Below are 122,137 nucleotides of genomic sequence, written 5' to 3' on the forward strand. Positions count from 1 at the left end.
ATCCATGGAAGAAAACAAAGACGTTTTGTCATTTGTGAACTTCATCTTCCATAAGGTTGAGCCGGAAACCATTGAACGTAACAAATTATACAATCATGTAAAGCTAGAATGAAGCTAGAATATGCTAAACATACTGTTAAAATACTAGGAAAATTTAGAAACGTTCATCAAGGAATACATAAATAGTAGGCTACATTGCATGTTAACTAATCTATTTGTAAGTTCTAATGCTGCCGTTATAGAACAGACAGATTCAGAATGTCTTTTTTTCCACGATCAATAAGAGGTTAAAACGGCAGCGTTAGAACTCATAAATAGATTAGATGACTTGTAGTGTAGCCAACTAACTTATGTATTCCTTAATGCATGTTTCTTCATTTTATTATTATTTGTAACAGCGTGTGGTACTTAGTATAATTTGTTAGTATGCGTGACGTTTATTGGACCGTGTGGTGTGCATGTGGGAGTCCAGTTGCATGCTGCATACTGGTGATTGATCATCCCCTGCCAAACACCCTAGAGGTGATTCGCAGGGTATTTTGTAGATGTAGATAGTCTCTTATCGATCGTGTAAAAAACGACATTCTAATGATAGGTGATGATGCTAGTATCGTGGCAGTTGTGAAAAAATGTGTGTTAGATTGTTCTGGATCTCTCTGCTAGCATCGAGCAAGCTGATTTCTTATTAGTTGAAAAATAGGTGGGTTCAGGGCGAGGCACTTGCAGCTAGGATAAAAGGAGGGTGGAAGGTTGTGGAAAGGATGAGGGCAGGTGCTGTCCGTTGGGCGAGCCGAGCTGGGCCAGCCTTCCCCCTCCACTCCTTCCACTCCTCGTCCCATTTTTCCTGCCTGCCTGCTCGTGAAAACCGATTCCTCTGCCCCACACCACAAACACCTCTTCCGAGCTTGCTTGTTGTGAAGTACGACTGCTTGCTTTCCCGACGAAGAGACTCCGTGTGAAAAGCTCTCGGGACCTCCGCGTCTCTATCTCAAACGTTGCCCACGAACTGTTGGCCGAAATAGAAAAAAAAGCTGTCCAAAATTTCGGAAACGTTGTCAATTTTAGCCGGGAATTTTAAACTTATTTATTTATTAATCCAAAAACAGCACGAGGCCAATTACAGAGGACTACAATAACAGGAGAAACAATTTCATAATATTAAGCGACGTAACCAACAATAACAAAAAATATTCAACAGTATTTCCAAATAAATAACAAAGAATAGTAAACTTGACGTGAGAATCGTCATATTTCGCAAAAATACGGTAATATGGGAGTTAGGCTAAATCGTGGTGGAGGCACAGTAGAAATGTTTAGCTCATGGTATGTATTATTACATCGCAACGCTCGCTAGGATCACCCATTGCATGTTTTTTCGTAGTTCTAACCTTGCATGTATTTGCTCTAGGAATTACTAACCATTTGCAATTTTTTTTTATGAATAAGCATGTATATTTTTCTAGTGTGCGTAATATTTCTTTGACTGTGTGGTGTGCATGTGGCGGTCCTCTTGCATGCTGCATGTTGGTGATTGGTCACCCCCTGCCAAACACCCTATAGGTGGCTCGCAGGGTATTATGTAGATGTAGATGTAGATTATTATGTGTATGTAGATCTATTTACATCTACATTTACATTATACTCTACGAGCCACCTCTAGGGTGTTTGGCAGGGGGAGATCAATCATCAGCTTGCACCAAGGGATTGGCTTATATACTCTTTCCGAGAGACCCGTTCCTTGAGAGGAAGAACCGTTCACTATAGTAGATAGATATAAAAACGAGCCACGTGAGAGGGATGCATGAGGCCAATGAGTAGCGGAGAAAAGTGATCCGCTTGTCTAGAGTCAGTGACGTCATTAACTTTAGCTGCGAAAGGGTTAGGCCCGTCCATTTTGCTCCTCTTTTAACTCAAGCAGAAGGGGACGGTTTAAAAAGCGGAAATATGCGAAGCCCTTTATTCTTCAAGGGCTATCAAAATCTTAAATAATAGTCAGAAAATGTTGGACGACAGCAATGGGTCCAAGTTGAACGAATTTCGTGCCTTCGTTTTTTTCCTATATTTACCAAATTTATGAGAGTAAAATTTTCAGAAAGAGAGAGAAACGTGTAAAATAAGACGCTATCGTAAAAATCAGCCAACCAGCGGTCTTCGGAGTCCTGGAGATGTTGTAGGGGAAGGGTTGGAGGATCTTGTCATCTGGGAAGTTTGCCATTTAAATCGTAGCCCAGATGAATTACCCTTGCTCCTATTCAATCTGAGTTAAACTAGAGCACACGTGAAAACTGACAATGAGAAAGAAACCAAATCTGAGGCCAACAATGTATCTCTAGCTTCGACATTAATATGGGACATGGAAACGGAATTGATGTTATCATAACCGTGATACTTTTCCGTCTTTGTGGATGTCAACTGTATTGGGGATATGAATAGGAACTTAACCGTTGTAGTCAGCGAATCAGACCCGAAACTCATTATATCCATCCCCTGATGTAGGTTTTTGCTTTTTCTGTCATGGTCTGAGGTGTATAATCCGAAAATCGCTTTGAGTTTACGCCGTACAGTGAATAACAAAGGCCGTAATGACCAGTCTTAGGTGATTTTTTTCATTACTTTTTTTAGCCTGTTATAACTCGTGCATGAATTAATTACTACGCTAACTTTTCGGTTTTCTATTCCTTACAAGTAGTTTTACTCGCACGGTAGCATTTTCGTGTCTCTAGCACTCTCCTAGTTTCTGATCTGTCCTTGTTTCGTGGTCATGTGTGTGGGTTTGGCGTTTGTATAGCGAACGAGCGCGTTTCTGTTTATGGCTAGAGTGAGTGCAGAATCACCCCTTGCCACACACCCTGGTGGTGGCCTGCACGGTAGATGTACATGTGAGCGTGGTGGAAACGTGGGGACATTGGAGAGGGAGAAGAGGGGCATTGTGGGAACTCCTTTGAAATGAGGGCCGGCCTCAACAAGCGGCCTTGGTGCGGTCGGTGAGGGCCAAGAGTGAGCTTGGGACCCCTCGAGTGTGAACTGTGATGGCACGGCCCTGCTTGTATGGTCCACCTTCTATTATGAGGTCCGTGGCGAGGACTCTTTGCACGGAGGAGAAAAACATGGAGGAGTGCGTTGAAATTTGAAAAACACCGATCCGAGCTCGTGGCTGCGACCTCAGAGTGAGTATATGCAATGGCGCTCGAGGTGGTTGCACTGCAAACGTAAGGATCGGGTTGGTGTGGTGGCTAGAGAGCTGGCTTCCCGCCCAGTCGGTCCAGGTTCAAATCCCAGCGGTGGCATAGATTTTTCAGAGGCTTCCCGATCCATGCTTGAGTATCTTGGCTAATGCCGACGCCGGGTTTCTCTCCACCCTACCCTTCCCTCATGGCGGAGACCTTAACCGAGATAGCCTCCTCCAAGTAATATTCCAACTGCAACCGTGAGTTGAGTCTCAAGTCCGATTCATAGAAAGAAATTGCTATAAATTTTCCGTAGGGAGGACATAGTATGAGATTCCACTACCCATGCGTCAATGGGAGAATTCGTAGAAAAAATTAACGCGAAACATGTTGAAATTATCGCGAAAGTTATCGTATGGTTTGGTCGATTTTAAATTAACAGATATTTTATTTTATTCTTAAACCACCGAATGCAGCTCATATTTACCATTTTACATCGGGGTATCTAACAAATTTAACACGTAAACGTACACAAACAACCGTGTACTGGCCAGGGGAAACCTACCCAGGCGGGACTCGAACCTCGACCTCTTGTTTGGCAGGCGAGGACGATACCCCTCTGCCACCGAGGCCGGTAATTTAGAAATTAAATGCAAAGAAAACTACTAGTTAGTAAGTGACAAGTAACTAGTTAACTTAGACACTTAAAAGTAACCAGTTAGTAAGCAAGCAATAAAATTAAGTGAAAGTCTGGTCCGAGAAGGTGTAAACATGTTTTTGATGTTTCCGGACGGTCCTCGAAAGTGATTGCGTACCGAATGCTAATGAAACGTAGTCGATAAGAATATACTTCATTCAAATTCATTTATGAGAGCGTATTACTTAAAAGCCATGTAATAAAATATGGATGACATCAATCGCAATCTTCACGGACGCTGTCAAAAAAATTAAGAGAATCACGTGCACCCATATAGCTTTATTCACGCTGCCACCTTTCCAAAGCTTCAATTTTTGGCCGCCAGGTGCCTGGCACTTCGTTTGGATTCGCAAATACATCATCAGTCTGCGGGAGGCATGGCCTCCCTTATTAAGGGCACCTTAATAATATTAGTAAATCAAAGCTACTTTGGCTCTCTGTGTTTGACTCTATATTTCACTTGCATACTTGGGCCAATATAGCTTAAAAATAACTTGTGATGATATGAAGACAATATTTATTTATTTCCAGACATCCAAAAACAGCACTATTAGGCTTTTATAACATATGAATAATCAAACGTGCTCAAGTATCCATGCCCTGGATAAGGGTAACTTACCAAGGCGGGACTCGAACCAGCGACCTTATGTTTGGCAGGCGAGGACTTTAACCCACCGCTACCGAGGCCGGAAAGGCTATAATGAATTTGAAGTAATTCGGCTCATGTTGGACAAGGAGACTACATTATATAATTTTTTTTAAATTTATGAATAATAATATTTAAGACGGAGTATTAAAGACATTGCATGCCGCGGGCATGCCCTCGCGCATAATTCATATAAATTATTTAGACTACGGCACCTTATTTGTTTATGTCTGCATTTTCTCGGATTTTCTTCTGAGTCAGTTGGTTATCCTACCAACGTCTTCAGATCGAAGGTATCGGCGCGCCGACGTGTGTTTCTTCGGGAGTAATATTTAAACTTTAATGATGAATGAAATACTGGCATATAATTGGAACCTTGAGGTTTTCATGCTAATCGTGTTTATCAACAATACATATTCACCAAAATATTCAAATAATAAAAAAAGGAAATTGAGGAGTCTTATTTAATCTCACAAGCTAGCCGCAAATCTTCGGATTGATAGCCATAGGAAGCAGTCAAGGATTTGCTTCATGTTTATGCCTCTGGACCGAGGCGCATGTATTGGTGAGAGGTCCAAAAGAGTCAGGCCCCCGAAATGAAGAAATGGAAGAAAAAAATAAGGTATTATAACGAAGGTTTCCGCGGTGATGGTTTGATCTCTGCATTTCCTCGGGTTTTCTTCCGCGTCAGTTGGCCTGTGGACAGCAGTTTAGCCGGCTACACTACCAACGTCTTCAGGTCGAAGGTATCGGCGTATGGTTTCTGCCTCGTTTATGTATCATAGGCTGGCTCTGACCGGATGTCTCTTGGATGAGTCATTCCCAGGCGCTGTAAAGGAAATATCCGTCCTCTTTGTTGAATTGGGTGGTTTCCTATCATTTTTTATTGCCTAAATCGAAAGATTATTACTCCTGGAGTACGCATTTCACGCTCTTAGATTTTCAAATGACGATATCTATTTTTCGCGATTAACCGAAAAGTGAAAAATTTCAAGCGCGCGAAAACGCGACGGCTAAGTAGGAATGCTGGGAAAAGCCCGTGTGACGTAATTCTGGTTCCCGCTGCCGCCCTGTGAGGTGTCCTTGAGGTGAGGCTTGAGCGCTGATACGACGCAGGCTGCTAGCAGTTGGCAGAGTACCCTGCTAGCAGGTAGTGCTTGGCTTAAATATGGATTATTACTACTTTATCAAACGAAGTAAACTTTCCGACCTTTGACAATTTTAATAAGTGATTATTAAGAGATGTTTCCCTGAGCTCTGTGACTCATGCATGCATTGATAATCCCAGATGATGTAAAACTCCTATCTAGTCGTATAGAAACTAGGTCCCTGGGACGTCACTTCATGTGGCATCGCATGGGCGCCAATCTGGCCTTTTTCAAATGAGGTTAAAATTGGCCATTGCCATTCGTTTAAACTGGGATTTCTAAAACCAAATAATTTGTGTATTATGAAAACCCTAATGGTGGGTAACGAATAGCAATCAATGCATTTCGTTTTCTTTGATGAAGGATACTACCCTATTTCAAGGGTGTTTTTTTTTTATTTCTCATGAATCTCTGAATCATGAACTCATCTAAGAGACAGCCAATTAGAGTGTTTCATAGTTTGCAAATATGGCATCCGTGATTACTGTGCTACGTGCGATCTGTCCACAACCAGTTAACCTTCCCGCATTAAGAAACAGGATTGAAGCCGTTGTTGACGCAATTTCTCGAGAGACACCGATCAACAACACTTGGATAGAACTCACATATCGCCTTGACATATGCCGTGTGACGAATCTTGCTCACATTGAACAATCATAGGCTAATATGTAAAAACGTTTGAGTTGCCCCTTCATTTAATGCCTCATTTTTAGCAGTAATTTTAGTAAAATAAATATTATAAAGCGTTGAAACCCTGCTATTAATTTTGAAACACCCGGTATTATTACGTGCTAGTTAGTGGGGAGAAGCAGCTGGGAGAACAAGAATGACAAGTTTTCAGTTGAATTCGTTGGCCATATTCGTCCGGCCCTTCTCGCCGATGGGGAATCGATTAGGTAAGAAATTTAACGACGGTTGGTCCTTCTTTCTACCGCTGATGTTGTCACGTGACTCTTTCAGTGGATATCGCCGGAGCGACTGCAACGTACACTATGATATTTCGGTCTGGAAGCACCGTTCATTTCATATGTTTCCTGGCTAAAATAGTTCTCGTTAACTCGCGTTAATTAGGGTCTGAATTACTCAAAAGTTATTTCGCAAACTTAATAGAGTAAAAATAAAAAGTAACTCTTGAAATGTTGCACTAACTCGTAGTTGCACGCTAAGCGGGTATTTTGCCACATTTTTCGAAAATTCGAAATAACGCGTTTACTGAGTATAGATCACTAGTGGCACACTTCGGTATTCTATTTCTGTACTTTACCTCGACCAAGAACATAATCGTCTGTAATTCCTTAAGAAAAATTATTCGGAATATTTATCAAGAAATTTGCATATTAATATATTTTATTTTTGTCTATAAATTAAAGAGAAAAATATTTGAAGTACTTGTAATCCTTATAGGTTATCCAAATGCTTTGAAATACCCTAAAATTTTAATGTAGGTATATTCAATAAAACCAAAAATGTTAAAGGGCGGCAAAAAAAATGCAAGCGTGCACTGGCGTTATCCTCGCGGGCGTGTGTAGGGATAGGAAAAGTAATGTTTACCACCGGTATTGATTCAATTTGATTTGATTATGATATGGATGCATTCTTTACGGCTGAGCACAATGTGCCGAAAAACGGACACTTATTCTCATCTTGATTCATAAATATTTCAAGACGAATTTTTAAATAGGGAAGCAAAAACTGGAAGAGATATCCGAATTATGTTATTTGGGATGCTGAATAACTAGCGAAGAAAGAAGTAGGGAAGAAATTAACAGTAGAATGGCCCTTATACATATTAAGGGATAAATTAAACCTTTCACCTGAAGTTTCCTGTTGCAGATAAAGCTGTAGATACGTCAGATTTGTAGGTGGTAACCAGGATGAGATCCGGTGATTCTTGCTTGCAGTGACTGAAGCATATAAAGCTGTACAAAGCCCAGGGTCCCGGACCCAACTCCCCGAAATTCAACAAATAAAAAAAGCTGAATTTTTGCAATGGATCATGTGCAAGGATATGGCCACGGTATTCGATGATACTCCTGCATCTACACTTTAATTCGTATAATTAAAATATAAAATATCATGTTGTGAATGCATGGGAGGGGGCCGATTACGAGCCGGGGACCCCGCCGCAATGAAGATCTTCATGCGCAACCGCTTGCACGCAACAAGCGAAGGAAAAGAATGTCGAAAACATGAATGAAAATCGTTTAGCTATGAAAGTGTCGGAAATATGTCAGAAAGTGTCCTGAATTTTTTTGCCGATGAAATTATCTATTTTTATGGGTTACTACAGCTGACCCCTGTAAAAAGCGTGGAATCAATCGTATAGCTTGGAAAATGAATAACTGTTGATCTTACTTAGAGGAATCATATCAAAGAGGTGATCTATCAGGTTAATCGTAAATGAGTTTTTTAAAGGATTTCTAGGAAAGTGGAATGACAAAGTCAGAGATGCGGACGACTTTGCTTTGTGGGAGGCCTAATTTGAACTACACCGATATCGTCATACAATAAATTGTATCGATGAGCTGGAGCGTATGCAGAGAAGATCAGAAAGGTACCTGAAAGGTCGAGATATTACTTTAATGAGCGAAAAAACTACAATATTTTAATGGGCGCCATTGCCTGACTCGTCGTCGTAATCTCATAATTAAAATTTTTAATATTTTTCAGTATAGTAAGTATATATTTACTCTATGATACTACATAAAATTGGGCAATGAGCATAAAATCAGGAAAATAAAATCGTGATCGGATATATTCAAAGTTTCATTCAGCCTTAGAACGATAATTGACCACTACAGATTTCACGTTTTCACTTCATGATTTGCGAAAAAAAACTTGCCTTTAATCATGTAAGTTCTTAAATCTCGCCAACCCACTGTTTTTTAGGTTTTTTTACACTTATTAAAGGGAACTTTTTGCTGAAGGCAATCGGTGACAAATAAATTATATAAACGTGCGAAAGATCCACAGAGAAAATTATATAAATACCAAATCCTCTTATTGCTAACTTTTAATGCTTACAAAGGAATTAGTTACCTTTTTTCTATTACTCCTTATCAGGATCAGCTGAAGCGTTTATTTTATGATCTAATTACATTTACCTCACTGAAACAGATTTCACCGCTTAGTGATGGTCTTTCGCTCGACAGTTTTGTAACTTTTTTGTTTATTTACTTAATACTATCGGAGATTATGGTTAGTAAGGATAAACCTTTTCCAACGAATAGAAAAAACCTGAACCAGATAATCGCATTTGAAATGTTATCCATAAAATCGTACGTCAGAATACCTGCCCACAAAACCACATCTCGGCCAATGTAATTCAATTTTAGCTTTCTGAACTCGATTTTTCTTCTTTTTTGGCCATTTTCTGAAATTGTTTGTGGACAACATTGTAACGTAAATTGTGTCAACCGGTTGTTAAGGAAACACTACCTATGTATATCATATATATTATATCAGAATGGCCGCAGCAACGGTGAGGTAAAGTCCTCGCATGCCAATCCATAGGTCGTGGGTTTGAATCCCGCCGGGGTAGGTGATCCCTAACCAGGGCATGGATGTTTGTGTTGAGCTTTGTTAATGTTGTCACCCCGTTGTAAAGGATGCAATATGCTGTTTACGGGGAAGTGAGAAATAAATAAACTAATTTCGTTACTTAATTATTTTTTAATCGGTCAAAATCAAGATCGCAAGACGAAAATTAAATAACTCGTTGATATAAGTCCATCTGGACTGATTTTTTACAGCTTCTTGGACTGGTATTCCGACACATAATTTTGAGTAAACAATTTCAGGTACGATTTATTACATGGATAAAATTTTACTTATACGATATTCTGACTTGAAATTCAAGATACGCCTGTAAGGAATGATTTTTTTGGGATGCTAATTTGTGGCTAGGATTGGTCGATATGGCAGCAAGGAATTTGGCGGCTTAAGGAGATTAACATGCAAAACGAATGTCTACACGAGCCTTTCAACTAAATGTGGATCGCCCTTCGGCGAGATTTCAAGATGGAGTAAGATGGTGTTTAACTCGTGATCTCTGAGCTAATGTGGTAGGATGGTAATAAAGGTAAGCGAGTAATATTTCGACATTTTGCTGCGGGTAGTTGACGAAGGAGTGGTCGATCATGTGAGCACGTCAAGGCATAAATGGCTGTCTTGCGAAGGGGATTAAAATTCTTAATTAATTCTCGCATGACGCGAGACCAGGCGGTGAAGCCCTACTTAGGCTGTACATTTCCTCGCGAAACGCGCTTAGTAAGCTAATCTATTTTCTTACGGTATTATAACCAGAAAAAATTATAGTATTATGTAATTATTCCTTAAAAAACGCGTCATTCTATTAAATAGTTCAGTTTCCTGTTTAAAAATTCACAGGTCGATTTAAATTCCGTAACTTTATGTATCTCTTTTGATTTGGATCTTCTTACGAAAATGCTAGTGAAAATAAATATTTGTAAAATGTAAAATTTCTTACTGCTAATCGTTACATGCTGTTATGTAAACTTTGTAAAGACTCTGATCACTCACCCATTGATTCAACCTGCAAGTCTGTTTGAATAGGTGAGGGTAGAGAATAGGTAAGATTGGTCACCCCCTGCCGAACACTATAAAGTTGGCTCGCAGGATATTATGTAGATGTAGATGAATTAAGTAGGGAGCGTGGTAGCCTAGTGAGTAAATCGGTTGCATACTGACCGAAAGGTTCTGGGTCCAATCTCGGGTGAAGTCTTCAGCCATTCCACTAAAAAAATCCTCGAATTGAAATCCTGGGTTTAAGGAAAGGAATTGTCCTCCCATGGCCACCTTTAATACTATTAACTTATTTAACACTATTAACTTATTTAAAATTAATTACTGTTAACAGTATTAAAGGAGGCCATGGTCCTCCCCCTATTCTTAATATGTGAATTGCACTCGACTGTGGCTAAGTCCTAGGTGAGCTCTACCCTCATCTATTCAAACTAACCTACGGGTGGGTGAGTGATCAGCGTATTTACAAAGTTTTTTTATCAGCATCTAACGAATACTAATTAGAAATGTAAACTCTTACAAATATTTAGTTTTACTAGTATTTTCCTAATAAGATCCAAATCAGAAAGGGAAACACACCATTACGGAATTAAACTTGTGCTGTGAAATTTAAACGGAATTCAGAACTATTTTATTGTATGGCACATAAATATTGTAATTGATATTCTTGCATTTGAGAAAAAAAGTTCTATGAATGCTCTCGAATTTCCTCTGTAACCAGGCTCAACTAAACTGTCTTCTATAGAAATATCTATGTTGTGAAAATTAATGTAACAGTTATGCTCCATATTTACCAAATATTTAATAACTGTACTCCACATTCACTGCAGGAACACATGAGTGTCCTTCTTTGTGTGGCTTCAATTTCGAAGCAATGACAATTTATGTTTCTGTAATCACAAAAAAAATCTTATTCACTCTCATGAAGAGGGTATACTCTTAATGAGTAACTAAATGTTCATCAAAACATTAGACGCCATGATCATTCGGCAAGAACTTACTGAATGCGACTGTACGCCGCATGACTCTCCCTGTTTTCATTCTTCCAACTCCTTGGTGATCGAAAGTTTGCCAGGTGTATGATCAATAGAGCACTGCGAAGGGCGGCCAGATTCGTGATGAGTAAATATAAAGTGTAGCGTTTCCAATACGTTTAGAACAAGGATGGGAATAATTACTTGAGGGTAGAGCAAAATGTAGGCTAAATATGTGCAACATTTATCCAGTATTTTTCGGGGTTAAATGAAGATTTTAATCCAAGTATTTTCAGAAATTTTACAAGCAGAACTTAAGTAATACTTGTGGCACTGTTTATTTTAACATACATAATAGCTAAGAAATTACGAATTTAAAATGATATTTTACGAGTTTTTTTTTCCTTAAAGGTTAGCTTTTTTCCGCAACTATAAAAATAGTCTTTCAATAAAGTTGGATATAAAAAATAAAATTAATAAAATCGAAAAACAAAAAATGATTTTTTTGCTGTTTGGGCGTTTGGTCGCCCCCCTAGCCACGTCGCCCCAGACAGTCGCCTGGGTTGAAGGCCCTTCAGCCGGCCCTGCAGGAGATATGCCAAATTATGATCGCTTCAATGGAAAAGGTACTCACCTTGTCAGATATACCAAAATAATTTTAAAATAAGGTATGGAACAGGGCCTAGGCCTTGACTGTCTAAATAGTAAATACAACTATGACTCGTAGATGTGTTTGGTGCGGATATAATTATTAATTTATTCTTTTATCGTGGAATAATGAGAGAAATGTATGTATTCATGCTTAAGTTTTAAGAATGGTAGTCACTCTTTACCTTTTAAAGTTTTCAAGGTATTTAGTCTTTATTTGGCGTATAAAAAATGGGGAATTATGATTTGTTTTCAATGTATTAAATATTCTGTATTCATCGAATGAAACAATCGCTCTTCAAATTGCTTTTGTCGTTTGTATCGGCAAACAGCTGAGTGAGTGGAAGTATTATGAAACGTAATTTCCTCGAATTTCACCCATACTTTCAGTATTCATGGGCTTTTACAAGGAACGAGTATGAGTCCAAAGCGGGAGATAGATCTCATTATTAGTGTATTTTCTTGCATTTCTCATGTATCCCTTAGTCTGTTTCGTATACTAGATTTTTTTCATGAATGTGATCCCTATTAATCTATTGTTATATTATGTTGTTATATCATGGCGGTTGAAAAAAGAAATATGTTCTTTATATTTTCAAGCACCTGACCTCTACCCCAGTTGGAATGCTTTATACATCATTAGGCGTTGAAGTGTTTCTGCTACCGCATTGAATGTGTGTTTGCTACTAGATCGGTGAACTTGAAAGAATATCACTATCGGCATTCATACATTTCAGAAATTTTTAAACCGTGAATGTCTTGTAAGTTTTTCACACCTACGTATATCGTCTTTTTCACTTCCTTCTTAATCTCCTCCATGCATTTTATCCGAGGCATTCTTTTTTCGGCTCTTACCATCCACTTATCCCTTGATCATTGTCTTCATCGGGCCATCATGCATCCAGGTATGAACGATGAAATAGTTCCGCCTTCTTATGAAATTTTTCGTTAGTCTAAACTCTTCTCTCCTGCTCTTCTTAGGATTACCTCATCACTCTCGCGTTCGATCCATTTGTTCCTCGCCTTTCTTCTGTGGCACCACATTTCGAATTCCCCTGTTTGAGGTAAGGTTTAAATTTAAAAATTTCTCCATTTTTTTAGGGAATACAAAGAACTTAATCTAATTCTACCACACCTTACATGATTGTGCCGTAAATGAGATACCCGGAGGACAATCTCTTTTTCCTCCAAACTGCCGTGTAGTAGATAAAAGCTTTTCAAAACCATGTGGCGATGTGTCTTTCCGTATTCGAGTGGTTCGTTGGGATAGAATTCTACTCATTCAGGGCAGAAGGTTTATTAACCTGAGCCCTCTCGAACTTGAAAGATTATTCATTTAGTGGTTTCACCGGGAGTTTTATATCTAAATTTACAAAATTCCCTGCGAGCCACCTCTAGGGTGTTTGGCAGGGGATGGGATGCAATTGGACTCCCACATGCGCACCACACGGTCCAAAAAACTTCACGCATAAGAACAAATTATTCTACCATATGCTGTTAGAAATGATAATAAAATACAGAAACATGCATCAATTTATGCATAAGTTAGTAGGCTACACTACAAGTCATCTAATCTATTTATGAGTTCTAACGCTGCCGTTATACTATCAATTGACCGTGGAAAAAAAGACATTCTGAATCTGTCTGTTCTACAGTCTATCTCTCTTATTTTATTTAAATGCTCTAATCTTCCGTAGTATGTTGGCGTCCGTAAGATATGGCTAACTTCGTTAGAAAAGACACTACTCTTGAATTTATCTAAAATGTTTTAGACAGGGGTCGTGCAGTCAGCATCTTACACAGGATAGACAGAGCAGCGTCAGTGCATTGCTAATTGAGTGAGGAAATCGTAACTTATGTTAGCGAAGAACGAAATATTGGCAGGACCCATTTCACCGATTCAGAGAGGACGTGTTCGCAAATGACGTGAAAAGTATACTTCACTCACCGTCTTATTGTGGAAGAAGATATCATGAGAGGAATTGTAATGAAATAGACTGCCCAACAGATTTTTAAGATGCCCTTTCCTAGGACTATCAGGGATTTTAAGAGATGTGTCAACAATGTAATTAATCGCTGCACTAGCTAGTTCTACCAAATGTATTTATTTTTTCTTGCTTTTTTCTTTTTTCCCCTTTTCTGATTTGAGTTTGTTGGCCCTTGTTTTCCTGCTACATGGACATTTGGCCCCTTAATAATTTGTATTTTTTGCATGGTTGTGGTGAACTTGCGTGGAGCAATGCATGATCGGTGAGAAATCACACCTTCTGTGCTACGGCCTATTTATTTAGACGACTACGAAGACTAGCGTATTGCATGCTGCATGTTGGTGTGTAGTCATGCCCTGCCAAACACAATTGAGGTAGCTCACAGGGTGTTATAGAGATGTAGATATGAAATAACGGCTGGACGCCAATCTCATTATCCACGAAACTAACGTGTTAGCAGGGATGGCAATAGAAACTAAACTAAAGTCAAAACCGGTAAAATTTCAATATTTTCGTTCCCGGGAGCGAAATGTAGAAACGGAACGAAACGGATTTTAACCCAGGCAGCTCAACTCAGGGTCGAAACGAAATCGGAGTCAAAACTACTTCGGGTCGAAACTAAAGTAAAACTCTGGAACGAAACGAAACACAGAATATGTTTCGCACTGTAGGGACCACGTGCTTCACATTCGAACGGTTTAGTTTCGACCTGCACACCGAGTACGAAGTATGGTTGAATGAAGTAGAGGTACGGCCTACCGCCATTAGGTGCATGGGACATTTTGACCACAAACAGGAGCGTAAACTGGCCATTCGATTTTTAAGCTCAACGTTTTAACCTCTCTACTCGAATGTCAAACATAATGGGTCGAAACTATTTTCTTTTATCTCCCTCCACTCAACTTTTGGGATCGAAACTTAACTATGAGCAGCGGAGTTTCGATTAATTTAGTTTCATTCCCGGGAATAAGTTTCGTCCCGGGTCGAAACTAAACTCCATGGTGAGTTTAATCTCGTGCAGGAACGAAACTAAACCTAGGCCTCGTATTTTCGTTTATCTCGGGGTCAAAACGAAACATTTTCGTTTCGTTTCACTAGCCATCCCTGCGTGTTAGCGTCTTGAATGGAGATGGGAGCCTAGTGAGTAGTTCGACTGCCGATCCAGGGTTCCCGGGTTTAAATCCCCGGCGAAGCTTTCGGACGGCCAATATCAAAACCCTCATAGCTTGAGGTGATTCTAGGAAAGGCACTGCCCCCTACCCTGAATACGTTAATGTCACCAGCCAGTGTCTAAGTCTGGGCTGAGCTCTACCCTCACCTATCAAAACCAACCTTCGGCCTGAATCACGAATGAGTACCCACTCTCTCTCACGAAAGAGGAAGACGCTCTCATAGTTTTAAAGTATCTACCTTGCTGCTTCGTGCCTGATGGGGGCTGCTTGACTTCTGACCTGAAGGTGCTCACCTCTTACTTACAACAACTCGGATGGGAATCACTGTCAGTCCGTTGACTGGAAATTAGACAAAACCTTTCATATAAATTCAAGAGCAGTTTATTTTCCTACGAAGTTAGTCATTTTCTAGTTTATTACCCCCTGCCAAACACCCTGGAGGTATTATGTGAATGTAAATTTTGATGAACGTGTGTCCTGCATGTGGGAATCATTTTGCATGCTTGTGATTGATCACCCCCAGCCAAACACCCTAGAGGGGGCTCACAGGGTATTGTGTAGATGTGGATGCTGGTGGAATTGCCGGTGAAACTGTCGTCTTACATGCCACAACGCGGTGGATACCATGAGAGTCTCTACATCGCAGAGGACTGCTCATAGCGGAAGCTTTCGATAGGAGTCCACGAGAAAAACGTAAAAGAAATAGACTGCAAAACAGAGAGCTTCAAAAAAGCATTCTTTCCTCGTACTATTAAAGATAGCAACGGTTAATAAATTAATAGAAATCATGAAGTCACTCTCTACGACGACACATTGTACGTCTTTATTATTTTTCTTCCGTTGTTCTAATCTTGCATGGATTTGCAATAGGAATTACTAGCCATTTCAAATATTGTGTTGATTGAATATAAATGAATATTTTGCAAGCATGCGTACATAAAGAAAGATCTGAGGTTTTCCCGGCGTATGATGATGTTGAAGTTATTTCGGGTTTCCCACCGGATGAGGTTCTCCATCTCTGCCAAGAAAGGCAGTACTTCAATATCATGCGTACATATTTTATGACCGTGCGGCGTGCATGTGGCGGTCCTCTTGTTTGCTGCATGTTGGTCATTGTTCACCCCCAGCAAAACACCCTTGAGTTGGCTCGCAGTATTATGTAGATAAGTGAATGAAAACGTGGACTTTTTACACGAAGTTAACCTGTCAAGCAGTATGATAGCTCATCAGACCAATGCAATGCAGAGAGGTGTCGTTCAGTATTCGGGAGTCAGTTGGGTCGGACACCTTCCTCACCCTCCCCCCTCCCCCACCAACCGCCCCCCCCTCGTAGGCTCGTCTCCATGGCAACACGTCCACCACGCGGGGGATGGGGCGGCGAGAGAGTTGAGGGGGAAGGAAAGTGGGTGGGGAAGAGAGGGAGGGGTTCCTGAGAGATCGTCGCCCTCGCAGGGAACACGTCACGGCCCGGGAAGCGTTGGCATATCTGCGCATGCGCGAGAGGGGTGGAAGATTTTTCTCTCTCATCCCCCTTCTAATCTTCCCCTCCCATTTACGCCCTCACCCCTACTTCGTGTATTTTCTCCCTCTTTGGACCACCGCAACCCACGAGCCAGACAAACGCAGAGCGGCGAGAGTATATCTCAGGTACATACATTGCAAGATGACTTTGAAGCCAAGCGTATGGACAGGGCTGGACAAACTGCTGGCCGAGGATTATTTGAAATACAAAATACCGTTCCAAACGTATTTGAAATGCAAAATACAAAACACCGTTTAGTTGGGTACTTTAAAAACAAACTGCAAAATAATCTTCTAATTACCTTTTAAAATACAAAATTCATTTGTATGGAAACTAAGAGATCGTGAAAAAATATAACCTGCCTTGGCGCGTAATGGGTAGTTTCAAACACGGAGATTACGATTCTAACGAAAGCGAAGTAATCTCTAAAACTAATGTTACAGAACTGCTATTAAGGCTACTTCAAAAGTATTTTACAAATGTATTTTTTATTTTAGAATGGGAAAATATCAAAAATCCGTATTTGAAATACAAGATACATTCATGTCGTGTATTTTAAATACCTAATACAAATTACAGATGTATTTCAAATAGGTATTTTAAAATATGTACTTGTATTTGAAATACTGCCTAGCCTTGGGTATGGATGTAGCCCATTTCTCGAGAATAAGCGTACCTGAGGTTGGAGAAAGTTCTCTCTAGGCCTGTGTCGTAGCATGTGCTATAATTGGTAAACTGCATTTTCCTGTCTACGTCTACATAAAACACTGCGAGCCACCGCTAGGGTATTTGGCAGGGGGTGGTCAATCGCCAGCATGAATGAAAATCCCCACATGCACACAACGTGGTCATAAAAATGTTACGTATACTAACAATTAACGTCTTCCACATCCATGCTTAGGAAAAACTTGACAAAAACTCAGGAAGGCAATCTGCCAATTAAGCTAAAACATGCTGTTGGAAATACTAGGAAAATTCTGCAACATGCATTAAACCAAAATTTCAAGAAAATTTAACAGCGCTTTATTAGTTTTTAAAATTATTTTTATTTTAGTTACTTGTTTTATACTAATACCAATTTTCTTGGAGTTATAGATTTTGTGGAGACAAAGAAAATTTAGTTCAAAACTTTCGTTTTGAACTAAATTTACTTTTGCTTCTAGGAGGGGTCAGATGCCCCCTGCTGGCTACACCCATGGATACACCATAAGTCAACTAATATATTGACATATCCTAATATATTAATCCTAATATATTAAAATATCCTATTTATCCTATATCAATAATAAGTCCTAACGCTGCACTTATAGTCTCTTATCGGTCTTGGAAAAAACGACATTCTGATTCTATTCTACAATCTATCTCATTTATTTTATTTTATGATCTGATCAACGGTAGTATGTTGGCGTTAGTAAGACGTGGCTAACGTCGTCGGAAGATTAACTGCTCTTGGATTTACATATAAAGCACTGCAAATTCCATTGTATACAGTACGCCCTACGCCTGGCAGTTTACGTATCCGGCTGGTATTTTCACAATACCAGCCGGATACGTAAAAAGTCTATTTTTAAGTCTATTTCATGCCAATCATTGCCTGAGTATTTTAAATGCTGTCATAACGAGTAAGAAGTTGCTATTTTATCTCACTTTGTCGTCGCACTTTCGTAATATTCTTCTGACAAATCCCAATTTACGATTATCTTGATCCGTTATCATAGAGTAAGCATATACTAGAGTAAGAATAAAGAACCATATAGTAAGAATATACTTACTCTATGGTTCCATATATGTTTAATGTCTGATCTAAGGGTCCTGAGTTCAAATCCCAGTGGCGTAACTATGGGGGGGGGGAAGAGGGGATATATCCCCCCCTCAAAGCATCAGAGAAGTAAAATATATTTTTAAAGATATCGTCTAGTTATAACATGTAATAACCGCATCTGATTAAAGTTAAATCTTTAGCGCCAAAATTAAGTAAAAATGTATTTCCAGCCAAATCATTTTTTTTTTTTTTTCATTTGCCGTTTGTCACTTCCTCACCCCTCCCCCCATCACCACCCCAGGCCATCCCATCCCCTCCCCAAGCATATTCCTAGTTTCGCCACTGTTATATCCAATACCATAGAGTAAGTATATTCTTACTCTATGCCAATACGCACCCGTTGATCACCCCCCATTTAAAATCCTCGAGGTGCGAGGATTTTAACTTGGAAGTGAACTGATGGCGAACAGCAAACGACAGATTGATTGCACTTGAGTAATGAGTGGAAACCTCGGTGTTTGCCTTGATAGCCAGCGACTCACGCTCAATTCGGGCGTCGATTTTTATTAGTTAAACTAATAAATAGAAAAAATAAACTCAGATGGGAATCTCTGTAAGACCGTAGATTGAAAAATAGACTAAACCTTTCAGATAAATAATAATAATAATAATAATTTTATTACTCCACACACAAATTACATGACAATAACAAATTTGAGTAATTTTAGGTAGCCGCGAAGGATAACCTGTTTGAGGCTACCATCCAAAATAATAATATTTATGCTTTACATATAGTGTTCATTTTGTGCTACCTTGATAATCTATGCAACCAAAGTTTAAGTGCGTACATGAAAAAAAACAACTAAAGTACTATTTATAATTCATTTACAACAATATTTGTTCTACACTTTCTTTAGTGAGAAGCCAAGAATGTACATTTTGAAAAAACTTTTTTAAAGACTTTGAAATAAAACATGACTGTGGTAACAAATTAAAAACCTTTGGTCCTACGTACAAAAAACATCTTTTAAACAAAGTCAAATTTTGTTGTGGTAAGGGCACACTTATTTTACGCAGGGCAAAGGGAGAAGGCAGGGACTGAAATATTTTAGAGTTGCCACTTCTAGCATAAAAACATCGTAGGACCTTATAAATATATAGATGCCTCAACGGAAGCAAACCCATATGAAGAAAAAGTGGGAAGGATCTTTCAAATCTGTCCTTTTTCAAAATAATACGTACAATTCTTTTTTGTAAAAAAACAGCAGGTTTCAAGGAGTTTAGATATGCGCCACCCCAACAAAAAATGCCATAGCTTAGCCTGGTATTTACTAAGGCGTTATAAATTGTCTTTAGAAAGCTTTCAGGACATTTATTTCTAATGAAATAAAAATTTGCCAGTGTGTGACGCATAACATTTGTGAGACTGTTGATATGTTGATTCCACTTTAAGGAATCGTCAATTGTTACTCCTAAGTACTTAATACTAGAAACCCGTTCAATGGGTAAACAGCTATTGCATAAAGTTATAGGGCAATTTTCTTCATGATAATGTAAAACCCAATCAAATTTGTACCTGTTACATAAGTTATAACATATATACTTCGTTTTAGCTACACTCATATTCAATTTGTTGGAGGCAAACCAACGTCGCAAATTGATCAGATCTGACTGTATATCATATTTTACATCTATCCAGTTTAAACCTGAATAATTTAAGGCGGCATCATCAGCAAATGTTGTCACATGACCTCTAAAATTGAAATTACACAGATCGTTTATATAAACAAGAAATAAGATTGGACCCAAGACAGAGCCTTGAGGCACTCCAGAAGTTATCATACTATAATTACTATAAACATCACCAATTTTTACACACTGCATTCTCGATGACAGGTAACTGTTAAACCATTTCAGTGGTATTCCACGAATTCCGGTCCTCTGAAGCTTAAAGAGCAGAATCTTGTGATCGATGGAATCAAAAGCCTTGCTAATGTCAATGAATAAGCTGCCAGTGCGTCGATTTGAGTTTATGACACTGTAAACATGAGTGAAATAATTTTCAAGAGCATCTTCTGTGCCCTTTCCACTTAAAAACCCGAACTGGTTTTTGCTGAAGAAGCCTTTTTTGTCTAGAAATTTAATTAATTTCGACTTGACTAGCTTCTCTATTATTTTGGAAAATATCGATAACAATGAAATTGGACGATAGTTGAGTATACTTGAACGATCCCCTTTTTTATATATGGGCGTGACCACCGCCTTTTTCAACTCGTCTGGAAAAACACCACTGGTAAAACTTAGGTTAAATATATGTGAAAGAACGGGAGCTAAGTCATCAATTACTAGTTTCAAAGTTTCACTGTTTATGTTGTCGTAACCGGGGGCTTTGCTGGAAGGAAAGGATCTCACTAATTTAGTTATTTCTGCGGGGTCAACTGGTTCCAGATACATTGATTCGAAGCTATGTGAATAACCGCAACACTCAGCGACGAATTCATCAATACCACTATTATTATTGCCATCAAAGCAAGAAACAAAATAGTCGTTAAATGCTGTAGCTATTTTAGACGGAGTAGAAGTGATACTACCGTCTATTTCCAGACAGATTTCAATTGGGCTGAGTGGTATGCGACCGGTTATTTCTTTAAATATTTTCCATTGCATTTTAGAGTTCCCATTTGCTCCTTGGATTCTTTTTAAATAGTAGTTATTGGAGGCAATCCTGAGTTCCTTTTTTAAATTATTTCTACAGTTAGTGAATTCCTTTGCTAAACTTTCGCTTAGTGGATGGCGTCTATATTTTTTAAGTAAATAATTTTTCCTTTCAATAAGGTTTAGTAGATGACTAGTTATCCATGGTTTTAATTTTTTGCGTGTGTCATAAGTATTGGATTTAATTCTTGATGCAGATAGCGCACCTATTAGAAAATCATGAAATAACGAAAAAGCCTTTGATGCGTCTACTTCATTAACAACTGGACCCCAATCTACTTCGGCTACTTTGATTTTAAAATATTCATAATCTATCTTAGTTTTGATAGGCGCAGTCATTAATTTTTCTTTGCATAATGGCTCTTTCACGCTTATACAACAGCTAATCAAGGAGTGATCGGTTATTGCTTCATGAAGCACTTCTGTTTGGAGGTTATGAGAGCACATTTTATATAACCTAGCAAACAAGTGATCAATACAGGTAGCGGAGCTTGCTGTTACCCTGGTTGGCGATTCAATTAGACACGCTAATCCCATTGAGCTCATTAAGTTTAAATAATGATCAGAATCATTAGAAGGTACCATAATATTTATGTTCACGTCACCAATGACAATAATATTACCTTTTAAACTATACATTAGCGGTTCAAATTCAGTTAAAAATTGTGAGACCGGAAAATTTTGATCTCTATAAAGAGCAATTAACTGTAACTCAAAATTTTCAAGTTTGAGGGCCACCTGAACAAAATCAGCAGTGACAGCTTGAACAATAGTAGAGAAGCAATCTATTTTACTTTGCACATAAACAATAATACCTCTAGCTCGACTACTATTACTACATTGGGCAAAGTATTTATAACCATTTAATTTGTAATAGTTGAGTTCATGTTCACAAACCCATATTTCACTTAATATGATTATAGTCGGTAAATAAGAAAGGCTATGGAGATACGTTTCAAATAAATCAAAGTTTGCTCTGAGACTACGGATATTTTGGTGTATAATACTTAATACACTACTGTGGAACGTCTTACTATTAGTACAATCTGACATTCTTAATTTTATAAAAAATTTATATCGTCCAAACTCGTCAAAACAAACACTGGTTCTTTCTCAGCTTTTCGCATTAGAACTTTACCTCCACGTATCCACAAGTATTTATAGCCTTTCTCATTTTTAGCAGCTCTTGCAGCATGCAGCACTTTTCTCCTCCCAGGACAAAGAGCCTCGTTTATGTAGAGAGGGGTGGGTGACACATCGAGGTTCAGGTGCCGCGTAGAGAAGTCCCTCTTCACTCTTCTTTTTGCCAGTAGATCTTCTTTGATGTGTTGACGGAGGAACTTGACGTGGATACCACTATGCCCACTTTCCGACTTGGGTTTGAAGCGGTAACAACTCTCATTGTCGTGCGCTCTGTGCTAAATTCACGAGCAGTGTCTTTTCTAACGAAGTTAGCCATTTCTAACGGACGCCAACATACTTCGGAAGATGAGACCATATAAATAAAATAAGAGAGATAGACTGTAGAACAGACAGATTCAGGATGTCTTTTTTTCCACGATCAATGAGATAGTATAACGGCAGCGTTAGAACTCATAAATAGATAAGACGACTTGTAGTGTAGCCTACTAACTTAAGTATAACTTGATGTTTCTGTATTTTATTATCATTTCTAACAGCATATGGTAGTATAATTAGTTAGTATGCTAGTGACGTTTTTTGGGCTGTGTGGTGTGCATTTGGGATTCCAATTGCATGCTGGTGATTGATCACTCCCTGCCAAACACCCTAGAGGTGGCTCGCATGGTATTAAGTAGATGTAGTTGTGAGCACTATTCTACATCTACATAATACCCTGCGAGCCACCTCTAGGGTATTTGACAGGGGGTGATCAATCACCAGCATGCAGCATGCATTTGGACTCCCACATGCACACCACACCGTCCAAAAAACGTCACGTATACTAACAAATTATACTACTATATGCTGTTAGAAATAATAATAGAATTAAGAAACATGCATTAATTTTTACATAGGTTAGTAGGCTACACTACAAGTCATGCAATCTATTTACAAGTTCTATTGCTGCCGTTATAATCTCTTATTGATCGTGGAAAAAATGACATTCGGAATCTGTCTGTTCTACAATCTATCTCTCTTATTTATTTATATGATCTGATCTTCCGTAGTATGTTGGCGTCCGTAAGATATGGTTAACTTCGTCAGAAAAGACACTGCTCTTGAATTTATCTAATAGGTTTAGTCTATTTTTCAATCTACGGTCCGACAGCGATTCCCATCCGAGTTTATCTAACTATTGAGATTACTGTGTTATTATCTGTGGAATATTTCACGCGCAAGTAAAGAAAATGTCATCATCATCACTGATCAGCAATTCTAAGATTGGTTTGACACTCTACTTAATTCTCCCATCATCTAATCATTTCACTCCTTTGTATTTCTTCTCTTTCACATCCTTCTTTACCTTTTCCATACATTTTTTTTCGAGGTCTTCCTTTTCCTTTTTTCCCATCTACTTGTCCCTCGACAATTGTCTACGTCAGGTCATCATGCATGAAGATGTGGCCTTTTAGGTTGATCCGTCTTTTTATCAAAGTATTCGTGAGGCTTCTCTTCTCTCCTGATCTTCCCAGGACTTCCTCGTTACTAACTCGATCGATACATTTGATCGTCATCATTGTTCTGTGGCACCACATTTAGAAGGCCTCTACTTATGCTTTCTCCGCTGGTTGCATTTTCCATGCCTTAATTCCGAGGATAAGCATACTCCAAATGTAAGTTCTGATGATTTTTTTTCTTAACTTCATGTTTAAATCTGTCAGAAAATATTGTGGATTACGTCTGGTAATTTGATAGGAGTGGGTTAATTTGGGTGGTATACAGAGAACATATGCTCAGCAGTCCATACCACCTTGTCCGGTATAGTCCACAAATTTCCACAGGGGAGAATGACGCCTCGGTAGCTCGGACGGAGTGGACGTGTTTCGGAGCTATCTGTGAGTCAGCAACCGAGGTTTTTTTTCCCGGCGATCGAGCCCTTGATCGCCGGGAACGTGGTTTTTGCGTTCCCGGTGGAGTGCTTTGCCTTTCGGTTGAAGGCAAAAGCTTTGTTTTTTGTGGGTTCGCACCCCTGTACCAGGGGTGTGCGGACAGTGTTTCGTGTCGGTGTACGCAGAGCGAGCCGTCACAATGCCAGTTGAGAAGAAGAACACTCTCCGTGTCAACATAGAGAGTGTGAGTGAGGCGCCATCAGTCCTTGAGGTCCACCAACTGCTCGGTGGAGACCTCGGGCTGAAGACAGAGGAAATATACGGAATCAGGCTGGGTCCGGCAAGGAAGTCGATCTTCGTCAAAGTCAAGCAAGAGACTACCTTCGAAAGGATTATGGTGAAAGCGGGTGAAAAATTCCAGTTCCCGACCAAGGGCCCCCAAAGGTTCTCTTGGTGGTGCGAGTCTATTTCCGAGAGATATACGTACGTTAAAGTGTGTCAACTACCCTTCGAGGTGTCACGTGAGCAAGTGGAAGCTGCATTGTCCAAATATGGAAAAATATTCGCGTATGTGGAAAATAGGTGGGCCGGCGATGGGTTACACCAGGTCACTTTGACGGGCACTAGGACCGTTAAGATGTCCCTCACTGAAAATATACCAAGTGTCATTAGTATTGAAGGTGAACGCGCTGTCATTCATTACGACGGGCAAAAGTTAACGTGCTCAAGATGCGGGAGTGAAGATCATTTGAGGCTACAGTGCCCCAAAACGAAGGCGGGACCGTCATACGCTAATGCACTTAAAAATTCTGGGGGGGGGGGGGAGAAGATGAGAACGACGAGGAGAGGATGGACATCCCAGTAGAAGACGGGGGGGTAGTACAAGTGGCGGAGGAGACGCCCAAATCGGTTGAAAGTGGGGGCAATGTTTCGCAAAATAACGGCGAAAGTGCTGTGAGTGCAACAGAGGGGGTGGAAGTGAAGAAAAAGGAGAAAAAGAGAAATAGGCAACGTAAGAAAAATATATCCAACGGCATAAACAACGACAGCAATGTGCTTGTTTCCTCAACCGAGACGGACACGGAAGAAGCAGTAGTGTTGGAGAGAAATGTTGTAGTGAAGGGGGGAAAACCCGATAGTAAAATTGTGGAAATCATAAGTGAAGGGGAGGGAGGAAATGTTTTAATGAATGCCTCAGGCACTGTGGTTTCGACCGAAATCATGGATTTGAGGGAGGGAGGTTGTGATGACAATATGAAAGTGCTGGAAGAAGAAAAAACGTCCTCGGCCGTTGGGGGGGTGGGAGGGGAGGGAGTGTTTTCTTCCTTTCTTACACAACCAGGTCCAAGCAGGCTGTGGTCGCAGCGAGACGACGAGGAGATGGGCTCTAGTGATAACGCGGCCCTCACCCCCTCAGAGGATGACGAAACGAATAGAACTGCAGCCGCAGTCGCGAAAAAACTATTTGGGAAGGACCTCACACAGAAAAAGAAAAAGAAGTGGAATGACAGGCTTAGAAAACGAGGCATCAGAATCCAGGGTGGTGAGCACAAAAAGGAATAAAAAAAATCGTCCAATTAAAAAAAAATAAAAAATTATGGATAATAATTCCTCCAAAGTCTTTGTAAATCTAACGTTAATTAATTTAAATAGCTCTTGCTTTGCTTTGATTATAACTATGCATTTAAATTGTCAAATAACCCTTGCTTTGATAATCAGAGTTGTTTTATATGAACCATGCCGAGGGCCAGACTTTACTTTCATTCCTTACTTTATAAATTTGAACATTTTTTCTCTTGAATATTTTTCTTTAAATACCGAAGCTGTCATGCAAACGGTTTCTATTTGTTTCCCCAACATTAGAAAGAACTTTTTTCAAATACAACAATGAGTACCTCTCCAAGTAAACGAGAGATAACGGTGGCGTCACTGAATGTGGCCAGTATTACGAATAACTTAAAAATCAATGTTATTAAGAATTTTATGTACAATGATCTAAAAGCAGACGTCATCTTCATCCAAGAATACAAAGAATCGACTGCTTGGCAGAGCAAACATTATTGTATATTTGGCAATACTGATGGCTCCTCTCTAGGTACAGCAATTTTAACTAAAAAGTCTTTAGAGGTAACGAATGTGCGTCGTCATGCCTCCGGGAGGATAACTGCACTGCAAATCGGGGACACGCACTTTATTAACGTATATGCCCCTGCAGGAGGTGGGATGTGGAAGGACATGCGAGAGTTCCTGGCAAGCGAAATTCTGCCTTACGCATGCCTTTTCAAGGACAAGGCTATAATGGGGGGAGATTTCAACGCTATATATAGGAGGGAGGACAGCTCGGCAAACAATACGCAAATACGATACCCAATAAACAAGACATTTAAAATTCTAGTCAGCAATATGGACGCAATAGACACCGGTAAAAATACAGCTCAAAACAGATTACAATTTACCAGAATAGGTACACACTCGAAAACCAGAATCGACTACATATTTATATCACAGAAACTAAAAAATGATTTAATTCAATATAGTACGACCCCTATTGCCATTTCAGATCACCACGCAATTCACATTAAAATTAAACTGGACCTTGTTACACAGAGGACATACAATAAGAAGAAACAAATTTGGCGCGTAAATACCAACTTACTAAAAGATGTAACATTCTGTAAAAAGGTTGAATATGAAATATTAAGGCTCTCAAACCACGCTCTTAGCGAAAAAGACATTTTAACCTGGTGGGAACAGATATTTAAAGCAGGTATTATAAAAAAACTTAAAAAACTAACTAGTGATTATTATAGAGAGAAAAATGAAGGAATAGCATTTTATAGAGAGGTGCTTCAACAGCTGATAGATTCAAATTGCAGGACACCCAGTGTAAATTTCGAAATTAAAGAACTAAAAAAAGAAATTTACAGACGGGAGGTGGAAAAGCTTGCCCCGAGGGAATGGGAGAGAGGGTACGATACGAGTGAATCAGAAGCTCTGACTTTGGAACAAATACGGATATTAATCAAAAATGCGAGTGGAGGTGAAGTGGGAGGGCTAGTTGACTCCGAAAAGCGGCTCGAGGAGGCGACGAGCTTTTACAGTCGACTTTATAATCAGTACGGGGTATGGGAAGACGGAGATGGGCCGCCTATCCCCCCCCTCCCCAAGCTCAACCCCGAAAACACGAAGAGCTTCGAGGCAACGATCACAGTAAACGAAATAGACGATGTGAAGCTAAAGCTGAAAAAGGGAAAGGCTCCAGGGGAGGACGGTCTGCCTAATGAGTTCTATCTCACATTTTGGGAACAAATGAAACCTATTCTATGTGCAGTCTTTAACGCCATCTTAAAAAATGGGGAAATGTGTGAGCGGATGAAAAATGCATTAATCACACTGGTTCCCAAAAAGAGAAACGCGAAGCACCTTACTGAATTTCGGCCAATCTCTCTGTTAAATACAGACTATAAGATATTAGCCCATATTGTCGTCCAAAAAATGACCATGATAATGAATGGCGCAGGCCTAGAGAATCAGTTTGGAGTGGGAGAAGGGAAATCCTCAATTGACGCTTGTATTTTAATCCGGGACATTATTCTAAGTAGCATGCCAGAAGAGGAAAACTCACTATATATTTTAACTATTGACCTAGAAAAGGCTTTTGACAACATCAGAACAGAATGGATTTTTAAGATTATGAGAGAAAAACATTTTCCAGAAGGAATTATAAGCATGATTAAAACGCTTTATCATGAGATTACATCTCAAATTAAAATAGGGAACAAATTATCCGATCATTTTATGATTAAAAACTCAGTCCGACAGGGGTGTCCGTTGTCTATGTTGTTGTTTTCTTTGGCAATGGAGCCACTTATAATAGACTTGAAACACAGCATCGGAATCAGGAGGTGTGGAAAAAGTTACGCATCCTGTATATATGCCGATGATATCACTGTCTTTGTAAAAAATAATTTAGAACTAGACAGAATAAGTGGAATAATGGAAAAATACACCTCAATAGGCATGAGAATTAACATGTCCAAATCTGCTCTCATCCATGTTAAAGGGATAGAGTTTTCTGATACAAAAGGTTGGAACAAAGTCGATGGCCAAATATATTAGGGCTATGGTGGGAGAAAGACCTTGCCGCCACCATTAATAAAAATTGGGACATGGCAACCGCAAAAATTCGGAAAACCATATTTGGCTATGCGGAATACAACACGCAGATTACATCAAAAATAAAACTACTCAACGAAGTTCTATTCCCAAACCTATGGTATGTGGCTCACGTCTGGCCAATGCCTGAAAGAGTAAACGCTAGCGTTATAAAGATGACGAACAAATTTATTTGGAGCGGCTTCCTTCAAAAAGTTGCAAGGAAAAGGCTATACGCGCCCCCAAAACTGGGTGGTCTAAACCTAATCAACACAGCAATAAAGGCACGGATAATAGCTATTAAAAATATCGCTAAGATCTTACACGCAGATGATAACGAAAGAAAACGTTTATTGGTTAACTCCATGGAAAAAACAAGGGGGCTGAGGTACTTTAAGAAAATCGTGCACGAAGCAAATAATTTCGGGGACAAATATGCATTTAACAATACTCTGCAGTCCACTAAACAAATATACGAGCGCGTGCTAAAGGAGGAGCTGGAAGCGACTCCTTACACAAGGTCAAGCAGAACCTGGGAAAATTACTCCAGGCTGGGAAGTGGTGCGAGGGAGGCGGGCATAATGTTCAGCATATGTTCGGACTGCCTGGTGACTAATGCCATGAGAAAGAGACTAGGTCTACGAGCAGAGGACGAGTGTCCGGATTGTGGGAGGCATGACGACATACCGCACACTGTTCTTGGTTGTCAAGAAAAGCACGATGTATTTTGGCAAACGTTGAAAAACATATATAAAGAATTCGATGCTTTCGGCACGGGAAGAATTAACGATGAGGATCTATTAAAATTGAATTTCCAACTCTTCCCATGCACGAAGAAAAAGATTTTAACTGAACTTGTGGCTGCTTATGTTTTTAGCAAACACTATAGAGGAGACATCAGGTATAGTTTAATTGAAAAAGTGAGATTTCTAAACAAAACTGTAAATATTACAAAGGAACAGAAGGAGTGGTTGCAAAATGTTTTTTAATTAAAAAAAAAAGTAAGTGATCTCTGCTTTGGCTCATTTCTCTCTTTCTTTTTCTTATTATATAGTGCTGCCTATGTATATCTTCACTCTCTTTTTTATATAAATATTTATAAAAATGCATGTATAAAGGTGTGCCATATAACTATTCTAAATATTTGTATAACTGTAAGTGATTTTAAAGCATATTTAAAAAATATGTAAATATGTAAATTTTTATATATTGTACTGTGCCAAAGTAAGCAATAAATGCTTTTTAAACGTAGCTTAACTGGCTAAAGCACTCGGCCGGAAATCGAGGGATCCGGGTTCGAATCCCGGTCAAGGCGAATGATTTTTCCTCTGTGGATTTTTCGCGAAATTTTAGGCTCCAAAATCCGTTAAATAATTAACATTTAAAAAGATTTAGACGGAAGAACGCCCCTCACTCGCGGAGAGTATCCCATACTCCCCGGACCCAGAACATGACCTCTCCCCCCCAAATTTGATGCTGAACCCGCCCCTGATTCTTGTACATCGATCTTCTCATAAGGTTTTTCCTTTTCTTTCACGTCTCAGGCTAGCAGGCAATTTTCTTCCCGATGTATTTACTGCTGTGTACGTTTACCTATACTGTGCTGACCAAATACTTGAACTTGGATAACTGCTCTAGTTAGTGTTCACCAACTTTTATCGTGAGCCTCACATTCATATCTCGCGTACCATGACACAGACACATACCTTTGGTCTTTTTGTGATTGATTGTAATTCCAACATTTTCTCAACGCCTACCCAACGCATCAACTAATGTCTGTAACCCTTTCGCCAAGGATCGATTCAATATTTCATAAGTTGTTTTGGGACATAATGACCAAGTCATACCCAAGAGGTTAAATAGAGGTTTTAATCCAAATAGGGATGATCTAATGCATTTGACTTAAGTTTTATGGGGTTTTAGTTGATTTTTTATTTTAAAAAACGCAAAAGAGTCCAAATTTCGGATATCTTGTACGATATTTGCTACCAACTTCCACTATGAGCCAACGCTCAGTCATCATCATGGGTTTTCAATCGATAGATAGGATAATTTAATTGGAAATAAAGGAATAAAACTGGGTAAGGTTCACTATTATTTTAATTTTAAGGTTTAATTAATTAACACTTAAGGGTACAAATTTTTATTCCTTTATTTCCAATATGGAGAGGTTTCACAAAGTAAAGCCTGGAGTTATCTTTTATATGGGATACTTTAACGATAAAATCTCAAGGGGAAGCCATTGGAAATGGAACAATCAGGATATGCTACTTTTATTAGACTTGCCTTATGTTTGTACACACAGCGGTGCAGCTAGGAATTAAGGCTAGGGGGGATTTGTGTGCAACTAATACTGGGGAACTGGGGGTTATAGAATACCCGCCAGGTCAGCAGGAGGTGTAGGGGCCCTCCCCCAGAAAATTTTTAAGATAAATGGTTTAAAATAGTGAGTTTTACGGCTGTGTGAGGGATATTTTATTAATCATTTCTCTATTCAATTCAGTATCATAAATCCAATTATGTAAGATGGATTTAACTTAAACATTTTCTCTGAGTTCTTGGAGGGGGGTTTATCACCTAAAACCCCCTCGCTGCGCCATTGTGTACACAAACCCACGGGGCCAATAACCATTATTATTGTTATCATTATTACCCTTATAACCTACAGAACCTACATCTATATCGACCAACAGAAAGGCAAATAAGAGGCTTTACCCAAACATTATGATGATATAACCCCACCGATTACAGTTTTTTGTCGCAAACACTGGGAAATTTAATTCCAGAAAATGCATGAGAGTTAACGAATTAACGATATTTTCTATTATACGGTATAAATATCCATGCTGTGATCAATTAGGCTATAATAGGCCGTCGCAAGCCACACCAGGCTCGCAACAATGGTCTTAGGACGCTTAGTAACGATTTGCAGAGTTCCACCAGACAAAATAATGTAGCTATCCTTATGTATTATGAATGCTAGACTTCGTCGCAGTCAAAGCTTGAAGTCGGAATTCAGCACGTGAACTCTGGGTCAATTGTTTTCATTATGACTTTACATGTGTAACTTATCGAATGAAACAATCGCTCTTAAAATTTCTACTGATGTTTGTATCAACAAACAAGTTATTATACGACAACTTTAGTGATGTGTTACCGTTCCAAAATACTCTCGTAATATTAGTGGTGTAAGACTTAGGGTAGATCGCGAATGAGTGTCAGAGGGGTAAAAATCACGTGAGTATATTTCCTTACAAAATTTTACGGATTAAATTGACCTTACTCGTATTCTGCCCCATTTTCCCCTTGCATGGTACACACGCAATCCAATGTTACTTTCTTGGTGGTTATCTCATCACTTATGCTTTGTCTACCGGTCGTTGGTCGTTTTGTTTGGTTTGGTTGTTGTATATCAGGTATGTATTTGGCTTTTCGCTTTTTAATGAATTGAATATACTATATCAATGATGTATATGTATTCTTTTGTGTTGTAATAGTACTAAGTAGTATTAAAATGTTATCATTCATTTTGTGTTGTAGCATTGCTATTAGAGTTTCTCTTTAAACCATTTGAACTAGTTGTTGCATTGTTTGCCGAGGAATTTGAGGGTAGTATTTATTCCTGTATCGGTGGATATTGCATAAACACATGTAGTTTGTCGTATGTCTTATGCTTGATGGCCTTTTTCACTTTTTTTAACTTTTAGGATTTATAAGTATGATATTTTTAGTTATATCTTTCGGTATGTGTATAATGAGCCAAATTAAGCCTACCTTAGTGTAGCCTACTAACTAATACATTCCTAATATATTCCATATTTTGCATTTTGTAGCTTCATAGCTGGATTGCCTTCATTTTCATATTTCCTTGCGAGCCACCTCTAGCATGTTTCGCAGGGGGTGATCAATTACCAGCATGCAAGAGGATTCCTCCATGCACACCACTCAGGCTTAGTGAGCAGTGGCCAAATATTATCTTTTTATGAATGAGGAAGTATAATTCGTTAGTATGCGCAAAATTTTTATGACCGTGGGGTATGCATGCTGGTGAATGATCACCCCATGCCAAACACCCAAGAGGTGGCTCGCACGGACACAGGGGCAAAGGTTCATCAAAGAATCATCCAAAGTACGCAGGTCCGATGGCACCAACGAAACGGGTTATTCAAAACGCTCTGAGAAAAACTGATTCACGTATGGACTGTGTAATAACATGATAGAGATGTAGATGATAGCTGAAAGCCTAGTTGAGTTACAGTGAAGTAGGCTTATGGGGTCGAAACGTCGACGCGTGCAGTTTCCCTAACCCGGTGGAGTTGCCGCGAGGGATCCCACCCATCCAGTCGAGTTTGGGACGGGAAGGAATGTTCGGTGAGGAAAATTCGTGATACGTAGCTGTGATTCGTGCGGGGCGGAGGTGGTCCCTTCCTACATGAAAGTGTCTCCCTCCACTCCGGCCCATCGCGGCGTCTAGGAGGCGGGGAGGTTGGGTATGAGGCTGCCTCTTGACCGTGGCCTACTAAGGAATCTCACCGCCTCACTCAGAAGGCTTCGCCTCGGACATCCTCTCCGTCTCCTTCTCTCCTCGCAACTTGCAAACAAAATACGCCTCGATCTTAAAAGCCCCAATCACAGCAAATCAACTCGGCTCAACCGGTCGTGTTTCGTCTTGTTTGTGGCGTGTTAAAACCGGTTTACAGGGAAAATTAACAATAAATCACGGGAACGGAGCACTTAGCGTAAGGTTCCAGTACCCTAACGTCTAAGGCGGCGTTCGCAGAAAAAAAATTAGCGTTTAACCTGGGGAAATTAGCACAAAAATTAACGTGATATTCCGTCGATTTTGAATTAATCAATCAATCAATCAATTTATTAGTCGTTAAATGATATAAATCACAATAGACATCGTCAAAATAAAAAATATATATAATATACACTTACAAACAGTGAAACGGATTACTACATGAAAAACAATGTAAAGTTCACATATTAAAATAATGATTGGCCCATTAGTCACAAAGACCAAAGTCCCCAGACATGTATTCTTCAAAAGAATATAGGGGTTTCCTACGCAACCATTTCTGGATCGTTTTTTTTTATTATTAGTGTCTTTTAGTTTCACCTCTCTTGGCAGTATGTTGAATGCCTTAATAGCCATTAAGGCATTCAACATACTCAAAGTAACAATGGATTTATTAGCTTGAAACTTAGGAACGCGGAGTGTCAAATTCACTTTTTTTTCGGGCGCTAATTTTATTTTCTACGAATACCCCGAAGTAAATTTTTTTGTTAATCCTCGTTTAAATTTTTTGCTGATTTTTTTCTATATTATGGCTGATACTTGATAAAACCTCAAACTATCGCAATATTACTAATATCTTCTGGATTTACTGTGAGATACCTACCTTTCCATTGTTATTCTCCGCACTATCTCGATCTTCGGAGTGAAGCCGCGTCGAGTTGTCACTGTTCACATACGTTTGTCGACGTTTCGGAGGCGATACAGCAATTCATCTTCTGGGCACACCATTGATCGCTTACGTAAAAGTAGTCTGTGGAAATGTAGAAACTGCTCGAATTTCCTTCCGTTTGCTAATAATCCCGAGTTTTTTTTGCGACGATTGGAGCGACTTAATGAGAAAAACCATTACTATCAAAAAGGAATCATATTACACACTCTAATTAGATATAAACTTATCCCAAGTTTACTCTCATTTCTTTTTTTTCAAACTACCTGATTTAATAGAGCAAACTTGACTTGGTATGGTTAAGTATGTGTTAGAGATATCAAAATCACCATTGGGCAATTGAAATGTGATCAATGTTATGCTCACACAAATAGTTAGTTCTTAAAGTTATTATTGATAATTAGATATGATAATTAATTTGTTACTTTAATCCTCGGCTATTAGTAAAAACTATGAAGTCACAACATATATTCGATTTCACTCCCAGATGTAATAACGTGAATGATACTTATTGATGCAATATACGTTAGTTGGACAATATGCCCTTGTCGTTTTCTAGAACAAAAATGAAAATATCACTCAAATTATGCAGTGAATGGTTAATAACTACCATCATTAAACTCGTGTACAACCCGAAATTTTGAGTGATGCATAATCGGAAAGGAATGATTTAGGCGCCTCGCTTGCAGTTACTGCAAAAGTTTTCGCAATTTTTTGCCATATACAATACCATTTGAATGTGTTGAGTAAGATGCAGAGAAAATTCGGTAAAATGGCAGTCATAGAAGCAGAGCACAAAAATCTGTGATCGTGAGCTGTTACACTACCTTGCCTAAAACGATGCCAGGAGAACGAGAATTAATCGTCTCTGACAACATCCATATGTTATTTTCTGTTTCCAATGAAAAGTAACTAATAATAATAATAAATAGAGTTTTCGTAAAGAGCTCGGATTTGTTGAACTAACATCAACACATCGCACTTGAACTTACAAAACAATGCATTTGCCTTAGCTATTTTAATTCATGGTCTCCTGCTCATCAAAAACTAACGTGGAGTGAGTACAATATCACTCATGGAAGTATTTTTACGAGAGATATTTCAAATAGAAACGCGAGGCGATGGCGGCGGACTTCTTGGAACTAAGCTACTCAATTTAAGGTGGGAATTTATTTTTGAGACAATTTGAGTGAGGTCTCGTAATACCAACGTAGTGACCGAATTAAGTTTGAGTCGGATTCAAAACTTGGATAATGTTCTGGAATAGGACCCTTAAAAACAATAAATAAAATACCATCTCTAATGGTGAAAATGTGACTATCTATACCATAAGTAGCGAAATGCAGGAAGTAGGGAAGTTTTCCGAAATAAAAAAAACAGTTATTTATGCCTCAGATCCTAAGGCCGATTGCACTGTCATCAGTGGCGCAGCGAGGGGGGTTTGGGGGATAACCCCCCCCCCCCCCAGAGCTCAGAAATTTTTTAAAGTTTAATCCATTTTACTTAATTTGAACAGTGTAAATATTAATAAAATATCCCTCCGAAAGCCGTAAAACTCACCATTTTAAACCCTTTATCTTGAAAAATTTCTGAAGGAGTGCCCCCGCACCTCCCGCTTACCCTGGCGGGTATTCCACACCCCCAGACACCCCAGTATTAGTTGTACCTAAAACCCCCCAGCCTTAATTCCTAGCTGCTCCCCTGACTGTCATAATCTCCTGTTAACTTCCAAGTGCATGTCAGAAGAGATTATCCCTGGGAGTGGCATTATGGCAATCGGAATCGAGTATGAGTAAAATATCTGAGTAAAATATGTGCGCTGCATTTTGCTTCATCCAATAATGTCTAAGCATTATTGTGTACCTTTATTTCTTCGCAGTAAACTCTGTGTTTGATTCTAATATTGCATGGATATACTTAATTAAATTTCTTACCTTGGTTATTTTCAACTGTGAAAGTCTAATTGTGTTATAGTCTTGTGTTGCATGGAGGAATTCATGCTTAATTTGAGCTTACACCACCCTCACAAGTAAGTGACTAAGTATAATTTTTATTATTATATATATTTTTTAACCCTGCAGTGCGCTTGAAGGGTGCCAATAGCAGCGTTGATAAGTCTCTCCTGCCAAAAACCCAATGTGTGGCTCGGAGGGTATTATGTAGATGTAAATGATTTTCACCAGCGAGGCGCCGCACTCATAAGCATGTAATGTGAATGTCCGGGATGTTGGTGAGCAGGGGCGCAGCTAGGAATCAAGGCTGGGGGGGCTTTAGGCGCAACTAATACTTACGGGTGTGGGGGTATTGCATACCCACCAGGGTAAGTGGGAGTTGCGGGGGCCCTCCCCCAGAATTTTTTTAAGAATAATGGTCCAAAATGACTAGTTTTACCGCTTTATGAGAGATATTTGATTAATCCTAACACTATACTATAAGTCATACTAATCCATGAAGTAAAATGGATTAAAATTATAAATTTCTCTGAGGACTGGGGGGGGGGGGTTTATGCCACAAAATCCCCCCCCCCCCTCGCTGCGCCACTGTTAGTGATTCATATAAAACCGAAAGTTAGCGTAATGAGTGATTCATGAATGAGTTATAACATGCCAAGAAATGCATTCATATTTACAAATATACGTTGCATCACTCAATGAGATTAATACGAAAAGTTAGCTGATTAGGCTTTAAACTCACTTTCACAGCCTCGCAATATGGCCGTGGCCACCTTGGGTCCCTAACCGAAGGTTGTTGTTCAGGCGGGAGTGGGCGGGGGTGAGGGGCTTTGGAGGAGGGGGTAGGGATATCAACAGGTCCGCCCCTGTCGAGCCTCATGCACCCCTCGGAGGGCGCACTCTTCCCCTCCCCCTCCAGGCATATCCTTTCCCTCTCCCAGTGCGGGCGATTTGAGGTGGGGGAAGGAAATATGCCGGGCCAGGCACGTACCCTCAATGGGGTGGGCTCCGGGAGTCTCAAAAATTCTGTGTGGGACTGAACTTCTCCCTGGATGAACACAACGGCTATTGGAATATTAGATTTTAAGCCTGAATCACACGATCATTTTTTCCATCATGTTGGAGGGACAGCTCCAACGATCGCTCCAATGATAGCGGAAAAAATACCGTTTCTCGCGATCAATTTCCGCGATGACTGCAGGGATGGAAATCCCTTCCCTTATCCATCATTCGGTATCCCCCTTTTTCTGTCCCTGAAACCATGGATTCACATAACACCGTCTTCATCATCTACATCTACATACTACGATACCCCGCAAGCTGCCTAAAAGGCGTGTGGCATGGGGTGTTAGGACACCAGCCATTTGCACATAAAAAGGAACTGCTCTAACGATATCACGACTGGCATTTATTAAAGCCCTTTATGGTTCGGGGGAAAAAAAAGGAATTCGCATATCTATCCTTTCGGCAAAATATCACTCTTAATTTATCGCTTCTGTCGGACCTGGAAATATAGTGGGGGATCTATTATTTTGTTCTCCGAGTCGCTCTTAAAGATATCCATTCTCAATTATTCAAACAATATAAGCCTAGCGCGCAGCCTCCGAGGTCTTTCAGCCAATCAGAACGCTCTACGGCTAACGACGATTGTAACGCCACGCTTGGTTTTTAGTTGAATGACGGTTGTAAGCGTATGTGGATGTATGGGAGGGGGGGCTCAGGGGCATGTGCCCCCACACCCCCAGACGCTTAAAAATGGCCAATATTTTTATATGGTTATCATTACCTTCGTTTTGTTTTGTGTATCGCGTAGCTTCAATCATTTAATTTCATATTAATAACTTCCAAATTAAAATAAAGAGAATGTTTCGCACAGCAATCGTCGTATCTTGTTTTTAATATCGAGTATAGAAGATCTTTTGCCTGTCAGACCCTTGTGCCCCCCCCCCCACAGAAAAAATCCTGGATCCGCCCCTGGTTTTAAGTGCGGAAAGTGACGGGTCGAGCTATCACTATTTTGGGCCCCGAAAAGCCATCGCTGGAACGATCACTCAGAGGGACGGAAAAGAGTGATCGTGTGATTCAGGCTGGTTGATACGTGAATAATCATATTCATGGTAGCCAGGCATCCGGAAAACCTGGAAAGTCTGGGAGAGTCGGGGAATTTTACTGCTAGGGAAGTCATGGACTTTCAGGGAAAATAGAAAATAACATCTGGAAAATTATGTATGCCCCACAATTTATATTAATAATTTTCATTGTTTTTACCCACAACTTTCCCTATATTTGGACATAACATTCCCTAGAATTATTTCATTATGGGGCTTCATAACTTTGACTTTATTTTGTAATTATGATTTTGAAGTTTGAGGAAGGTTGATTGACGAAGAGAAAAACGAAGGTGGAAGGAAGCTTAGGGAATACTGTGGAAAGGCAGATGGAAGAAGTGTGTGAGAAATCAGGGTTGCTAATGAAAATAACTGGTCATGTATATACGCCGGCTGTAGAATCAGATGGTGGCTGCGTACGATTGTAATTTTGGCTGCGTTTAAGTTTACATGTAGCATTTCGCAAATTGCCCAGGTGTGTCCCTTCTTCTCCCATTGAACTTGCTTCTTTATTTCTCAGTTTGGCCTATTCGCTTTCATTCTATCCTATTCACTTCCTAGTGGCGAAGCCAGGAATTTCGTTCGGGGGGGTCCAAAAGCAGGGAGGAAATTTTTCGAAAAACAGGGTACTAACATAAGTTGAGGGTTTTAAACTAATGTTAACGCTTTTCATAAACGAAAAAAGTTAATGTGAAAGAAATATTTGGTAAATTCATGATTTTTCAATATTTTGTTTTCTTTAATGAAGGAAAGTAATTATTCTTTTATATTTCGCGGGGGTCCGGACCCCTGGACCCCCCCCCCCTGGCTACGCAACTGCCACTTTTTCTCCCTTCTCAGCCTGCCTTCGTCTTTTCTCAAAGACTGCGACCTCTTAATTCTCACTCCATCCTAATCATTCCTTCCTCTATCTCCTCTGATGACTTCAAAGTATGGCATAATATTTGATTCGGTCATAACAAAGGTACCTAGATATTCAGCCTTCTAGGGAACAAATTTTCAAATAATTGCTATCTTGCTTCGGGCAGACTAGACGGCTGTGGGGGACTATTTAGTTCTGGTGGCAGGGGCCTAGCATGGTGGTCCCCCCCTGAAACATGTCATCCAAACTGCGTAAATTGCTGTCAGAATGGGCCGAAGGAAGATACTCTGATACGCCCATTGTGCGCAACTTTTCCTTCGCGATCACATGATGTTTTTACCGAGCACGTAAGACGGATCTGGGCGGTATGTAGGGGTATGGGATATTTGTTCGATTTCTACCTATCGTATGGGTGTCGCCAGTTGGAATTCCAAGTTTTTGAAGAAGCTGGTCGCCAAGTGGGTATAACCGAGATTCGCGCTATAAGAAATCCTGTGCATTCGAAGGATATGATTAAAATGGATGCAGGCTTCACACAAGAGTACCCTGGAATCGTGGTAGCTTGGTGGATAGGCGTTTGGCAGCTTTCAGATGGGCACTAGGTTCAAATCCCAGGCTATTGGGTACCCTCGAAGAAAAGTTCACGTAGGAGTTCAAAGTTCAGTGATCGAGGGAAAGTGATAAGTCCTCTTACCCTATTGTGCGTTTTTAACACCTGTAGCTCAGAAGCACGGGGTAATAGGTCAATTTCTATTTACGAACTTCATATAGCATATGTTCCAAGGGAGAGGGCAGAATACTAGATAAAAAGTTTTGCTATGGCTGATGATATAATCCTGAAACTTAACTCCCGTATTTCTCCCAAGCGTATCCTGAATTCGGGGTAAAAAATACAAAATTAATAACTTGATGCAGAATGTATCGCGCTAACCACTTGAACTTAACACTCTAATTGGTATCTTATTTCAGATGTCGCAAGTACTATATTTATACAGGAGTTACTCCAGCCTAAAATTCATGCCTAATCATCGTGATTATAATGTCTATTGGATTATTTTCCGTGAAACATAAGTGTATTTTCTTGTAATTCATGGTGAGATATGACGATTTTTGGCGTACTTGATTTTACCCTAGAAAAAAAGCCTTTTCCAACCCAAGGAAAATTGTATTTAATCCCCTTTCTTCTTATCCTTTCGGCCCACAGGTAATCTACAATAATTATCTTTTCGTTATTTTTTTTGTTCATACTAATCAGCTTTTGCGTATAGTTTTTTCGCAAGACGACGGAAATATTTAATTTCCCTATATTTCTCGTCACCGAACGATTTTTCTCCATTCTATTCTAGAAAAATACAACGACTTTTGCAATTAATTGGGCTTATATTGTAAAAGTACTAGTAACGTATTATTGTCCGCATCCTGAACCGCATACTGAACGTACTATCGTACTATGTTACCTCAGCTCACTAGTGACGAATTTTGGCATCGGCGAGTCGGCGAGAAGGCGGCTGTGGTGTGCAGGAGGTTGTCGAAAATGAGATATATCGATAGCTTGTATTGTCACTATAAAAGCTATCTAAAGGTAATTTAAATATTTAAAAACTATGCATCTATTTTAATGTAGCACTTTATTGTGCCTAAATGTCGACTTGTATGATTTTTAGTTCGTTACTCGCAGATAGGGACCACTCGGAGCCGGAACGAATTCATGATTTCCTTCGAACCACAATTTGTCCCAGCGGCCGAAGTACATATGGTGAGGTGTGTGGCACGTAGTGTTGGGTGTCTGGGTGGAAACGTCAGTCATTAGTGGGTAAATTTTGTTTACCCACAGTGAACCTTGATCGTGTTATTGGGGTGTCTGTGAAAAGTTGTGTGCATGGTTTTGCGTGTGTGTGTTGTGTGACTCTCGGTGTTGGTGAATTGTGTTGGGCTGGTACATACAAAACGCTCGTCACCATTTCAAGATGGCCGGGATTTGAAGGTCTCTTTTGTTCCTGATGTTGTCATTATGAGATTGGAGTCCTTTGTGGCGGAACAGCAGAGTGAGAGGTATATATTTTTATTTTTCGGCTTACAAAAATGCATCTATTTCTTTCAGCCTTTTTATAATTTTGTTTAGCTTCAAAGTCGAGGCCATCTTAGTGTCCTGACAATTTACCTTCAGTTATGTTTTTATTATTTGTGTATCTCATCGTATATCCCGTTGATATCTCATTCATTTTTCGTCATAAGTTCTGCAGGTTTTAAATTTTTGTGATTATCCTAGCTGAATGTGGACGTAATTCCTGTTGCTACCCGCTCGTCCGCATTCGTCCTTTCCAATCTTGAAGTTTAGAGCATATTTAGTGCAGATATTTATTAATTTATTGAATAATAGTGTTGATGCGTCCTTTATTAGCAGTATTATTAATTTAAATTGCAGGAAATCTTTGGCGTATTCGTTCAGGCCCCGTATATGGAGACTGGCACTAATGTTTACGTGATAGTATGACGAAAGCCGTGCTTGTCGTTTCTGAGTTTCACCCTTTTTCTCCAATTTTCTCCCCATTTTTCAAGCCCTTTGTTCGTTTTTATTTCTCCATACGTATTTTCATGCGTTCTAATAATACTTAGTAATTCACATTGATGTGCGTGTGAAATGCTTCGCGTTTAATTAGTGTTACTACAGCTTCTCTTCAGTGTCGATCGAAGTGAATGTAACTCCTCCTCAATCATTTTCTTTTGTTGAATGAAGTGGTTGTTGGTGAAGTGAAAATAAGCGTTACAATAATCAAAATTTTTAGCAATTTCTGTAACCTGGTGCATCAAAACATGCAGGGACGTTTCTAATTTTTCACATTGTTTGCTAGTAATTAAAGCGCTACGCTGTTGATTTTACTTTCTTTGCCCGAATTGCGTTTTCTCAATTTCGTCTGCCATAAGGTTCTGCGCTAGGTTAAGCTGCTCTCATATAATTTTGGAGCGTAGTAGGAGATTTTGTATGTTAGATAATGCATCCTACTTTACGGTGTATTGCATAAATTGCTCTTTTTTTTATTTTGGATAACTTTTCTGTTGCCTGCATTTCCCTGATAATATTTCTGACCTCTATATTTACAAGTAGGTGAGCAAACTTTTTTCTGTGGAATTTTGTTGATTAACAGCACGTCATGTGGCGCTATTATTAACTTTCCGCTGAAAACTAAGAAAATCACTAACGTGTGTTCTCGTTCGTGTTCTTCTAGTTTCGTTTTTGATGTTTTGTACCCACAGCTCAGGGATGTTGGTGTTTCACATGTTATGACAGTTACTTTATCATGAAGTATTTTCTTTGCAATACGTCAAGGCATCGTTGAATATTTCGGTTTCTGATTGAGTTAAATGATGACCGATATTGAGTATTTTAATGTAAAATTCGTGTGACATGTTCGCATTTTTTCGACAAATGTCACAAATAATTCTATCATCCTGACTTAAATTGTGTCGAGGAATATAACTATAGCTTAATTATTTAGTATGAATGCAACTGTGCGATGTGTGAATGCATATTTTTGACGATTGACTAAGGATTTAGTGTAGTGGAACCTCTCCCATTGAGAAATCGAAAGAAATGACTTTTTTGTGATGTACTGCAAAGATTCATTGATTTTGATCCAGCTTTCTTAGTTAAGTGACGTATTGTAATATAATCGTTTCAAACTTCATTGTTACTCTGTATGTTATACCTATTTGTAATTAAGCTATTTTTATGATACTAATATTCATCGCGCTTAAAATTGCCTCTGGATATTGTGATATCTCTAAAACAAGTTTGAAAAGTTTGCTTTATTAAATCAGGTAATGAGAGTACACTAAGGACAGGTTGATATCTAATTTCATTAGTGAATGCTATTGATTCCTATTTTTTTTATCATGGCCTAATGATAAATTCGTGGATTTAAAATATTTTTCAGGGCATGCATGACATGTTCATCCAATCCCAACATTCTGGAACAAGCAGTAGTGGGGTGGTGTTGCAGAATAGTCATAAAAAACGCAAGTTAGACCACCTGCCGCAGGAGTACTCAGACTCAAATAATATATATACTTTGAACCCTGCCAATATCAGTGTCAACCAAACTGCTATCCACCGGAGCAATAGAAATAATGTCCAGCATAAGAGTCCTAGTGGGGGTATGCCTCAGAATTTCATACGGGCTTCCACCATAAAACTCTTAGACACATATCAAAGGTGTGGACAGAAGGTGAGTGGAAATAAATATTTTTTTTTCTAAGATACATTTTTGGTTGCCTCTATTTTTATACTTAATAGTTATTGCAGTGCTTGGAAGTAAAATCTGTGGGAAAGCGTGGAAGATTACTTTACAAACAATCAGGTGATTTATGAGTATTTGTTTGTGTGAGTGTATTAACCCTTCTAATGCCAGCCTATTTTGCCCGGTACGCTGAAGAATGTTGGGGCTTTTAAGGGGAATTTATACTTGAGCATTTATATAAAGCCTATTAAGAAACTATTTTCTTAATTTGCTCCCAATACTTACGGGTATGTTAAAACATGACAGATGCTAAAAATAGTTACAAAACAATCTAGGAGTCTAACAATGCGTATATGCTCAGCTGGCAATAGCCAGAGCACAAACACTCACCTCTGAAGCTTGGAGAATTGGAGGTGAGCGTTTATGCTCCGGCTACTGAGTGCATTCGTATTGTTGGGCTCCTAGATGAGCGGATATGATTTGGTGGGCGATTGTTGAGCACTTGTGCAGTGGAGGTATTGAAAAGGTACATGAAACACAAAAAATAAAAGGTGTGAGTGAAGAAAACCAGGCGGATAGATCGGTTATTGGCCCTCTTCGCACATATCACGCGGGCTGATGGATCGGTCTGCTGGCACTACAAGGGTTAATGTAATAAGCGTACTGTGCTGATGAAACTAGGTTTCAATTGTAAGTTTACTGATTATAACTAACTAATCATCATATCTAAGAGAAATTGGCTCTCTTTAGGCATTATAGTGAAAAAATAACTGGCGAAACATTATTGCTCTTAAACCAGTCTTCGCGATTGTTCAGTAACTTAAATATTTGATGCTAGCATATTTTAGTACTGGAGTTTTTTTTACGATTATCACCTTCAAGTATATTGTGGAAAATTTAATCATGTACAATCTATATTAGAAATTTCTGATACCGCTTTAGAAATCTTGTACATAACATTATGCCATGGAAGGTACTTAACTGTTATCGGTGTGATTATTGCCCATTAGGTTGAATCAAGAGTGTTCAGTTAAGATTCCAATATACCTTAGGTTGGTAATAATTTTTTTTGTGGCCCTGCTGCAGTTACTAAAATTTGATTTTCCTGCGAATCACAATTTGAAGTTCTCCATTTGCTTATTTTAGCATTGCAGGGTTACTTTTCTAGACATACGAGAGGAATGAAAATGTTATGAATTATGAGCATCGTATTGAACATCTTACTTAAATGCAATTTGAGGATTATAATGTGCAATGAATCAATTTCAGAGGATGCCTCAGTATCATTAGCAGTCAGAAGGATTTTATCTCATTTATTTAATTTAGTTTTAATCCTCTGTTATTATGTAAATATGTATATGAGTGTTATGTCTGTCAGGAAGCCATGTGTATTGGTGTTCATGTGTAGAAAATATCGCCTTTTAATACTATTTTTTCAAATCATTTTAATTTTTCCACTGATGTATCGTCATGACTACAGTTATGATGGTAGTTTTTATTTGAGGCCTTGTATATTGCTTTGGAAGATCCAGTCTCACGGTTTTGTCTAATATTTACTTCCAACTGGTGTACTCTTGTTTCCAGCTGCTCATTAACAGTTGATGCAGCTTCGTTTTTTCCATTTGTTTGTGGGTAACTCCTCCGCATTTTCCCTGCCATCTTATTGCTTACTACTTTTTTAACTCCTGATTGCTAACTTCTGCATCCTAATTGGTTTGGACCTTGCTTGACCTTCTAATTAGAAATGGAAGTTCTTCCGTATAAACTTGGAGAAATCGTCATATGACATTTGCCTCATTTCGTCTATTAATTTGGAAGCGTTCTTGTTTCTCTGTCGAAAAAAATTTACTTATCATGATGCATCTCAGTGGTAGTTTGAATTTGGGGTTTATGTCCAAGGATTATAACTTATTTTACATTTTTCGTATTGGTCAGCCCTGCTTCAAGTTTTCTTTCTGTAGTTTACTTGTTGGCAATAGTTCACAGCTAGGTTAGTCGCTACAATTGATGTTGGTTAGGTCACTCATGTATGTATACCCATGAAAAGGAGTGTTGGTTTGCTGTTCTTGTTCAGTGTTGAGATAATGTTGAGCATTTCACCCTATGTGTCAGTCATTATTCATTTGCTACTTTCCTGATATATAGGCCTGTTTACACGGTACATTAACACGTACGGGTTAATGTCTAAACGTATGAACGCGAGAATGAATGCCAAAATGCACCGTGTAACCACCCAACTTGTGCGAATGCATGCACAGAAAATAGAACCTGCTCTAATTTGGTTCATGCATTTGTACATGTTCCGTTCCGGTCCACTAAAGTCATTCATGCAAACAGACATTAACTCGTACGTGTTAATGTATCGTGTAAACAGGCCTTATGACAGTGTTATTAGGTTCTTAATTTTTTCTCATCCACTCTCATCAAAATATTTATTAGAACGAAAGTAAATTGCAGTTATCGAGGATTTGAGAAAATAAACTCCTCCTCTGAGATAGGACACGTTAACTCAGGTTGTCCAGCGACCGGATTTTTTTTTTTTTTTTTTAATTTTTGGAGCAAAAATTTTGAATTTTTGCTCCAACTGAGAATTTGAAAATCTTTTGTTTCAATTTCGCTTTAGGCACAATGTTTCCCATTCCATACCCATTATCCGGCCTAAAATGTGTTAGTCACAATTTTAAGTCCAGTATCGTAATAGAATTTTTACAGCGGCATCAAAACATGGCATGTCAGACGAGACTACTGAATCGAAATTTCTTGCCCTCTTGACTCGAGTTAGATTCAAAAACACAAAGAATAGAATGCCAGGTGTGGTCAGCATCTACTTACGAGTTCAAAGCTGCATATTGGCGTGCATTAAATAATTAATAAATTAAATTTTTAAATACATTGTGTGCTATCTAACCTATTCCTTGTCCTCGTAAGTACATTAATATAATATGATGTAAAAGTATTGAAGTAATTTTGGGTGTTTTGAAATTCTTATTTATCGCAGTAATCACGTAAGATTAACCAGGAATTCTGTAAAATTTCCCAGGAAAACCGAGAATTATGCATGAGTTTTTATGCTTTGATAAGCTGAACCCTCTATCTGTATATTTCATGAATGGGAAGCTTTCATCGGGTGTCCTAAGACTCCGTTCTTTTCTTAATTCATTGTGCTCTCCCAATATTGAACCTACTTGCTCCTTTCAGATAGGAAAAGAGCACCATGATTAATGTATGAAAAGCGAATGATTGAAGAAGTTAGGGTTCTTAAGCATTTTTTTAAAAGCTCTTTGAGTGTAGACGTGAAAGAGAGGTCCTACTTCACATTGTCAGGCAGCATCTTAAATGTACCTCAAACATTAGGGATCTGATGTCAAAAGATCTACATACTACCCCGTAAGCTACCTAAAAGGCATTTGGCAGGGGGTGTTACAACACCAGAAATTTGCACATAAAAAGGTCATGCTCTTACGGAATTACGACTGGCATTTATTAAAGTCATTTATGGTTTGGGGGAAAAAGGAATTCGCATATCTCTTAATTTATCGCTTTTGTCAGACCTGGAAATATAGTGGGGCTCTAATATTATGTTCTCCATGTCGCTCTTAGAGATATCTATCCTCAATTGTTCAAGCAATCTAAGCCTATCGTTCAGCCTCCGAGTCTCCAGCGGCTCCCAGCCTAATTCGCTTAACATCTGGGTAACGCTGTCTGTATGCTCGTAGCAGCTTTTGACGAACCGCGCAACCTTCCTTTGTATTTCATTCAGTTCGCGGATTAAATCTTTCTGCATCGGATCCCATACGCTCGCTGCATATTCAAGGGGTGGTTGGGTACCTGTGATATTACTATGTGATATACCAAGATATTTCCTGTGACCCAAATAAAGTACAAAGGAAAGCAGGATGGGTTCTCAAAACCTGCTGTTAGCGCACATAGATGTTAGATTTAGATTCTCCCATCGTATCAAGTGCGGAAAGGTTTCTCAGGTTTTTCCACCAGATAATTTGCTCTATGTCTCCCGAAGTTTCGAAAGAGGCTTGCCTTTTATCCTCAGGGAATCTTCTTAATGTCGTCTTTCAAATTTGCTGGGGCCTGACCCTTGGAGGGGGTGTACATATATCTGACAAAGTTGAGAGAGCATTCAGAAGATCCCCTGAGGATGAAAGGCAAGTTGTCGCTTTTCATAATGTTGGGAGACAGTGGTGGATCTATGGGGGGGCTAAGAGGGCTATAGCCCCCTCCCCCCTTGGACATCCAATTTACACTCGATAGAATGGCAATTTTTGCTTGGACCTGCAATTGTTCTGGGAGTTTACTCCATACTTACAATTAGCCCCCCTTATCCCTATCCTGGATCCGCCACTGTTGGGAGACATGGAGCCAATTTCCCGGTGGAAAACCCAAGAAACCTTTCTGCAGTGAACACAGAGCATAACACAGCTTTTACATTAATTAGGCTGGGAGCTGCAAGAGACTGGGTTACTTGCTAGATTGAGATTGCTTGAGGAATCAAGATCAGAGAGTGGCAGGGAGAACATCATCTCAGAACCTTACTATATGTATTTGGAACAGAAATTACAACAGAAATGATTAATGAGAGAGATATGTTGTTGGAAGGTATAGGAATCTGTTTTTCCCTGTAACATTAAAGTACTAAAATGAATGAGAGGTTGAACTCAGCAGTCAACTCACTCCAATGTAAATTTGCGGCTCAAAGAAAATGGGTTCAACTATGATCTTATTCCATAGTAAAATAATTCTTTTTATTGTGCAATTGTGAGAACAATACTTATAAATATCACTTCAAATATCAATGCCGGTGATTATTAGGTAGCATTCTGTCATAAGTAAGGGCCTAGCTAATCCCTGTTCTACATGCTGGGCTCAGCGGCTGATCTTGCCATGTAGAGGCATCACCTAAGCGCAGCTGAGGGTGTGGGATCATCTAGCCTCGGATCCCCGGTTTAAGCTATACGCTTCACTATTGTCATCACCTCTCTCTTATATGGCACGTATATTTGGTTGCGTTCGGTTTTCTTCCAAGTGTGGTCCTTCTCACTGAGCCAATAATGGTGAAGTTAGTAGCTTGTGCTAGAAATGGGGTTGTGGGTAAGACCAACGCTCTTACTAGAACATTATAATAAGTTACTAGTGGACAAGCAATTAGAAAGCCTTTACTATCGTCGCCTTCTCGTCAGAGTTACTGCCATCTCATGAAATTGGTGCCTTCTCGGGGTCAAATTCTTACCCATTCCATTGATGATCGAAAACAGGCGTAATATTTAATTAATGGAGTCCTAGTACACCAAATATATATTTAGGATTTTTTTTCCAATGTAAAAACTTCAAAATTCTCCACTGCATCGATTAAAAAGCCTTCAGAATCAATGTGTTATCATCCTAGCCGACAAAAAATCATCAATAATTATTCTAAATTCATCTCCTTCCACTGTAGTGCCTTGGATATGAACTCGGGAATTCACTGATTTGCCAAAATCAATTTGGTAATTAACTGCTTTGCTAGAACTTTTCCCAAAAAATGCTTCAATGCTTATTGACTCTCAAGTGTACTTCAGCTTTCCATCCTTGACATCAGATGGCGAGGGGTCAACTTAAGCTACTCGTTAAGAATGGGTTCGCGTTGAGCGATTTGGCTGAGCCAAGCCAGATGAGCTGAGCAGCGCGTGTAGAACAGGCATAAAGGATATCAGGGGGTCATTGAGCTTAGATGGGAAAATATCATCAGCTTATCATTTTCCTTCAATGATTAATAATTGCTATAAATTAAAGTATATCCACCTTGTTTATGAAATGGGTTGCAGCATGATTGAATGAGGTTGCTTATTTTGGAAATGAAAACTTTTTTGTTAACCTCACTAATAAATAAAGATTGCTAAAAATCAGTGTAAATCTTGTGAATATCAATGAATTGTTCAAGCGTCAGCTGAGCTGAGTGGTCCAGTAAACGTCATAAAAAGATATATTTCTTCAATTTTTTAAATTTTAATGATTTGCCGATATATCTTGGAGGACCATCAGGCCCTTAGTGCTTTGTCTGCTAGCTGCAAAATTCATCCTGTATGTGTTTGCTGAAGAGCTAGCTAATGTGTGATAACTAAACATCTGCTTGTGAATAACAGAGGGTTTAAGAATTATTTGAAATGGAAGTAATATATACAAATATTGTCGGAAGTGGTTGAAATTAACCTTGAATGAACGGAGTTTTGCTATTTTAAAAGGCTAAATCATTCCTAGATTTGTGACTCGAATTTTCCTTTCTTTAACCTTTGTCATAATTTATTGACAGGGTAAATTTTTGACTACCCAGCTTGCTTTAAGTACTTAGCATAATGATTTTAAACAGTTTTGTCTGAATTATGAATGCATACCTTTCTGTACCACTTTCCTGAGAGGACTAACAATGAGAGGATTTTCAGTTGTTGAGCATATATGTCTTTTCACTACTTGAAATTTGTCATGCTAAGGAAGTACTTTCTCATTGAAAAATAACACTTTTCTTTTTATTTAGTGGTAACTGCTAGTTACTATATTATCCTTATTTCGTTTAAACGTTGGCATATTTTTTTAATTAAAAGTACCTGTTGTGATTTGTCTCATATGATTACTTCTCTATACTAACTCACCTCTATAACATGGAAAGTTGGGAGATTCTACCTTTATTCAGCATTTTATTCTTTGTTGAAATGGAGTTCAGGTTTTATGTTCTTACTGACATTTATCTTGGTTATTTTTTTTTCCATAACCCTCATCATGTGGTTGAGTGGCAACTTTGAGACTTTCTATAATTATTCAGAGTAGGTTATATTTAAAATGAATCAATAAAAAAATTCCTAGATGGTTAACTCTTTTCTGTACATTTTTTGACTACTTCTTTGATAGATGTCATTTATGGTTCGCACTCTCTATTATCAGATTAATCATTTCTTCTGATTTGATGTTTAGTATGAACTTTATGCACTCACTTTTCTGTGTCTTTGACAACTTTTCAACGATTGTTTATAAAGGAACAGCCTAGATTCTCTTCTGTTTGTACATTTTTGTGAGTCACTCATCGTATGCCTATGAGTGAGCCGATGAATGTGCGTCAAACCTCCCTAGAGTGTTAATGTATTTGTATTTCTTTATAGTAAGCTCTATTAAATTGGTTAATTTAGGTTTTTCTTGAATTCCTAAACTATGTACAGTGGACTATCTATTAATTTCAATGTTCAAAAATTGTAGCTTTTTTCAGACGTTTGTCCTCTAATTCTTCTCCTATACCATGGTGACATATAGACAAGTCTGTGCTGTGTAAGAGGCAGCTTGAATGCAGCCATGTGTATCCCAATGAGGTAGATGTCCCTTCTCTGTTCAACGCTTCAAGGTGTGTTTGCTATTGTTTTGCAAATCACTAATCCTTGAGTGTGATGGCTTCAGACCAGTTTGTTGGTGGATCCACTTTTAACCAATATTCCTTCGAATTTGCTCTTGTTTCTTCATCTTCTATTAGAAATTTCCATTTTCCTTTTTTACTTCTGGATATTAATTACAGCTGTTACCTTACAGTAGAGGTTCTGTTTTGGAGCCAAGTATGTGTATTCGCTGGAGTTGGTGAAGAAAACTTTTAGCTCCTGCGTGTTTGTTTAATGTTTTTCTAGTGCTCTCTTGCGTAGTGTGAAGAAATTAACATTATTAAATCTATGAAAGGTTTAATCCACATATATTGTTAATTAATTGTTTTTCCTTAACGCAAACCTTATGGCGAATACGACCCTGAATTTTGAGACTAAAATGGGTATTTTTGTTCGTTGAAATCCACAATTTATTGATTATTACTGCTACGAATCTACTGGTTTCTTTCAAAACACAAAAGCTCATCTGTAAAATAGTGTGTAGACTGCAGAGTTGGCACTACATTGTTAGCAAACTGGAAATTCTTGGTCCGTTGCTGGTAGTTTTTAACTCATAGTTTAGGAGTCAACTGTGGAAGGTATGCTTTTATCAAGCACTGATATGTTGAGTATATTTCAGCATAGTGAGCTAGAATGACCTTAATATCACAGAATTGTGGTTTTGTGCTAGTGAACTCTGAATAACTGGAAAACTGATGTAATGACAGATTTGGATTTATGCCCGTATGAAGTTTACTTGGTTATCCCAGTAAACTTTTTTTCACTAGTTTTAATTTTGATTTGCTTGTTCATTTTTGAAAGAAACATTGATTTTCCACTAGCTGATTAGGGTCTTAATCTTATTAAAATGCTGTTCTAGATTATATATTTCAACTTTAATTAGTACAATATTTAATTTTCTCATGACTAGTGAAAGACAGCCTTTTGACTTGAGCTTTTTCAATAAACACTAGTAACTGTTTTATTATTTGTAGAATAATAAATCTTGCAATACCAATCAACAAAATAAACCAAAAACATAATTATTTCCCTGTGTAGGTACCTCTGAAGCCTTAAATGACGAAAATAAGCCATGATAGCAGCTGTATGATATGTGGCTTCTTTATCAATTGTTTCAAATAGCTATTTTGTTTTCTGTCTCAACTTTCTTTCCGTGTGCATTCAAGTATGTTTCTAGTTAGAGTCTGAAAAATTAAAACCCATAGCAGTAAGAAATCGTTATTATTTATCAAAAATTATGTTATTTTATACCTTCCCATTTTCCTTCCTTTAGATGTTTTGCCTGTGAAGGAAAAAAATGCACATGCTTGCCTAGCCCAGCATTTTTCCCATTTTACTTTTCAGCGAAAGTCAGAAGACTCAGAAGGGAATGGTCATAGTTCAGGCCAAGGAACAACCACCACGACATCAGGAGTTGCAGCTGTTGCCAGTGCTAATACTGCCGCCACGACGACGTCCCACAGCAAAGCTGCGGCAGCCCCTCCCCAGGGCTCGTCAAGCGCAGACGGGGACTACCAGCTGGTTCAGCACGAAGTTCTCTTTTCAATGACTAATCAGTACGAGGTTCTGGAATTCCTGGGAAGGGGAACATTTGGTCAGGTAAATACACTTTCTTCTTACCTTGTGATTGCCTTATAAGATATTGATTTTGCTCCTCACTGGTATTCTAATGTTGGATGCTGGTGGAATCAAGCCTAAAGACCCAGTTGAAATATAGTCTATATGTTGATAGTCTGAGCGAGAGGAATTTCACACCAAGTTCAGTGTACTTGCGCAGTGGCAGATCTCGAGGAGGGCTAACGGGGCTATAGCCTCCTCCATTGGGTCAAAACATGCACTAGATAAAATGGAAATTTTATTAGGTTGCCAATTTGTACAAAAGTATTTAGTTAGATTTTCCAATATGTTTACTAACCTTAACGAATTGTAATACAAATTAGCTCTAAGCCTAGGGCTTATTTTACACGCTTTTGGTATGTAACAATTAAGTGGTAGATCCAGAGAGGGAGTTTTCTCAAGAATACTCAACTGTTCTGCTATGGGTCTTACCACACACACTGAGCATAGGCTGGTGTTTTATTTATTTCTCAGCCTCTATCCTTGCTGAATTCTTGTGCTGGTTGACTGATAGTTCAAAATTAGGCTTGTATGGAAATAAACCAAATATTTTTTCTACTTAACTTCAATTAATTTTCAGTGGTTGCCTCTCAAAATTTAGGAGGCTTCTCAATTTCTTCAAATATCAGTTCAAGTTTCTCATGGTTCACTGTTTTACTCTAAAATTCTTTCTGGTCCATATGTGTATTGTTTCCTATGAAATTTTCCAGCTACTACCACAGTAGTGTGAGGATTGTGGAAAAAATTATATTTGCCCAGTACTTTCATGTTTTAGCTCCATAAAAAATTCTTTAACTGTGTCTTAGCATCATTTTTTCCATGAAAACGTGATGAACTATGTATCCCAAAATTAAATGAATGATTTTCATCAATTTTGTTAAATTTTGTCATAATTACCATCAAGGTACCTTAAAGTGATTGTGGGATTCTTAGTTTACTATGATTATGTCCAAAAAAATGTTGCAATTGCCCAGTTTCAAGAATTTTTTATGGAGCTAAAAATGAAAGTAATGGGCTTATCTGATTTTTTTTTCGCAGTCCGCATATCCTTGTGGCTGAAAATTTTATAAGGAAGCAATGTACTAGTAGGCAAGAAAGATTTTTTGAGTAAAACAGGGCACCTTACAAAGCTTGAGCTGAGATTGGAAGAAATTGAGAAGCCTCATAAAATAGGAGAGGCAGCTAATGGAAAAAAGTATTCAAGTTGGGTGAAAACATTTCTGGGCTTTTTAATACCCCTAAAAAGGTTTTATAAAAAGGTGACCAGTGAGATGTTATTTATTAGGCAGCTAACTGATCATAAGTACTCTCTGTAGGTAGTAATCAGTGGCGTAAGTGGGGGTATGGGGGGGGTTTGAGGGGGATGAGGGGTGTAGATCCCCCCAAAGCTTTAGAGAAATAAAAAAATTAATGAAAACCATTGTGTATTAGGCATATCATTTTTCAAAAATTTTCCCGGACCCCGTGTTGCTTGGGGTGGGGGAATCTCCCCCTCCCCCAGCCCTCCTTTTCCCCCACAAAGCATATTCCTATTATCTGTTCACTTCACATTTGCAGGCGAGCTCTCATGAGAGCCCGGTCACTCTCGGAGGGCTTCACTGATGGGGGGGGAGGGGAGGTAGTCCTGAGAGCAAAAGCGAACTTAACGTTGCCAAATGTACATATCCGCCCTAGTTTGTCCCCGAAAGCATGTGAGTCATGGGTGGTCGCAGGTAATTTGGGCCCTGTGCCAAGACAATATATTTACTCATTTGGAAGTTATTAAGGATAATCCTTCACAGAAGCCCATGGCATTGTCAGCAACCATGCTGAATGCAGCACCATTGGTAAAAGGTAGACTTAAAGACATACGAGAATAACATGTGAGGTTTGGCAACACTGCTCCACGAGTATGTTCACACAATATTAACACAATGGAGGTCTGAGAGCGACTGAATTTCCGAAACGGTAGACCACGCCTTCTGTCTGCTGATTGGCAAAGGGAATATCACGTGTTACTTTCTCTCCCCTAACCCCCACTAGCTTTACCACACCAACTCACCCACAAAGAAAAAATGAAGTTCCGCCACTGTTAGTGAGCATTAGGTATAACCATTATTGGTTATAGCTGTGAGTAGGCTCTCCACCAATTTTGCAAAAGGACTGCTAAGGCAAAAGGCAAACTTATATTGTCTTAGTGAGGAGGTAGTTTTGCAGGTCTTAATTTGCTACATTATTCCAAATATGCAGTAGATATGTAATAAGTTGTGTTTCCCAAAGGACTTTGTATTGCTTACTTGGTTTTGCTGGTAAAGCACCCAATCATCTTATATATGTATGTATTATTACGGAAAGGTCATTTTCTGCCGTTCCGTATGTGCTCTGTTAAGACTGCACTTACAGTTATAAATGAGGTATCATTTTAAACATTGAATCATCTGCATGTGATGAAAAATACCATCTCTATCTCAAATTTCACTATTTCCCATTAATTTGAATTAAAAGTATCGATTTTTCCATCTTTGTCACTCGTTCGAGGTATATTAACTCCACACATTTTTTAAATTCTAAACTGCAGAAAAAGGTTTAAAAACCCTTTAAATCCATAACTAAACCAAAGAAAGGTAATATAAGCAAGCCAATATATTAAAAATAAGAAGTAAAATCTAAGAATTATGAAGAAACCCAATTCCACCGTTTCTGTAACATATTCTTTTCCTGATGGCGTGAAAATGCAAAACCTTTGCTCTGGCTACCTAGTCTTTTATTATTATAATTGTATCTTAAGATCAGTGCCATTGGCGCTGCATAGGGCGAATTTGGGGGATAAAACCTCCCCCTGAGTTCAGAGGATTTTTTTTTATAAAAATATTTTAATGTGAGAAATTTTGTAACTAATATTAGGGGTATGGATGACTCACAAACAAAACATCAAACTATTCACACAGCGGTAAAAGTCACCATTTTGATCCGCTTATCTTAAAAATGTTCTGGGGGGCCCCCTAACCTCTCGCTGACCCTGGCAGGTATTCCATATCCCCAGTATTAGTTGCCCCCTTGCCTTAACAAATTGCGTACGTATGGCGAGAATTCTCATCATTTTTTTCCCGAACGTTCCGGACGGATGACGAAGATTCTCGTCATTTAGGCGTGTCAACCTAAAGAATTTTGAAGCGTATCGCAAGCAAATACGTATTGTACGCTTTAAAATTGTTTAGGTTGATGCGCCTAAATGACGAGAATTTTTGCCATCCGTACGCAACGTGTTAATTTGTAGCCCCTGATCAGTGTAACTATGTTTTTACATTAAATGTTAGGTATTATTGATAAACTGGTGGGAAACTAATATCATTTTTATGTTTTATCTTGTCTAGGTGGTAAAATGTTGGAAAAAGGGCACAAACGAAATTGTAGCAATCAAGATCCTCAAGAACCATCCCTCATATGCTAGGCAGGGACAGATTGAAGTAAGTCTAAGAATATTGCTTACATTTTACGTTTACGTTTATTTCTGTCTGAAAAAGATGAAAGAGTATTACATGCTTCTTATTTATATGCTATTATTACAAATCAATTGTTTTTTTCCTTATTCCATAGGTTAGCATATTGTCCCGATTGTCACAAGAAAATGCGGACGAATTTAATTTTGTTCGCGCTTTCGAGTGCTTTCAACATAAATCCCATACTTGCCTTGTATTTGAAATGCTGGAACAAAATTTATATGATTTCTTAAAACAAAATAAATTTAGTCCTCTCCCCCTTAAATATATCCGTCCAATATTGCAGCAGGTATTAACTGCTCTATTAAAGTTGAAGGTAAGTTAATGAATGAATTCATGGTTAATGGTTTGTATATGCTCTTTCTGTTTTTATCTTGCTTTAACTTTTGTTTCTTCTATTCTATAAATTCAAGCAACTTGGATTGATTCATGCTGATCTAAAACCGGAGAATATCATGTTGGTTGATCCTGTAAGGCAGCCCTACCGGGTGAAGGTCATCGACTTTGGTAGTGCTTCTCATGTGAGCAAAGCTGTTTGTAATACGTACCTACAAAGTCGATACTACCGGGCACCAGAAATAATTTTAGGTAAGCATTTTATTTAGGCCCGCGTGTATGAAAACCATTCTTTTGGTAGATTTTGGGATGTTTCCATAATCTCTTAGAATGGGAAAGGCATCAATAATTGGTTAAGTGTGAGGATGAGGAAATAACTTTTCCCCTGTAGAAAAGAAAGGTTGCCTAAAATATCTTGAAAAGTTGACTATGATTTATGTTTGAGTACTCTTATCCCTAAAATAAATCCCCTTGCCACCATGCATTCTCTCTACATGACGGTGTCATCAGCCAATTGAACACAAGTGGTACATACATTTTCATTTAGAATTGAAGAAGAAATGAAAATTTCATTTCAATTTTCATTTCTTCTTGTTAGATTACTTTGGCAATGATTTCTCACAACATCTTTATCCCATTTGTGCTTTGTAATTTTAATTGTACCAATTTTTTTATTGTGTTGCATCATCATAGCATGCTGCAGGTCATGGTGTATCATTTGAAGTATATTCCATGAATGACAGCTGTTATGCACAGCAAACTTTTTCTCAATATATATGATATACAGATCATAGTGAAAGTGGACATACTTTAATTACTTCTTTGTTGCCACACCTTCATCAATGCTGTTTTTTAATAGGACCCTCATTCACTTTGAACCCTGCGTATTAGTTTTAATCCTGGTCATTATTTTTACGTTTCCATTGCAGGCCTGCCATTTTGTGAAGCAATTGACATGTGGTCCCTTGGATGTGTTGTGGCTGAGCTATTTCTGGGATGGCCTCTTTATCCAGGATCTTCTGAATATGACCAAATTAGATACATTAGCCAAACTCAAGGTCTGCCTACGGAACATATGCTTAATAATGCCTCTAAAACCACGAAGTTCTTTTATAGAGACATGGATAGTACATATCCATTTTGGAGGCTAAAGGTAAGGATGAATTTCGTTTCTATTATCTTAAATTTCTGTTAGTTAAGAAAATTTTCGCTATTATTTTTTTGCAAATCCTGTGGTCAAACAATTCGGCAAACCATTCTAGTCCATAATTAGTGGTTTAATGATTATTGTCCATAATTTGGTTGTCATTGTTCACTTTTGAATTTAGAACTCTGAGGGGAAGTTCCGGGATGAGAAGTTTTCCCCGCTATGAAGTTTCTTTTTCAAGCCCCAAATTAGAAATTCTAATGCTAACTCTCTATGCTAATTTTTCTTGGATTTTAAAGTACTACTTAGTAAATTTTCCTGGCTAAAAAGTCTTAACTGACAATATCCATACTACACATTTCTATTACATTCTTCCCGTGTGAGAAGTTGCGGCAGGTTTTTATATAAATTTTGATTTTCGTTAAATCACCAGATATGTAATATCTCTACAATTTCATTATAATGTCTTTTAAAGGTGGTGGCATTGATTTTTTTTCCATATTTGATGAAGATTTCTCGTTAAAAATATTTGATATTGTTATATCCTTCTTTATTTTGGGCTTTCATGGGCGATATTTCTTGTTTACCCGAAAGCACCATTGAATGTTTGAAAGGAGTGGCATAGCTTTCTGTAGGTTTAAGGAAAAAGTTTATCCAACATTCCACCCTGGATTCCTTCTTTACTTCTGAACATAAACTGAATGAACTGCTTTTGTTTTAATAAAATGAATTTGGATTTATTTCCAAATATATAATACTGCAGTGAACATACCATAAAATAATACCAGCTCTCCTTCATAATAAGTTTTCCTACCTAAGAAACTTTCAAACCATTGTCCCTTGAAGAACTTTTTATCATGTTGCATCTACAACTACATACTACTGTAACGCCACCTTTGCTAATATCGCTCTTTTATTTCATATATCTTTTTAACGCCACACAATCTCTCCCTTTTCACAGTCAAAAACCACTACTACCAACATCCCCGTAGCAACAATTTTATCAATAACATAAAGTAAATAAACACAAATATAGCAACAATTTTATCAATAACATCTAGTAAATAAACACAAATATGACGGTGTTACACTACCCCGCAAGTTGCCTAAAAGGTGTGTGGCAGGGGGTGATAGGACACCAGCCATTTGAATATGTAAAGGAAATGCTCTGTTGAAATTACGACAGGCATTCATTTAAGTCCTTTATGGTTCGGGGGAAAAACGAATTCCCATATCTATCCGGTCGGCAAAACATCTCTCTTAATTTATCACTTCTGTTGGACATGGAAATATAGTGGGGCTCTAATATTATGTTCTCCAGGTAGCTCTTAAAGATATCTATTCTCAGTTAATTAAGCAATCTATGCTTCTACTGTATGAGTGAAGTATGCCTTGTAGCGTTGGATTTTTACAATTATTGTACTTATTGTGAAGGCATCTTTGGATTCTGTTTATGTCATTATGGAAAATGACTGCATTTTTCAGACGCCTGATGAGCATGAGGCCGAGACGGGTATCAAATCAAAGGAGGCCAGAAAATATATTTTCAACTGTCTGGATGACATTGGACAAGTGAACGTGCCGACTGATCTGGAAGGTGGGGAATTACTAGCGGAGAAAGCTGACCGGAGGGAATTTATTGACCTGCTGAAGAGGATGCTCACCATGGACCAGGTAGAACGTGTCTAACCTCCATTTCTATTTATCTCTGCATGTATTTTACTGTTACTACTTTGGTGGTGTATTTTGTGATAAACTCTCGTTGTAACAAGTACTTCTCTCCTATAGGAGCGGAGAATCACCCCTGGAGAGGCATTGAATCACGCCTTCGTCACCCTTGCTCATTTAGTCGACTACGCCCATTGCAACAATGTGAAAGCCAGTGTGCAGATGATGGAGGTCTGTCGTCGCAATGGCTACAGCTCAAACAATAACCACCAAAATTCACAAGGGCCCCTTGTGGCTAACTTTGTGCCAAGTTCAAATGGAAATGTTACTCTGACATTTAATAATCAGCTTACTACACAAGTGCAACGACTTGTTAGAGAAAGGTCATCTGGTTATGACAGCTTGGTGAGTCATTTTTTCTCACAATTCTTCATTGTTGTTTATCAATGTTGCATGCTGGTATGGTAACGTCTCATGTGTAATGTAATATTTTTACTACATATATCTGCTAAACCATGTGAATTTTTTATTACTGACATTGTTTTGGATTTAGCATCCTATTTTTCTTTTGCTATACCTCAGCCTTTTTATATACAGACTTAAATGTTTCTTTTTTCATAATGTTAGCTATGATGAATGCTGATAAATTTAATTTCTGTATGTAATTTACCGTCATCATTATTAAATTTCCCTTATTTTCAATTCTCATTGTTGCTTTTGCATTATTGTTCATTCTAGTACCAGTTGTACAATGGGCGGTCAGTGGCCCGTCAATATACTGGTGCGACCCGAGACCCTTTCCAACATCAGTTAGTGTCATCAATTTTGTGCCAGCCAGGATACCAAGGAATGGGGTCTCCTGCAAAACATGTTACAGTGGTTGCTCAGCAACCTCCTCAACTGCAAATTCAACCACCAATAATATCCCAGCAGGTAGGTTATGATGTCTGTTATAAGTTTTACTGTTCAGTGCCATTGGAACACTTTGTTTGGAAAGTAAATGTTTAGGTTGGCCAAAAATCAGGAGTTGTAATTACGGGCTCTTTCAGGGTTCATTTAAGTCCGGGAAATTTTCAAAATTTCACTGGAAATTTGTGAAAAGTCAGTAATTTGAAAATGGATAGTTGTATGAATTCATTGTTATTCTATGGAAGCAAATACGAGGTGGTTAGCAGCAAGTGTTAGCCTTCACAATGGAGTCTCAAAGAAGAAAAAGAGATTTTCTTCTCTCAAAGTCTCAAAGGAGAAAAGTCATTTTCACCCACAACCCTGAAGTTTATCAAAACAGATTTGCCCCGGGTCAAACCATGTTTTCTTGGAGGTGCCTCGAACTTGATACTGTATAACTAATAATTGACTTGAACTTTACAGGTTGCTGCTCAACAGCAGTATGTGCCTGTGTCAATGGTGGAGCAAAGTGGCCGGCAAATGTTGCTGACTGTAAGTATGCCTTTAAGTCAATAGAGATGTAGCACTATTACTGTGATAATTGAATTTATTGTAGACGAATCTATTGTATAAAATTTTTTAGAAGTTAGGCCAAAGAATTATATCTTTTGCTACCTTGTGTAGATAACCTATTCATTTAAGAGTGCATGGTAATTTTTTAATGGTATCATCCCCTATTTCAATGTTGAAAAAGTAATAAAAATTTATTTACTTTTGGGAACTCCTAATTTTTTATGTTGGGTAAATTCCTTCTGTTTTTCTGAGTGGCTGGGTAGGTTTCAATGTTGTCAATAACAAGGAGTGAAGTGTTACCATGCATTTTCTTCGGTAAACTATATAGTGCGCTATTGACATGCAGCTACAAGTTTTGGGAAGTGATTTTAATTACATTGCATTATTTTTGGAAGATACTAAACAAAAATTCTGCTGTGGAAGCAAAGTGAATGATGCTTCTCCAACCGTGAGAAAGGTGATGAGAGAAATTAAACGGTTATTAATTGGGGTAACATCACTGAGTATTTTACAGCTATTACAAATTTAAGAACGTGTTTTCGAAATATATATATATTCCGCTTTAACACATTCAGTGCAGAGCACATCAATTGACGTGCTCCACACGTGACTAATATCCACTTCCAAGTCTTCCGATCATATGTGTGGCCTTCAGTAAGCTTCCCACTTTTGAACGGTGTGTGCCGTTTGTAAAAAGCCGTATTTGAACAGAAATTATGCCACGGAAACCTCCATATATTTTTTCTTTCTTATTTCTATTTTGACGACTTCAATGAAAATCGGGCTGGCATTGACTGTGTTAACTGGTTATACATATGTCACTGTGCTCTAGGCTTGTAAGTTTTTACTGTTTACCATTGATTTTGTTGCAAAGTAGGTCATTTGTTATTTTGCAAGAGGCTGACATCATGAACAAACCTTGTGGAAAATAGTGTAATTTCCCAATTGCACTTTCCGTCGACTCAATCCCCCTGGAGGAACAGGCTCCACCCAATCAGCTGTGATTGATGGACGTCTTTCCTTAGGCCACTGATCGTACTTCCATGTGAACTTTGCTTTAGGGTGGTCCTTATTTTGCAAGTTTCATATTTTCCTTTGGGACTATCCCTCATGCCATATGGTGAGGAAATAAATTTTGTGAAATGTTATTGCAAAGGGAAAACATGACAGATCATACTCGTAAGTTTTGGGGTTTTGATATTTTTGGCAGTTTTTCAGAGGTGATCAGGGTTAATGGTACTCTCATGCTTTGCAATTGTGCTCATTCAGGGGATGAGAATGCTCAGACGGCTTCATCAATCACTGTAAAATTTCCTCCTAAATGGAACCAAATTTAGAGTTCTTACATTTCTAGGAGTGTTTTTTATGGCCGCTGCATGCCTGAGCACCTTCAGGTAATTTTTAGGAGGTCAAATAATCGCCCTAAGTGGCCAATGGTGTATTTTTATATGATTCGAAAGCTCCTATTTAGCACCCACTCAACTTTTACTGTTCAGGGAGGCTGAGAAAATGCTATTTAGCAATCCACTTCTGTGGTTAGGGAGAGGTCGGATCGCTCACTACCCCTGAATGCATCCATTGCATTTTATGTTGTACAAAAGTACTGATTGGACATGTGATGTGTTTTTCATAGAATATTATTTAATTCTGCACATTGAAATGTGATATATTGGCCCAAGGGTGAGCTTGCTCATACTATGCATAACATTTTTTTTGCATGGTTGCTGCTTTATTTAATCTGTGATTATGATAGTTTGAGCGGGTTTCTGGGAGGCATTAGTTGAATTTGCCAAATGTTCTACTCTACTGTGTATGATGTAAGATGAAAAAAAAATGTTAGCATGATATTTTTATGCTACTTTGTCTAATATTTTCCTTATTATCCTCAGAATGCAGTCCAGACCTCGTGGCCTGCAAATCGCCAAATGGCGATTGTTCCTCCGTCATGGCAGCAGATGCCTCCACAGCATGCAGCGATTCAGCAGCCCCTGCTATCTGACGCCAGCGAATGGGGACGGCCCCTAATTGTTGATTCTGGAGCAATTTTGCAGGTTAGACCATTATAATTTTGTATCCATCATTTTACATCATGATGCCGGAACTGTTGACTTGTCTTGGAGAGCTTGATGCTTAACACCAATTGATAAAGGGAAGCGGCCCAGGGGGTCAACTCTCCCTATTCAATGCAAAAAATGTGTTATTCTAATGAGAATGAGTAACCATTATCCTTACCCTATCCCTTACCGTTTTCCTTGTGGAGGCCTTAGCTTGAACCTCACTTCATTCAGGAAGAGGCTGTGTGAGGCCTAGGAGGGGAGGCCTTCAGGCTTCTTTCCAACTGTGGATGAGTAGGATATTTTTACTGAAAACTGTTTGAAGTGGGAACTTGTAGAATGGGAATCTGTCTCAATCTGTGGCAATGCATGAATATCAAAGATGGATATAGTACCTGAATGTGAAAGCTGGGCTCTGTTCGAGTAATGCTCTCATATTTAAGTATCAATTGCAGTTTTCAAAATGTACTAAAAGGTAGTTTTTACAGCTACAAGTTTTTCATGTACCATGATAAATTGTATATGTATTGTGTGTACCAAATGTTTTCAAACTGCTTTTTTAGTTTCAACATTTTATTGTAGTAGTATAGGGTATCAAAGTAACAATCGGTAGATTACTAGAAATATGTAGTTACTCTTATAAAATGTAACTGTTTCTTCTATACATACCCAAAAATATTATTGTAACTTGTAACTTATTAACACATTTGCTCCATATTAATCCCATTTTTAATGAACACGTATAATTTCTGGGGCCAGTAAGTAATGTATCCTTTAGGGATAATTTTTTATGCTATGAGCCTTGGTGTGTTGGATTTTTTTGTGGGGAAGATCATTTTGGAAACTTAAGGTGAAGATTGCAACGGTAATTTGTTGTGTTTCCAATATTTTAATGTTTTTTTTTTTTGCTGCAGGAACAAAGGCCTGTATTTCCTGTGGATGTCCCTCAGGTCTATGACTCAGTTGTAGAACACAGTAGCCAGAGTTGGAGTGCACCGAAAAGACCGACGAAAAACCATGGTGCTCCACCCTCTGTAGCTCACACCAATCATTTAACAGTACCCCATGTAACTTGTGCGCAAGTTAGTTCACGAGCTGACAAAAAGGAACCAACGCAGCTGAGTCCTGTCAAAAAGCGAGTGAAGGAAGGCACTCCTCCCTCAGGTGGGTTTTTTTCCTCCTATCTGCTTTGATTATGATATAGGGTTTCTGCCTGTGAATTCACACCCTACAGAGAGTTACTGCTGTGGTCATGTGTATTTGAAATAAAAACTTTGTATAACGGGGTCATCCACCCTGAGAGAAGCACAATCCTAGAACAGTACTTTGTCTGTCTGTGGGAAATTTAAGTATGTCCCTCATCGCAGCTTTTGTAAAGAGCATTATAATGCCAATGTTGGGTTTCTCTCCACCCGACCTTCCTGACCCTTTCCTCATGTTGCAAATGATCTTACCAGTTCCCCTTCCCCAAAGGCTGTTTTACACAGGGCACATACTTGCACAATCTGACGTGTGTACGAAGGCACAATCAAAATTGCATGGTGTAAAGCAGTGAACTGCTAGAACACATGTGAAAATGCGTGGACGTGAAATGGCAAAGTAGCCCCTGTTCTAATTTCGTTCATGCATTTGCGCAATTCCACGCCATTTTAGAAATTAATGCAGTTCTAGCCTGCACAATTCCGTGCCCCGTGTAAAATGACCTTAAGTGTGTAAATGCATCATCCTTACTTTGTTGAAAAATCAGTAATACTGTGTTTCTCCAAATAAAGTCCCCCCCCCTCCTAATTTTGAGGCTTCAGTTTTGGGGGGGAAGAAAAAAGCGTTTGAATATATTCACCCCTTTACCTTTAACATGAACATTTTCTGAATAAAAGGGGGACTATATTCATATAAATACAGTATTTGCTGGATCTAGTGATTGATTACTAATATGTATCATACTGATTGTTGCAGATTCAACAATTTATTTGCGGCATAGAAGCTCACCTCAAAGTCACCATTGGCATCATAGCCAGAACTCAACTGTGCCTGTAACTGAGGCGCCTTTAAACCCAAAACAAGAGCAGCATTCAAATACATCCCGTCAACAGACGATAACAATTCATGACACGCCATCCCCAGCAGTATCAGTTATCACCATTTCTGATAGTGAAGATGAATCACCAGGGAAGTGGTGAGTCTTAGAGTGATTTTATATTGCTAATTCCTATATGGTGAATTTTATTCTCAACCAGATAGCATCTTCATGAGGCCTTCATTAAATTTAGCATGGAGTTTCTTGTCAATCATTGTTGAGTTCATTTTTTTCCATTTGCAAAGGTGCTTGAAGTCCTTACTCAAAAATGTTGTTCCTTATTTTAAGTTGTGTTTGCTCTTTGCTATTTTTCCTTAGTGTTTCAGAGTTAATGTGAAATCATTATGATATTATAATTGAAATTGCATCCTCTAGGTTCTGAATTTTGTATCAAATTCTTAAATTATTTGAGGAACTAGCAGTTGAGTCACTGGGATTTATTTTACAAGTGCGTGTTACTTTCTTATACTTAGTAGTGGCATTATTTTTTGTAGCTGTAAAGATAAAAACTGCTCTGCGTGCCATGGATCTGAGATGGGTGTGTCTTGTACCATCAGTTCCAACTGCCCCTCTGTCCTGACCATTGCGTCACAAGACGAAGCTTATCGCAGGTATAATGTGCTCATTTACTTGATTGGATCTGAGTTTGCTCTATACCTGAAGCACCACTCATTACTTCACTGGAAGGCTTTTATTCTCCACATCCAACAGTGAAACTAACCGCCTTGATTTGGGAATTTTTGCCACTATTAACCTTTTCTTATATTTGCCATGCATTTGGTTTAACCTATGCTAACATCTCAGGGCTACTTGTTTATAGTGTAGTAGTTGTCTTTAATGTATCAATTGTGACTCTTGCTTACATTGCTTTTGTTTTGATCACTCATTAAAGTTGAAAGCCACATCAAGTGTTTGACAGCAGCCTACTTCTTAGTTTTGAGCTCTTCCTTTTTTGCAGTATGTAATTTTTATGTGGATTCCCAAGTACATACTCAGTTGAATGAAGGCTAGGTTCATTGCCTGTGATGAGCTTTTGTCTGTGAATGTACGGCATACAGTATGGAAGAACCTTGCTCTAAATTCATTCCAACCCATCCACAGGTTGGCATGCAGTTGCAAGTGGATCAAAAAGTTATGGTATTAGGTTTTAATTAGGGATGGTTCAGTTATCGGTTCCACTGGTTCTTGAGCTTAGAATGGGTACCTGGTGAACATTAGGCAATGCATGCTGAGAAGAGTTTAACATTTTACGAGTAAGGTCTGAAGAGGTCATGGGGCTATTCTTTGCTAGATTCCAAATCTGAGAGCGATCTTGATTGCTGACATACACCAAGATAATATTACTTATTTTATTACAAAAGCATATGATTTGACACGTATTTTGTGAAGTACGGAAAAATTGTTTGCTAATTTTGGCAGAAAATTATGAAAATTTCAAAGTTGTTGTACTTGAATAGTCCTGAATCCTTCCAAGGTAAATACAGGGAGACTCCTCCCCTTTAATTTCACTGGTAATCTTCTTGGTAAGCTGCCCTCAGAAGATTCCTCTTGCAATAAAAAAAACCCAATTACCAGTGCGACTAAGGGGGAGGAGTGTCTCCGTATTTACCTTGGAGTGATTACGGAGCATTCAAATACATGAACTTAAAAATTTTCATAATTTTTTTCCGAAATTAGCTTAAGGTTTTACCTCATTTCTCAAAAAATGTGTCAAATTGTGTGCTCTTGTTATTAAAATATGTAATATTACCTTGGGGTATGCACTGATTTTGTTGGAAAAATGAATAAAATGTGGAGAAAAATGAAAGCATGGGGAGAAAACGAGGAATCTTTTCTCCTCCCTCCCTCGAGCAAAAAAATACAAGTACAAAATGTTTTAATGGGCAAAAGTTTCCTGACTCCTCTCCAGTCACAATCCATACCTAAAGGTGTGGTCCTGGTTCCCTGTGGTGTGGGAAATCTTCTGTGATTTGGTGTCACTGCATCAAGTCACTGAATGACATTTTGAGGCGAGGAACTCTCTTTGCTGGTCACTGCGATCGGCATAGTGGTCATTGTGTTGATATGAAACGGAAATAAATAGGTTTGCCCCAGTGTTTTGCATGAATGTTTGACTTCAAAGCATTTTGCATAAGGCACTATGTGGAAATTCTGGCTCTTTGGGTTCAGTTCTAAGTATATATTAGGGTATTCTTTATGGTGTATAAAGTTTTGTGCTCTCACTCCCCAAATTTTTTGCAATGCCTCTGCAGCATATTTATGCTTAATTTTAATGAGCTCAAGTATTCATACCCATGCCAAATGGTTTGCAAAGATGTGCTGAAAACATGTCCAGATTTTTCATGGTAAATCACGCTTGGACCTGCAGGTGTAGGTAGTATGAATAGTGGTTAGTCTATGTTCTGCTGAAGTATCAGGGAACTTATTGCACCAAATCGAGAAAAAAATGCAGAACAACACGAAGCAGAATTTCAACAACATGGACATATTATGATGATGACAAAACATTACTTGTAATTTTTTTTTTGCAATTCTGTCTCATGGGAATGTTAGGGGAGCTGCACGATACATATTTTGAGTGATTAGCATAAGTCTTAATTTTGAAAAATATTCTATCTGGGGAAGTGGAACTTCTCAACAAGCATCTGTAGCATAACTACCTTACTAAATCAAGAAGAAATATGACTTACGCATTATCAAGATGCATATCCAAGGCCTTTATGAAAGCAAACATTCTGCTTGACAGGGTCATTGACAACCTAAAAATTAAAAGACTGTTTTATACAGTGAAACCTCTCTTAAACTCAAGGGACTGAAATTTTGCAGTTCCGTTTATCAAGAGTTTACTCCCCAGAGGTGATTTGGATGTTGCATCATCCTAGGGGCAGGAAAAATTAACCTTAAGTCAGCAATAATATTGGAATTGCTGAGTTCAGGCACAGATGTAAAAAACATTATTAACTCTTAGCACGGCTTTTGCACCATTATTAGTGTAGTAGATGGGATTTAATGTCCTCTTTAGGCTATTAAGTATTATTGTGCATAAAAAATTTTAGCGTGCAAATTCTATAAGATCAATGTTTTTTATTCTACTAATTTATTTAGCTGATAATTCTTTTATTTTGCCGTTATTTTGCTGAATCATCCTAAATAATCCATCACTGCTCTGTCGGCATAAATGCGAAAAGCAAAAGCCTGCATTGAGTGTGCCAAAACAAGCTGCTACTATGAGCATCGAGGGCCTATGCTGCCTATTGGCACGAAGAAATGAAAAAAACACGCTGAGCCTGTCAGATCCATTGAACCCGACGCATGGTTAAGGGAGTTCACATGTGTAATCTTCATTTTACCTTCGCATACCTCAAAACCATGGGAAAAATGCTACAGTCCGACCACCAAGAGTTGTCCGATGATAGACAGAAGGGTCTAGTTAGGGTAGGGGGTAGGACCAACTTTTCGTTTAAATCAAAAGTCTGATGAAGAAGGAGATGCCTTGGTAGTTCAAGTAATAGAGCATCTGGTATGAATTCAGGAGATCTGGTCGAGGCAAATGACTTTTACTGTGTAAAATTTTTGCACTTAACTTGCACTTGTGGATGACTCTGTAAAGGTGTGCCATTGTGGTTTGATCCCAGTTATTTCCTTGAATTATGAATTTTTTTTATTTTTTCTTGTTCAAAGCTATTCCATAATACAGTACACTCCCGATAAATCAGGCTAATGATGGGGAGAGACGGCACGAATAATCGGAAAACATGGATAATCCTAACTTTCTCTTAAATATCTTGTAATGTTCATAATTTATGTAAAACAAACAATATACAGTGAGTCCTCGTTCTACGTCACCCCGTTTAACGTCATTTCGCGATAACGTCACGAAAATTTTGAGACCGTCATTCGTTTATCGCACCTACGCTTCGCGATAATGTCAAGTCTTTTAAATTTCGCGCGAAAAAAAAGGCGAAGCGGCGGGCGTTGCAGGTTGTTCGTTTTGTGGGCGGTAGTACAGTCAGTCTAAGCAAAGTGTAAAACGGTGTGTTTATTCTTAATTGCGATTACGGTTTTGGCAAAAATTTCTGCAAAATGAATTCTTGCGTAGATGCGCAAGGTTTTACTTGACATAATGGTTTTCAGGAACCTTAAAAGTAATTTCAAGGCATTTTTCTGTGTAGAACTCGGAGTTTTTGTCGTCACTTTTTTCGCCGAGTTCACAATAATTTTGGTTCCTGTAACTGCGACGATGTTTCAGCGATAATGATGCCTTGGATGATCGCTCGCCCGGGCAACCACCATAGCGAAGCCGAAAAGAAATGCTGGAAGATACAAAAATGGAGAAGGATTTACGTCACTGCTGCTATTGTCGCCGACGAAGACAGGAACTTGTATTTATGCGATAGTTTGGCATTCCCACCTTAAAAAATGCCCCAGATATGATACGCTAACATTTTTTTCGCGTAGGAATTGTGAGGTCTAGGAGCCGATATTCACTTTTTACATTGTTTCTTATGGGATATTATCCTTCGATTAACGTCATTTCGTTTATCGTCACATTTTTCAGGAACGGTCAGTGACGTTAAACGAGGACTCACTGTATTATTATTTATACAGTTATACTATTATTTAAGAGTGCTTCCCGGACTCATTGAGAGAGCTTTCTTTGCCAGTTCGCGATCTTTTTAGCAGCGATAACATGGTTGTACTCGTATTATTAATAATGCTCCATGTAAGGCCTGGTTTCGAAAACCACACATTTGTGGCTGTGTGATCATGGATGCAGAAAAGTGGTTTGCACGAATGCTTCAAAACCACTGATCGACGTTAAAAACTACACTGTCAGGCACCACGCCACGTAGTCGCGTGTCGCACAAGTTGCCGGGTTGCAACTGCTGCGCGATGTGTATGCGTGATCAAGGACCGTGGTCGCGCACTACGAGGCTTGGAAAACAGGAATACGGTGCTCCCATGAATGCAGCTAGCGCATGATCACTTCCAATTTACAATGGGGATTCTAATGCAAATAAAAGCCCAGTTTATCCTAAAATTAATGCCGTAATTCCGATGATTTTTCATCCGATTTTTTTTTAAAAGATAGCGAAGAAAATTGAGCGAGCGTGAAAATCATGCACGGATAATCTGCAACCCGGATAAACCACAGCCGGATAATCAGGAGTCTGCTGTACTTGCAAACATAATAAATTTCCATGAATAGTGATAAAAATTTATGAATGCAGCAATTTCTTTGCAGGATTCATTCCTCTTCAAAATTTATGCTTTAATTTAACTCAGGGGCTGACTTATCCTTGGTTCTTGTTTCTTCCTTAAAAATTATATTGCATGCCCAATAATTTTATAGCCAATTCCATATAATTTGGCCAATTACCAGTGGTCTGTAATGTCAATTTTTTGCTTAAATTTACCCTCCTCAATTGTTTGCATAACTCGGAGCTAATAGGTTGGCCTGTTACAAGGGTGGCACTTAAACAAAATCCATTATGTTGTTTTTAAAATAACATGGATAACAGAGTAAAATAATCTCATTTTTGCAAAGAAAAAATTACACCACTTAAGGCCGTGAAATAACCCTATCTTTTGCATGTCTCGAAAAATCTGATAATTCGTTGCCATTGTCAGAGCCATGAAAAATGAATGATTTTACGGTGTGGAAAAATTGATTGATGTAGTTGTCAATAATGCATAATTTTGTGCTGAGAGCAACATAAATTCATCCTAATTTCAGTAGAATTAGTTTAAAAAAATATTTATTGCTGAATTTAACCCATCACAAGCCATAAAATAACCAAATCCATCACTATTTCCTGTTGAAATCCCTATTTACACTTATCGTTGAATTTGGCATGGATAAGCAACATCCGATTGAGATAAAATTTCATACGATCAAAAGGAAAAGTATGAGATGGGTGAGAGCTAGAGTTAATGCAAAAAAAAAAAACATTTTTGCCAAAATAAGGAACACCCTAGTATGTATATATCTTCCCCGTTGACCCTTTCACTCATCATTTTACAGTAGGTGTGCCTCCAGTTCCTTTAGCTTCCTGATAATTTTTACGATGGCTGTCCAAAAAGTAACAGACGTTTTGAAATTAAAATAAACAAAGTGAAAATAAGAGTTTTTATCCTATACATTTTGAAGTCAAACTCTCTGGCTATTTTTATCCATAACTGCCTTGCAAATGAAAGCATTTATCATGATGCGGTACAAGCTTTTCTGTACCCTTTCTGTAGAAATCTGCTGCCTGTGAGTTCAAACACTGGTTTAGGTACTATGGGAGAAAAAAGTATTCCAGCAAAGGTTGTGCTTCCACTATCGCTCCGCAGGATAGTGGGTTTCCTTTTCAGTGGATTGTTATTCTGTGGTCAGTGAGGGAAATTCAAACAAGGTGAACCATTTCCTTTCTTCGTCGTCCAAATACGCGACTGACCACCGAGTCTCCCACAACCCAGAGCATGACTCGTGATGAACTCTGTGGAATAGAGGTGCACTCAATGGCATCATGTGCGCACATTTGGGATGCTCCTCTGAATTTTCCTTTTCATATCTCAACGAAACTACAAAAATCACTACTATCAGCTTTCTCTTGAGGTAAACAAGACAGTCAACTAGCAGATTTGAGTCTTTCAAAACTTTCTTCCTGAGTTTTCCAAGATGCTTATTTTGTTTGGCACGTGTAAATTTTCTTAGTGATAATTCCTTCACTGTACACATCGTAAATCGGGCAATAAATTTCAATTGGTTTGTGATTTTTCACCGACAAAAACGTCATAGCTCACACTTGACAATTGGCGGGATTTTCAATTGCAGCACTCATTTTAACACTTGACTGAATCCAAGTACGATAGGCATGATGTGTAAGATACGTACCTGACGCCAAGGTAGCGGCCTTAGTCCCGCCCTCTGCCATGACGAAATGTGTGTTACTTTCTGGACAGTTCTCGTAGTTCACTTGAACTTAAGCTACCCGATTATCAGCTTTTTGTTCCTGGGAATCTGTGTTACTCTTGTCACCTTTTCTTCACCATCAATCCCTTAGATAATAAAGTCATGTCCACTCTGGAAGTCTGCTTAACTCTTAATATGTTTATTTGAATTTTTGATCTTACACCGTTATATCTTTAATAAAAATATTGTGTAAATATTTACTGTGAATATTTTGGTGATTGGAAATGATGAAATGGTTATTTCAGAACATTTCATTTCCATATGATTGTATTCTGGATTCAGTTCACGTTCAGCTCTATTTGTGGTTCTATTTTAACCCTCTCTATTGTCTACTTTTGGCATACAGTACTCAACCGGCATCCAGAGGGGCTTTGAAGCCGAGAAAAAATGTGATTTCTTGTGTGACTGTAGCTGACAGTGATGAGGAGCATAAAAGCCCAGTTAAACAAGACTTACATCTGCAGCTGCATTCCAGCCAATCTACGCAGGGCCAAACAAGCTCTGCTATTGTGCAAAGTCATCCATCAGCAACATCCCATTCGATTTTGAGTCAGACGTACGCTAACTCACAAGTAGTTCGTGAAATTAAACATGAGCCGCAGCCAAGGTAAGCTTGCATTTATATCATCTAATTAGCATGGCCTCATAGCATGTCACATTTGAGGTGGTAAAATTTCCTTCAAGTGACATCTAGTTGGGCATTTAGGTGAATTTTACGATGTTTTCGCCATGTAAAAATTTCATTCTAAGAGGTAGTCTTTCTATGACTTCTTTGTCTCTCTATCATGTAGAATTCAATGACTATTAGTGCTGATCAGTATTGGAGATTTATTAGTGGTAACCGTGGAAGTAGTATTTTTTTATGTTGGCATAACAGTGTGAAATGTGAAGGAAACATAGGATCTTAAGATTGCTATCTTATTTCATGTTGACGTATTAGCATGAAATCTTATTCCAACACTTAAGCTAATGCTGCTTTTGTTGCAATGGGAAGCTGGCTAACAATGATGCGTATTTATGTAATATACTGCGGTCCTTACACCTTCCGCCCAGAGATTTTATTTATTGATGTTTGCATTAAGTAGCCAGTGGCATATAAAAGAAGGAGGGGGCAGCCACACTTCCCCATTCCCTTAACCCTTACGATATGGTGGAGTTCTCTCCATAGCATGACTGCTGGACAGAGCCCCAAGAGGGTCTTCCATGCCTCTGTACTGAGCATTTTTGCAGGACTTCCGTTAAGAAGGGTCTTGCGGAAAGTAGCATGGAAGTCGTCAGAATCGGCCGATAAAATAAGAAAAAATAGGGAGAGGTTTTCGCGCCATAACTTCCGTTCAAATACTGCTATTTACAAACGGCTCACACGGCTCGAAAGAGGGAAGCTTGCTGAAGGCCATGCTTACGATCGGAAGACTCGGAAGTGGATATTAGTCACGTTCGGAGGCAGAGAAAAGCCCCCTGAAAGAAAAGTCCGACTGGCAGAGCTTTTCAATAGGGCACTTTCGCGTAGCAACTGATAGATGCCCGGAGGCTTTAAACTAAGGGTGTTGGCATTGAATTAATGTCAATGAACCTGTTTCATAATCTGAAAAGTCTTAATGGGACAGTCACATGCATTGACAGTACATGTGGGCTCACAGACAGGAGCGTGCCAAAGGTTGTGATAGTCAAAGATAAACAACAGCAAAATTAAATACATAATTCCAAAAGTTTTGTATAACATTGATAATGTCGAATTTGATAACATTGCTGTACATATACAAGTAAAAACGTCATTATGCCCGAGACCATGGGGCAGGTATTATTTGTTATTAAAAAGCATGAGATTGTACATTTGGTTGAAATGCTTTTTGGTGAGTTTTTCTGACCTAAAGCACCTCCTAAGTTTAAATTACAAAGGTAAATACATCATGAATTAAATTCTTGATAATTGTGATCCTATTTCCTGTTTTATTATTTAATTTTCACTTATACTTGTATATTTCTAAATTTCTTGAGTTTTTAACAATCTTACCTTATCCTTTAAATGTAGGGAAGGAATTAACACTTAGTTTAACTTAATTAATCGTTATTGTAAATAGTAGTTAGAGTAAACGCTTGCCATGAACATGTTGTCAGCCCCGATTTTGTAATTTTGTTTAAATTCTTTGGGCAACCATCTTATTATTTTCGAAAAAGGCTATTCGGACTTCCAGCTGGGTGGTCTCCGCAGGAGGATCGTTGTCATCGCTATGGTCGAAGTGTCTTGATTTTCCTCTCATTCACGCGCTCTCAGTCCTCTGATAATTACAAAATGTTCGATGCCGTTACTCGCGTACTAAACAATTCTTTTCCGCAATAAATATTTCTGCTTGAACTTCATTTTCTTTTAATTCCACAGATGGAAATGTCCAAACTTAAGGGTACAATTTTTAAATAGTTGATAGTCGGAGTTCGGGTGTACATACTGTATAACAATATAGTTGTATCGTACAGGAATGAGCGCAACCACATCCATCGCTAGAACCGCAAATTTTCACGTTGATTGCTGACTTGGGATTTATAAGCGATTTTTCTACAGAAATTAATGAAAATTCCTTCGAGGAATGACAAAAATGGGTCACTTTGTTATTTTTAGCACGTAAAACACTCGATAAAAATTCAATATTTTTTCTACCATGGGTTGTACGAGCGAATATCTACTTCTTCGCGCTCGCATTCGAAAATTAACGTAATCATTTGAAATAAGGTTATCACTTACGTAAGTACGGATTTACGTAAGTACGGATTTACGAAAGTACGGATTTACGTAAGTCGAGACATACGTAACTCGGGGGATGCCTGTACTAAGTTTTTTTCCATACCCCTTCCTGGCCATCATCAGATTGAATGCATATTATTTAATATGAATTGGACTTCCTTTGAGGGTAACATGTGAATTGCATCATTGTGCATTCTACAAAAAGTTTTGTAATTTTATTCAGGCATCTTATCAGTTCTTTCTGAATGCTCATGTTCAAAATTTAATACATTTAAAAGTTTTTAAAACAGCTAAATTTATTATGTATTCATCAATGCCCAACTGTTAACTTTCTACTTAATAGTATATCGGATAATTTAAAAGTGAGAATATTTTAGTGAGTTAAACGCCTACAAAGTATTATGTACATATATCATCGTTATATTTTTAGGATTTAATAAGGGTACAACCTGAGTTTTTTTTACTAGTTGGAAGATAATGGGATTTGTTGTTTGAAGCATGATAATGCAGAATGTGGTGCATGGTCTCTGTGGCATAATGCCTTAGATAACTGTTCAATCTTGGAATCTATCATCAATGGTGGAGTGCCCGTATTGATGACAGCAATTCTTGTCACATTGTGGCTCTAGTGCATATATGTGTAGCGCTCTAATCATAATATTTAATTCTGCTGCCATTTAATAACTTCCATTATGTTTGTGTGCTTGCCTGGTGTAACCCAACCAACCCCGCAGACAAAGTCCATACGAAAACTTTGGACCCAACCCTCCCAGCCCGTGCCTCTACTGCAGTGCTGGATATGTGCAGACATCAGCTGCTCCCCCAACTCCCACGGTGCAGATCACAACCTCCACCCTGTCGCAGAAGAAGCGCCTCCTTGCCAAGGCTCAGTCCGAGTGCTCTCGTGAATCAGGAGACACAACCACTAGCCGAACAGAACACCGAAGGGCTCCTAGGCACCAGCATCACCATCATGCGTCAACGGTGTTGTCATCAGGGCACTGCCATGAGGCAGCCATGCCTCCACCCCTGTCTATGCCCTCTCCGCCATCTCCCCCTTCGGCCCCCTCATCAAGCAACACGTATCCATCGCACCACCATCACCACCACATCGCAATGCACCCCTCAACCAGTCATCGCGTCAGCACGCAAGACCATCATGTGATCTACGGGTCTGTTGGCCTCTTGGATTTGTTAATTTTGGTGTAAACTTCTTCCACCCCTTTCCTTTCAATCAAGTCTAATATAGGGTTGTTATCAAGGAGCATTAGGGTTGTGAATAGGGAATTCAGGGCAAAGGGTGTGGGAGGTGTTGGAGAATCTTGTCCATTGCATCAAGGGAATTTATGTCGTGACGAGCGAGTCGAAACAGTCACCTGGCTGAGGCCTTGCATCTTAGGCACAGAAATAAAGGGTAAATTTGCTTTCGGAAATGGATAAATGTCATTGGGAACGATGCTAATAATTATTTTAGGAAAATGAAGAAGCTAGCGGTATTGCATTGCTTAGTGCTGTTTATACATAATCACCCAGTATTTGTTTTGTTTTCTTACCTGTAAAAACTTCTAGATGCAAATTCCTCTGCTCTGAGCTCAGCTTGCCATTTTTCTCTCGTTAAAAATTTGACCGCAGATAATCTGAACTACCTGTAAAAACTATGATATAATTATTTCCTGGGCAAACTGGAATCGCAAGCGAGCGCACAAAAATGTAGTTCAATGATAAAAAGATTAAAGGGGAAATGAGGTTTTTTGACCGGGAAAAGTCAAGGAATTTGAATAAAGGAACCTTATAACAACCCTCTAATAGGCCCTCACAAAAAGATGCAACCTTTCTCATTTTTTTCTGATGCGCCCTGATGTCTTAGCATTTGCTTTGGTGTACCTTTTTAGGCGTAAATTGAAAGCATTCCATTTCATCATAAGGATTTTATACAGTTAGAAGGTGATGTCATTTGTAATTGTATTAAGTAGGCAGAATGCCTTTTGATTAGAATACTCAATAATACCTTTATATGACATTGAAAAATTCCTGAAATTTCTTGCCCAATTAAAATTTTTGGCTTTAAATAATACAGTTACTTCATTTATACAGTTCCCTGCCAATTTTTATTACATCATTAAAGATATATTCACTCTCTGTTTGTACTGAGAAGGAGCTGTAGTTCCTTTTGAGTGTTAATAGGGCTGCTAGTAAAAGAAGGTGGATGAAAAATGCATTGTGGGTTTCTTTTGGTTTATAGGCTTTGCCTATAAGCTACCAACTAAGTTCCCTTGCAACAAGGTAGTCAAGGAAACTTATTACAAACCTTGCAAACTTGCTAGGCAGGTCTTTAAAAGTGATCTGAAAGTTAAATTATTGCCAGTTGATTTAATGTGCATGTGGTAACTAGTGGCATTTATTACTTATTGAGGTGCCATGCATTATACTCTTACCAACATTTACAATATTGAAAGGTTTGGGAAACATTGCATCTTTTTGTGATTAAGTTGTATCTGGTCTAACTTAATACACTGCATGCATTTGTGAATAAGTTGTTTTTAAATTACTGTTTTGTGTAGTGTAGTAGGGGTGTTTTTTTTTTCAAATTCTTTGCTATGTCTTTTTTGTGAAAAATTTCTGAACTTCTACTTCCTATCCTATCTTGTTTTTGTTTCTTGTGGCCTTTTTAATTATTCTAGTTGTTAACACAGCAGTGTCTTTTTCAGTCGTTAATGTTTGTCAATACTAATCAATCTTATCAGAAGCAACTCTCAAAACTAGAGATCAACATATTATGTGCAGTGAATCAAATAATCGTTCTATTTTAGTTTGAATATTTTTATGAGCTCTGTGGTGATGTTCCATTTTATAATTCATTTCTCATACATTTTTTGGGCCACAGTGCATGAATTGTACTACCGTGAAAGAAGTTGGTAATGTTGGAGTACACTTCATCGGTAAGACCAAGTCATGAGAAAAAGTCAAGATGATCTATATCTGGCCTATCGACTCCTGGCCTCTTCAAAATTTAATGCAAAATTTTTGACATGTTTTTTTGCTTGAAGGACAAAATTACAAATTATTCTCTGTAATGTTTATTCTCATCATCATCATCATTAGTCAACAATCCTAAGATTGGTTTGACGCAGCTCTCCATTTCTCTCTCCTATCCGCTAATCTTTTCATAGCTACATATTTCTTCTCTTTTACATCCTTTATCGTTTGTTCTAATTTGTTTTTTTGGCCGTGTAAATTTTATATACCTACGTTTTAATTGAAGTCATGGAAGAAAATTACAAAATTGTTGACTTAGTTGTTTTAGCTGTACATCGCTGTGGTTTTTTGGTCATTATTAAATTCATTTGTTCCAGTCAGTAGTTCTTTGCTTAGTTCATTGCTTAGGTCGTACTCTTGTTGTTCATAAACTTATTTCATTTGTAGTTGATCCCTAATGATTTTCGCCCTAGTCTCATGTGTGATGCGATACTTAAGTTGCTGTGATAAAATGCTGTTCTTCATTTTAATTTTGAGAGTGGTCATTAAAATGCACGGGATAATTAAATATTTCTGAATATTTACTTCAAAATATGCATTTTTTTGAAGTAGTGCTTAATTACCCTCAAGACCCCAAGAACTTTTTTTTTTGCTTTAACAAGTAAATATGTAGCTTCATTTGTGCATTTGAAGGGTCTCACTTTGGTCACAGACTTGAGTTGGGAGGACACATTCAGAACACTGCATTTCAAGTTTCTAACTTTGTCTCCTCCATCAGAAATTATTTCACTATTTATTATTATAATTATTATTATACCCTCGCCTATCCAAAGCAAACTTCCTGTTAAATCACTGAGAGAGTTCCTCTCGATGTCTTCTGGAATAAGGTAGTAGTGTCCTTCTAATCATTTGTTTTATTGTAGCCTAAGTCCCTGGTAAGAGGAACAGAAATATTTTGTGGCCGAGAGTGAGGTGTACAATGGCCTTAGATCATGTAAGCTGCAGCTTCATTGCTTAGATTAAACATAGGTATCATCAGAGGATCTGGTTCTGACCAGCCTAATGACATGTGTACAACCACTTAATTTTTGTTAGTTCGTCAGTGTGTGCTTCAGCTACTGCCAAGTTTTATGAGTTTTTGGTTAACATATTCACTGCAATTCCTACCAATTGGTGGGCTAAGGATCTCGCCAATGAGCAGTGCCCACAGATGGGTATTATCTGTCCCTTTAAATATATAAGACTCTCACATTTTGGTTACTGTGCTCTGTCCACAGTTGTGTCTTGAAAGTAAATAGGTTAAAGCTTGGAAGTGCAGGCTCAAAGGTCATCTCATGCCTGATAAACAACATGGGAATGGAACAAAATGGTTGGAATGAATGTTTAAAAAATTAATTTTATAAAATCATTTTCATCATTAAAAAAGGATTGATTATTAAAAAGGTTGATGATTTTTTTCTTAAGTAGCAGCCTTGTAAAAAAAATATATATATATTTATACACCATTGTTGTCGCAAGTGCAGGTTGATGTTGGGATGGAAGATTTAACCATAATAGTGAAATTTACTTTGGGTTGTATCTATTTGTGTATATTATCTAAGTTTGTGACATTCAATGTGTGTAATTTTGTTCCCTCAGGGATCAGATGGCTCCACCTCCACCTGCTGCACACGCAAGGGAAATCTCTGCACCACCGGCCGCTCATCGTGACATTGCGCCTGCACCTCCTTCCATCGTGGTGGCGGCTCACAAGCGAGAAATTACCCAGGATCATCTAGTTCCTGTGGCCCATCGGGAATTCCATGCTCAGTCATCAAGTATGCTTGCTGGTAATTACAGCTGAATTTCCTCTTTTTACTGTGGAAGTCTAATGAACACTTCTTGGTACGGAACTTGGTTGTCGGCCTTGGTGGCGGCGGGGATAATTCCTCACCTACCATACTGAAGGTCGTGGGTTCGGGTCCCGCATGGATAGGTTACCCCTTCCAGGATATGGGTGTGTCTGATTGTCTGTTGTTGATTGTTTAAACTCCCGATGTAAAGGCCTCATTGTGCTGTTTTCGGGGGTTATAGAGATAAATAAAAAAACTGCCCTTGAGGCCAGCCATATTTAGCATTTTTGCGAAGAAGGTAGGAGTATAGTATTAGATTTACTCAACTCGAGAGCTAATGCTTGTTTTTAAATACACATTTTATCATAAACAAATATTTTTTTGCCAGAACAAGAACTTGGTCCTTGTAGTCCAAAATAATTCTGTAGAGGGGAGTCACTAACGACTATGCAAAAGCACATAACGTGACGGGGCTACTACCGCTGGATGATACACATACTTTAACATGAGCAGACCATAGTCTGTTAATATTTACTGCTATCTAATGATGCTCGTCTGGGTAATGGGAGCAAACATTTTTATTGTTGTAAGTGGAACCCCAGACACTTGAAACTCAATTCATACTTTAAAAACATAATTATGTTTATTATATTCCATAAAAACTTATTTGTGAAAGTTTCAAATTTCCTCACTGAAGCATTTGAGTTGGTGCACTCTATGGATTATTGCAACTGAGATATGAAAAAGTCATCCTAATTGCCATAATTTGAATGCAATATTCAAATTAGTGCTCATTATTGAAGAGAAGGCAATAGACAACCAATTGGAAAAATTGCTAAAAAATTATTATAAATGGTTTATCTGTCTGTTTTAATTATCTTGTTGGGTTTTCTTCCCACAAGCATGGATAGTTAAAGCTCTACACTGTATGGACTATAATCGCATTTACGTTAAACTCCATTTAAACAGGCTTCCATGCTCCTGAATAACTGATAGTTTTTTGTGCCTTAATGGTAATTTTTATTATATTTTTCTGAAATGAATAGATTTCATGGATTTGATTAGATTGGGAAAACGTTTGGTAAGTGACTCCACTCAAACTGGGTGCTTTGCATTTGTCCAGGTCATAAAGACTACATTCAGCCTCCAGCGGCGCATTCAAACCGAGAGATTCCAGTGACAGTGAGGGAGGCGCAAGCTGTGCCGCCACCCCCTCAACAACACCTGCTCACCGCTCCCACATCTTCATCCTCCAAAACGTGGGCCTCTTCATCCTCCAATTCTCACTCCACACTTCACCAAAGCTACGGGTAAGTCTAAAGCCTCGTTACCGCACGTCGGATTTGGAATGATATACCAACTGATGTAAGAAATTGCATATCTGTCAAAACCTTTGAACTAAAATATTATGATTATTTACTATCTCGAAAATACATATAACAAGTTACTTTATTATCACTAGTTGCTCTTTTTTTCGAGGTTCTGTTCTGATTATTAGGGTTCATTTTTTTTGCTGTAGCTTTTTTTGTTTAGTTAAGAATATGTGACTTTGTGTTTGTATAAAATCCGGCTTGGAAAATTGCTCAATTTGCCGTTTTTACTTTATTTCGTGCATTTGCTTGATTGGTTATGTCATGAAATGGAATATCATTGTTATCATTTATATTGTATTTAATGTAATGTGTTAGCAAAATTTAATTTATTTATGTAATTTAATATTATTTTTGTTCCTAATTATTCTTGTTTGGAATTTTTTCTAAACAATAAATATTTTTCTATCTATCTATCTAAAGCCTCACTCATTACAATTTAGGGAGGTTGGTCTGTCATTTTCATGAATATTACAAAATACCTCTGTACAAAGTCCTCGGCACATGAGCAAGATGCGTTCCGAGAACTTGTTCACCAGCTGAATTTGTTCATAAGTTGAAAAACCAAAGCAAGGCATCGTAAAGTGTGGTTACAGCATAAGGTTAATTTATTAGGAATTATAGCCTCCATTCATGTGAAACCAGGAGATGTCAGTGTTACATTCATGTCAAATTATCAAACTTAACACTGGCATGTAGAGGGCCTGAGTTCATGGGTACAAAATTGTACTACAAATTACCTGCATCCATTAAAAATATAGATAGTTTTAACCTTTTTAAAAGGACAGTGAATGGTAACATTTCTTTTAAATCCATTTATTAACTCGAAATATTCTTACAACATGTTATGCTCTCTCCTAAATGTTCTAAGGCACCTTGTAAATGACCATCCTTGTCAAAACCAAAAAAAAGTGTGTTTTCCAAAATATGTTGGAAAAGTAGATAAGTGCATTTTTCATGAATATTACAAAATTTCCAGTATTTTGTAGTAATTATGTCATGTTAATTGGATACAATTATTTGGATTAACAATTTTTTTTCGCTAAATTTAACAGTCAAACCCATGATTTTGTGATTCCGTGTGCAATATAATTCTGTTCATCATTGTATCTTAGTAAAAGATAAGATTTAGATGCATGAAATGGCATATGATCTTTTCCAGGCGGCATGTGACTGCCCACCCCTCACCTCAACCAGCTGCGCACATCCCTGGCACTACAAGGCTCTCACCCAGGCATTCCTTAGCAGCTGCTGGCCAACCCCTCTACCATCAGCCTGAGCTCTACCGACACCCTACTGTCTATGTCACCAATACTCAGCAAGCCTACCTCCCCACTGGACATCAGGTCACCCCCTTTCCTCCTACTGGGTGAGTTACATGTGTTACTGACCGGAGCAACCTTGCCCTCTGCCTTAAATAATATAATATACAGTAGACTTTAGTTCTTTCGGCCCCAAGTAACAGGGGCAGTTTATTATTTGGGACATATCTCCTTGAAAGGATCGCAATTGTGGAATTACAGTGTGTTTTCTCCAGTTAATCTGGACAAAAATATGTTTAAATGGGCCATGCATCAATGGTATTTGTCAACACGTGTGTGATGATGCCTATGCAATTTTTGAATTACTCGAAATCGACGTTGTATATTCTTCTTCAGCATTGGACAAATCTTGCACATGTATCTTGGTAATCATCTCTCATACCACTGCTTAGCTATAGAAGCACAAAGCTTGGCAGGGGCAAAATAACTCAGCTTTCCATTTTCACTTACTTTTTTCACACTCATTTGTTTTGTCGGCAGGTTGGCATTTTTTGAATTTTCATGACATGGGACTTAGTCTACTCGTACGAAATTTTATCCTCCTTTGATCGCTTTTTCTTTTTCTGCGTGACAATACATCGTTTACTGCGGAACAGGTCATTTGAACCCTCACAGAGTTCCACTATTCCAAAATTTGACGTTTACCTTCAACTTAAATTAGTATGAAAGGAAATAAAACGCATCAGTCACTTAGAGGACAACCAACAGACGTGCAGTAGATATAGAAAAGGTTTTTTTAGTCTGGGAATCTGGTTGGTAGACTAGGCAGACAGTAGTAATGATTCCGTTTTAGCTGCTATGAACATTTTGATGATGATTCAGCCAAAGGCATAAATCTCAATGGAGGGTCAGAAGGTTACATTTTGGTGAATTTTTACTCCGTGACCAATGGTCTGATAATGAAGTGATTACATAACTATTATCCACTGCTCAATTGCATTAAACTCTCTATTTTCCTGTTTCCTATTACCCAGTTTAGGGATCATTTGGGCTATTTTTCTTCTCCCTGGACTGAAGAATTAGAAGAATATTATGAAGGCAACTATTAGGATATTCTATAAAAGTTTTATGCGCAATACAACCTCGATGTGTCGTTTTTCAAATCATTGGAAAAAATTATGCTTGCAGGAAACCCATATTGCAGGAAATGATTTCCAAGGAGCTCAAGCGAGATGAAAATGCTAGATGGGAATATAATGGGAACCTACTGTATAAACTCGTGTGAGAGATGCACCTTTTTTCCCAGCCGAAAATAGGGGTGTGTCTCTGACACGAATTTCTTATCTTCCCTCCCCTCCCAAAATCGCATGTCCAAAGGGGAACTGGATGGCCTTGGTTTTCAGCGAGAGTCAGTCATTTAAAACCCTAACTCAAAAACAAGCAGAAGAAATGGGAGTTTCTTCCTTGGTGACATATTTTTATTATGCTCCTGTTTGTGTTTCTTACTCGTAAGCATTGCACTGTTCTATTGCTACCTCAGAAAACATGGAAAAGATCGTGCAGGGTTTTTCTCTCAGGAGGGCGTGCTAAAATTACTCCTGCGAGGGGGCATCCCATGGGATTTACACTGCAAACAGTAATCATGTATCAAACTTGGAGAAATTCGTAGTTTTGAAGGACAGCAGCTGTTTAATAGTCAACATCTGTCTTGCTGAGTAATTTCCATTACGCAAAGGGCCTGTTTTTTCAAAAATCATCTTCTGACACTATTATAAGGATTATTGCAATTGAAAATTTTATTGGTGCTAAAACCTGCGGTTTAAAAAATTCAAATGAGTGTGTACATTGTTGAACTTAATGGCGGATAGAAGAAATTGGGAATACTTAAAAGTAATGAGCACTAAAGGAGAGGTAGAGGGGAAGGAGCTCTGTCTTTCAAGCAAGGAGGCTACAAGCAAAGGAGCAAGGGATGAACACATCCAATATTGCATGTGACATCATTGCCTTCAAAGCGAAGATGGGCAAGATATGTGATTTACACAGTTTGAGTTGCCTGAAGTTTCTAGTCTGTCTCATCTTGTTTGAATGTGCTCATGCTATGCTTGGTTCGTCGGAAGTTGTGCTGTTTGGATTTGACTATTAGTAGCCTTGTTGTTACTAGAAAGTTCTGTGACAAATAAGAGTTTAAGAAACTTATGTGTTGTCATAAATGCATCGCATTAGGTCTCATTCTTTTACCTCATGTGTATCGTACAATTGCTGAAAGCTATCAAGATTTCTTCGGGCTAAGTAGGTGACTCAATTAGCATTTGGCCTCCAGAAAATGGGAAAATTGAAGCTGGTAGATTGAAAAATGTCAGTTGGTGAGACAGGATAGGAATGAAACATGTTTCCATTGTTCATGTGAAACTTGATATTTTCCTTTGAAGCTAATGATATATGGTGTGTGTGGTCTTGGAAATGAAAAAACATCTGGGCCATGGGCTGTTGGAAGGCTGAGGGTGGTTTTATTAACTCTACGACTTGGTTATTATCATACGGCACTGAGATTCCCCCAATTGTTGTTTAATTTCTTGGGAAGATTCACACTACCTGAATATAGTCCCCCCTTTTTTTTTTCGAAAAATGCCCATGGTAAAAGTAAAGGGGGGACTATATTCAAACCCATTTTTTGAAATTTTTCCAGAAACTCAAGGCTCAAAATTAGGGGGGGGACTATATTCGGAGGAATACGGTATGTGCCTGTTGTATTTCGCCTTAAAATTTTCCATGGCTGAAATTCTGTTGCAGTATTCCTACGAGAGCTTTTAAAGAAAATTGTTCATGAGTAAGACAGGCATTACAGTGCACCGGTGTATGTGAAGAGAGGATCGGAACTCTTTCTACTCCCTCTTACAGGATGCTGCATGACGTCAATTGTCTTTCGCCTCCTCCAATTACTATACCATACTAATTGTCCAGGAAACTTCATGGAATTTCTCTTGTAAGCTCAAGAGTAATTAAATTCAATCAGAATACTTGTGGAATATCTAATATTTCATTTGACTTCTAGCATGTCAATGGTTTCTTCTGATGATCGAAGTTAACAAATGCCCATACAGCAACCAATTCTCCTTCCACCCAGTCAGCTTTTGTCATCTTTCCAATTTGTAGGATACGTTTAGGCTTCACTGTACAACAAACCTGAACATTTTTGAGTGCTCCTTTGAGGTTATTTCTTGCTTGTGCAGTGGTGCTTGCAGATACCCACAGATAGAAATGTATTTATTTCAAATATTCCTGTTGGTGACAAGCGCGAATACAATGCTTGGAGGAGAATGTACACTCACGTCATATTTTGCTTGGTGCAGCTGAAGGAGTGCCACCCGTGGAAAACTTGCTTTTTGAGAGTCCTCTGTACTATTTTTAGTACCCTTGGTACTCTAGCTAGCTCTGCGCAGTATACGTAAATCATTTTTTCCATTGATTGCTATTACATATGTATGTCATCATCGTACCTGCTTTGTTCCTTTACCTAAAATTCCTGCCATGTGTCCATGAATTCCAAGTTTCCCACTTCTCTGGGTGCTATCCTTCCCTAGCAATTCTAGTTAAATTTAAAGTAAGACTTTGATCAATGTACATGGTGGTGAGAGATAAATGAAAGTATTCAAAACATGCCGCCAACTTACCTGCTAACTAAATCGTGACATTTTTTTCAACCTTTCAAGCCACCCACTCAATAGATTTCCTAAGATCAAACAATTATATTCTTTATTATTTCTTGTAATTCACGGCCTAAATAAAGTACATGTCAAAGTTTGCAAAAAATGAAGTGCATGGAATATCTTGGAATTTATGGGCCTCATCACTAACTCTGATTGTAGTGATTTGACACAATACCCATATTTTGGTTCCTCCAACTGCATAAAATTAAGGTTTTACTGTATTTTCAATTAAATGGAAACTTTCTCTTAGATTTTCTTGCATAAAATCATGGACATGAATTTTAGGTCATCAAGCTATCTTATGAAGGATCTCAAAATACCGTTATCGTTGAATTGCGTTGTTGAGTCCATGTAAATGCCTTTGCCATGATCGTATAGTTAATGCAGGAAATCATGCTTTTGAAAATGCCAAAACCTGTTGAACTAGTCCCTGCCTCAGTGTCCCCTTGATAATCAGGATCGATATCATGAATTTGCTGGGCCCATTTATATACTTGGATTTTATGATAGCGTTTTTCGCAATGAAATCAATGTTCTTTTCCCTATCCATCATTGAAATGATAATGGGTTAATGTTCAGATACCATGAATGCAGAAACAATGGAATATGGGCCAAGGAGACTGTGAGGAAGGATGATGTATGGGAAAGACTACTCCAGGCAGGAACCAGATTCTGTGAGATTACTACAGTGTAGTCTTTCTCTGTTTTCTTCTTCTGGGGGTGATTTTTCATTATTTTCTGAAATTGTGATCCCAATATGATTCAGAATCACAGTGTGCTTAAATAAGAATAGGTCCTTCTATTGCGAAACCTCCACTGTTTTAAGGGTTGTAAGCTAGGATTTAAGGGGTCTGGCCTGAGAAGTTGTTGATGGATAATCCAATTGATGATTAATCATTCTACAAATTATCTTGTAATGGGTAAAGGGAGGATTCGATTTCCTTGAGTGCTGTGTGGGGTAAATCTGGGTGTAAGGGAATAAATGATTTCCTTACTGTGAAGACATGGGGATTTCTTTTCTGTTTATCCAAGAGTTATGAACGAAAGAGGCAGAATTTAATTTGATCAATAATTGGACTTAAGAAATTCTTTGCTGCTAATGAGTGGCATGACTATGAAGAAGGTAGTTCCTAAACAAAGAAAAAGTTATAACGAAAAGATAATCCTATGTGCCACATAGCTGGGTTTTCATGGAGGACCGAATTGGCCATTTCCTGATGTATTTAAATGAATAGGTTTGGTTTGTCTCTACAAGGACTTCACACACTAACTTTTAACTTGTTAAGGTAAAATCTCTTGTTAGGGTCAACAGTTGACTCATCTGATTGTTTGGTTAATCCACTCTTTCATATTTATGTATTTACGTTTTTTGATCTTATTTCTTCTCTCAAGGAATTAATTTTTACAATCATCCTTTCATCATGCCTTGCCTTGTAAATCACTGCTAATCAAATAGAAAAATTTACTTCTTAATTGAATGGTATAGAGGCAGTTGTTCAGATGAAAATGTTTGCTGCGTCTCATTTTTAATTATTGCGAGACAAGTCATGCATAATTCTTATCATAAGTATTTTTCTTCTAAATTGCACCATATTTTTTCTTTGAGTGATTGAATGATGCTTAGCAGCATGCTGTTTTATTTAATATATCCCTGAATATCAGCCTTTAAAATTTGTCTTTGGTTAATAATCGTAAAATACATTTAGAATGGTGATGATAGGTGTGGATGTTTATATTTTTATAGAGTTATAATTCTTTTATTGATTATTGCTAGATTATGAATAAGTGTGATTTGTGAATAATTGAAAGTAGGTGTGGATCTTGTGTGGTTTTTGAGTGTGTAAACTTCCTGTGATGAGCTTTCTTGGACCTTGAATGTGAAAATAAGGAGTGGCGATGTATCTTAACTATAGGCTCATGAAAGCATTCCATTTTGGGTATTTTCCTAATTCAGAGACTATGGAACTCTTGTATCCTCTCTTGGAATCAGAGCTATAATAAGGAAGATTGCAAGTGCTTCCAAACCTTTTACTTTGTGCTAGAATGATTCTCATTTTTTCCATAATGCTCAATTCTATTTAGGCACAAGATAGTTAGCACCGTGGGTAGTGCAGGCTTGCAGACCTTCTCTACAGGAGCCAAAATTGCCTTGATGCGACAGTGAGTGTTGATTCATTATTCAATAACTTTATTTGCCATCATTAATTTTAAATCACCAGGGAGTTGCAAGAGATTTTTCCCTTCCCAGGAGAGACGTTTATTTCTTAGGGTGGGATTTAATTGCCAGATTTCTTGACTGCAGTTGTTAAAGAGCTGATAGTCTTGATTTGTTAAATAATGCTTCAAAATTGCTATCAGGGATGCAGATTTGAAGTTAATGAGTATTTCGTTTGGCAATTACACAACAAATGCCCAATATTCTGAGAGTATTAAATCAATGAAACATCAGTGAAATTATGCTTGGTTGAGACTATGGTGATTTTCCCTGTCACAGGGCCTGCTATTTGGATGATAGATGGACTAATTTATTCTTGAAAGAATGAAAAAATACATTGTGTATGACATGAACAGTAAGACTTATGGAACTAAACCCATAATTTTATTCTTGTTCAGTGGATTACAGTACTGAAGAGCTTAGTTGTGATGATTTTGAAATGTGTACTCTATAGTTTGATACCAGAAATGAAATGCCCAGAATATCAATTTTGGAGGGAGGAGAGTGCAAAATACATGAAATAATTTTACGTGACAAATCCTACCCCTTTATTCTTCTCTGTTTATGTAAAATAGGTATTTGCTTATTTTTATCAGTCCTATGGTCATAATGAAGGGAAAAATCAATATTAATGAAAGGAAAGGGAAATTAAGGAAAGGAAAGGAGGGCTTTTAACTGTGGGTTTTGATTGGGAATCCTTATCTTGGATCTCAGTAAGTTTTTAGGTACTTGGTCAAAGAGGAAATCAATGAAACTTATTTGCTCAAACTAAAACACATGTTTCAATATTCAACTTTTTCCCAGATGTTATTGATAGTATAAGGGCTCGCCAAATGCAGATGTTAGTCATTTGAAAATGAAACCTGTTATTTTCATTTTGAAAATTTTTTAACTCAAGGCTTAAACTTAAAACTTAATAATGATGTCTCTGCTCTGAATTATTAATATTTTTTTTCAACTTGAAGTCAGAAAAATCATTCTTGTGGCTTGTAAACTGGTGTCGGATAAATTTTAAGTCTTATTAAGGGTTCATTTTTGCTATCTGATGGAAGGAGTGATGATATGGTGATACATTGAGGTTGAACTGTGCATATTTTTGTGAGAATATTATGCTATGTTTGGTGTTGGATGCGATTGAGTGCTGTATTGTGACAGGAATTTCATTTTACATACTTTGTAATAGGATTAAATGCTTCCTCGTAATTAGCGCTGTCTCCTCAGGTTCTTTGCTAGGTTTGTGGATCCATGTTGGCTAGCATTTAAACTCAACTTGTGGGTGATGTGCGAATTTTTTCAGGTATATGTTTGGGTATGTTAGTTTTTAAACGTACCCGAAGACATTTTTGTAATTATAAAGTTACTGACCATTTTCCATCATTATTTAACTTAATGCTCTTCAGAAAGATAGTAAATATCTATTGAAAGTGGTTTTGAAGTAAATTGTTGGCATTGGTGGAAAATTTGCATATTTTAATATACTAATATGTTAGAATTCCCCTAAATTAAGCCTGAAGCAAAAACCAACAGGTGCAGATACTGAAAAATACAGGCATCATATACATTCAACACCACTGAAAGCTTTGAGTCAACTAGTGGGTTTATATGATGGAGTTTTGAGAGAGAATTTATGGAGTTGATTTTAAAAATAGTCCAACATATGCCTTATCTCCCAAAGAAGGACCTAAAAATATTGCTTGCATGAGGTATTATGTTCACATCAAATACTTTGTATGTCTTGGTCTTGTTTCGTAGACTCCCAACCCACTCTTGAATAAGTATTTTTCTTTTGAGGAACCAGTTTTTCTTCTCTGATTTCGTGTATGAATCTTATGCTATCATAAAAAATGGTTATAGGAGTTCATATAGTATTTTATCTGTATTCTTTTACAAAATTTACTTCTCATGACATCACCTTATCTATTAATTAATAGTCGAGAGGTATACACATGGGTGGTGAAGTCATGCATTGATGGAAGCTTACTGGCCACATAGGCATGGGAAATGAGAAATAACATAGGGAAGCAGCATACTAATGTTTCTCTCATATGTAAAGATTACACATTGACATGGTGCATGACCATATCAGTTGGGGTTTGGCTTCTATTATTGACATCTACCTCTGTTTGTGATTGTTATGATAATTATTTTGCTTTCTGGCAAAAAAATTTTGATGCTGCACAGAAAGTTAGGTGTGCTAGATCATTTCAGCCAACGACTAAGCTTCTCAGTCCACCTCTTGTATGTTTCATTTCCCTTTCATGAAGCCATTTTGCTAATAAATTTTCTGAAGAATCCAGTCCTCAACATTTTATGACTGTCTGGTTCTTTAATTTAATTCTATTTGACAATACTGAACAATTTTAAGATATCTCATTACTACCTATTTAATTTAGTCTATACTTTTCTAGGCTGATTAAATTTTTGGCCATATTTATGCTTTACAACTTACTAAGCTTTTGCATGCATATAAATTTTGGTTATTTTGAAGCATTATCATTCATTTGGGTACTGCATTCGTAATTTTTATGCCAGAATCTGCATGGTTCATAACCTCATTAGTCAGCCCTCCATCATCATCAAACATTTCTCAGAGGTGAATGAAAGTATCTGTTTTTGCCATTCCGTCATTCCTTCTCATTAAATTCTAAACTTATTGGAAAATTATTCAGTAGGAAAGGAAACCTAGTGAAGTAAATGAACACCCATGTGTAGTTTAATCAGCACGTTGATTGACCCCAATCAGGAGAAATGTGCTTACATGTGGTACTACTTTGGTGGATCTAAAAGTAATGCACTTAAATGTTTCCATATTGCCCACAAACATGATACTTGCCTAAAATATAGACTGAAGGTAGCACTGTTGTTGCATATTTTGTATCAAGGGTGTAACTTGCAGCATAACTGACTAACGCTGAATAATAAATGGTTGCATCCAAAATTCATTTAAGTTTGAGGTGCTGAGATTCATCGTTCATTTTCTATTGGAAACAATTCAAAACCTCTGTGTAATTCAGTGGGAAATGATGAGAGAGAATGTGAAAGACTTATTTTAAACATAAAAGTATCCTGGTTATGCCGCTAGGATTCAAACAGTACTCCTTAGTGCTTTTCGGAGAGTGATATTAACACAACAGATGTGACTAGTTCAGGGCAGCATATGAAGGTATCTAGCGTGCAAAATGTTTCAGCCTTCGATAAGGTGATCCCTTTTGTAGATTGGAATGTGCAATTTTGATTTTTAAGCCAATAATTTCAACATTTTTCTTGAGATGGTGTTAGGAATTATAGATAACTGACTACATATTCTAAGAATGAGTGGTCAACTGGTGTTTTCATAAACGTTCACGTGGGGGAGAGACTGATGACATTCTGTTTCAACCAATCTTGTTTTGAACCTCACTATGTGTTACATGGTGAAGATGGCCCTGTGCGGCCTTCAACATGCCTTAATTCAATATCTTGACAGGCAAACATTTCATCCCTAATACTAACATTAAATTGGTTGGTTCACGTGTAGCATGGTGGAAATATTGCATATTCATAACTAACATGTTGATCGCTGAGTTTTTTTTAATACATGTTTCCTGTAGCAAGTTAATGTCAGTTTTATTAGTTGTGAATTGTTGGTTGTTGACACACAGAAGTATCACATCGAGTGAATTTTACTCTGTTTTGAAGTACTGTGATTATAACGACCCCTTTGGTCACAATCCATGTCTTAACAATCGATCCCGAACACTGGGAATTAGTTACTCTGTTGCTGGTCACTGACTGGCATGGCAGTCAGATTGTTAGATAAGAAAATTTAGTAATTTCCATGGATTTTGAAAATTAAAAAGTTTACTTATTCAATTACAAATACCCTTTGGCAATTTAGAATCAGGCAACTCCTTTGGACGGGACAGGTCATTTGACATAGTTTTATACTTCTAATACATTCAAACTGGAACATTTTTCATATGAAGTCATGAAAAATGGTTAATTTTTTTGGCTGCTTGAAAACAGTCTCTCGGAGACATAAATGTACATGCCTCTATGTCTTAGCAATGCAGCTTAGATGCACATTTAAATTTATCAGGCTGAATGTGTCAATGAATGTATTCTCAGGTTTCATTGCACTCCATCGTAAAGTATACATCCTAGGGGGCATCCATATCCTGGGATTTAAATCGATCCCAAACATCTCTGACTTTAAAAGAATTTAAACACATTTGTAGTGTGGGTTTAAATAAGATATTTAATGGAGTATGTATTTGTTGACAGATTTTGACCAAATTTTGATATGTTCTTAAGAGTTAGCTGCTCTTACATTTGGTTGAAGTATAAATATTTCTAAGGCGATTTAAAATGAAAAAAAAATATTTCTAAATAGCCACCAGATGGCAGCTATTATCAGATTCACTATTTGGCCAAAAACTTATAAAAAAACTTGTAAGATAGCAACAGGATCAACTGATATATCACTATGCATTTTGCATACAGGTACGCTTGTGGTGTTCGTGGTCAGCTTCAGGCCGCATAGCAGTATGCTTGTGGGTGTGAATGGGTTAATTACGTGAGGTGTTTAGGAGGGGAAGGGGGTCAAGCCGATCCTCAGCCAATCTCAAGTGGGGATAAGGGGATTCCCTGGCAAGTATCATGTAAATTTTTTCTACGATAAAAAGTATAAAATGTGATTATAGACTATGCAGGGGTGCAGCTAAGAATTAAGGCTAGGGGGGGATTTAGGCACAACTATTACTTTGAGATGTGGGGAGTATTGCATACCTGCCAGGGTACGTGGGAGTTGCAGAGGCCCTCCTCCCGAAAAATTTTAAGATTAATGGTTCAAAATGGCGAGTTCTAGGGCTTTCTGAGGGATATTCGATTAATCCTAATACTATTCTATAAGTAATACTAATCCATTAAGTAAAATGGATTAAACTTAAAAATTTCCCTGAGCTCTGGGGGGGGTGTTATCCCCCAAAACCCCCCCCCCTCGCAGCACCACTGAGACTATGATCTTAGTAATCTTAAATACTAGTCTTAACTAATCTTAAAAAATAATTAACTGATTTTTTTTATATAAACCCAACACAATTAAGTGTAGATTAAAGTATTTAAACTGAAAATACCCATTTGGAACAATGTCACCTGAGATTTGAGGGTGGGGGTCGAGCCAAATCTCATGATATCTCACAAGGGTAGGTCCAAATATCCAAAGTCACCTCACGTAATTAATGGATATCACATTTCAGTGCAAAAAAGTCACAATGGAAATTATACCCTATCTCTAGTAGTTCATGAGGTAATGAAATGTTTATTTCTTCAGGGTATAAAGCATTTAATTATTTTATGACTTACATGAGGAAGTTAACTGGACTTTTGTTTATTGTGCTCTCTCTGTTATGCAGGGCCCTTCCCCCTCCTGCACACCACGCAAGTGCTCGACCAGTGTTGGCCACACATGCCTCTCATCCCCTTCCTGCGCACATGCAGCCAGCAGCCGTCTTCCCTGCTCACCCCCAGGTGGCAGCTTCATATGGCTACGGTCCTCTAAGCCCTGCCAAGTCACAGTATCAACCTCATCTATGGTTTGCTGAATAGTTGGTCATTGGGATGATGTCAATACTATTCCCAGAGAAAATTTCCTTATCATTAGTGTTTATACTTTGTCTAATTATTCAGATTTAATGTCTTTTTGCAAAGTACACTGATTGCTGTAATATATCTACATATATGTGTTTCTCGACTTCAAGGTTTTAACTTTATCTTGTTCTATGCACCTTAGTAATGTCCTCATGACGAATTATGAAACATTGATGGCTTCTCAAAGTGTTACGTTTAGTGTTTCATTGATCACATTTTAAGTGACTATGTTCATGTAATTTACTTCGTGGTCTTTTTAAATGGGTCAAATTTTTTATGTCTCGGTTTTTTGTTAACTATCTCGTGACACTAAGTTCTCTGCTAATGTATAATCATACATTGAATATTTTCCTTAGTTATTGTGCGGAAGATTTTGTTATAATCTTGTTTTTTGCAAGGTTTGGTTACTGTGGTGGAGACGAACTTTTCACTCCTGCAGCAGTATGTTTAATGGTGTTGTGATGCCATTGTTTTCCATGGTTGATATTTTTGTACATAGAATCAATTATCTTAAGGGATTGCTGTATAATTACTTTTTTAGCGAATGTGTACATATATTGCAGGATTAACTATAGGCTTGCAGCCTTCACTAAACTGTTGCCTTTCTCGTATTAATTTGTTTAATTATTGGAATTTTAGTGTGTTAAATTATTCACTCCAAATATCATTCATGTAGTATGTATGACATTTTTAACATCCAAACTACATTCACTCTCTTTGTGTAAATATTTTTGTGATTGATCACAATTTTCAGGCTGTTTCCATGTCACAAGATATGTGCCTCTGTTTTATATATGTGTTTGTAATAATAATGATGATAATATTGTCTTGTGATTGTGTGTTTGAGTGCATTTTGATGACTGTGCGTGTTTGTGTGTAATGGGAATTTTATGCCTTAATTCTGTGAAATTTTTGGAAGGCAAACGAGTGTGTTTTGCTCAAGCAATTTGGCCGATTCAGTAGTTTGCCTTTGTTTGAGACTATGTATGCCTTCAAAGCTTGCACTGCTTTCTATTTTAAAAGCATTTCCAACCTTTTTCCTTGTGCACGCAAGGGAAAAAAATTAATGAATGTATGTGAGAGTTCCGGGTTGTAATTGTAAAAAAATCCTACCAACAACAGAAAAGGTGAATGATTAGGTAGACAGTGGGTTCGGAGGAAGGGGTGAGGGGTGGTTTGTATAATATGAAGTCAATAGTTGTGATATTTAAATAGTAAATTTTAGTGCTAAAAAGAATAGGGATGCCAGGTTTTATCTTAAAAAAACATACTTTTTTCACTTTTTGATTATTATTTGATGTATTTTGTGGGGAAACTCAATGGTTCTAATCCCATCGCCATGCGCACTCGGTGATAATGTAGTGATTATATTAATCATGTAAAATAAACAATATTTTTGGAGTTTAATGCTGAAATGTGTGTGAGTTAAGAGGAGTTAATTAGTCCTCTTCCACATGCATCATAGATGAGTTGTAATGGTGTTTGTAGGTGAGTTTCCAGTGATGTTTATCGATTGTATATGTACCATTTATACTAACTGGTTCCTGAATTTGAGGAAGGTGTTCGCTGTGTCGTGGTAGAAAATCAGCTAGCCTTACTAAGTGGCTTTGTTATATGATTAGGTTTTTTGATAACCGCACTTCAGTGATGAAGTTTTTAATGTTGTAGGTCCATGCACTGATTCTGGGTATAGGTTATCGCTTACCTGTTGTGTATTTCAAAGACAAGTACAATTGTATGCAAATATTAAGACTAAATATGTAGTCATATTTATATATAGGTTGACAGATGACATTTTCATGTTCAAAAGCCTTATGTAATATATATGATATATATAAAAATATAGGAATATATTATTCTGAACGTGATATTTGTCACTAAGGGTGGTTTTTGGGCATAGTGCTTGGTAAATTGCCTTTTGCTTTAGTGTGCCTCATATCGGCATAATTTTGGCCACAATTCACATTAGTTTTGTGCCAGTGTAACACTGGTGGAAATACAAAGGGGTTGTTGCAGACTTATCAATTATGTCAGTAACTGAAATTAATCATACATTAAGCAAGAAGGCCTTGCCACTTGACTGCCACTGATTTGATGTTGTGTTTTTATATCATTCCCTCTTTTAAAAAACCATCATTCACTATTCCTCTGGCGGTATCTATTTCCCCATTCTCTTGTCACAGTGTGCTGTTGGACATGGACATACTTCTTATTCATCCTGAGTGTGTTAACCATCAATATTCGAATTTTTAATTTAGTTGATGAATTTTTTTGTCAATTTTTTTGAATCCTCTTTGAAAATGAGAGTCATTCTCAAGTATCATGCCAACACATGTCAGGGTTTTCAGTTTTAGTTAAATACAATTTCTCGTATGGTTGTACCAAAGATGCGCAATGTTCCTTGATTAAAACTTTTAACAAAAGAGTAGTTCTGTGCAACTTCTGTAGTATTACAGCTGTAACTGGTAATATATTCCCATGTCCCTAGTGCATGTCATGAAAAGTATTTGTTGTGGCAATTTGTGTCTGATGTAGCATTTAATATAATGACAATTTATTTATTTGGTTATATCTCATGGGATTGGTGTGAAGTGTCATTTTTTTATCAGTTAGAAAATACTGTTGTCAGTGTATCTGTATTCGATAATGTTTTCGTTGTCTTGCGGTAAGCAATTTTAAACTACTAAAATATTGGATTTGGAAATTTCAAGCTTTACTCGTAGGTAGATATATTGTTATTTCATCTAGAATTTATTTGTCTAGTTAATACACAACATTTACAATGCTAAAAATTATGTTAGCCATTTACTTATTCTCCGGGTTAACTAAAATGTTTAGGTGATAAATGGGAAGTTTAGCCTCTCAGTGTTGCACAAATTATTTTGCTGTGAAATCGAGCATTATGCGGTATTATAGTGATGTAGGATGGTGGATATGGCTTTTAATCTCATTATATTTACTAAGTAATCAACTTGATGGTGGCAACTGTGGGAATTTGCTGAAAGGCCGTTAGTAATATATATAATTTTTCCTTTGGTGTGTATTTATTTTCTTTTGTATCTCCCTCCAATTTGTGTTTTTATATGTTGTTGGATAATGTGGTTGCATAATGCCAATTATGTAAGGTACTTGTTGCTAGCACAGGTTGTGTGGTGTTTAGGGTCCATTGCTGTGACTTCGATGAGAGTGATCTTTTAATTATTTTTGTGATGTGATGATGAGGTGTGTGTTCCCTAAAGGACATATTCAGGATGGTGGAATTTCGAGTTAAATTTGCAATATCATAAGAGGTGTTTTCACTTATAATTATGCCAGGGTTTTTTTCCTAGTTACCAAATTAGAGCTTGGCTTTTAAGGTATTCAATTCTTTCCATTTAGTAATCATTGAAATGGGAGGATTTTTTTCCTTTTTGTGGTTTCATGAAATTTATCAGGTGACAGTGCAATTCATCTCGCATTGATTCCATTGCTGCACTTATCTGACAGCATTTTCTTTGTCTTCTTGCTGTGAATGTGCCTCTTTCATGTTCATTGATGGGTAACTGTAATATGGAAAAGGGCCACTTCTGTTGCTTTAGATCTTAAAAATGGTGAGTGTGTGCTTGCTGTTTGGAAAGTTCCCTAATATTTTATAAATGCCCAAAGTGTAAATCATTTTATGGAATGTTCTGTGCCAATCTAGTTTTATACTGGTGTAGCTACCTGCTATTTGTATTTTACTGACAATCTTGTCATCACCTTGTACATAAAGTCCCTCCAAACTTCTGCTAGATTGTGAAATCAATTCATATAAGGATGTAAAATATAAAACATATCATTTTAACAAATATCTCTTTCTTCTTGCTTGTTATTAATCTGGAAATGACTATGAAGTATTACCTTTTCCCCCTTCTAACATTTGGTTTGATTATTTTTGATTGTGAGGAACAAATTGCCTAGTATGGCTCTAGAATGTTTGTTAGTCAAAGGTATTTGTATAGCATTCTTCCCATCTAGATATTTGTTGTTACTGTTCAATAGAGTATGTGCTTTTCCTAGCCATGTCTATTACTGTGAATTCAGTATCACATGGAACAGAGGCTGGGGAACTGAGTTAGGTCTTTTTTTAAACTACTGAATGCTATGTGCTTGCATTTCGATTAAACAATCACCTAAATTTTTTGTAAACCTATTGAGTTCCAGTTAAAAACCATGCCCATTTGTACCATTGGTGAAAAGGTTACCTTCCTATGGCCATTTACAAAAGAATCTTCAATTGTGTTTTTTTTTTAATAGATTAATTTCCACAGCTTGATTGAATTCTCAAGCTCAAAACTGCATAAAAGTACCTGCCCTACAAAGATAGAATATTATAAATGAATATATATATATTGAAAGTCACACTCCAATGGTGAATGTTTTGTAAAGTGCCCCTTTGATGTGTTTTTATGATGATAGATCTGCTGGTGTGATGAACTACATTATGAGAGAGTGGATGCTTGCTTAGAATTTTCAGGTATTGAGTGGTTCTGAAGCTCTTTTTCTGTATAAGCCTTGCCTTTTTTGTCAGAAATGGCACTTATGAATGGGAATATAACTTAACTAAAAGAGACAAAAATATTATCATGACCTGTGTCCATTAAAAAATGTTTGTAATTATCTCCTAGTCAAATGCAGGTGGAAGGATGTACATTTGGCATTAAAATTTTAATAGTCGAAAATTTTGTCGCTCTTTTCATTCATGCATCAACCCATACACTGGTTAATTGTCAATATCTTTTGGCTGGTGGGAATTGTGGACTATTCCTGTAGGGTTTTCTCATATATATTAATGATAAAGAGGGAATTGAGTGCAACATCTAGACCTGGGTAGAGTTCCTTGGCCTAGTTACAGCACTTGTGAAGCATGTTCTCATTAAGATATTACGGAATAGGAGAGGGATACCTGATTTAAAGAATTACATGTGAACAGTTCATATGTGATGGCAATAATAAACTCAAGATATTTCCAGGAATAAAATGCATTGACAATCCAGGTTTTGTCAAAATACATCATCTCAGCTCAAGTTCCTGAAGAAGAATTTTTTAAAATCTAGGTCGTCCATAAATATTTTACTGTGGAATTTGCACAATTTTATTGTCGTTATTGTGGAAAAAATTGCAAAATCACCCCTGATGTCATTCAGTTTGTAAGTTGACATGTATTCCAACTTCAAATTTTTTCAGTTTAAATTTTTCTATATTTTGGGGATATACTTGTTGGCCTTTTCACAACCTCCATAAAACTTATGTAAATAAAATGACCCAGCAGCATGCACTTCACAATATTTTCAAATTCTTTCTTTTTTGTCTAAGGATTTGTCAAAAATGTGTTTTTGAGCCCAAAAATCCAAAATATTTCGAGGACCCCAAAATCCGTTTAGGTTTGGTGGGATCACAAAGGTGTTCCTTCCTGATGGATTTTTGGTAGAACATATAAGCGTGGAGCTCTGGATGTGGAGGACATTAATTTCCAATGATTTTCCTCGGGAACAGGAGACCTCTTTATAAATTCCCTTACTTCTTGCTCGATTCTGGCTTTTGGGCCTTAAGTCTCTCATAAGTATCTTCATCCGGAAGGGAGAGAACATTCTTGCCTTATTCCTCCTTTTTCATGATGACCGTTGCTCTGCCTTTGTCAGCTGGAAGTATGAGGATGTTGTTATTGTATTTTAGTTCATTCATGTTTCGCAGTTCGGCAGCTGGTAAATTTAATTTAAGCATTTTGCACGTCGAAGCACTCACTCAATTTAATGTCTCATGCTATCAGCTTTGTCTGGAAGAAGTAGACATATTGCAGCCTCTGTTCCTGTAATGATGTCTTCCTCTGGTAAGTATTTTGGTGCAATTGCAAAGTTCAACCCTTTTGAAATAACTGATACTGTCTCTTTGGCCAAATTCTTCTCCATTAGATTGTTACCGAACTTGGTAGGTCAGCATGTGGTTTCTCCTGCCTCAATGCAAAATTTTCAAATCTGCTCTTCTGCTTGATAGTGGTCTCAAGAAGAGTATTAACGGATGAGTTATTAGTAATTCTATCAACAATGTCCCAGTACTCATGATTCAGTATTCCAGGAAGCTCAAGGTGGTGATATAACTCCTCCGCCACCACAAAAAGTGACTTGTATGTAGCACAAACACGTTCACGTAGGAGAACTAGGCTTGTTTGCTTGAAGACTCTTGGCCTTCAGAGTTTTCAGATGGTGTTTCACTTTCACACAAGTTGGAATTGTTTCTGTATCCTGGCACTGTTGCAATAAGGCAAGGGATGAGAGAAGTGTACTCTTCTTATTTCGAAGACATTCCAGTCTTCTTGTCTCCCCATAGAGGATATTAATTTTTGTCTGAAGATTTTGCTTCTTTTATCTATGTGGTAAGTTCCTTCCAGGAAATGCTGCATTGTTAACATTTTCTGCTCGACATATCACTCCTCCTATTGGAAGTCTTTTCAAGAGATGGAATGGAATGAGAGGGAAAAACATTCTCATCCCAGTCTTTTATAGGATTCATTATCCCATTGTTGACCCGATTTGAATTTCCCACGGAAGGCAATATAAGCGGCTGAGGTTATATCCATCCTCTCTATTGAAATTATTTGGCCTTTTTGCTATTTAGACAGACCTATTCGCATAACGCAGAAGGCGTGGATCTTTCGTCTTCGCCAACACCCATATATGATTGAACATCATTTTATGCCCAGGGCTGAAAGCATAATGTTCAGCGACTGCTCATGTGTCCCATGTATAAAGTTGCATCGCTCTTTCATGCTCTCTAAGCTTTTGGGAGATAGATCGCTTGCTCTGTCCCACAAAGCATCTGCTGCAACAGAGGGAACCTCATACACTCCCAACCAATGACGACAAGGATGGCTGTCCTTCGGTAAAGGTAGAGCATTTTAAATTTTATTCACCATGCAGAAGCGAGTCTTGATATTGCCTTTTTGAAGGATTCTAGCGATTCTATCTGTGACTCCGGAGATGTATGGGAGTTTAGCGTGTGCCAATGGGTTTTTCTCTTTGTGGTCTTCATCTTGAAACGGTTGTCATTCTTTCATCGCTCTTTTTATGGAAGAGACACTGCAGCCATTACCTATCAGAGCGTACATAAGGTGTCACATTTCACTTTGGATATGTTCTACATCACACACGATTTTGGCTAGGTGGGTTAGCATTTTTATGACGCAGGCCTTCTGTTGTGGATGGTGATGTAACCATGAATTTAAATCCCTGTCGGTGTTTGTTTTCTTTCCATACACTGAGTAGGCTATGCTTACATCCATTTTTCTTTGAACCGGGACATCTAGGAACGGGAGACAACCTCCTTCTTCAAGTTCTTTTGAGAATTTGATGTCTGGATGATTTGTATTTAGATGTTCATGGAAAGCCTCCAGTTTTTCTTTCCCATGTAGCGAGATCACAAAAGTGTCATCTACATATCTTATCCATCCTGATAGTTTATCTTCACTCGTGTAAAGTGCCTTCTTCTAAAAAAAAACTCCATGTATAAATTGGCTATTCCGGGAGAAAGAGGGTAATCCATCGCCGCACAACTTTTTTGTTCATAGTATAACCCTGTTGTAAAAGAAATAGTTGTTTTGAAGGCAGATTTCAACCAATTTTGGGTAGTCCTTTGGAGGTCCATCATCTGTTAGAGTTTTTAAGTTTTCGACCTAATCGGGGACAGGAACTTTCGTAAACACCGACGTGACATCAAAGCTGAATAATTTTTTTTTCAGTAACTCGAAGTTTTTTCAGGATCTCTATAAAATGCGCCGAGTTTTTTATGACGGAGTCCGTACAGCCATAGAGTAAGAATATACTTACTCTATGGTACAGCTGACGAATGGATTTATGGTTGACCATTTAAGCGTGGCGCTTTGGATGCGGAGGGCATTAATTTCAACTGATTTTCCTCGGGAATAGAAGACCTCTTGATCAATTCTCTTACTTTTCGCTAGATTGTAGCCGTTGGGTATTTAGTCTCTCGCAAGTACCCTCATCCGGAAGGGAGAGAACTAGGCTAAGAACGATGGCCCAGTACTCACGATTCCAGGAAGCTCCAGGTGGTGATATAACTCCTCCGCCACCACAAAAAGTGACATGTATATAGCACAAACACGTTCACGCAGGAGAGCTAGGCTTGTTCGCTTGAGGATATTCTTGGCCTTTGGAGTTTTCAGATGGTGTTTCACTTTCACTCAAGTTGAAATTGTTTCTGTATCCCGGTATCTGTAAAGTTCCTTTCGTGAAATGCTGCGTTGATAACATTTTCTGCTCGACGTTTCACCCCTACTGGAAGTCTTTTTCTGCTCCTACTGGAAACGTTTTCATCCCGGTCCTATATTGGGTTCGTTATCCCATTGTTGACCCGATTTGAATTTCCCACAGAAGGCTATAGCCGTTGGGCATTAGATTGGGCACGACCACCGAGAGAGAAACCCCTTCCATATGCGTCTGAGGGGTCTGAGGTTACATTCATCCACCCAATTGAAATTATTTGGCCTTTTCGCTATTTCGACGGCTTCACGTATAAAGCGTGGATGGTAATCTTTCGTCTTCGCCAGTACCCGTGAATGGTTGAACATTATTTTATGCCCAGGGCTGGATAGGTAATGTTCAGCGACCGCTGATGCGTACCATTTGTGAAATGCTGCGTTTTAAAAATAAATCTCTGTCTCACTCAAGTGTCTTAATAAGTGCGCTTTTTATTATCATAAGATGGCTACTCTGACAACAATCAACACAGCATTTATACTTTTTTTAAATAAATGAACTAACTAGCAACAACCAACCCCTATGAAAAAATTGTATAAACCTGTTTCAAATTTTTATAGATTACCATGGCAATGTACAAGATTGTATAAAAATTTGAAACAGGTTTATACAATTTTTTCATAGGGGAATGCCCGGCATATACATTTTAAATGTAACGTTTAACGCTTTCCCTTGACGGCGACATTGGTTTTATATCAGTTTAAACACTTTTTTTCGGTAACACAAAATGTTGTTTTTTTCTTTTAACTATAATTCCAACATCAAAAAAATCTCATTTTAAATTCTTTAAAAAAATTTCTACATAAATCTTGTTATTAACTTTACCAGCATTATTTCTTTCCTTGCAAATGTCCCTTTAACAAGTTGCCTGGTTGTCCGAAATCCCTAACAAAGAACCACTTACCCGATGCTTTCTTGAACTTATTATATTTTTTCCTCAAATACCATAAATCACCTACATATATAATGAGTTTTTTTCAGATGAATAAATATCCCCTATGAAAAAAATGTATAAACCTGTTTCAAAATTTTATACAATCTTATACATTGCCATGGCAATAGGGTTGTTCAAGCCTATCAGAACGGTCTAAAAAAACGAATGTATATCACTTCTGATGTAATTTCATTTTGATTGGGATGAATGACAGATGCGTTGAAAAAGTAATGACGGAGTTATTAGCAATCAAAATTCGAACAATTTTAAACGCCGCCAAAAACGGTCGGCCATCTTGAAATAGAGGTGATGACGAAACAAGCCTGTACGGCTGGCCTGTACCCTCGATGCCAAGCTGAGCACTCTGCATGCCGACTGGACATTTGCCAAGGTTATTCCTTATTTTGAAATGGCCTATGTTGTGCATGAAGCTTCCGGATGGATCAAGGCGACATAAAATCCATTCTTCAAGTTAGGGAGGCAACGTATGTAGTGTAATTGTTGACAGGAATTGAAAGTTTTGTATAGCTGCATTTGCAAGGAAACTACCTACGTGCAGTGAACTTTCATTTTGCCGCTAGTGCAAGTGAACAAAATTTGTGCCCTTAATGTACCCCTGAGTGAATTGATTGCATATAGACGATGAAGTAAAGAGTGAAGCGACAAGTGAAGTGAGTTGTGAATGTAACATCTTCGACGAAATTATTTATTTCTTCCATGCTGGTTCAATCAACCCTATACATTTCGATCTAAGGTATCTAACTATTGCGAAGGATATGTTTCATATTTGAGCTAGTTGTACTTAGAGGATACATCGAACGTATATTAATTTTCATTCGTTTGTTCGCCTCTAAGTTCTGTTTGATTTAATTGCCTATTGCCAATTCATTTGGAGCATTCGTCAGTGTTTACATTTCACGAATTTCGTTGCGCTGTTGTTTGTTTTGGTCATATTTTGGTTACGGTAATAGTGAAAGTGAAATTCGAAGTTTTTTGATGTTACAATAACTGGTTTAGCTAGTTTAATAATTTGTTTCAGCCTATTCATTTCATTGTCTTCGTAATGTCAATGTAAAATAACGTAAACTGATTCTAAGTCGTTAGTGATGAGTGGTAAGTGAGGTGTGGAGAATCCTTACGAACTTCAAGGAGTGCAAATTCTTTTGTGTGTGCAGAGTGATTGGAAAACCGATTGTCATGTTTTATTAGTGTTACATAATAGTGTTTTATATTTATTGTGAGCCAAGTTTTTATGGAATCAGTTGATTTGGAATATACTGATTATACGTATCAAAAAGACAGCTCGTGAAATGTGTGCGTTGTAGTGCTATTTGTGATATGATGAGCAATAAATATGTACAAGTAAGGGTAATTTTGCTTATTATTACTCTTATTAAAGGATAAATTTGGATTTTCTTTAAACACTGATCTGGCGGCAGACGCTGGAGATCTTTAAAAAAAAGTGGAATAACCCTGCTGAGCCACTTCAAACACTGCAGTAGGGCATCTACAGGCTTGTGACGTCACACACCAAATCAAGATGGAAGTAGGGCTTTTTGGCGTAACGTAAAATTTGTCACTGTTTAAAGCCTTCTCTAAACATGTACAATGAAGAAAATAGCATAATATTATTGTCATTGCTCCTTCTGAAGCACGATCTTTCGATTTCTTAAATAAAAAAAATATGGTGAACAACCCTATTGTATAAATTGTATAAAATTTTGAAACAGGTTTATACAATTTTTTCATAGGGGATGTGATTCTGTTACACACCCCTATTTCACGCCTTTTAACAGTATCGATTTAGGAACATGATTATCTGCCCACACTTCTTCGTGGATGGGACAAATTTTCACATAAACCCCATGGAAACATTTCCTTTGTTTAGAAAAACCCTCAGGCTGTTCAACCCACACTTTTCCTTGGATGTGATATTTTAGATAAGCACTGTAGATATATAGATTATTTTCTTGATCCTGCACTAAATTACTACGAGGACAGGGTACTTTCTATTTACTTGTTCTTACAGATCTTCTTGGTGGTTCTGAGGAGATTACTTCATCTGCTTTAAAATTTGTCTTTTCCACCAGTGAAGAGTCCTGAATCTCATCTTCCACCTCATTTTCCCTCCTAAAGTTAAGATATTCATCATTTCGGATTTCTGCTGCATTAAACTCTCCTCTACTGTTATTTTCATTGCCGTCTTCTACATTTAGTATCTCCTAATTTCGATTATTGAAACTTTGACTTCAGTATTCTGTCTTTTAATACAAGGAAATATATTTTCATTAAAAATCACGTCTCCGTTCACCTCAATTTTCTCTCTATTTAAATTCCATAATCTGAGGCCACTAACATTTTCTCCTATTCCCAGAAAAATGCGTCCATACCGTTCATACTCTCTCTGTGTCCATAGTCATACCAACCCGCGAGCCGAGCCTGGCAAACACGGATCCATTTGACTCCAACCTATTATGCTTCCCCGTGACCCATCCCATTTGACCCGCCTCAGTGGAGATCTCACTCTCTAGGCTCAGCTTGCTTTTCGCAAAGGGACTTTCGCTAGTGCTTATTGTTATCTTCAAACGATAAGGAACTATTCACAGCGCTAGTTCTAGTTTCTCATTTCTTCGTCGCGAGTTGGTGAGAGAGGGCGTTTATTTCCCGAGGCCTACCTGAGGTCCCTTGCGCACTCACTGATTTTGGACGGCCGGTAAAATACCATCCGATATTTTACCGGTTGAGTGCTGTTTGCAAACACGCCGGATTTTAACCGTTCAAACGATCACTTGCTTGATTGTTGCGCTGGCGCCGTTGATCCACAGTGGCAATGGCCGGCTGCTAACCGGTATTTTATCGGTACCGGTGCGCGGTCGGTATGTGTACAAGCTCCCATGCCTTCCTATTATTCAGGTTTTGAATGTGGATGGTCGATATTTTACTGGTGGCCGTCCGAAATCGATGTGTATTGCTGCGTCCTACTTGCGCTACATACGGTGCTGTACTTTAATTATATTCTTTCCTCGATCGTTGCTTGTTTAAGTCACTATCACCTTCAAACGATCAGGGGAAATAGGGTAGTTATCTTGCGAAGGCCTACGCAATAAATGGTAAATGTGATAATGTTTTCCGGGATTCCATGTTGTTCGCTGTCAGATGGCGACAGTTTTGTCAGCGATCCCGACAGCATCGTACAAACACTCCCGACCTCTCCATGTATGGACGTCACGCTAAGAGGGCGGAAGACAACCAGCCCTAGGAAGTTCTGTTGCCGGGAGAGGAATGGCTTACAACAAAAATACATCACCAGTGAGTTTTTATTCAATTTTATATTTCTGAAAATTTCTCTATTTTTAGATTACCTACGGAAAGTTTCTTCACTTTTAAATTGCCAAAAGTTACCTTCCGCGATAATACCGTACCAGTCCAGAACGTAGTTCGAGAATACTCTCTTTATTTTGAGATGAAATTAAATGAAAAAAAGCTCCGTAATACACAAAAAGTATCAATAAGGTCGTTTTCTTCATCAAAGAAAACGCAAGGCATTGATTGCGATTCGTTGCCCACCATTAGTGTATTCATAAATTATAAATTATTTGGTTTTAGAGATCCCAGTTCAGACGAATGTTGTTGGTCAATTTTAACCTCATTTGAAAAAGGCCAGATTGGCGCCCATGCGATGCCACTCCACGTGACGTCACAGCGACCTAGATGCTATACGAGTGGTTGGTAGTTTTACATCGTCTGAGATTACCATTGCATGCACGAGGCACAGAGCTCAGGGAAACATCTCTTAATAATCACCGATTAAAATTGCCTAAGGTCGGAAAGCTTCCTTCGTTTGATAAGGTAATAATAATCCTTATTTAAGCCAAGCGCTACCTGCTAGCAGGGTACTCTGCTACCTGCTAGCAGCCTGCATCGTAGCAGCGCTCAAAGCCTCGCACCAAGGTGGCCTCACACGGCGGCAGGCAGCCCCAGGATGACGTCACACGGGCTTTTCCCAGCATTCATACTTATTGTTTGCCGTCGCGTTTTCGCGCGCTTGAAATTTTTCACTTTTTATTTAATCGCGAAAAATAGATATCGTCATTTAAAAATCTAAAAGCGTGAAATACGTACTCCAGGAGTAATAATCTTTCGATTTAGACAATTAGAAAAAATTTCCTGGATGTAGACAGTTACTTATACCACTTATTTTAAGTGGTATAAGTAACTGTCTACATCCAGGAAATAATGGAATACCACATAGTTAACCAAGAGTTAGTGAATTTTATTTATTTTATTTTTTTTTAAATTAGAAAAAAATAAAGAAACCACCCTATCGTAGTCAAGGGCTGATCCAGGATTTTTCTAGGGGGCAAACCATAGGCGGATATAGGGGGGATATGAGGGCACGTGCCCCATAACCCCCCCAGACCCTTAAAAAATATGCAAGATTTTTAATATGGTCCCATTATCATTGCGTTCGTTTTGTATTGCGAGATATCCTTGTGCCCCCCCCCCCTCCAGAACAAAATCTTGGATACGACCTTGCTTGTGCCCCTTCAGAAAGAAATCCTGGATCCGCCCCTGGGGCAAACGATCCTCTTATATTTGAGATAAAAAATGATTTAAAACAATGACCGTACGAAATACTCTCTTTATTTTAAGATGAAATTAAATTAATAATGCTCCGTATCACACAAAACAAAATGAACGTAATGATGACCGTATTTAAGTCTAGTCTATTTTTTAAGCGTCTGGAGGGTGGGGGTGCACGTTCCCCCGTGCCCCTCCCCTAACCGCATATATTCGTAGTTCACAACATCTTGACTTAACTTGGAGTAACTATGAAGCTGTAAAATTCTTGTATGGAGAATTTAATTTGTTTTACCATCGATATTCCTCAGTTTATCCTGCCATTCCATTTCCTTCTTTATATACATTTTAGTTCTGTCTTCTTCTGCTTTTAACAAAAATTTTTTTTACTATTTTCTTTTTTATGACTTTAAAATTACCGGCCTATATGGCGGCGGAATAAAGTCCTTTCCTGCCTCACAAGAGGCCGCGGGCTGGAGTCCCGTCTGGGTAAGTTGCACCCATCCAGGCTATGAATGTTAATATGCATATTTTAAGTTAAATACTCCGATGTAAAAGGCCAGTGGTGATGTTTTAAGTGGTACAGAAATAAATTATTTCCAGCAACTTCTCAATGTATACCACTTTTCTCGTGTCATGAGTGCTCTTGTGTCCCTCAATATGTCTTCCATTCCCGCTGTTGGATATACAAGTCTCGATATATTGCGTGTGATCTTTCTGGTTGTCTTGATAATGATGCTAGTCCGTTGATAAGTGGATAGTATTAAATAATTTGTGGAACAGTTCTTTATTTTTGATTTGTCCTACCATGAATACGACGATAAGAAATCTGCGGTGCGGTTAAAAATCATTCGTACCATCTGATTGCACAGCCCGCTTTGATTGCTCTCCATATCCAAACCTCCCTTCCACTTATCGTTTCGCCACTCATTCCAAACACTTCATCCCCTTCTCCCCTTTCCAAGAACTCAGAGGTGGTGAGCGTTTTAGGGAGTGTGCGGCGAAAACAACTGCGGGACTCAGAGACTGGAAGGCATACAGTAGGGCGGATCTCAAAAATCAATTTTTTTCAAATCCATCTGACCCAATGAAAAAAAGTTGTGGGACCGATCAAAAAAAAAGGCCTGAAAAATTTGAGACCTCTAGGTGAACCCCTGACCCTCGCTCAAATGCGATTTAGGGGGGGAGGGTCAAAATTCTAAAAATGTAATACTTTATGGTCATTCCCTATAGATTTTGCCGAGTTACTGCCCCTATAGCACAAAAATTTCGTGCATTTTGACGTACCTGCCACCGTTTAGCCACAAAATGCCTAATTTGAGTCCGCGCCCGCGAAGAAAATATTCCAACGCCCACGCAGCGTCGCGGATACAAGAGCCGCAGGCCGATCCCTTCCCCTCCCTGCTCGATTCTCCCCCTCCCACGCCTCCAATACAGCAAAATTCATCCCGCGTAATGATAATATAAATCGGAAGATGGAAGAAGGTAATAAAGGAAGCGTAGTGAGACGACTTGTCCCTTATTAGGCGCCTCGTCGGAGTTAAACAAATCGATGTTACCAACTTTCAGAGAAGTGATGAAATATTTTTAGATCCGAGATCGCAGCCTACGATCTATGAAAAGCTCTCGTGAGTGGCTTGTGTGCGAAAGGTAGGGTGTGCGAACTTTGGATATGCGCTTCAATTTTGGCATTGTCCGACAGATGTAACTAAATGGATTTTGGGCGGAGACCGCTCGCTTCCCCTCCCCGCACGCCTCTCTCACGCCCCAAATGCACCAAAATTCACACCACGTACGTCTTTCTTCGTTACTTTAGGTAATATTTACTGTTTCAGTATCGTCTGTGGAGGAACAATGACGAAAGAATTACTCAATTATCTGCTTTCCAATCTGTAGGGGAAGGTGTTGTACCTTGGAACACTTGTACCTTGGAACATTGAAGATATTTAGTACTTACCATGGCATCTAGTGGGAATGGTTTGAACTATGTGAAGCTACCTCCAGTAGATGCTCAATTGTTTTGAAATGGCTGCCTGATGTTTACAAGTTTTGATGTAAACTCCAGTTGAATTTTATGTGGCGAAAAAGTAATTATTCAGAGATAGTATTTTCGATTGACTGAATCTTCATCACGATTGTTAGTGAATTTTCATCTAGTTGTTCTTAAACTGTAAGTATAACTGTGTCTATTACTACTTATTTTAATGTTAATTGTTGTAATTTATATGAAGAAGTCGGTGTTTGGAAATGAATGTTGTAGTTGGTGTACCTCTGAACACTATTGTTAGTGTACCTTGGAACATGTTCCAAGGTACACTAACATGAATCATTTTTGTAAATTACTTACTAAAGACAATTATGATGAAGCTACATACCAGTATCTATTTTGTTTTAGGTTAGGCCAGAATATGCCTAGAAGTAAAGAAGGTAAGAAACGATCAGCAGTTGTAAAAGAAAATATTGAATGTGCAGTTATGGCAGTCATAAATGGTGAAATGTCATTGCGGCAAGCATGTGCAGATTTTACAGTAAAATTGGGAACACTACACAGACATATTGAAATTCATAAACAGTCAGGTTCAGATGTGTATAAATATGAAGCAACAAATGCAGTAAAACAAGTTTTTAATATTACAATGGAGGAGGAACTGCTTGACTACATAAAGCAGGCAGCTCTTCTGCATTATGGGTTAACGAAATGGGAGATACGGGAGCTTGCATACCAGTATGCTAAAGCAAACAAAGTTAAATATCCTCAACAGTGGGATGAAAACCAAACTGCCGGAGGTGAATGGATGAGAAATTTTATGAAGAAACATGAAGCTTCGGTTGCACTTCGGAAGCCTGAAGCAACGTCTCTTGCTCGATCAACAAGCTTTAATAAATTCAATGTACAAGCATTCTTTAAAAATGTTAAAACTGTTCTGGAAAAGCATGGTCCATTTCCTGCACATCAAATTTACAATGTGGATGAGACAGGGCTATCAACGGTCCACGTACCACCGAAAATTGTGGCTCCAAAAGGCATAAAACAGTTGGGAAGTATGACTTCTGGAGAAAGGGGACAGAATGTGACCATGATTGCTGCAATTAACGCTGTTGGGAATCACATTCCTCCTATGTTTGTGTTTCCGAGAGTAAATTTCAAGGATTTCATGTTAACTGGAGCTCCAGTAGGTAGCATAGGAGGTGCTAACCCATCCGGGTGGTCCAATGAGAGTCTATTCTTGAAATTTTTAGATCATTTCATACAACATGCAAAGCCTTCAAAAGAGGAACCAATTCTCATGTTCCTTGACAACCATGATAGCCATGTGAATATCCCAGTTATTGAGAAGGCCCGAGCTTCAGGAATAATTATGATCACATTTCCTCCACACACTTCACATAAACTTCAGCCTCTAGATCGGACAGTTTTTGGTTCTTTCAAGATGCATTATAATAGGGCAATGAATAACTGGATGTCCTCCAACCCAGGGAAATCTGTGTCAGTGTATGATGTTGCTCAATTGGTGGGCAGAGCATTTCCTCTTGCTTTTACTACCAGCAACATTCTGAGTGGTTTTAGTGCTACTGGCATCTCGCCACTGAATGAGGACATTTTTCAGGAAGATGAGTTTCTTTCCTCGTATGTCTCAGACCGTCCCGATCCAGCACTGAATCCAGGAGAAAGGCATGAGCCACTGCAATTGGTGAGTAAACCTTCAACAAGTGAAGAGCCTACAATCTCACCAGTGATGATCAGACCGTTTCCAAAGGCGCTGCCTAGGAAGGGGACTTCTAAAGGAAGAGCAAAAGGAAAATCTAGAATTCTAACAGACACACCCAACAAGGAGGAAATTGCAGCACAGAAAACAAGTGGTATCAGTAAGAAGAAAAAGCCCGTTAAACGTAAGTTGATAATAGACGATAGTGGGGACGAGTGCGAACAGGTGATTTGTCAAGATTCTTCATATAAAGAAGTGAGTGTGCAAGAAATACTTGAACAAGATGCTGAAGACAAAATCGAAGAAAATGCCATTGCAGTGGGTATGGGAGAAAAAAGCATGAAATATGTTCTTCCTCTAAAAAGTGTTGTTCGTGCAGTGGGGCAGTTTGTAGCAGTTACATATGATAACGAATTGTATCCTGGGAAAATAATCAATGTTAATGATGATGGGGCAACCATTAGCTCAATGACAAAATCAAAAAAGTCATGGAAATGGCCAGAGAAAGAAGACATTTTAATATATCCATGGGAAGATATTTTAGGTGGTATTAACTCTCCAAGGCAAATTTCAAAAAGAGGATTTTTTCATGTACCAGAATTAAACTCAATGAATTAGGACATAACGTTTGCTAAATGTTCACTTAGTATTTGTATGAGTATAGATGTTTTCATATTAAAAGATTAGATGGACTGCTAATACGTTTGCCAGATTTATACAAGCCATGTTCCAAGGTACAACATGAGATGTTCCAAGGTACAAGAAGTCACTGTACCTTGGAACACATGTCATTGATATCAAAATTAAATGATTGCATTAAGGATCTGTTTATTATTTATCTGAATGGCATTTAGAAAACATATACAATAGTGGTACCAAAGAATGGAAACAGGCAGAACCTCCGACCTCTCCTTTAAAGTATCAAAATGATTAAAAAACCAAAATCTGTTCCAAGGTACAACACCTTCCCCTATTTCTATGTCAGTGTCATTCCTCGTCTTTCGCTGTTGTCAACAAAGTTTTGTTGAATTTCTTCACGAATCTCTCGTCCGTATGCATGATAAAAAGAAATATTTAACTTCAAATTTGAACGTTCATCAATAGATTTTTGAAAATCCACAGCACTAAGGTCAGATTTAGCCGGAGGTACTGTGGTCTCTCTCCAATATGTCATCTGCGGGTAGTCCTTAAAGTCGATATTAAAATCCAGCTGTTAAAAAAATCTCGGATTGGCCGCCAAACGCATCCTTGCAACAACGCAAATTCGGTCTCTAGACTGCCCTCCCAATTTTTATGTCGCAAATCTAAGTCAACTTAGTGCAATTAGCAAATAAACCTCTCTAAAGGATGAAATATGATTTGATGCTTTCCCGGCGAATGATGTAGGTAAACACTTATCGGGATTCAACGAAATTTATCCCTGATGATGAGCCCCTAGTCGGAGCTTGAAACGTTTGCGACAACCCGGTGGGAATCCCGAGAAGAGTTTACTCACACAGCAAGGGATGTTGTAATTATGCTTGTAGCAGAGGGATGATGCCTCCATTTTGGGCGATATTCACTTGGTACCATCGCATTCAAATTCTTTTTAATTTTTTGTATCTAATTTTCACTCGGAAAGGAATCGAGAATCGCAGATTTTATAACTTTTGCTAATCATCCGACGAGGGATTCAAACCCCCAAAAGTGGGACCCTGTTTCTTCAACTAACACCACACATTCCCCTCTAAACTTGGATTGATAAGTCCTCTTGCCTTTTTTCATCAGACAAAATTATAGTCTTTCATTCCAAATGTAGCCCTTTGATGCCTCTCTTTTCTTATTCACAATAATTAGCATCTTTTTCTGTCTACGTAAGTAATTCTGGTACACTACCTTGGATGTATCTTAAGAAGTTATGATTTTTGCGTAAGCTAAAGTTGCGGGGACGATCATCGCTGTTTCTTGGTTCTTGCATATCCCTCTATAACATTTGACAGACGCATTTTCCCAGCAGAAGTTCCAGTTTGTGTTTAGTCCTGAATGTTTATTTCATGAGGAACATAGAGATAAAAATCGGATGATTTCTCTTCAGTTTAATTTTTTTTGGATGAATTGATGAAGAAAATTTTTGATACTATTTTCCCGTACAAGAATTGACGATGTCGACTCAAGACTCTCCGACGATTCCCTTTTTTCCCTCAGTTGTCGAGTTTCTTTAGGATTCAATCCAGCAGCCATCATCTTCAGTTTCGTCCGCTGGTCTCTCAAAATTTCAAATGTTCCTTCAAAAGTGTGTGAGTTTTGTACTTCAATAAAACCCTACGTTTGGCGTATTTGCATTTTTCGTAAGTTTTAGTACTTCCTGTGGTACCGCTAAATCCATTTAGTCACACACATAATTGAAGGGAAGCGTCACCATAGTTCGCACACCTTTATAGCCACTCACGAGGGCTTTTCATAGACCGTAGGCTCCTTTCCTGCGTTCTCGGATCTAAAAATATTTCATAACTTCTCTAAAAGTTGGTAACATCGATTTGCTTAACTCCGACGAGGCGCCTATTAAGGGACAAGTCGTCTCACTACGCTTCCTTTATTACCTTCTTCCATCTTCCGATTTATATTATCATTACGCGGGATGAATTTTGCTGTATTGGAGGCGTGGGAGGGGGAGAATCGAGCAGGGAGGGGAAGGGATCGGCCTGCGGCTCTTGTATCCGCGACGCTGCGTGGGCGTTGGAATATTTTCTTCGCGGGCGCGGACTCAAATTAGGCATTTTGTGGCTAAACGGTGGCAGGTACGTCAAAATGCACGAAATTTTTGTGCTAAAGGGGCAGTAACTCGGCAAAATCTATAGGGAATGACCATAAAGTATTACATTTTTAGAATTTTGACCCTCCCCCCCTAAATCGCATTTGAGCGAGGGTCAGGGGTTCACCTGAGGCCTAAAAATTGTCAGGCCTTTTTTTTGATCGGTCCCACAACTTTTTTTCATTGGGCCAGATGGATTTGAAAAAATTGATTTTTCCGATCCGCCCTAGCATACAGGCTATAGCATCGCACCCTTGAGTCGAATACATCTACATCTACAGAATACCCCGCAATCCGCCTTAAAGGCGTGTGGCAGGGGGTGTTAGGACACCAGCCGTTTTCAGCTAAACAAAAATGAAGTGCTCTAAGGAGGTAGTGACTAGCGTTTATTTAAGTCCTTCCCATATCTATCCGTTCGGCAAACATCTTGCTTAATTTATCGCTTCTATCGGACCTGGAAATATAGTGTGGCTCTAATATTATGTTCTCTGTGTCACTCTTAAAGATATCCATTCTCAATTGTTCAAGAAATCTAAGCCTAGCGCGCAGCCTCCGAGTCTCCAACGGCTCCCAGCCTAATTCGCTTAACATCTGGGTAACACTGTCTGTACGCCCGTAGCAGTTTATGACGAAACGCGAAGCCTTCCTTTGTATTTTATTCAGTTCGCGGATTAAGTCTTTCTGCACCGAATCCCATACGCTTGCTGCATATTCAAGGTGCGGTCGGACGAGAGCGAAATAGCACCTTTCTTTTACTTTCTCATCCGAAAATCTTCCCACAATACGCTTAACGAATCCTAATTTCTTCAGGGCTATGCCGCTAATATTCTTTATGTGTTCCCCACGTGAGGTTCGAGAGTAACTCCCAGGTACTTCACTTCGTCTATTGCCTTTATGTTAATACCATCCACTGCATAAACATGGTTAGAGTTGGACGAATTCCGCAAGAAATGTACCGCCATGCATTTGCTCAGATTAAGGTCACAAGGGTGGCGCGACATAACATATCGCAAATTAAGTTTGAGTCCCAACTCTTGGCTCCACAAATGAACGTTGTTTAAGTCAGATGATAGAATTTCACAGAGTGATCACTATTTCGCGATAGATGACAGCGTCGTCAGCAAATAAACGTAAGTATTTTACTGCTAATGCGGGAGCAGAGATCGTTAATGAATATAATGAACAATAGGGGGCCGATTACCTTGTGGAACACCTGATGTAACTTTTACAACATCAGAGTTAATTCCGCCAAGAACTACTTTTTGTTTACGGAACGCAGTTTTCGGAAGGAAGCTGCTCACTCGAAGGGGCGAGGAGAGAGGTCAGCGAGGGCGAGCGACTCTAGGAAAGGGTTGCGGATTAGAGACTTGTCCAAGGGTGGGCCGCACTTAACTCGGGATTACCTGAGAAACTGTCCGAGATATTGTACCTTAACTGACAAGGTTCCTCCGAAAACCTATTTACTTGCGAGATAACACTCCTAAAATATGGAAAGATGCGAAAGGAAAAAATGAAAATCTTCTATATTATTTAACAACCAAACTCTACAAATGAGGTACCAAAATACACAGAATTTATCAGAGAACATGCGACGGCATATCTTACTTCCTAAATATTGCTATTGTTTCCTAAAATTGGTTTTTAAATAATTAAAAAAACTGTAAATATTCCTGACGTTAACGGCGCACAAACTGAATCATTTGTTCATTTGCAACAATATCTCGTATTCGTTAAATAACTTTTATCAAAATGCGGTTGATTCCACATTCAAGTCTCCTATTGATATAAGTATGAGTCATCATGTGCGTTTAACAGAGGATAGTGTAATTACTTCCAATGTTGTGTTTAAAGAGGTCCTCTGACCTCAATTTGTACATGAACATTCCAATTAAATTTGTACATAAGGCCCTGCCTTTTTTTCTACATTTTAAAATTAGAAACGCGCCTATCCCTCTGTGGGCCTGCATTGAAAAGAGCGGGGGAAGCCCGCAGGGAGCGGGCGCATCACGCTCGTCAACCTTTATTCTTTGACGATCCATTCCCTAAGTATTTCCCACTCCCCCTCCTCTAACATCCACTTCCAACCCGAGTCTTACCCTATTCTCTTCATCGATTATTTTATTAGCAAGAAGGTTTTCATTTGATTATCATGTTGAAAAACCATCTAGACCAAATATTTTATCAGTCTCCCCTCATTCCCTTGTCCGTATTTCCTATACAACTATCCATGTGTGTTAATCAACCACTGTATATACGGACAGAGAAAACCGTTAAAATGGCTTTTTTGTAAGTATCACGAAGATGGGACGTGACCTCCTTTTTCCACCTCTCGCCACCCACCACCCACGTGCCGCTGCATTGGCGGTTTGCTTCTCGTCTTATCACTCTTCCTGTCACGCACCCCACTCCACATCTCCTTAGGCGTGAGAACCGTGCAGCGTCAGCAGAAGGCAGCCTCTTGGGTGGCCGCGAATGAGAAATACAGATATCACGCGGAGAGGCGTGCTATGAGAACGGCCGTTGGAGTTGCGTCCACGAAGAGGACGAGAGAGTGTGTTTGGCGGCTGTAGAGTGCGGATGTGCCCAATAAACCTGCTTGAGTAATGGAGTTTTTCCTTTAAACTAATCCTGCCTTTCCCTGATGCTATCGATATACTGAACCTTACATCTGGTGTCAGAAGTGGGATCGATATGTATCAAGGGGCAGTACACGAGACGACCTAAGGCGAGATGGCGAGTCGGGTTAGTTTTGGCGGGCAAGAGGTGGACCTCCAACGGGTGATCGACGACTTTTCAGACAAACTTGAGCAGCTGGGTGCTGAGAACGAGCGTTTGAGAGCCGTCGTCGCCAGGGGAGAAGGGCAGGAGGTCGCTTCACCCGCGAGTGCAAAATTCACCCTCCTAAATTCCATAGAACCCTTCCATGGTCGCCCCGGCGATGACGCCGATGCCTACCTCGAGCGAGTCCAGCAGGTGGCGTCCCTGAGCGGATGGAGCGATGGGGAAACGCTCGCCGCCGCGCGGCTACGTCTGGGTGGGGAAGCCGCGGTGTACGAGCGCACGAGATCAGAATGTAAGACGGCGGCCACTTACTCGGCGTGGAAGAATATCATTCTCGACCGCTATCGCTCGAAGAAGACCGCTCGTTTCTACCGAGAGCTCCTAGCAGTCATTCACATGGAGCCGAAGGAGGACATCGAAGAGTTCGCGGATCGAGTCAGGCGGATCAACGCGCGGACGGCGGAAATCGGCGGAACTCCGGAGCGGATGGAGGCAATGAGATACGAGGCTGATCAGCGAGCCTTGGATGCCTTCTTGAGAGGCCTTTCGGGCGAATTGGGCAGGCTATGCCGACTCGCTATGCCCGAGAGTTTCGACGCCGCCGTCGCGACGGCAGTGAGAATCCGGGAGGCTGAGAGGACGCCGCGTAATCCATCGCCCAGTCGTCGAGCGTTCCAGGTGACGGCTCGTGAGTGCTACAATTGCGGGCGCACTGGCCATTTCGCCCGTGAGTGTCGCAGCCAACGCCGTGGGAAGTGCTACAGCTGCGGCGTGGAGGGCCATTTTGCTCGTGAGTGCAGGAAGGGGTCATCGAGCCGGGCGGCCAATTTAAACGGCAAAGGGGTCGACCGTCCCGCCGGCGCCGACCCCTGGTAAAGGAAGTGCTGATTCCAGCCGTCCAGGTGAGTGCGGGAGTGAAGGACTTAGTCGTGCGAGCGGTGGTTGAAGGGAAAATGTGCTCGTTTCTGTTAGACACTGGGGCCCAAGTGTCATTATTAGTGCGGGGATCGTGTAGAGGGAGCGGGATGAAGCCGTCACAATATCGCATCCGAGGCGTCGCGGGGCGGGTGCTGAAAAGTTATGGTGAGAAGTCGGTGTCTTTAGAAATAGGCGGTTATGTTTATCCAATCAATGTGCAAGTAGTTGAAACATTGGGTGGTTTTGAAGGGATTTTGGGGTTAGATTTTCTATGTAAATACGGATGTGTAATCAACCTTCCAGAAAGGGCAATGAAACTAGACGGGCGTGTAATTCCGCTGCACGGGGCTGATGGGGTAGAGAATGATCGTTCGGAAAAGACATTTAGTGCGTTCCGGATCACTACGGACAAGGACCATGCGGTAATTCTTTCAGATGAGGAGTACATACCGCCGCGGTCGGAAAAAAGGTTTCTAGTGACTGTACCACGCGCGGCGGTAGGGGGCGCAGAAATGGTTGTGATAGAACCCAGATTGATCGAAGTGGAAGGGTGCGCCGTTGCCCGGACCCTGAGTAGGGTGGATGAGGAAAACCGGGTAATAGTAATGATGTCTAATTGGAGTGACGAGGGAATTAGAATACGTCGAGGTACGACGATTGCCGCGGCAAACGGTGTGGAAATTAGTGAAGTTCCGGAAAGAGCAATTAGACGCGCGGAGAAGGACAAGTCGGGGTGGGATCTCACGGAAAAACTTGCACACCTATCAGAGTCGGAAAGGAAACCTCTTCAGGAACTAATAGAAAGTTTTCGGGGACTATTTAGTGAAAAGGAATCCATCCCTGTTACTAATCTCGTCGAACATCATATTCCTACTGGTGACGCTCGTCCAATATACCGACGTCCGTATCGGATTCCTTTTCACCAGAAGCCCTTGGTTGAACAATTCGTCCAAGAGCAGTTAAAAACTGGGGTAATATCCCCTAGTTCCAGTCCTTGGGCGAGCCCAATTGTTATTGTTCCAAAAAAGTCTACCGATGGAAAGCCGGCGTACCGTTTTTGTGTAGACTTTAGGGCACTTAATGCTGTCACAATTCCTGACGTGTACCCGCTACCTAACATAGTAGAAACTTTGGATTATTTAGGGGGGTGTCGCTATTTCACTACTTTGGATATGACGAGTGGTTATCACCAGATACCCATGGCTAAAGACTCGCAGGAGAAAACCGCGTTTATTGTCGATAGTGGCCTGTATGAGTATAAACGCATGCCCTTCGGCCTTAGGAACGCGCCGGGAAGTTTTCAGCGGATGATGGACGGCGTACTTAGAGGCCTTAAGCCGGAACGTTGTCTCGTCTATTTAGACGATATTATCGTATTCAGTGACACGGTGGATGATCATGTTGTCCGGTTACGCTCTGTTTTCCAGCGGCTAAGTGACGCTGGGTTGTCGTTAAAAATAGAGAAATGCAATTTTGCGGAAAGCAGCGTGAAGTATTTGGGTCATGTGATAAGTGGTGAAGGGGTGCGACCGGAATCAGAAAAAATTCAAGCGGTGCGAGATTTTCCAACACCTACGAACGTCCGAGAGCTGCAGTCATTTCTCGGCCTGGCTAACTACTATCGGCGATTTGTAAAGGGATTCGCGTCGATTGCAAAGCCGCTCACAAATCTTCTTAAAAAGGGGAGGGCATTCGAGTGGGACGCTGAATGCGAGGCTGCTTTGAGTCAATTGAAATACTCTCTAACTTCCACCCCTGTGCTGGCATATCCTGATTTTCGGAAACCGTTCACGTTGTCTACCGATGCTAGTAATCACGCCCTCGGCGCCGTGTTATCACAAGAGATTGGTGGAGAAGAACATCCCGTCGCCTTTGCATCTCGTAGGCTTAATCAAGCGGAGCAAAATTATTCTGCCACTGAACGAGAATTACTCGCCGTCGTTTGGGCCGTAGGGTATTTCAGGTGTTACTTATATGGGCGAAAATTTAACATTATCACTGATCATGCGGCTCTTAAATGGTTATTTTGTCTGAAGGATCCTAATAGCCGGTTGATTCGTTGGACATTAAAATTGTCGGAATACGATTACGAGGTGTGTCATAAGCCGGGGAAATTGCATGGGAATGCCGATGGGTTGAGCCGCAAGGTAAGAAAAGTCGCTGCAGAGGAGGAACTGAATCTAAAGGAGGCGCAAGAAGCAGACGCAGAGTGCATCGGATGGATCGGGAAGAATAAGTTTGAATTTGCGGATGGCTTGCTGTGTCGAATTGAGGAAGGGGTGCACAAAGTAGTTGTTCCTGCTGGTTTGAGGAGGCAAATACTAACGCAGTGTCATGACCATAGGCTCGCTGGGCACATGGGTGTAAATTCCACGAAGTATCGCGTGGGCGGTCAGTATTGGTGGCCGGGATGGAAGAAAGACTGTACTGATTACGTCAGGGGGTGCGTGTCATGTCTACGTAGGTCGCCATATGGGAAGACAAAGGCGCCATTGCAGCCGCTGCCGGAGGCGAACCGACCATTCCAATTCATTGCACTAGACATCGTGGGGCCGCTCCCAAAAACGGAACGCGGAAATCGTTACGTATTATCCATCATAGATCATTTTTCACGGTATTTGGTGATGGCGCCCTTGGGGGATCAAACCGCGGAATCTGTGTCCGTTACTCTGGTGCGCGATTGGATACTTAAGTTCGGTGTCCCGGAAAAAATACTTTCCGATCAGGGTAGTAATTTTACCTCGGAACTCTTCCAGAATGTGTGTCGGTTGTTGGGCATAGAGAAGTTACAAACCTCCCCATTCCACCCCCAATGTAACGGCAGGGTCGAGAGAGTACACCGTACAATAGCTCAGATCATCTCCCACTATGTTAATTGCAAAAACAATGACTGGGATTTGTGGGTAGGTTATGCAGTCTGTGCATACAATTCAAGCTGGCATAGAAGCGTACGTCGTTCCCCTCATGAAGTGATATTCGGGGAAAGACTAAAGACCCCCTTTGAGTGCGTGAAAAACGCCCCTGTTTCCGTGGACGATTTTGTGTCCCAGCTACAAAATAGACTGCAAGTGATTTGGAAAGATTGTAAACGGAATAATCGCAGAGCCCATGAGGAACAAGCTAAAGGATTAAAAAACACTAAAAGGGGGAGAAATTATGTCGCGGGTGAGTATGTGTACTTGACGGACCCAGTTCTTAAACCGGGCAAAGTGCGAAAGTTTCACAGCCCCTGGAAAGGACCGTATAGGGTGATAGAAGTACTTTCCCCCTCCAATTTAAAATTGCAGCTTCAGCATAGGACTGTGATCGTACATAAGGATCGAGTGAAACCCCACCCTAGTCATCTTTCGATTCCTCCCCCACCCCACGGAGAAAGACGGCGTGGCAGACCGAGAAAGGCCGTACCCGATAGTGAATGGGAGGAATGCATTGGCGAAATTCCGTTTGCGTGTGCTGATCGAGCGTGCAAAAAACAAAAGCGAGAAGCTGACTGTATTTTCCGCCCTGAGGTGTTTAGAAGGGGGAGGGGAAGACCAAGGAAAAATTTACCTTATATGACTAATTCCACATGTCCTCCTCAAGAATCGCCGAATACGCGAATTGAAGCCCCCCCTTCCCAAAGTGAGCACTCCCCCACCCCTAGTGTTGGTGAAATCCCTCAAGTTTCCCCCCCTGAGTCCACTGTCTCTCGAGAGGAAGCATCAAGCCCAGACTTGAATACGGAGTGTAACGAAGAATCGAGTGTTAACTCGGCGGCCGGCGAAGAAGAGTGTCAACAAACAGTGCGGCATCATCTGGGCGGTGAGCGTGAGATAGGCTGCATTCCTGCGAAGGTCGACACGCCGGCACTTCCGCGGAGACCCCCATATCATCTCCGCCCTCGACCGCGACGGCAGGACGTCTCGCCGCCAGCTGGAGAAGACGTCATTGACGAGAAGACGCCCTTACCCTCCCCTGCCCCCCCCGACGAGGTCCCAGTGGGTGTGAGTGGTACCCGTGTCTACGACTTACGGCCGAGACGAGAAAAGTAATTCAAGGGCCAGTGTTTGTCCCGTAGCGTGAAATGTTCAGAGTGTGTGAATGATTTAAAATAAAACCGTTTGCCCTTCCCAACCCCCTTGCCCCGAAGAGCTTTTTCATGGCTATCAGAGATCCTGAGAAAAGTGACGAAATTTTTATTGTGTATCGCGTAGAGTAAATGAAAGTGAGGAGAAGTGAAGTGAGAAGGAGAAAGACGCGTGAAAGCTTTGAATAATTTGTTTTCTTTCCTATTCTTTCTTTCACGGGGGCGTTTGAATTGTACTTTCATAGTTTGGTTTGTGCTTTTATTGTTGATGTACTGAGTTTGTTGATTTGTGTAATGGTAGAAGTGTAATTATTATTCCACGATGGTTTTGATAATGTTTATTTTTTATTATCTCTCAGAATTAATTTTTTTGTGAACATTATTCCTTGAATGCTATGTTTTTTCTTTTATTTTGGGGACATGATTTACCATTACTGAGTGTTAATTTTTTTTTCCTTTTTATCGTATGGGTAATCCCAATTGCTTGGATGTTTTTGGTTCTTTGGTATATAGTGTCACTTATTAACCATTTTTCAGTTCCCGGCCATCCCCATTTAATCGGGGGATTAAATTTTGTTTGGAGGGAGGATGATGTAAGTATCACGAAGATGGGACGTGACCTCCTTTTTCCACCTCTCGCCACCCACCACCCACGTGCCGCTGCATTGGCGGTTTGCTTCTCGTCTTATCACTCTTCCTGTCACGCACCCCACTCCACATCTCCTTAGGCGTGAGAACCGTGCAGCGTCAGCAGAAGGCAGCCTCTTGGGTGGCCGCGAATGAGAAATACAGATATCACGCGGAGAGGCGTGCTATGAGAACGGCCGTTGGAGTTGCGTCCACGAAGAGGACGAGAGAGTGTGTTTGGCGGCTGTAGAGTGCGGATGTGCCCAATAAACCTGCTTGAGTAATGGAGTTTTTCCTTTAAACTAATCCTGCCTTTCCCTGATGCTATCGATATACTGAACCTTACATTTTGCACTTTATCAGGTTATAAACTATATTTCATACTGATATAATACGGAAATTGGCATGCAAAAATGCATATATATCACTTGAAGCATATTCCAAAGATAAAGTTACAACATCCATTAGCTTCGTACTTGTTGAAAAAATATATTATCACATGCGTCACTATAAAACCATCAGTATACTGCTATAAATTCTTGCAACGAAAATACTATCAGTAATAACGCTAAATATTACTTAGGCGGCATAAAAAATCGATCCAAGTCAGAAGATCCAGACAGAAGCATTTCACATGAGTGGTTATTGTAAACGAAATTTAAGTGCCACATACAATGAATACGCGAACAATTGATGATTTCAGCGACATGAGTTGAATTAATTCTAATAA

General features: G+C 38.8%; 3 protein-coding genes across 10 annotated transcripts; all 3 read left to right on the top strand.

The window, feature by feature from the left end:
- Positions 1–40,280: 40,280 nt before the first annotated feature.
- On the top strand, positions 40,281–97,411 carry LOC124162793 (homeodomain-interacting protein kinase 2). Of its 8 annotated transcripts, XR_006865679.1 has the most exons (23): positions 40,281–40,592; positions 42,476–42,766; positions 51,529–51,783; positions 55,155–55,247; positions 55,378–55,596; positions 55,694–55,868; positions 56,546–56,769; positions 58,249–58,440; positions 58,552–58,836; positions 59,170–59,364; positions 59,803–59,871; positions 61,782–61,943; positions 62,861–63,110; positions 63,903–64,122; positions 64,518–64,634; positions 71,328–71,588; positions 74,456–74,893; positions 78,336–78,526; positions 79,653–79,839; positions 81,062–81,268; positions 85,448–85,542; positions 86,951–87,028; positions 92,477–92,497. XR_006865679.1 is itself a non-coding variant. In XM_046539434.1 (22 exons), exons 2-22 carry the CDS (start codon positions 42,479–42,481, stop codon positions 92,667–92,669), a joined length of 4,299 nt encoding a protein of 1,432 aa, XP_046395390.1. In that variant the 5' UTR covers positions 40,281–40,592; positions 42,476–42,478; the 3' UTR covers positions 92,670–97,411. The 8 variants fall into 8 exon arrangements, 7 of the variants coding, with proteins under 7 accessions (XP_046395390.1, XP_046395391.1, XP_046395392.1 ...); XM_046539434.1 differs by lacking the exon at positions 85,448–85,542 and having other exon boundaries at positions 92,477–97,411; XM_046539435.1 differs by lacking the exon at positions 85,448–85,542 and having other exon boundaries at positions 58,249–58,437; positions 92,477–97,411.
- An 11,007-nt stretch (positions 97,412–108,418) lies between these two features.
- LOC124162795 lies at positions 108,419–111,045 on the top strand. The gene is made up of 2 exons (XM_046539441.1): positions 108,419–108,687; positions 108,913–111,045. The coding sequence occupies exon 2, from the start codon at positions 108,926–108,928 to the stop codon at positions 110,840–110,842; it is 1,917 nt and encodes a 638-aa protein (XP_046395397.1). The 5' UTR covers positions 108,419–108,687; positions 108,913–108,925; the 3' UTR covers positions 110,843–111,045.
- Positions 111,046–115,650: 4,605 nt separating this feature from the next.
- On the top strand, positions 115,651–121,586 carry LOC124162796. Its single transcript, XM_046539442.1, has 2 exons — positions 115,651–116,698; positions 121,318–121,586. The coding sequence occupies exon 1, from the start codon at positions 115,746–115,748 to the stop codon at positions 116,670–116,672; it is 927 nt and encodes a 308-aa protein (XP_046395398.1). The 5' UTR covers positions 115,651–115,745; the 3' UTR covers positions 116,673–116,698; positions 121,318–121,586.
- The last annotated feature ends 551 nt before the right edge of the window (positions 121,587–122,137 follow it).

This window comes from Ischnura elegans, chromosome 7, assembly GCF_921293095.1.
Source record: "Ischnura elegans chromosome 7, ioIscEleg1.1, whole genome shotgun sequence".
NCBI lineage: Eukaryota > Metazoa > Arthropoda > Insecta > Odonata > Coenagrionidae > Ischnura > Ischnura elegans.

Bases quoted from the DNA above. Each gene is read 5' to 3' on its own strand.
- LOC124162793 (XM_046539434.1), top strand. From the start codon at position 42,479: ATGCATGACATGTTCATCCAATCCCAACATTCTGGAACAAGCAGTAGT. The intron at 42,767-51,528 runs GTGAGTGGAAAT...TTTACTTTTCAG, and splicing joins ATCAAAGGTGTGGACAGAAG to CGAAAGTCAGAAGACTCAGA. The intron at 58,441-58,551 runs GAACGTGTCTAA...TCTCTCCTATAG, and splicing joins TGCTCACCATGGACCAGGTA to GAGCGGAGAATCACCCCTGG.
- LOC124162795 (XM_046539441.1), top strand. From the start codon at position 108,926: ATGCCTAGAAGTAAAGAAGGTAAGAAACGATCAGCAGTTGTAAAAGAA.
- LOC124162796 (XM_046539442.1), top strand. From the start codon at position 115,746: ATGGCGAGTCGGGTTAGTTTTGGCGGGCAAGAGGTGGACCTCCAACGG.